Source organism: Nothobranchius furzeri, chromosome 2 (genome assembly GCF_043380555.1).
Source record: "Nothobranchius furzeri strain GRZ-AD chromosome 2, NfurGRZ-RIMD1, whole genome shotgun sequence".
Taxonomy (NCBI): Eukaryota; Metazoa; Chordata; class Actinopteri; order Cyprinodontiformes; family Nothobranchiidae; genus Nothobranchius; species Nothobranchius furzeri.
In genome coordinates, this window is record NC_091742.1 from 68,540,433 (window position 1) to 68,684,611 (window position 144,179).

The 144,179-nt window shown below is 41.1% G+C and overlaps 3 protein-coding genes across 5 annotated transcripts; 1 reads left to right on the plus strand and 2 right to left on the minus strand.

Annotated features, from left to right (window-relative positions):
- The first annotated feature begins 272 nt into the window (after window positions 1-272).
- On the plus strand, window positions 273-92,157 carry LOC107377408 (multiple PDZ domain protein). Of its 3 annotated transcripts, none has more exons than XM_070547698.1 (50): window positions 273-398; window positions 10,937-10,997; window positions 13,771-13,937; window positions 25,933-26,094; window positions 27,050-27,189; window positions 27,388-27,610; window positions 27,689-27,811; window positions 33,097-33,291; window positions 33,672-33,774; window positions 36,969-37,057; window positions 37,500-37,725; window positions 42,350-42,436; window positions 42,706-42,785; window positions 43,063-43,209; window positions 44,224-44,394; window positions 45,710-45,895; window positions 45,982-46,191; window positions 47,080-47,238; window positions 47,452-47,607; window positions 51,742-52,056; window positions 52,258-52,369; window positions 53,065-53,263; window positions 57,617-57,658; window positions 59,194-59,283; window positions 61,661-61,741; window positions 61,836-62,013; window positions 62,098-62,208; window positions 68,014-68,106; window positions 71,342-71,404; window positions 71,547-71,618; window positions 77,885-78,059; window positions 78,910-79,106; window positions 80,292-80,383; window positions 80,887-80,968; window positions 83,696-83,785; window positions 85,014-85,103; window positions 85,158-85,223; window positions 85,305-85,401; window positions 85,478-85,623; window positions 86,658-86,741; window positions 87,667-87,860; window positions 88,222-88,236; window positions 88,935-89,082; window positions 89,174-89,260; window positions 89,345-89,441; window positions 89,517-89,677; window positions 90,491-90,595; window positions 90,842-90,936; window positions 91,658-91,781; window positions 91,855-92,157. In XM_070547698.1, exons 2-50 carry the CDS (start codon window positions 10,982-10,984, stop codon window positions 91,999-92,001), a joined length of 6,288 nt encoding a protein of 2,095 aa, XP_070403799.1. In that variant the 5' UTR covers window positions 273-398; window positions 10,937-10,981; the 3' UTR covers window positions 92,002-92,157. The 3 variants fall into 3 exon arrangements, with proteins under 3 accessions (XP_070403799.1, XP_070403804.1, XP_070403809.1); XM_070547703.1 differs by having other exon boundaries at window positions 89,520-89,677; XM_070547708.1 differs by having other exon boundaries at window positions 27,391-27,610.
- A 36,001-nt stretch (window positions 92,158-128,158) lies between these two features.
- On the minus strand, window positions 128,159-132,396 carry LOC107377407 (leucine rich adaptor protein 1-like). Its single transcript, XM_015946951.3, has 2 exons — window positions 132,075-132,396; window positions 128,159-128,665 (listed from the first exon to the last, which is right to left on the minus strand). The coding sequence occupies exons 1-2, from the start codon at window positions 132,285-132,287 to the stop codon at window positions 128,276-128,278; spliced, it is 603 nt and encodes a 200-aa protein (XP_015802437.3). The 5' UTR covers window positions 132,288-132,396; the 3' UTR covers window positions 128,159-128,275.
- A 748-nt stretch (window positions 132,397-133,144) lies between these two features.
- On the minus strand, window positions 133,145-138,519 carry LOC107377406 (5,6-dihydroxyindole-2-carboxylic acid oxidase). The gene is made up of 7 exons (XM_015946950.3): window positions 138,005-138,519; window positions 137,585-137,907; window positions 134,884-135,088; window positions 134,111-134,278; window positions 133,768-133,947; window positions 133,533-133,679; window positions 133,145-133,435 (listed from the first exon to the last, which is right to left on the minus strand). The coding sequence occupies exons 1-7, from the start codon at window positions 138,357-138,359 to the stop codon at window positions 133,251-133,253; spliced, it is 1,563 nt and encodes a 520-aa protein (XP_015802436.1). The 5' UTR covers window positions 138,360-138,519; the 3' UTR covers window positions 133,145-133,250.
- Between the last annotated feature and the right edge of the window lie 5,660 nt (window positions 138,520-144,179).

Sequence of the window (144,179 nt, forward strand, 5' to 3'; positions counted from 1 at the left end):
ACAGCTGCTTGTGGCTTCAGAGCACCAGATTGCAGACCCCTGTAATAACAGTAGACTATTGTAATAACTAGCTGTGATAGTAGTACTATAATTAATACCTTAATGATAATTTAATTCAAGTACCCAGTGTTGGAATAAGTTGTATTGTTCGAGTGTGTCTGTTTCGTCATGATTACAGACGAATTGGGTCTTGGGAGCCTGGGCAGCCAGCAAGCGGCGCTCTTCAGTCCCAGTGCAGGTTGGAGAAAACATCCAACGCGAGGTTCGGGTTCCTGAACGCCCCATCTTTAAGCCCCACCAGAGCTCCGTTAGCTGCGGGACTTCAGAGGAACCTCCGGGAGCCTGTCTGGTCGTCGGGACCGCAGCCACTCCACACTCATGGAAATCATTATTTCAAGGTAAATCTCACCAGAGAAACTCGCTTTACATTATTTAGGAAGGATGTTATTTCGGCGTTCCCAAAAACCTTTTGTTCGTAGTCGCAAATTAAAGGAAAGATAACGAGACGTCTGAGTTATCGCGATGACTCTTGAGTTAAAAAGCTTTCACGGGTCTAATTCCACTCGTGAGACATCTTTTATGCACCGTGAGTCAAAAACGTGTGTGTTCGTGTACTTTATAAGCTATACAGGATCAAACTTCACCATTTCCCTCTCAGACAGCCTGTTGCTTCGCTCCGCAGATGAGGGAGGAGCTGAGAAAAGCGGATTGTCCCGAGTCACTTTGGCGACAACATTCAAAATATAAACAATCCTAGACTCTATTTACATGCAGTGGTGTACGATTTCTTTTAATTTCACGCATCAATAACACAATACAGCTTAATGTGACTCTGCTTTTATTGTTGACGGTAAATATTGCAGAAAACCTGCTGTTTATGGTGAGTTAAAGGAACCTCGGGTAAACCAGGAGTCACATACTCTTTAGCTATGGAGGAATAATTTCGTTTTTTATAATGTGTTTACATAAACACAGGTACACACTACTCAAAACACTTTTGAAGTTATTCTGTGACGTCAGAATAGAATATTATCCATCCACCCATCATCCATCTATCATCCATCTAACATTCATTCATCCAGGCATCATCCATCCATCCGTTATCCATCTAACATCCATCCACCCATCCATCAATCATCCATCTAACATCCATCCATCCACCCATCTAACATCTTTCCATCCATCCATTATCCATATAACATCCATCCATCCATCCATCAACATCCACCCATCCATTCGTCTAACATCCATCCATTCATCACCCACCCACCCACCCATCAGAATATATTATTATAATTACGTATTCAGTAAATAGTCTAAAAATCTTGGATTAATCAAAATTTCATGACAATACTTCAAAAGGCTGCATGGTGGCTCAGTGGTTAGCACTGTTGCCTCGCAGCACGAAGGTTGCAGGTTCGAAACTCGGCTGCAGCCTTTCTGCGTGGAGTTGCATGTTCTCCCCATGCATGCGTGGCTTTCCTCCGGGTACTCTAGTTTCCCCCACAGATCACAACATGCCCTATAAGTTATACATTGTTAGTCGCTTTGGATAAAAGCATCTGCTAAATGAATAAACATAAACATAACAACTCTGAAGATTTGTTTAAATGTCTACATTGCATTTAATAAAATTCTAAAATAGTTAACATCCTTTCAGGTTAAGGCAATAGTGGAAGAAGTACTTTATTAGTAAAAGTGCAGAATGGGTAAAAAAATTGCTTAAGTAAAAGTAGAAGTATTCAAAAACTTTTTAAAGTACACATTTTCAGATGTACATAAAAGTAAAAAAGTAAATTATCTCATTTTCAAATTGTATTTGTCCTCATTTTGCGGCTCTATTGAGTGATGCATGTTGCCGTAATTGGGGAGGCACGTGGCACCACAGCCATCAGGCTAACCTTTATCTAAAAACACCTGTAGCTACCAGCGTGGTCACCTCAGGTGCTGCAGAATGGGAAACCACAACGTTTTGCTGTTCGTCTGCAATTTCTCTGTGTTTATCAACGAATCTTTCACTGTTGGCTGGCTCCGTGTTTTTGTTAGAGATGTCACTGTGAACTGGGGCTCAATGCAGACCGATGATTTGCCGTGGCGATACCTGAAGGGGATTAAAGCCAAAAAAGAAAATAATTTGCTTTGAAGGCTGCTCGTCATGCAACTGTCTTTTCCAGCATGCTGAATTCCTGTATGCTAGGGCTGTAGCGAAGCCTCGACGACGTCGACGGCTCGATTCTAAAAATTTGTCGACGTCAGATCCGGAAGTCGACGCACAACGCCCACTTGTTGCATCCCCAGGAGTTTGTAAATAGAGGAGGAATCTGCCTGTTTTTCCTCTAGTTCGTCCTCTTCTCCGCCTTCACTAACATCTCCGCCAAATACCGAAGACCCGGAACAATGTCCGTCCACTACTGGATTCTTTTCCTGTTTTGCCCGCATTCGTCTCCCGGCAACGGACAACAACTTCCGGGGTCAGATGCGCTGCTTCGTGTCTACCGCAGATGTAGAAAATCACCTGGAGAGTTTCTCCCTTCATAAAGGAGCTTCTTTCAGACATTAGGAGAGCTGTTTTGGTGGTAGCAGTCTCTCCTCCGTGCTGGTCTGTTTGCTGCTGGGTGTTTTTGGTTTATTTAAACTTGGTAACTTGAACTTAACGTTGGTAAAGCTACTGTTAGCATCTTCGCTAACAGCTTCTTGCGTTTGGATAAGCTGTTACGTTTTGGTTTAGAGTTCATCTTTTTTTAGGTGCAGATCTCCCTTTTATTACATTTAGAGTGTTGTGGGTTTTTAGCCTGGCAAGCCAGACTAAATAAATGTATTATTTAGTCTGGCCATGCTCCATTGACGGCTCTCGGTTGTGGGGCGGGTTCTACCGTTGTCTTTCAAATGATCTCCGCATTCCACTGGACAATGAATGTGACATACTCTTGTTTCACTCTGTTGCATCATCCCACCCACCAGGCATATAGAGTGCCCTGATTGGCCTACAAAGCGGATACAGCTCTTTGATTTGTTCACTAAGCAGATAGAGCACTATGATTGGCCCACCATTAGGGACCAATCACAGCTCTTTATGTGTTTGAAACCCCTCTAGAGAGCTGTGATTGGCCAGCCAGAGTCCTGGCAGGAGCTGCTGAGGTTCCAGTGGAGCATGCCTAGACCATTCTTTGCAAAGCAAGAATTTGGTCTAGTTCACTAGGCTAGTGGGTTTTCGGTTTAGTGTAAAATATCACCTGAGTTTGGTTTAACCACCCAGTTTAGAGTTTGGACTTTTGGAGATCCTTATTTTGGTCCAGAACCCTGTAATCTTTGCCCAGTGGGACATCCCTACTTATTTGTACTTTGTTTTAATTCCCCACAGGCAGAATTAGTTTTATTATTCCCAACCTGTGGATGGAAAGATTTATGATTTTTGTTGTTGTAAATAAACCTGATCATCATTTTAACTTTTAAATCCCGTTATTGTCCCTTCCTTTTTGCACACGAGCCAAACTCCCCAGGAAGGATCGTAACACCACTCGCCTCACGCTCATAAGTGACCAAAACAAAGCAGCATGGAGACACTCCGTCTCCAACCACCTCTCAGGCAGCAGCCTGCACTCCCAAGTTCTACACGTCACCAGAACATAACCAGCCGCAACACAATAAAAGCAGTGTTATACAAAATGGAAGGCCTGTAGTGTTTATTCTCTTACAGTAAGAATTAATCAATTTGTTTGAGGAATTTATTTGAGATTTTTTGGTTTTTGTTAATTGTGCAATAGAAAAATAATCATTAGATTAATTTTCTAAATAGTCATTAGAATAATCGACTATTCGATAAAATAATCGTCAGAATAATCGTTTTAAAAATAATCGTTTACCCCCAGCCCTACTGTATGCACACATTACATGGGTCTGTTACACTGCCTTCACTGTCTGGATTCAAATAAGAACATAATACAGACATTTTCACTAGACAAACCCTCATCTGTTGTTTTCTAGTTGCAAATGAATGCCATAAATTCTGGGGGATTTATCGTATTTTAAAGTTTAGCTTTAGCCTCTTAAATAATGTTCAATCCAACACTAAGGGTGACTGAAATGTAAAAATAAAAACATTTTCACTTTAGTTTTTGTAGATTTTTAACTACAGATTTAGTTTGCTATTTTGAAAATTGCTGAACTGTGAAATAAAACGATTATTTTAAAATTAGGGCTGGGACTTGATTAAAAATTTTAATCTAATTAATTACAGGCTTTGTAATTAATCTAAATTAATCGCATTTTAATCGTTCAGGAAAATGTGCTCTCAAAGTAAAACTTTTAATTAAAATTATGAGACAGAATCAAACATTAGACATGGTTATTACTGTAAACTAAAGCTTTTAATTAAAAAAATGCATTTTATTTATTCAAAGGGTTCCTGAGCCTTTAAATAGTCTCTCTGTCTAGTTGAATGACTGAAATAAATTTGACTTTGCACCAGATTCTAACTTTTCCAGTTTCACTTGTTTGTATAATTGGGAGTTTTTATTAGCATTTCTACTCATAATGCAGTAAAAACACACATAAATAATAATCCTTCTAAATGAAAGTAGAACAGGCACAAATATGATCTAGGACTTAAATGTACTAACTTTTAACACCAGAGCAGGCGTGGCATATTCTGAGAATAATCAGGAACACTAACTGGTTCCAGTTGGATGACTGGAGGATGATGGGAAGATAAAAGATCATGGCGAGGAAATAATGATCTGATGAACAGGTGAGCGGACCTTCCTTACATGGGAAGTCCTGATGTCACATTAAGAAGGGGGTGCTGCAGACCCGCAGATTCACGCCTGCTGCAGCGAGTCTGGTGTGATCTCCAGCCTGATCACAACTTCCTCGTTCCTTGCTGCCCCTGATACACTTAAGCATCCGCCCCTTAGCTGATGACAGCTTCAACGCACCTCGCTGCTTAATGATAGTAATGCATGTGATGATGTTTAGACAGTGACTCGTCTCAGAAACATATAATTCACCGGCAGAATTGTTTAGAAAATCATCAGACAAGTTTCAGAGTGTTTCTGTTTTAACTTAAACTTCTGTTTTCAACTTTAAGACACGTTGTCTGTGATTGTTTACAGAGTAGTGAGAACACGGAGCGTTCTCCCAGCGGCAGCCAGGTGCCTCTCGTTTGTCTGACTACTTTCATAAACTACTGTTAGGGCAAAGAATTATTCTGTCTGGTGCTTTCAGCGCTGCACAGATGTTACGTAAATGTTAAAAAATATAGCTTACCGCAACTTTTGTAAAGTTTCCGGTGCCACCGGGCAGCCGCAGCAGAGACGATCTCTGAAAAATGTCCACGACACGGACTCCGTTGTTGTCTGGAAGTTTTTTTTTCCAAGTTAAGAAAAGAGGCGGACGTGTTTCCTAAATCCTGCATCAGTCCAAGCAAGGCAACTTCTTTCTGTTTTTATTCCGTTTTAGTAGCCATTAGCACTGCGCATTGTTGTGTGCGTCAGTGATATTCAGTCTACGAGGAAATTGTGCAATGACAAAGGTTCCACCGTGCTTGAAATGCAAGCTGCGATTAAATGCGTTAATTTTTTTAACGCGTTATTTTTTTCTAATTAATTAATTGTAATTAACGCGTTAAAGTCCCGGCCCTACTTAAAACATAAAACAAAAGAAATATTTTCAGGCATTTAGGCCAGATAACATCCACCAAGTTTAACTACTCTGAGGACATTTTACCCACATACAACTAAAGTTACCAGTGCAGGTATCTACTCAAGTCTTGAAATAAGTGTCGGGGAACACTTTACAATAAGGGTCCCTTTATTAACGTTACTTAGTGCATTATTAAGCATTAATAAACTGATTAAGTATTAACAACCGCTTAACCAAATTATGTAATGCATTACCAAGCAGACATCTCCCCTTGCCCTTTGTCCTAACCTTAAGGACACTAAATAGTTAACAATAACGGTTACTATAACACAGGGAGTCTTTGTCTATTAATGCTTAATAATGCACTAACCAACATTAATAAAGGGACCCTTATTGTAAAGTGTTACCAGATGCCACTAATAAAATCTGAGTAAGTTACTTACGTATTTTGGTTATAAAATGACAAGCAGAAAACTTGTTTTTCCTACTAAAGTCCTAACTTTTTCAAACTGCTTGCTGTGTTGTGATTGCTGTTTCTTTTTTGTTGCTACTCCAACACAGTTCTTACTCACTCACACATGATACAAACAATCCATTATGAATCAAACATACCCTCATGCTTCAACATGAAGTGCTCACCACAAACTATTTTGAGACTTTTTAAAGATTTTCAATTGTTGGGCCGATCTCCATTTACCCGTGTGGTCTCTGTGAGTCATGATCTGCTTGTAACCAAACCACTTCTTAGGTTAGTTATGGCATTCCCTCTGTGGGAGTTGTCATCACTCCTCAACAGGATTTGTCAAAAGTCAACAGCAGCAATAGCCTTCAGAAATGAGGTAGAAGAAGGAAAACATCCAAGCAAAAGGACTAATAGTCATTATGTGGTCATATGCTACCCAAAATGCCTTGCAAGAATCTTTGCCATGTTGTTAGAGGTCCAAAGACATCAAAACTTCCTGAGAAAAGTGCTAAAAGTAGATATTTAGAGTATATTTTGATAATCTAGACATAAGTAAGACAGTATGTAGGTAAATGGACATCAATATAAAATTATTTTGTTTTTCTCAAATTGATTTGAGTTAAACAATTTAATTTTTAAGCTAAAACATTATATTGTGTTTTAAAATGTTATCTAAATGTGTAGGGTTTTATTTTGCTATGACATTTATATACGTCAGCTAAACGTTTTATGGTAAATTGTATATACTAAAGAGTGAAAGCTTTGAGCTCATAAAACATAAACTGGAACACCAGTGGTGTGTTTGCACCTCCAATACCATACCATACCATTTTATTTATAAAGCGCATTCAACAAGGCATTACAACCAAACAAGGCGCTGTACACTAAAAATGTTAGTTAATTAAACCAGCGTCAGACAGTCATGTAGAACAGAGATAAAAGATAAAAAGGAAAAACAACAAAATTTAAATGGTAAATGGCCTGTATTTGATATAGTGCCTTCTAGAGTCCTGGAACCCCCCAAGGCGCTTTACAACACAATCAGTCATTCACACACACATTCACACACTGGTGGGGATGAGCGACAATGTAGCCACAGCTGCCCTGGGGCGCACTGACAGAGGCGAGGCTGCCGAGCACTGGCGCCACCGGTCCCTCCGACCACCACCAGCAGGCAACGTGGGTTAAGTGTCTTGCCCAAGGACACAACGACAGCGACAGACTGAGTGGGGCTCGAACCTGCAACCTTCCGATTACGGGGCGAGCACTTAACTCCTGTGCCACCGTCGCCCTAGAACTAACAGCTAAAAATCAATAAAACACAGGGAGAATATAAAAATAAGAAAAACATTTAAAAAAAGAACCCCAATAATACGGAAATTGATATTGTGCATTCCATTTTTAAACAATGTAGTTGTAAGTGAGGTTCATAATAATACCATGATATGGTTGTTATGGTTACTTGGCATCTCAGTGTGAAGAGCCCTGATGCTGTATGGGCTTAAATAAGGGCCAAAATGTTTGTGTAGTTAAAAGAAAAATTTGAAATTGAAAATATGTAAACTGAAAGCAAAAGTCACATTTTTAGAGTGAACTTTGAAAAAGAAAGACTTGGATTGAAAATAAAATCAAACGTTTGGAATATTTGTAAGAACTGAAACCCCAATGATATTTTTATTTAGAATTTTTCTGAGTAAACTTTACTAAAGAATTTTCAGTAATTTTTTTTAATTATTGTTTTTTTTTTAAATCCATTCAGTCTCAGATTAAATTTTTTCACATTCAGATCCTTTAAATTAATGTACAAAAAAATTCTTCAGGTTCAGATTTTTTCTTTCAGCTTCAGATTTTTTTTTTCACTTTCGGATCTGTATTTTTCAGTTACAGACTTTTGGCCCTGTTTTGGCCTGGTGGGCGTGGCTACACAGAGAGGGGCGGGGAATCATGAGTGACAGCAGGACGCTGGAGGCTGAAGACGGCCCATTTTTCATGTTGCCTTCAGGAAACCTGGGAATAAACACAATTTATCAAACACCTCCTGCACTGTATTATTTGATAATGGTTAGATAACATGTCATGCATAACTGCTTAAACTCAGTTACTAAAGCTCTTTCAATCAGTAACCTGCACTGTATTATTTGATAATGGTTAGATAACATGTCATGCATAACTGCTTAAACTCAGTTACTAAAGCTCTTTCAATCAGTAATGTGTACAAATTACACAGTGACTGATCAATTATGAGAAGTTTTCCCAACTACTACGTGAGAAGTGATCATTTCCCATGCTCTCAAAGTAGCATACGTGGGTGCTGCTGTTGTGCCTCAGGGAACGATGGCGTCGTCATCCAACAACACTGCTGGTGCGAACAGTCAGGTGAGTGTTTAAGTTTGGAAAAGTTACACTGCAGTCTGTGAATGCTAAGAATTTACGAAGTGGCTATTGTTACGGTTAAAAGTAAGATTCATTTTCGGCTATTCTGTTTTTTTATTTAATTTTCATGGTGAAATCAGTAGCAGTTTTAGGCACGGTCAGACAGGGCAGTTGTCCGGGGCGGCATTTTTTCATGACACAAAAGGGCAAGCGCTGAGTAAAAAAATAAAAAGAAAGAAATCTGCGCCGCACCGAGGTTTATATTCAATCTGTCATATCACAGAGTCTGGATTGGAAACAGCAAGTTGGCGCCCCCTGCAGCTGCAGGCGCTCCTGCTGACTGAGAGGGTTCAGGTGGGTGTACCGTGTGTGTATGAAGAAGAGGAAGGGGAGGGGCGCGGTGGGGGAATTCACCTCTGGGTCTTTCCCAGGCCCCCACAATGCGGCTGGTGGTTTTAGCTTTTTCATGTTCATCTCTTCTGTTTGGCTCTTGACTCAATAAGTTTCCTTTAGTCAGGACTAAACAATTTGACCTGGGTGGGTGACCACAAAATCGTTTTGTTTTTCCTTTTTTTATTCGGCCATTTCACACAATTCAGAAAAACCTGAAAGAATGATAGGCCTGTGTTTATGATATTATGAATGAAACGTGTGTTAAATGGAAGAACATCAAGATGTGATTGACTTTAGCCATGTTAATACAGTTGATTCAGCCCCTACCCGCTCATTTCATTTGGGAAAGACCCAGAGGTGAATTCCCCCGCCGCGCCCCTCCCCTTCCTCTTCTTCATACACACACAGTGCACCTGAACCCTCTCAGTCAGCAGGAGCGCCTGCAGCTGCAGGGGGCGCCAACTTGTTGTTTCCAATCCAGACTCTGTGATATGACAGATAGAATAGAAAACCTCGGTGCGGCACAGATTTCTTTCTTTTTAATTTTTTTACTCAGCGCTTGTGCGTCCCTTTTGTGTCATGAAAAAATGCCGCCCCGGACAACTTCCCTGTCTGTCCGTGCCTAACTTCTACTACTTCTAACGTAGTAGTTGGGAAAACTTCTCATAATTGATCAGTCACTGCGTAATTTGTACACATTACTGATTGAAAGAGCTTTAGTAACTGAGTTTAAGCAGTTATGCATGACATGTTATCTAACCATTATCAAATAATACAGTGCAGGAGGTGTTTGATAAATTGTGTTTATTCCCAGGTTTCCTGAAGGCAACATGAAAAATGGGCCGTCTTCAGCCTCCAGCGTCCTGCTGTCACTCATGATTCCCCGCCCCTCTCTGTGTAGCCATGCCCACCAGGCCAAAACAGGGCCAAAAGTCTGTAACTGAAAAATACAGATCCGAAAGTGAAAAAAAAATCTGAAGCTGAAAGAAAAATCTGAACCTGAAGAAATTTTTTGTACATTAATTAAAAAGATCTGAATGTGAAAAAAATGTAATCTGAGACTGAATGGATTTTTAAAAAAACAATAATTAAAAAAAAATTACTGAAAATTCTTTAGTAAAGTTTACTCAGAAAAATTCTAAATAAAAATACCATTGGGGTTTCAGTTCTTACAAATATTCCAAACGTTTGATTTTATTTTAAATCCAAGTCTTTCTTTTTCAAAGTTCACTCTAAAAATGTGACTTTTGCTTTCAGTTTACATATTTTCAATTTCAAATTTTTCTTTTAACTACAACAACATTATGGCCCTTATTTAAGCCCATAATGCTGTAGGTTGACTATTTCTTGATCATGTATGTTTTGAGGAACTGTTTTATCCATGGCTAATGCTGGTTTCAACATTTAGAAAACAGTTAATAATGAACTGATTTAAGAAGTTTTTAGGGTGTTTTTGTGACGTAAAAAAGTTTTCTCAGCCCTGAACCTTACATATGTGGTATTTGAGCTCCTTTCAATACATATCCAGCTGTAGTCACTCGCAAACACTTACAGCAAAATCATGAATCGTACGCTGACAATATTACAAAAGAATGGTACTCCTAGTTTCCAAATAATTGATAAGCCACATGCTTGCACACGATTACACAATATAAGAGAATGTTCTGTTGGGAAGGGAAATATTAATATTAATACTAATGCACACCAGTAACAGTGTTGAATGAATTTGCACACTCAATATATTTTAAAGCCCAGAGCCCACTGATGAATGTAGTACCAGGAATTTATAATACTTTGCAGTAATTCATCTGTAAAATGATTGGTCTAATATAAAAGGAGCTAACGGACTACAATGGAAGTGTTCTTGAACAGAATGTTTATTAGGATGTATTCTGAAGAGATAAACATTATCCAGACTGAGGAGGTGAATTTGTTTTTGAGTGTTTGGGAAGTTTTTGTTCCCACTTCCTGTTTTCTGTTTACCCTCTGGAAGTGACAAACATGTGTGAATTGTTCCCCCCTTGGTCAGTCATTTAATTGCTAATTTATTGTAATGGTTATTTTCAGGCCTTGAAAAAGGAGAAGAATTCAAGTTCCCTCGAGGGTCTGAAAATGATAGAAACAATGGGTAAGTTGTGTTTTTTATCTATATTTAATATTTTCAATGATTCATAGTTCAAAACTGCAGTGGCCACGACCCATACACAGATCTCAGTCATGGGGTATAATCTATGATTGTCTTTCAAACTGTCTCCACATGCTATTGGACAATGAGCAACGTGACATACTCACCACTACGGATGTCAGTCAACAGGCGGTCCTCCATACACTGTCGAAGAAGACACAAATACACCCTTTTTCTAAATAAAGCACTTAAGTACCTCTATCTGCTCTTGTCTAAAAAAAGCCCAAGTCTACAAAGGCCAAAGTTGATGCTAAAGCTGTTTGAAACAAGCCAAAGCGATCTTAGTTGTACCTCTCCATCACATCATCCTGCCCACCAAACCAATACAGCACCGTGATTGGCATAACACTACACTGATTGGACCAATGGAAGACCTGCTCAGACTTCAATGAAGCATGGCTAGACTAACATGGAGAAGAAAGTAATTTTGCTTTGACTACTGTCTGTCTAGATTTCTAGGCTACCAAAATAAAGCTCCAGCTAGAGCTGTAGCGAAGCGTCGATGATGTCAACGGCTCGATTCTAAAAAGTCATCGACGTCAGATCCGGTAGTCGACGCACCACGCCCACTTGTTGCATCCCCAGGAGTTTGTAAATAGAGGAGGAATCTGCCTATTTTTCCTCTAGTTCGCCCTCTTCTCCGCCTTCACTAACATCTCCACCAAATACCGAAGACCCGGAACAATGTCCGTCCGCTACTAGATTCCTTTCCTGTTTTGCCCACCTTCGTCTCCTGGCAATGGACAACAACTTCCGGGGTCAGATGCGCTGCTTTGTCTGTATTGCAGATGTAGAAAATCACCGGGAGCGTTTCTCCCTTCATAAAGGAGCTTCTATCAGACATTAGGAGAGCTGTTTTGGTGGTAGCGGTCTCTCCTCCGTGCTGGCCTGTTTGCTGGGTGCTTTTGGTTTATTTAGGTAACTTGAACTTAACGTTGGTAAAGCTACTGTTAGCATTTTCGCTAACAGCTTCTTGCGTTTGGATAAGTTGTTACGTTTTGGTTTAGAGTTCATCTTTTTTGTGGTGCAGATCTCCCTTTTATTACATTTAGAGTGTCGTGGGTTTTCGGTTTAGTTTAAAATATCACCTTGAGTTTGGTTTAACCACCCAGTTTAGAGTTTGGACCTTTGGAGATCCTCATTTTGGTCCAGAACCCAGTAATCTTTGCCCAGTGGGACATCCCTAGTTATTTGTACTTTTGTTTTAATTCCCCACAGGCAGAATTAGTTTTATTATTCCCAACCTGTGGATGGAAAGATTTATGTTTTTTTGTTGTTGTATATAAACCTGATCATCATTTTAACTTTTAAATCCCGTGTTATTGTCCCTTAATTCTTTTTTGCACACGAGCCAAACTCCCCAGGAAGAGTCGTAACACCACTCACCTCACACACATAAGTGACCAAAACAAAGCAGCATGGAGACACTCCATCTTCTACCACCTGTCAGGCAGCAGCCTGCACTCCCAAGTTCTACACGTCACCAGAACATAACCAACCAACACAATAAAAGCAGTGTTACAAAATGGAAGGCCCATACTGTTTATTCTCTTACAGTAACAATTTATCAATATTTTGAGGAATTTATTTGAGATTTTCTGGTTTTTGTTAATTGTGCAATAGAAAAATAATCGCTAGATTAATCGCCTAAATAGTCATTAGAATAGTCGACTATTCGATAAAATAATCGTCAGAATAATCGTTTTAAAAATAATCGTTTACCCCCAGCCCTAGCTCCAGCCCACATCGTAAGACATATCTAAAATATAAAAATCATGTAATCAAGAAATTAATCTCACCAATAATCTGGAAGAATAATATTTATTCGCCTTGTTTTGGGACTAAACTGTGTTTAAGATATTCAAGTGCAAATGAAATGCACAAGGGCTACATGTCACGGTCTGATAGAACTCTTCATTATCCACACTGAAGCAATGGCAATGAAAATGACAGTTACGTGCACAGAACCAGTAGCAAGAAGAAACAAAATATGCTGAGGCTCAAGTGTTATTGGCCTGTTTGCAGTCTTTGTTGAAACAACCAGGCTCCTCAGTTTGAAAACAAAGAAAAAAAAGAAGAGAAAAGAAAAGAAACAAATGCTATGGACCATGTGTATGGCCTGTTAGGTGTTAGTCATGGTTGGCTAGCTTCAGAAATTGCTTCATTTTTGCCCAGAAGATGTGTGGGTTGCCCCTTCCTCACTAACAAGTCACTCTGGACTTGCTTGATTGTGAGGGGGCTTATGTAGGGTCCAGCAAGCAAACAGTGAAGGGCTGGCTTGTCTTATCTCTTCTTGCTGATAGCTACTCCCGTTCAAGCCACCATTGACCCTAACAGCCAGAAAAGGAAACAGGCTTTTCTGAAAACAAACAGAGCAGTGAAAATTGAGTTTTTACTATAGAGCAAAACCTGATTTTGATACGGTAAGGTCTGTTGAGCACCAATCAGCCTTAGCTAAGCTTTGGTTGTGATATGTAGCTCCCTTCCCTCGGGGAGTTTCATTCACAAATCGTTGTTAAACATAAAAAAACCAAACTGTCACGAAATGCTGTGCGTTCAAATAAAGCATGACATTCAAGATATTAAAAAGTATGCATGAAATCATGTCAATTTCCCTCCCAGCTTCACAATCTCTCTTCTAATGAAGTCCTGTCTCTCCCACGCCTGCTGCTTTCCCCCGGCCGGCACTGTCACTGAAATATGCGACGGCTCGCAGATACACAGCGTGCCTTGCAGGCGGTGGAGCGTCTCCAGGCCAAACTGAAGGAGCGGGGGGAGGTGCCCACTGAGGAGAAGCTCAGCCTGCTGAAATCAGTGCTTCAAAGCCCTCTCTTCCACCAGATCCTGGCCTTGCAGAAGTCTGTCCAGCACCTCAGAGACCAGGTTTGAACTAATAACATCTGAGGCTTGGCCCTCATTTCTTACTGTCTGGTTTTACTACAATGCTTTATGTTACTTTAGAATTAATTAGTTCATAGTTAGTCAATGGCAGTAATCTAAAACGGTTTCATGACATTAGCAGTACCAGCAAGAACAGTTTTTATGACACCTGTGGACATTCTGAGGCTAAACATTAGTAAATCACTGAATGATTGAAACATTGTTTGCATAAATGGAAATTTAACCCCATTTCGAGGGAGTTTATTAAGAACTTGATGGTCACTCAACAAGACCATCAATTTCTGTCTCTAACCAATATAATTTTTCACATGTCAATAAATTTGGTAATAAAAAATAAAAAGATGTGTGTAGGTTGGCAATGTTCATGTCCCTTTAACCCTTTAAGGTTCCTTAAAAAAAGCTCAACTGGGGACCCTCGCACAAAAAAAAAATGCATTTTAGCAAAATGTATAATAAAAAAATATAATATTTCTAAAGTCAAAACATTTTTTCACAGATTCTTTCCTTAGCTTCAGTCCTATCCAAACATAGTAAAATAATTGAGTGTTTTTGAGATTTTACCTCTTTAGTGTCATGTTTTGTCAAAAAAAATCAACAGTATAAAAAAATAAATTATTTTGTGTGTGTTATGTCCACATCACTTCTTTTGGGGCTGAATTGTGAGGGCTTTGGAGAGTCACAAATGAGCAAAAAAATACTTTGGTTCTCTTTGTATTTTATGTGTAGTGTCAGATATTCATAAAAACTCACATTCAGGTCCCTCACACGGAAAAATGCATTTCAGCAAAATGTTTAATAAAATTTATATAATATTTCAAAAGTTCTATTTATTTTTACACACAGATTTTTCCTTAGCTTCGGTCCTCACAAAACAAAATAAAATTAAGTGTTTTTGAGATTTAACCCCTTTAGTGCCATTTTTTGTCAAAAATAAACTTTATAAGAAATTAAAACCTAAATAATTTTTTGTGTGTTACGGCCAAATGACTTCTATTGGGGGTGAATTGTGAGGGCTCTAGAGAGTCACAAATGAGCACTAATATATACATATATATATATATATATATATATATATATATATATATATATATATATATATATATATATATATATACACACACACATATATATATATGTGTGTGTGTGTGTATTTTATGTGTAGTGTCGGAAATTCAGAAAAACTCACGTTCAGGTCCCTTGCACAGAAAAAGGCATTTCTGCAAAATGCATAATAAAATTTATATAATTCAATTCAATTCAATTAATTTATATAGTGCCAAATCACGACAAGAGTCATCTCAAGGCACTTCACATAATAAACATTCCAATTCAGGTCAGTTCGTTAAGCCAAATAATAAATAATATTTCAAAAGTCAACATTTTTTTTTTTACACAGATTCTTTCCTTAGCTTCAGTCCTCACCAAACATAATAAAATATTGAGTGTTTTTGAGATTTAACCCCTTTAGCTCTAAGTTTTGTCAAAATAATCTACTTTATAAAAAATTAAAACCTAAATAATTTTTCGTGTGCTATGTCCAGAGGACTTCTTTTGGGGGTGAACTGTGAGTGCTCTGGAGAGTCACAAATGAGCAAAAAAAAATGTTTTTGTTTTCTGTCTTTTTTGTGTAGTGTCAGATATTCAGAAAAACTCACATCCAGGTCCCTCGCACAGAAAAATGCTCAAACAATGATAGTCATTTAAAAGCTTATTGGAACAACAAAGTGTGTGTGTGTGTGTGTGTGTGTGTGTGTGTGTGTGTGTGTGTGTGTGTGTGTGTGTGTGTGTGTGTGTGTGTGTATGTGTGCGCTGCAAACATCGACATATAAATATTGGACAATTAATTTCCACAGGCTCCAATAACACGTTTTTGAGGCCAAATGGGAGGTGGCCACCACCGCCATTTTGACGGTGTCACAGGTTCCGTCAAGCCCAGACAATTCCACAAAAGGGAAGGGAGGTGGAGCTGAGGGTGGGGCTGTAAGGCTGGGATCAACTGACGACACCCGGTCGAACTAGCTACAAGCTAACCTGAAGCTAACCCAAAGCTAACGCGGAGGTGGGAGCTAAGCTAACGGAGGTAGCAACCTAGCTACAACCGGAGTTAACTGTGCACAACACCAGAGCTTCTGAGTCAGAGATACGTCGGGCTGACCGCTGGGTAAAACCGGGTGGAACACAGAGGTCTTCCATCCAGAGCTCCACAAGCCGGCAGCCACACAGCAGACAAGCGCCGCTGCGATCTGAAATGCGCAGAGCTGCCGCTGGGGAGAACCGGGTGGAAAGGTTTCCATCCCAGAGCTCCACAAGCCGTCAGCCCGCTCAGCAGACAGAAGCCGCGATCAGACAGATGCGCCGAGCTGCGGGGAGGGGATAAGGGTGGAAAACATCGGTCTCCCGAGAGCTCCACAAGCCGATAGTCGGAACCCAGCTCCACCAACATGTTATATTTCAACCCATTTTCTAAAGTGCAGCATTATGTGAAATGCACTGGGTTTTACCCTATTACATTTAAATTTCATGGTTAAACAGTACATGTTAAAATCTAAGCTCAGCTTGGCAGTGACCTAAAATACATAAATATAATTTTCCTTACCGAAAAAAATGAAGTGGAGACTCCTTGGATGCTCTATTAGTGCAATTAATGCCACAGCAAGTCATTTTGTCCAACAATTGCACTAAAAACATCCAAAAAAGAATACACAAACACAGAGACTCAAAATCCCGGAACAGTTGCCAAGCCAGACCGAGACTCTACTCAGGTCTTTCCACGGAGCTAGCTCTGTGGTCACGTGGGTCTGATGCTCATTAATTATACAGAATTTTAGGCTTTTAATACACTTAAACAGAAGAGTGAGAAAAAAATTCACCCCCCTCAGAGTTGTCATGAGTGTAAACTAGATCATTTAAACAAAACCATGTTTTGGTACCAGGCTGTAAACATGTTTATTTCTGCTGTGAAATTGGTATTTTTAACATGGGAGTCAATGAGGATTTACTCGCTTCTGACACCAGCCCCCAGCGGATGAGGGTGGAACTGCAATTTATGGTACTTCCGGGATTGCTTCATTTTTGAGCCGCATTGTGGGGGCTTGGCTGCAAACAGTACACACAATTGTGGAGTGCTCCTTGCAGACAGCCAGGTCACATTTGGAGCAGAAGCAGGCAAACATGCTTTGCTTGCCTTGGCACAGATGGCACCTTTACTTCATCCTCCTCTCTTCCTCCGAAGGGCTGCTCTGCTGCTGGTTGACCTGTCTCCACTCCGGGAGCGGTACACTTCAGCCAGGATCAGCAGCCCAAAACATGCCCGCAGCTTCGTCGCCTCAGTCAACATCCACTCTGCATTTCTCTGGATCCTCTCCGTGTTCGTGTGGCGAATGATCAGGTTGAGGATTTCATCCGTAATAAAAAAATTAAAACAATGCTCAGTGATTTCTGTTTGGCTCACGGCGTACCGAGTGATACTGTGACCTGGGATTTTTTCTCGCTGAAAATGATGGCTCTCCTGCGGCATGCCGCCCTTTCAACTCCACAGAGAATTATCTGCCCCTCCCTCCTCCTCCATCTCTTCATCAGAGTCTTCTTCCTCTTCCCCATCCTCATCAGGATCAGACTCTGTGCCTGCTGGGACAAAACGTTCATCCTCGACGTCCACAAGGTCATCGTCAGAAGACTTACTGGAAACTGTTGGTTCCTGCTGGGCTTCTAGCTCATAAAAAAGTTCACAGGCTTGTGATACATTGAGACGTCGTGCTATTTTTGCAGTGGAAAAAACTAATCCCAATCTGAGCTATCCAAATAAACATTTTCAGCAAGGACGCAAGTGTAAACATTGATTGATGTAGGCATTTGTTTTTACAGGCTGCATCTTTGATGTTGTAGCTGTTGGTACTTGTGTGTTCATGAGATTTAATCTGTTCAGAAAGTTGTGTTCATGTGGGTGTTACAACTTGCAATAGTACATAAGTTGGTCACTTTTGAACATTTGCAGCACATTCAGTTTATATCCAGCTACCACAAAGTTTTGGTGTGGATCAAAGAGTCTTACAGTGACATATAAAGCTCCCCCAACCCTCACCACCCACCAAAGCATGAAAAAAATCTTTCCTCTGGTAATTTGTTGATTGCATTGAGTCATAAGTGCATCAGACAACAATTAGACTGATTAGACTGATTTGTGAACAATGTTTGAGAGAAATGGTAATATTGTGTTTCTGGAATGAATTTTAGATTTTTAAGTCCATCTCCTGAAAGATCGGAGCAGAAACAAAGGTGTTGCGTTAATATTTTTGTTGAGTGTATGTGTGCAGAGTCACTCACAAAAAGCACATATAAATCTGTTGTTTAGGATTTTGCACTGATATTAGACTTTGGGTGAGAACTGATTTTTCTAAGGAAAACTGAAAAAAAAAAACAGTCACATAAATTATGAAAACACACATGCACACTAGTTTATGACTATCTCTAAAAAGCACTCAAAACAAAATTTGTTCAAAAAAATTATTGCTTTGTGAATCCAAGGGCCACAAAATCTTCAAAACATAAATTACTAAAGTGTATTATAATTCAATGCCCTGCCATTTATAGAGATGGCATGCCATTTGGTGGGAAAAAGTATAAACAACAATTTCAGTCCCCAGTGACTGCAGGAACACAGGTAGAGTGAAATAAAAATTATTTATAGTGATATTTAGCTTTGTTAGAAAAATGTTGTTTGAATGGGAGTCTGTTACGTCCCCGACAGGTGTTGTTAAAAAGTGAAGGATGGGGGTAACATAAGACTGGACAGTGGATATTAAAAGGGTTTTATTGTAACAAAAAGGTTCTAAAAATGTGCAAACAGATCTTTCTAAAAGGTTAACATCACAACTAATTATCAACTATAAAAACACCTGGTTAGAACTTTGTTAAAAGCTTAACCGAACAGAAGGTGTTTTAAAATCCCGAAGTTGATAAAAGTTCCAAAACAATATACTGACTAAAACACCTTATTTTACAAAAGCTTTACCACAACAAAGGTGTTTAAAACCGAGGTCAGTAAAATTCCCACAAACAAAGTTAACCTCAAAACGAAAGTGCAAAAAAGATCCCACAGGGTCATCCAAAAAACCTCTTTCTAAGGACTAGTCCACACGTAGCCGTTTTATTTTAAAAACGAATATCCACCCCTCCAAAAACTTACATCCACACCACCTTGTTTTTTAAAAAAAACTCTGTCCACGCGTACCCGGATAAATACGTTGTTAAGGACATGCCAGACCTGTAGGCGGCAGTACTTCCCTCGTTCTTAACCTCCTCCTTCGTCTGTGGTCTTCCGCAAGGAGCAGTAATTCCACTTGCAAAAACAAACAAGCAAAAAGCGATTGGACAATTGATGAAGCGAGCGCAGCTCTGAGGGCACCCATGCTGTCGGCTAGTGTAAACACAGGTCGCACACGTGATGTCAGCATTTTTTTGTCGCGGAAAGTGACGTTGCGGACCTTAAAACTCCGGTTTTGTCTGTCCACACGCAGACACCCAAAACGGAGAAAACGCAGATCTTCACTTTGGCCGGAGTGTTCAAAAAGATCCGTTTTCGTGTGAAAAAACTCCGTTTTCGTGTGGATGACAGGCCAAAACGTAGAAAAATATCTACGTTTTGGCAGATCCCCGGCTACGTGTGGACAGGGCCTAAGAGTTAAAAACCAAACCAAAGTTTAAAACTCAAACAAATCCAAACGAATAGGGGTTGAAACCAAACCAAAAACCAGGAGGACAACAGAACCCCTGCACTGCTGCCTCCCAGACTGCTGAAGGCACAGCCTTTTTATACAGGTGCTTGCTCATCAGGAAGATTTAGCTCAGCTGTGCCCCTCAGCAGCCCGGGAGAGAGGAGGAGGAGGGGTGGTGTCAGGCTCATTCACTAGAGCTGGATGATCCTGGCTCCTGCTCTTCACTGGCCAGACTGGCAACCGTAACACTATGAGACCTCAATGTTGTTTTTTTGTCTATACAATATTTTAAATGGAGTAGGGGGGACATTTTATTTTTAGTAAACTTACCTAAAAACACACACTGAAGCAAAAAAGAAAAAGAATTGCAATAACACAGCCAAATTTATTCAAAAAAACATGACCACCTGCGCAAAAAATGCACGAGGGACCTTTAAGGGTTAAGAAGCTGTACCACCTCGAGTCACATGACAACATGACTCAACGTGGTACACGTGACAGCCTCATTTAGTGGGCAACTTTTGTTTCTGCGCATACATGTAGTTATTGTCCATTAACTGTTATAGAGGTGAACTCAATATACAGCGTAGGGCTGCTCGATTATGGCAAAATTGATAATCACGATTATTTTGACTGAAATTGAGATCTTGATTATTTAATTTTTGTTGAATTTATTTATTTATTTATTCATTCTGTCATAAAATTGCTCAGGGCACAATCAGGATAGGGATGTCCCATTGCAATATCAACATCAGAAGTAATTCGATATCGGCCCAACAACACTATTGGATTACATCGGACTGCATCAAAAATCTCCGATATAAGCAGTCCGTTAAGGTTCACATTTTTACAACCAATGTTTAAAATAATTGTGATTTTTTCCATACTTACTGTTATTGGCTCTTTTTCTCTGACTGAGTGATATCACTCGATCAAGCCTGCCATACATTCCACACTACGAAATAGGTAACAGTATGAATGCTTCATGCTGATATCGTATTGGATTGCTATCGGTATCGGTTAGTACTGAAGGCTGCAATATTGGTATCGTATAGGAAGTGAAAAAGCTGCATCAAGACATCCCTAAAGCAGGATAAAAACAAATAAGAAAAAAGAAAGAGACAAGATCATCACAAAATCAACTCATGATTCCTATAATAAAAAGGCCAACACACTTGCTCAACGTTTACGACCCAAATGGTTTAGGCTGACTTTTAACTCATTTAATGGTACCTAATACAGACCCAAATATCCAACCAGTATCTTGCAAATACTGACAGCAAGAATTATACAGTGCATTTATAATATCTATTAAATAAAACATTTAAACATATCTGTTTTAGTGAAGTTCACAAAATGTTGCATAATAATAATTTAGTCCTTTCCAGCGGTGCTGTAGGAGTGTACATTAGCGACATGTCGCTCAGAGAGATTATTATTATTTATCATCATGAGAAACGTATATCTATTTCTAACTTAGAACAAAATGCATTTATTGATTTGTAACAAATGGTTACAAAACTTTCACCAATAATAAACATTGTTTTACACATTTAACTCCACTCGTTGCCAGCGATGAAAGGGAGTCTCGTGTTCTTGTTATTTTGTTGGAGGTTTGGCTCCCAGGGATTTTTGACCCTAATGGCCATCCGTTGGTAAGGTCTAACTCAAACACAAACATAATGCTTTCTTGCAATGATTTGGGTATGCACTGCACGCTATAGCCAAGGAAAATACATACGGTCACTTTAAAATTGCATGCATTTTTTTCGTCATGTTTTTATGTATAAATAAAGTTTGCGTGGAAAGTCACCTACGCTGTTTTCAGACCCAGTTTTGTGTGTAAGCAAGCTTTATAAATGAGGCCCAAGATCTTTAATATCAGTAGATAAATTAAATTGTTCAATTGTTCAGTTTAGCTAAAAGCTTCAAAGAAAATCTAGAAAAACAAAGAGACTAATGCATCGACTGGCAAACCGAGTAAGGTTAGCATATTCTCTGTATCTCTCTTCTGCAGGATTGTTTCAGCCTGTATCTTCCCTGTTTCCAGGGTGACCTCGCTGGTTCTGTTTCTGGCTCGTGTCAAAGCTTTCTCCCCCCCATCCCCAGTATTGTTTGCTGCTGTGGCCAAATTGCTGTCAGGGTTCACACAAGCCAGAGATAATATGGCTACATGAGCAGTGACAGTTGGTGTAAGTCAGGAACTATTTTTGTTTTATTCAAACGGACTCTCCTCGCTGAGATCCGAGCATTTCAGTGGAAGCTAAAGAGCTCTTAAGTTGTCGTGGAAAGGTGACAGGGTAGGCATTTGAGAAATGGACGAAAATATGCAAGCTATGCAGGGAGGCGGTGGGATGCTTGAGCGTGCTTTTACACAACTTGGATCATAAAACCCCTTCTGACATTTTTTTCTGCTGTAGTGATTTAGGTTACTTTCAAAAGAGGCAAATTCTTGTGCTTGTGGGTGTGTTTGTGCAGCCGAGCAAAACTTCACACTAGCCACCTGTTTGAGTTTCTACAAGACTAAAGATAATAAAAAGCAAACATAAATGGGTGTTAAATCTTAACTGCACTTGCTTGACCCTCCCCTTCAGTAAAGCAGAAACATTTAAGAGGGACATTGCTCGTTATCTTGTTTCTTTTTACACGAGCCAGGCACATGCTGTTCGTCTGCTGGCTTCTGCTAGTTAGGCCTTACTCAAACCATGTCGCTATGGTGACGGGGCCTAAACTCTTCAGTGAGAAAGAGGCCGCTGCCAGTGTGTGAAGTGGGGCAGAAACAATTTCTTAAATGTGCAAGAACCAAGCTGGAACTTTAATCCTCTTAGCCAGGCCTCGGCTAACAAAGCTCATGCATGTGGACAGCAACTTGTTCGAATGCTACACCAGCTTACACCAGGCCGGAAGGGTTTGTGTTTGCTGCAGAACAAAGCATTAAGACGTCTCCTGTCCGGTGGAGATCTGCTGTATTTAACAGCTCCCAAAGCTGCACAGTGGGGCTGTGCAATTAATCAAGTCAGTATTTCAGTTTCAGCTCTAAAAGAAAACAAAAACAATGTAATTACGAAGTTATTATGATAAAAACGATTTTCTCATGTTCCTGTTTTGCAGGAAATTGTTTGTTTTCGTCATGTGTTTCCAGTGACATACACTTTCTCCTCTCATGAAGGCTAAACTAGTGATGTTTTAAAAAATCAGCCCACGCAAAGATGGCAGAACATCCACAGCAGTAGCAGTGTGTTTTTGTGCATAAAAATGTTTTCTTCAAAATTATTTACGTAAAGAGCAGGGCCACTGAGAAACCATTTTTCACTTATTATTTTTGAAACCAATCAGTCGCTCTGAGTTTTTCATGCAGACTGAACATGAAACTAGTCTCCTACACCTATCTCCTGCATTAACTTCTGATAGAAAATAGACGGTAAAACTCTAGGATTCGAAAATCCTGACAGATCTACGTCGCACTGTCACTGAACATTCATGGACTCACCCATCTTGACTCATGACAGGGAAGGCTGTTTTTGGTTTAGCGTCCAGGAAACAGCAGATAATGTCTCGACTAGTAGAAGCTAACCATTAGCATTAGCAGCTCCTCCACACAGCAGAACTCCTTCAGATATAAAACATCAACGTTGTAGAGCAAATGGAGTCAATGATAGAGTAGTGTTGCTGTTAGCCAATCAAAGGCCATATGTCAAAATGTTATATCAGGAGAAAAGACTCCAGTTTTCCCCTCCAGCTGACTTCTACGTCCTGAAAAAAGCGTACCGAGGCTATTAGAGGCAAACCATACTTTTATGTATTTGTAACATTAACCATGAGAAAGGAAAGTCACCTTCTGTGGCCTTTTTAAAAAAACCTAACAGTTATCATAATGTATTATTTAGTTTTACATAAACCAATTTGTTTTATATGATAATTTTTAACAAAATGTTTATATTTTAAGTAACACATAAAAAGTGCAATTATGGTAATTTAAAATCTAAGAAATAAATCTAGGCTTCTTGTGTAAAATCCACTTTTAATTACCACACATCTTTCTTAAAAATGATAAATTCTATTAGAAAAGTATGAAACATAGCTTGTGTTGCTCATGTTCAGAAAGCAGCACACCAAAAAGCAAACACTACGGATGTAAGAAAATCGGTACTCTGAAATTTCACGTTATCTTTTGTTATTATAAAAAGTCCATATTTAAAAGCAGCGTGCATTTTTTTGTTGAAATTTTACATGGAAACATTTATTTTTTTGTTTGTATGATGCAATGCAAACCTCGACTGCTATGTAGCAACAGTTTTTAGTGACTTCGGAACAACGAGATCTCAATAGATAAATAAATAAATCTTAAAAATTGCAAATATCGTCTGGCCTTTAGTATTGCAAAATATCGTCTCGTTTGGATTGTGATAAAAGTCGTATCGCCAGCTTCTGCTCAATACACACCCCTAGTAAACTTTGCTTGTTTGTAGAATTATTTAATGAAAATTCTTTCTCAGCTTTATTTAATATATCAAATGTATTGCTCATTGTTTGAGTGTTTGAACCCTCAAGAAAACCAATACATTTACATTAATCTAGATGAAGAAAGAAGAAACAATATTTTTTTATAGTTCCTCTCAAGATAAAAACCATGAGGCACTTCACAAGAAAAAAATTTAAAATAATAGTAAAATAAAAAATACGTAGAAATCGCAAAATCTGAGAAAGTTTGATTAAAATATGTGAAGAAAAAGAGTAATCACCAGATCCCAAAAGGCAGAATTGGTACAGGTAGTAGAATGAAGAGAAGGTGGTCTGGAAGAATCAACAGGTCACCCAAAGCCAGCCTGAACAGGTGAGTTTTCAGCTGCTTTTTAAAGGAGACCACTGAGTCCACTGATCTCAGGCTCAGGGGGAGAGAGTTCCAGAGTCTGGGGACCGCAGCAGCAAATGATCTGTCACCTTTGGTCTTTAGCCTGGTGCTGCACAACCAGTAGGCTTTGATCACTGGACCTCAGGGACCTGCTGGGGGGTGTAGGGACTAAGAAGATCACCAATGTAAGATGGTGCTTGTCCATGTAAGGCCCTATAGACCAGAACCAGGATCTTGAAATGAACCCTGAAGTTGACTGGCAGCCAGTGAAGCTGGAAGAGAAGCGGGGTGATGTGGGTGTGTTTGGAGGACTTGGTCAGAAGCCGAGCACAGGCATTCTGAACCACCTGTAGACGGTTCAGGGAGGTTCTGCTCAGACACGTGAAAAGAGAGTTGCAGTAGTCTAAGCGTGAGGAGATGAAGGTGTGGATAACTGTCTCAAGTTCAGAGCAGGACAGAATGGGACTCAGCTCAGCAATGTTCCTGAGATGGAAGAAGGAAGAGCGAACAAGAGAACTGACATGAGAATCCAGGGTGAGAGCTGGGTCAAAGGTCACACCAAGATTCCTAACGGAGGGTTTGGTGTGAGAAGCAAGCTGACCAACAGCTGAAGGAGAGATGCTAGATCTAACCCTATTGACTTTATCCACAAAGAAAGAAAGGACGTTCTCACAGTCTCCATCAGACTGAATGAAGCTTTAGTGCTTCTAGAAGCGTCGTCAGAAATAATCGTGGTTTCAGTATTGACCAAAACAATTCAACCATACTAAGCATCCAGTGGCCTAATGCATAAGAACACATTTAGGTTGGCTGACAGTGTTTATGAAATACTTTATGAACTGTGTGTTACACCCGTCCTCCTGAATCCCATTCAGACGGTCATAACATTACGCCCTCTGGCTAATAACATCAGGGAAACATTGTTTTATGTGGCTGTCTGATTTGTGTAATTCATCTGCCACACAACTAAAGTCATTTTTCTAATTAAAACCCAAGCATATTAAGGAATCCAGATGGCCTCCCTCCCCACAATTGTATTTGGAGCCGAGTCATTGTTGGTACATCAGCTAAGAGCCATTATCTCCTGAGGGATTAGACTGCCACAGATCCAGCTAATCATGGTGGGATAACAAGCTATCTACTGTCCCAGTGGTTTCACAGAGCCAGATTCAGGGGCTTATTGTCTAAAATTAAACTGGCTAAATGTTTACATTCACAGTAGGACTCAAACACGTTTTATTTATGTTTGAACTTTTGTCCCTTGCTGGATTACCGAACAGCAATGCAAGGATTTCCCACCAGAGGATAGCACAAGTTTAACTCTCACTTTGAATATTTACACGTTATTTTATGCATGCCTTTGAGCAATCTGTCAGTCAATGTTTTTTGTTTGTTTGTTTCCATTTTTCAGGGGAACATCACGTCATCCACAGGGAGTGACCTCAGTGATCAAAGCACGTTCGTCAAACCCACCACGAGCCATGTTTCCTCATCCGATACCGCCGCTGCTTCATGCATCAATGGACAAACGGCGTCTGTGGAATTTGAACATGTTATCCAGTCGATGGCACAGGTGCTACCAGCTGAAGTCAGGACAGTCGTGATGCTTGTTCGCTACTTGTGTATTCAAAGTCAGGAAATCAAATCTAATCCAAAGATGTTTGAGGTGGATTAATTATTACAGGGTTTAATGTTTTATTTTTATAATTAGTTCAATCAAATTGACACTTTTAACCATATTGGTTGACTCCTTTATTTGGGACTATTTTATTTAACAAAAATAGTTTTCTATTTTAAATGCAACGCTCTTAAAGCCGGAATCCAGAATTTTCCCTCTTTCAGGAATTATTTATGATTTTTTTTATCTGTAAAAGTTATAGTTTTACCCTGTTCTGTGATATAATGTAGGCAATATGTCTTTTTTTCTTCTAATCGAGAGGCATGCCTTCCAGTCGTAATCATAGAAGTAAAGTTAAGTCAAAGTCCCAGTAGTCATCACACTGGTGAAATCCATCTCCACATTTGACCCATCTCCTTGGGGAGCGGTGTGCTGCAGCTGTGGCCGCGCTCGGGAACTGTTTAGTGGTTTAACCTCCCAAACCAACCCCTTAAAGCTGAGTGTTGCTATGACCCGACCAGGATTTGAACCCCGATCTCCCAGTCCCTGGGTGGGCACTCTACCACTAGGTAGAGGAGCTTAAAAATGCAAGACATTTTTCACCTCTAGATGGCGCCCTCTGAGAAAAATCACCAGATTTCTGCTTTAATGCTGGGTGTGTCATGTTTTCATCCTGCAGACTAAAATTAGCCTATTACGTGCTTTATCTTTTATTATACAGAAGGTTGTTAACAGAATATCGCATAGAAGGCTGGGAAACCCTGGAATGTGTCTACCCTAGCTGATGTGTAAACAGTTTAGTTATTGTTATATGTTTTGACCCATTTAATACGAATTATAACCGTCCTAATTGCCTTTACCGACTAAACCTTTCATATCGTTTTTATCTGTGTGAATATGTGCGACACAGGGCCGCTACGTGACACATGTGGAGCTGCAGAAGCCAGCGTCGGGAGGCCTTGGCTTTAGCGTGGTGGGACTGAAGAGCGAGAACCGTGGAGAACTCGGCATCTTTATTCAAGAAATTCAACCAGGAAGTGTTGCTTACTGGTATGCATGAAGGGAAACATGGAACCAGAAAAACTCAGACTGTAGTAATGATAAAACATTAGGTGTTAAGTCTGAACCAGTGGTGGAATTTTAGCACAAGAAAACTGAAGTTTTACTACCATTTTACGAAAAATCTCTTTTGAAATGACACAACATTTAGCTTTCTGGAAATGGGGTGTGTTTTCCTTTCTGCTCCAGCAGTGATGGGAAGCTCAAAGAGGCTGATCAGATCTTAGCCATAAACGGTCAGCCTCTGGATCAGACTGTGACCCACCAGCAAGCCATAGGCCTCCTGCAGAGCGCTTCAGAGAGGGTGCAGCTCACCGTGGCTAGAGGACCCATACCCCAGCTTACCAGTGCAGCGGCAGCGGTGTCCCGCACGCCTTCAGCTGCTAGCACACTGTCAGCCCACTCCAGCGCGGTATAAACACACTCCTACTGTTGTATGATTTACCAAACTTTTTTCCCACTCATATTCGAGCCATTTTATTGCTCCCAGTGGCAGCATGTGGAGACAATTGAGTTGGTGAATGACGGTACTGGGCTTGGCTTCGGTATTGTTGGAGGGAAAACCACCGGGGTTATCGTCAAGACGATCCTTCCAGGAGGCATAGCTGATCAGGTGACTGCACTGCTGTGGCTATATTTTATTTATTTCTGTGTATAAGTATGAATAATTACTATCTCACCTGTCTGTCGCTGTTAGCTTTAGAAAAAAAAACCCTACAGGTTTATGTCCTACAAGACTGATGAGCTAATGGTTAGTTTGAGTGTATTGCTGTTGCCTTAAAAAGTGTTGAGCCTTTGTTTAATCAATACGTCTGCAGTGGTCTCTAGTAGGAGCAAGTGCCTAGTGAGTTGTATTCTGGGGGAAAGAAGCTCTGATGCACCTGAATCAGGAAGTGCAAGTCAGCTGGAGGAGAATGTAGGTGTTTCTCAGTGTCAAGGTGCCTTGCTTATGAGGACACTGTCCTTCCTTGATCAAAGAAAATGGTTAAATGGAACAGACTTGCATCACATGACCACAACTTCCACGGCGGTCACGCAACTTCACGTGACGCGGGAGATAACATTCTATTTTATACATATGTTTCAATATGAATATATAACGTGCCTCTTACTTTTTAAGTTATGTATATATTTGTTAAATATGCAAGCGAGTTACTACCTACTAGCCACCGAAGTTTCAACTACTAAGCAACTAACCAACCTTAGATAACTTCTTTGGATCTAAAAAAAAACATTTTTAATTAGTTAACTTACTCTTAAAATAGAAATTTGCCCCCGGGGTAGCTGTCGGCTTCTGATCCGCCGTCCTTTTGAAAATACTGTGGTGTATTCTGGGATATTTTTGACCAAGGCTAGGCTACAAGACACCTCCCGTGTTTCGTTGCTTAGCTAGCTAAGCGGCTAACAAACGGAGAACGCACGCCTCAATAGAACATGAACATTGGAACACGCCTTGGCAGTTCCTGATGACGTATCTCCTAGGAAACCGGGGCGAGGCCAAGACATCAAGGCGAGGTTACTTTGCATTGAGAAACACCCTGTATCTTCAGATGACAGGATGTGGACTCTTATTTCCTGATATTTGGACACCTCACTTCTGATTGGATTACAGCAATGTGACTCTACCACTGACTCTGTTCTGCAACGTCGATGTTTTATCTCCACAAATAACACAAACCTGGAGGAGTTCTGCTGTGTGGTGGAGTCACACAGTGCTAACAGTTAGCTTCTACTAGCCAAGACATTGTTTGCTAATCCTGGATGCTAACCAACAACAGCCTTCCCCCTTATCAGTCAAGATGGGCGAGAATGTTAAGTGACAATGTGATGTAGATCTGTCAGGATTTTCAAATCCTAGAGTTTCACTGTCTATTTTCTATCAGAAGCTAATGCAGGAGTTAGGTGTAGGAGACTATTAGTAAGGCTGCAGAATATATCGTTATCACGATAGCATGCACAATATGCATATCGCAAAGAACACATAAATATCGCAATGAATGGTCAGCTCAAATGTTTGCTACACTTAATGCATTCTGTCAATCAAACGGAAGCATTATGTTTTTTTATCAAATCAAACAGGGCTCTTCACCCGTTTGGCCAATTGGGTGGGTTCGCATAGGTTAGACGCCTGCTCCCGAGGCGGACGGCACTTAATTTTGATTGTCAGCAAACACCTGAATTACCCTTGTTCTGCTCTTTCTGCTGATTCTGCTTTTCCCAGGATCCACTGATTGCCTTTTCTTGTTCATTTTCTTTTCCCCTTTCCTCACATCTTTTGCTTTTCTTATTTATATGATTTTTTTGTCATTTTTTGATTATTTTTGTTCCTGAGTTAAGTTTTTATTTATCGCAAGTAATATCGTCATCGCAATCTTAATCACTGTCATCGCATATCGCAGGATTTCCTAATATCGTGCAGCGCTAATGTTCAGCCTTTTAAAAACTCAGAGTGACTGATTATGATCAGAAATAATTATTAAAAGATGTTTTTAAGTCCACCACACCTTTAAAATGGATCTAATCCTAAATATTTCCTAGTTATTAATAGAGCTGGGTGATGAGGACAAAAATCCCAAGTGTATAATAATTTATTTATATATCAATTACAGGTCAACCGGTATTGTTTTTTCTATTGCCGATACCAACATCCAACATCCATGACATGGTCAGCCAATGGCCGCTGAGCTGCTGATTTTTTTAGGCCGATTATCTTAACAGATATCTAGACGTGTTCCAATTTATTAGTATGCTAAAATGGTGGCACAGTTGTTAGCACTGTTGCCTTGCAGCAAGAAGGTTGCAGGTTTGAAAGTCGGCTGCAGCCTTTCTGTGTGGAGTTGTATGTTCTCCTCATGCATGCTGGGTTTCCTCCAGATACTCCGGTTTCCCCCCCAGATCACAACATGCCCTGTAGGTTAAAAAATCGTACGTCGCATTGGTTAAAAGCATCTACCAAATAAATAAACATAAACATAAAATGTACCTAATAACATGATGCACACATTCTTTGAAGCTAAATGGGTTTTTGAATACTGAATTTAACTTACTGTTAACCGTTAATGTTATCCACGGCATCTAACTAAAGTGAGACAAATAAATTAATGAAGCAAGTATTAAATAATCAAATATGGTAAATAAAAATTATTTAGTTGAAAAAATGTTTGTTATTTTGTAAAACAAATGGTCTAAAAATATTTTTAAAGCATTTATTTTGCACCTGTTGTTCAGGAGCAAAACACCGCTCGAGTTCTGATCAGGTGGGCCGTTCCTCCCAATCACACCCCTCCAGGTCAAGCTGTCATTGCCCACGTGAGCATTGAAGTCCCCCAGCAGGACAATGGAGTCCCCTGATGGAGCACTATCTAGTACTCGTCCCAGGGACTCCAAAAAGGGTGGGTACTCTGAACTGATATTTGGCCCATACGCACAAACAACAGTCAGGACCCGTTCCCCGACCCGAAGGCGCAAGGAAGCTACCCTCTTGTCCCCCGGGGTAAACCCCAACACACAGGCAGAGAGTCTCGGGGCTAACAAAAAGCCAACCCCAGCCCTCCGCCTCTCACCCGGAGCAACTCCAGCAAAGTAGAGTGTCCAACCCCTCTCCAGGTCTCGGGTTCCAGAGCCAATGCAATGTGTCGAGGTGAGTCCGACTATATCTAGCCGGTACCGCTCAACCTCTGCCACAAGCTCCGGCTCCTTCCCCGCCAGCGAGGTGACGTTCCATGTCCCAAAAACTAGTTTTCTTGTCCGGGGATTGGACCGCCAAGGCTCCCGCCTTGGTCTGCCACCCGATTCGCATTGCACCGGACCCTTCATGTTCCTCCTGCGGGTGGTGGGTCCACAGTTGGACGAGCCCATGTATCCGGTTCGGGCTGGGCCCGGCCGGGCCCCATGGGCGAAAGCCCGGCCACCAGGCGCTCGCTCACGGGCCCCAACCCCAGGCCTGGCTCCAGGGTGGGACCCCGGTAACCCTCCGGGCCGGGTACTCCGACTCTTCGTTTTCACCGCCATGAAAGATCCTTCGAACCGTTCTTTGTCTCACCCTTCACCTAAGACCAATTTGTCATGGGAGACCCTACCAGGGGCACTAAGTGCCCCAGGCAACATAGCTCCTAGGATCATTAGGGCACTCAAACTCCTCCACCACGATAAGGTGACGGTTCAAGGAGGAGTTGTTCAGGAGCATAAAAATATATTTAAATTCAATTTCTTCAACAGTAACAGGTTGCCCCAGGGTGAGCCCGACTTTAAATTGTCTTTTCTAAAGAGGCATATTGGCTGATGCCTATATGCACAAATGGTAAATACCAGTCTACCCCTTATAATAATACATTTTTCTATATTAGAATTATTTCAGTTATAATAAAATCATTTCATATTAGCACCTAATTTTTTAAGCTAGCATATGTTTCAGTATTAACTGCATGAAATTCCCAACATATTTACTTGTGCCTTATTCAATCAATCAATCAGTCAACCAATCAATCAATCAATCATCAATCAATCAAACTTTCTTTATACAGCACTAAATCATACAATTCATGCAACTTAAAGAGCTTAACAAATTAAAAGGCCCCGCATACCCACATTCCCTCCCATCCCCAGAATTTTAAAAACAGTCTGACAATAAAAACCCCTTCACAACACTCATCCTCTGTCACACACACACACACACACACACACACACACACACACACACACACACACACACACACACACACACACACACGTGCCCCCCCATGGGAAAAAAAACACAATGGGCTGAGATCAGATGAGCTAAACCAGCTAAGATAAAGATAAGGAAACGCCATCAGGGGAGCCATCCGCCCTGACAGCAGCAGCAGCTGAGGCACCGACACAGGGCGTCCAGGGCAGGGAGAGCAGAGACCCCCACCTCCACCCAGGCACACCTGGAAAGCACCCAGGCCGCCACAGCCGACCACCGCCCCCGGGGCAGAGGGCTCCCACAGGGGAAACACTGGAAAATGTTAAATTAAGGTTAAAATATAAACTCATGAGAGCTAAAATGAGAATTGTAATCAAAAAATTTATTTAGAAATTAAAATAATATTGATCATAAATCTATGGTAAAAAAACTGTTTAAAAATAGCACGTGTAAAGAAAGAATACATGAAATAAATAAATAAATTGATAAATAACCTAATTTATTTATTTAAAAAGAGATAGTAATCAGTTAAAAGCTAAGCTAAAAAGATGGGTCTTGAGCCTGTTTCTAAAAACATGAACGTTCACTGCAGCCCTGAGGTCCCCTCGCAGCTCGTTCCAGAGGCGAGGACCGTAGTACTGGTAGGACGTCTCGCCGTGAATTTGAGTCCTAACTTTAGGGATGACAAAGATGGCTACCAGAGGAGCACAGAGACCGCGTGGGTTCTTACGGTAAAAGCAGTTCTGAAAGATAAGAAGGCCCAAGACCATTAAGACACCTAAAAACCGTTAAAAGTATTTATTATTTGATAGGTAAAAATAACTTAAAAATAAGGCGAGGGAGGAGTTTGGTGAGACCATAAAGCAAGACTTCCATATGGCTTTGAGGACATTCTGGTTCACCATCCGACGCCTCAGGAGGGGAGCTCTAACACTGTTTATAGTGGGGACGATCCCCAACATCCCTCCACTCGGGATGTTGGGGGATCGGTGGCCAGAGTTCTTCGAAGACCTCGTCAGACCCGACTCTGAAGCCCATGGATGGATTTGTTCAGTTAGAGCAGCGTTATCCAGTGTAATCCCAGATGGTAGAGAGAAGATGGCAAATATTTATCGCTTTCACATGGAAGCACCCTTCAAAATGACCCAAAAGATCTCTTAACATCCAGGTAAAGTCTAGTAAATGCTTAGAGTTGTCATATTAAGACTTATAGTTGGTTTTGTTCATCTCAGGACGGGCGCCTGAGAAGTGGGGATCACATCCTGAGAATTGGAGAGACCGATCTGTATGGGATGGGCAGCGAGCAGGTGGCCCAGGTCCTCAGGCAGTGTGGCAACAGGGTGAAGCTGGTGGTCACCAGGGGTCCTGTGGAGGAGCCTCCCTCTGCTGTCATGTCCGTGGTGCTCCCCACTGTCACTGAACAGCAGGTAAAAGCCGATCACTCATTATAAACCACACACACACAGCAGGAATGTAGTGCTGCTTTTTAAAACTACCAAAGTAAAACATTCACACACTTCAGACACGTTTCAATGCTTTCATCTTCATTTTTTCACTTTCCTTTTGCCTTTCTGTGCTCCGATAAGTGGAACTAAAGAGCTGAACGCTACGAATAACACTTTGGAGAACAGATGTCTGTTCTAAGAACAGCAGCAGTTACACGGCCACTCTGCAGTCTAAACAAGCTAACGGCCATACGTTGGTGCCCCTAATCCCCATGTGGTGATGCATCCTACTACCACTACCCTCGACTTCCCTCTGGTTATTTATGGATTCTGATTTATTCTGGTTATTGTTGTTTTCACAGGGCAGCGAGGAAGACGAGGCTGAAACATTCGATGTGACTCTAACCAAGAATGCGCAGGGACTGGGGATCACTATTGCTGGTTATGTTGCAGATAAAAATTCAGGTGGGACATACAGGATTTAAAATGTACGTCACCCAGAGCATCTGTCCGAAACTTGCAGCTGGACCTTGTGAAGGTGGAGGCCCAAGCAGCAGGTGGAACTCGGGAGTTAAGCAGGCTCATGAAATTAAAGGGATTTTTGGCGATTTTGATCTTAAATAATTACTCCTTTACTAGTGTATAAAACTTTCTCATGTGTATTTTTTAAGGTTTTGATAATGCTAGAATTTTTAATTAAGGCTGTTGGGGCAAATCTGCAGAACAAGCTAGGTTTGGCACACAAACGTGGTCACGAAACACTCACCCCTCCCCTCGGGTACCTTCGTGGAGACGCTTCTGGCGGAACTGGAAACTCGTGACGCCGGAGCAAGTGAGATAGTGCCAAACACGTCGTAGTTTTCTTGGTCCAAGCATCTTTTGTTGTCCGAGACTTCAAATGGTGCTTTTCGTTTTTAGACTCTGGTAGTTTGTCCTAAAATTTAAGTGGTAGCAGCCGCCCGTTTCTCCTTTGATGTTATTGAGCGGAAAACCTTTCACACCAGTGGTGTTCTGTTGCTAAATGCATGAGTGCGTAATGAATGGAGGATCCAGGGAAGTGCGGTGGCTTAGGGAGACCGACAACCGGATTGTCCAATAGTTGCTTTCAGTTTTGAGTCATGTTGTCGGTGCAGGTTTTAGACAAAATGAGCGAGAACCACTTAAATAATTTTTTTCCTTTTTTTTTTTTTTTTTAAATCTCCACAATATATTCTAGCTATACCATGTTAAAATGTGGTTAACCCTAACCCTGCTAACCCTAACCCATGAAAAAATGCTTAAAGCCCATTTATTTTCCCAAATGTGCTATTGCAGCTTTAAATACACACCCGAGCACTTACTCTCATGCAAAAGCGATTTTCCTAAAAGAGCAAAAACAATTATGTTATAATATTTTTGAAAAATTTTTTACCTTCTCATTAATATGATAAACAACTGATATTTTAATGAAAACAACCAAAAATTAAGAGAAGGGCAAAAAATTTAAGCCATATCGTAAAAAAAAAAAACTCTTTAGAAATTTATAAGTGGGAAATGGTCGTTCACTACCATAAATATCACCAGCTCATGTAAAATGTACAGCTTTTGAACAAAAACCTTTCGACATGGCTATAAAATCTGTGAAAAACCAAGACCACATCAAACATGATCCAAGAAAACTCGACAAAGTAACAGAATGACTAGGAAGTAGACAAAAGACAAAGATGACACGTAACTGAGGGAAAGTGAACAAACATCTCCCTTAACTCAAAACCAGCTTACATAAAGGAATTCTAATTCTGGAATGGTACAGCAACATACTGTATTGTCACCAGTGATGTCTTAATACCAGTTGTACGAATAACTAATCATGTCATAAACTCTGTCTGGAGTGTAGATGTGGAGTTCTGTGCCAGACTGTTCAGCCTAAACAGTCCTGCAGAGATGCTGCGGCTTCATCTGTCTACTGATTAACAGTTTTTAATGATGGTTTGATCCTCTTCATCAGCTGGGAAACAGTTGGCACCAAACCCACCTGAATGCGATCCGATGGAGCGAATGAGGCACAGCGACAGCTCTGCCAGATTTGTTCTCATAAAAATCATCAGGGGCATTTCTTCCTCTGGTAGGAATCTGAGCGTGCTGGTGGAAAGTCTTGATTAAATTATTATTGATTGCAATAAAAAACACAAATGAGGTCTTATTTTTCCATGTGACTGCCAATGATTACATGGAATTCCCAACATTTATTATTATATTAATCTGAAGACATGGAAATAACTCAACTTGAGTGTTTTGGTAAACAGTTTTATAATTGTATTAATGATGCAACAGACTGCCTGGAGAAGCCATAGCCCAGCTTCTTACTTTGCACCACTCTGTAGGTTCCCTTTGCCTAGGGGTGGGGTCCCTCTTCACTCCCCAACATGGGCCTACTCATTACTGTCCATCTAGTTTAATTTGCCAGGTCCCTTTCATTTAGGCGCTTGTGGGACAACCCCTTCTTTAATTTACAAACCATCTGAGGTTTTTTCTCACTCACTCACTCACTCACTCACTCACTCACTCATTCACTCTCAAAACAAACACAAATATGTACAGGCTGGGAAATATGGAGCAATCACAACAAACATCTATTCTTAGCATTTTGTGAAGTATACTGTAGATTTCTATGAATTGTATGCAAATTGCTGTTATTCCTATCACCCCCTAGTCTTTTGATGTTTTTTATGCTGTTTACTTGTCTCTTGTCTCTCTGTCAGTCCACTCTGTTGCCAAAGCTAAATGATGTCTGTTGTGCTATAAATTCAGTAAGATAAAGCAACACTAAAGAGTTTTAACACTGAGCTATTGCTTTTGAAGTGGTTTCAGTGATTCTTGAGGTAGAAAATTGAAAATTTATCAGTTTTACATTTAATAGCACTCTGCTGACCAGAAACCGCACTCAACACTTTTGTGTTTCACATGGGTGCACTAAGGAAAGCCCTCTACCTGCTTTACGGCTGTTAGCCATTTAATCTGCCGGTAGTAAACATAAAGGCTAGCAGTTAGCTTTTTCAGTTGGCACCAGGGCAAAGCCTGGAGGGAAAAGTGAGAGAGTAATGTCTTTGGAGGTGAAGTAAAGACCTAAAACCAGAGTGAACAGCGACACGGTCTAAACTAGTCTACGTTAGTTTGATGGAGCTAAAGGAGGCTACAAAATCAAGGACTGGTGGTGACCTGGCTTTGTTGCTATTGGATTGTAAGTCATAATATTTTTTGTCCAATGGTGCGGATCTTTTTAATTTGTGGCTTATTTTAGTATTAGCTGACTCATGTTAGTGTTAGCTCATTGTTAACCCTAGCTGCAGCAGGGTTATTTACGACAGTTGTAATTCAAGTATCGACCAGTAGGGTGAAGGAGCAGTAAATGTATTTAGTGTGGCTTTAACTACACAACTGGAGGAGCATTTCTCCCTCTTCTTGTTGTGGAGTAAATCTGCTGCGATCTATTAAGGCACTCTATATGCAAACAAATGTTCAATGTGTGCCAAACACAAATAGACGGTCGTTTAAATGATTGTGGTGTTCTTCTAAACTTGAACAACTCTGATTAGTGTTTTCCCAGCCTCTAAGCAGAAGATCAAATGTGATGAGAAGTGCGAACACTTTAATTTTACGACTTGTTCCAACTCCCCCAGAGCCCTCGGGGATCTTTGTTAAAAGCGTAACAAGAGACAGCGCCGTAGATCAAGACGGCCGCATTCATGTTGGAGACCAGATCATCGCTGTGAGTACGCTAATTCTGCTCTCTGAAGCAACACTGTTTCCACAGTCTGAGGTGAGATATGCAGTGTGAGGCTTGGCTTGTGCGCTGTGTTACAGTTATCACATTTACACCCTCAGCGCAGGAAATTTACGAGACACACGCTCCTGAATAATTCAAAATTAACTGACAGAAACAGGTTATTGTGTGACTATGAATATAATAAAGTGTTTAATTAAAAAAAACTGAGAAAATATGTTTTTAATTTTGTTACTCGATGACAGTTCTTTTTTGTTCCGACTCTTCTGGTCCGTGACTATGAGTGTGTGCTCAACAGCTGTAATTGTTGTCATTTATTACCTAATCTCAAAGGGCCCGAGTAACTAAAGGAATCTCAGATGTTTGGGGATACTCTATTATTTTTAAACTGTTGTTTTTTTTTATGTCAAATGGGCATCTTGTGAAGGTTGATGGGGTAAACATTCAGGGATACACCAATCAGCAGGCGGTGGAGGTGCTCAGACACACCAGCCAGACGGTCCACCTTAAGCTGATCCGACGGGGCTTTAGGCCCGACGACACCGTACCCCCCGCTGTCTCCGTCTTGCCCCCTTCTGCCACCATCATCACCACTGCCACCGTGATGAAGGAGCTGGAGCTGGACAGGAAGAAAATGGAGGAGCCCATCCAAGGTAGGGAAGGCAGATTCTTAAATAACAATCTCCAGTCGGGTGTTACTTTTTTTTTATTTTTATTATTAATCGTTAAAAACGTTTCCACTTTTAACAACGATCTACACCTGGATTCATTGTAAAACATATAGCATCAGTCTAAAAGGAACATATTCAATATTCCTTGGAATCCATGCACTGTGTTTTGTTTATTTATATATTTGTTTGTTTTTCTTTTCTTTTTATTTCTTTTTATTTATTTAACTTTTAATTAACCAGATAAGTCATTTGAGAACCCATTTGCATTTAAAACGACAATCTGGGATGATCTTATGCATCCAAACTGACTTCTTATATGGTGCTTTATTAAAACCTAAGAAAAAATAACCTATGTTTAAAAAATACTGACAAGTTTAAACAAAACTACAGTAAAATGGTTTAGTTCAGCTGAGCTTTCATTGTTATACATGGTACCTCAAATTAATAATGGTTTTGTTTTGGGGAATGAAATATAAAAAATGTACAGTTAAACTATTTTATTTATTATAATAATATATTAATATAATAATAAGGCCTTGATTAGCATATTTTAAAAATCTCAATTGACACATTCAACTGTAATGTCTTTAATAAACGCGTCACTCTTCTGCGGTTTTCATGGGGAATTAGCTGAAAGTGAGGCTAACGCTAGCTCACTTCCTCCCAGTGTTGAAGTCACCTTTTTTTGTTCTACATTTAAATATTAATGATGAAAGATTTGATTTAAACAGCACTTTTCACTCAAAGTGCTTTCCATTATTTATGCACTCACACATTCACACACTGCCGGTGATGATAAGCCACCATCCGGCCACAGCCGCTCTGGGGCGGCCTGACAGAGGTGAGGCTGCCATCTGCCCCACTGACCACCATCAACACAGGCAAGTTAGGCAAAGTGGCTTCTTGCCCCAGAACACAACAGCAGAGTTCCCTGGCAGAAGCTGGGCTCCATCCCACAATCCTCTTGATACCTTGGCAACCCGTTCTACTTGCATACATCTGTGTGTGTGGTAGCTCTTGAAGCACCAACTCCAGCTGCAGTCCACTCTTTGTTACCCCCCCCCCCCCCCCCTCCCATTTATAAATGGGTTTTGTTTCACAATCCTCTCCAGGGTGTGTTTATCTCTATTGCTTGTACACTTTTTTTGTACCACATCCTGTCCATCCCTTCACCTCTCTGTTAATGTGCTTGGACACAGAGCTCTGTGAACAGCCAGCCTCTTTAGCAATGACCCGTTGTATCTTGTCTTCCTTGTGCAAGGTGTCAGTGGTCGTCTTTTGGACAATGGTCAAATCAGCAGTCTTCCCCATGATTGTGTATCCTACTGAACTAGACTGAGAGACCATTTAAAGGCTTTTGCAGGTGTTTGGAGTAACTTTGCTGATTTGAGTGTGGCACCAGGGTTTTTGTTAATATTGAACCCTTTTACGAAATTCTAATACTGTGAGATTCTGAATTATGGATTTTCATTAGTTTTCAGTTATAATCATCAAAATTAAAGAAATTTGAAATATATCCGTCTGTGTGTAATGAATGAGTATAATGTACAAGTTTCACTTTTTGGATGGAGTTTCTGAAATAAATTAACTTTGTCATGATATTCAAATTTCATGACCAGCACCTGTATATTGAAATAAAAACTAGTGAACTTGGTCTTTAAAGGGTTTACGTTTTTGTTTCCAGGTTAAGCCATTAATAAGTGTTTCCTTACACAGACTCGGCAAGATCTCATCACTCTGGGAAATGTGTCACAAAAAGTTTATTATTTTATCATAAATCAGATTCAGCATAAATATTGTGAACAGCAGCTTTGGCTATTTTGTTAAACGATGTCTAGTTTATGTACATGTCAACTGAACTAAAAATGACTTTAAAACTTACTTCCGACAGAAAAGAACCAACTATGTTTTTATTTTGATGTGAAGCTGGTTTTATTTACTGAAAAGAACCACACAAAAAGTCTATAAATGTGGATCTTGTTTGTTTTAATAGCTTCTCGTAATGTTCGAATAACGGCAGTAAACTGAAAGATTTTTGTCCCCAGTTGTAGAGACAACAACCTTCAGGCTTTTACACAAACAAAGTTTCTTAGTGTCAGCAGTGATAGATGGATTCATTAGATGAAGCAGCAAGACATTTCAGCTCAAAAATCTAAAGATAGACTCATATTTAACAGATGGCAGGAGCTTTATAAGCCGCTTTACTCCTTAGGTGCTTTTGATTATCTGAGAAAACCAAAATAAAGTTTAGTTTTATTTTTCTAGCAAAGAGGTTAACATTTTGTATTAGAAATTCAATGGATGACTGATGATAAATGGTTCTTATATTAGAGCATGTATATAGTAATCCCAGATGATCGTTTGGAAGTTCAGTGGTCACGTTATATTTAGAATAAAGTGAAAAAATAAATGAATAGTACCAGTAGAGTTTTTTTTATTCTTTTTGGAGTTTTCAGTGTTAAAGCACATTCCAGAGCTTATGTCTGTGAAGGTTCTCAGTCATCCAGGTCATTGTAGTCTAATGAGCTTTGAAAGAAAAGCGTCTGTACTTCTTTGAGTTGCTTGAAGACGTTTCACCTCTCATCCGAGAGGCTTTTTCAGTTCTAAGGTCAAATGGTGGAGAGTCCCAGATTTAAACCCAGTGGGAGTTTCCCCCCGAAGAGGCTCAAACTGGTTCACCCGAAAGACAAAACTCCTAAACACAAACTGAACAATGTGGTGTGTGCAGTACAGTGCAGCGAGGAATGCCCAGACCTCTACATCGGAGAAACCAAACAGCCACTTAACAAGCGCATGTCACAATATAGAAGAGCCACCTCCACGGGACAGGACTCAGCAGTTCATTTACATCTAAAGGACAAAGGTCACTCTTTCAAGGATGCCAACGTTCGCATTTTGGACAGATGGTTTGAAAGAGGAGTAAAGGAAGCCATTTATGTTCACTGTGAGCAACCATCTTTGAACAGAGGCGGTGGTTTACGACACCAACTGTCTGCCATCTGTAATCCAGTTTTGAGATCCCTTCCCAGATGCCTCAACGCCCACGCATATCCTGGACCATCTGACCTCAGGAATTCACATGATAGGGTGGGGCCAGGCTTCACAATGAGCTCACCTGAAACTCTGGCTGAATAGGACCCACACCCACTTTCACACCTTGGCTCATGTGTTTATGTAGAAGATCATCAGGGGGTCTTTTGTTCCCTCTTCGGGGGGAAACTCCCACTGGGTTTAAATCTGGGACTCTCCACCATTTGACCTTAGAACTGAAGAAGCCTCTCGGATGAGAGGTGAAACGTCTTCAAGCAACTCAAAGAAGTCCAGACGCTTTTCTTTCAAAGCTCATTAGACCATTCCAGAGCTTGTTCAACTCCAGGTTATTCTCTTTACATTGGCCCAAATCTTTGGTTTTACATCCAAAACCTCTGTGCGTTGCATTTCCAGAGCAAAGGAGCTTTTTTCTCTGGACTACGAGGTAAGCTCAGAACATCCATCACCCAATCAAAATATTATGAAGTCCATATTTAAAATCCTCAAGAGTTCATTTCACTTTCTCTCACTTCAAGTTAGAAAGAAAACTCCACTTCTGCATGACTAAGAAGTCAAATTAGCAGTGGAAAAACATGAGCTGTTTTATTTATGGATGCACGATATATCGGCATCTATATCGGTATCGGCCGATGTTAGGGTTAGGGTTAATGTTTTCCATCTTGTTTTTGTTTGTGTATCTGTTTCAGAGGGTGAGGGGGGGTGATGATGTGTAATTGTTTAGCCATGACAGTGACACACACACACACACACACACACACACACACATATAATTTAGTTTGCACTCTATAGAAATTAAGCGAGACATAAAAAAATACAGCTTGTGTAATTTTCAGTCTATACAAAATATGCAGATTTAAGAAGCATAAATATCAGTGTGTATCGGTATCTGCAAATATTGGTTATCGGCCATAACAGCAATATTAACCCTTTGGAGTCAGTCCACGCGCCGGCTCATGAAGGCACGCCGGTCGCATTACTCCCGTTAGTATGCAGCCAAGAAACCACTCAGGGTCATGATTACTGCTTGTTTTGACAAAGGGGGCTTAAAACTAAATAAAAGTTGTGGTTTAACATGTTAAGCCAAGTAAAAGTAAGACAGTTAAGGTAAACAATTCATGCCAAGATAAAGGTGCTTTGGCGCATTCGATCTGTGGCAGATGCAGAGCAAAATCCTGCCAACGCAGCTCTCTGTCGGCTCCGTCAGCTCTCGCTGCTTTTCACCATAAGCCAGGACTCGGGAGTCGGGAAGAAAAACAAGACCAAGCTAATCCTATTGGCTGAGATACGAACCAGATCACCCAATCACAAAATCACTTATAATTAGTTTGACCCTTTTCTGGGTCTGAGTTTGTATAGAGTGTGTTGTCTTCGTCTCGCGACTGCACGCCACACACTGTAGGACCAAAACTGTTACATCTTTGCTTTATCTATCACCACTTGTGGGGTGTCATGTTTTGAAAATCATCCTACAACTTGTAAATCTTGCCATGTGAACTGGACTTAAGTGGTTGCTAAATTTTGTTTGTCTCTTTTTTCTGCTCACGTGTGTTTAAAGCCACCATAGTGGAGAAGCAGCTGCAGACAACAAATGAAGGATGTGTTGGCGACCCAGCCATGGATCAGCCAACAAAAGACACGCATGGTAGGGGGCCGGGATTGTTCTCTGTGTTCTCTGGCAAAGCTATCAGACACTAATTGTTTACTCGATCACACACACACTACTAACAACAGCACACACACACACCAACATGCTGTTAGTTTAACATGGAAAAATGATTAAAGCTAGTCTTGGTGGAAATGTTTTTGAAGTTTGGTTTTAAGAAGTGATTGGGTCATTTGAATATATTTTTAATAGTTTTAGGTGCTTTAATATTATTATGTTGCGTCGTAAGATATGTTTGATGTTTTCAGGGTTGAAGTTAACTCCTTTTGAAGAAGAAGAACTAATGAAGAAGTGGCAGGAGATTCTTGGCCCAAGTAATGAAGTCATAGTAAGTTTGTTTTGTTACAAAGTCTTTGGATGTTCTTTTAAAGGAGATTTAGGATAATCAAGAAATAGTCAGATATGATTTTATATTTATTACGATGCACCAGCTACCCCTTTTTGTCAGAGCACCAAAACTTAAAAGTTTTTATTCAACTTCTTCAATAATGGAGATTGGTCATAACTTTTTTAGCAGAAACAGACCTCAGAAGATCTGAACTATCCTTTTTACACAGGGTTACCATGGTGATGTAGATGTGTGTTAACTCTTGTTTTCTCAATAGGTGGCTCAGGTGGAGAAGTTCACTGAGAACAGCGGCCTAGGCATCAGTCTCGAAGCCAACAGTGGTCACCATTACATCCGTTCCGTCCTTCCTGAGGGACCTGTTGGCCGATGCGGCAAGCTGTTCAGTGGTGACGAGCTGTTAGAGGTGAACATGTCTCGAACTCGTTTTCAACCTTTTAAACAAAAATATTTATGTGACTTTTAGGTATTTTAGATTTGTTATACTGGGCTGTTTCACACAAACGGGAACAGGTCTTCCATTAAAGTTAAAGTCGTCATCACACTCTGGTGAAATTCATCTCTGCATTTAACCCGTCCCCGTGGGGAGCAGTAAGCTGAAGTAGTGGCTGTGCTCGGGAACTTTTTGCCGGTTTAACCCCCCCAATCCAACCCTTTAAAGTCTTAGTTATGACCCGACCGGGCTTGAGCCCCACGCTCCCAGTCTCAGGGCAGACACTCATACCATTAGGCCACTCCAAACCATTAATTTAATGACCCATTTCCAGTTTAGTCTGGAAACAGACTAGACACCTGAACTGATGAATGCATGTGGCAGGACAAGCTCTCCATAGGTGCTTTTGTATCAACTACTTTTAGATTTTCACTCAGAAGAACCGAGCCTAGGGAGTTCCCAGAGGACTGTACACCAGAAGATGGTTTTCTCTAGTTTAACCTGCCCTGCAGGAAGTAACACTGAAGTGACACAAGAGCTGGCTGGAGGTCAGTTGAAAAGTCTGGATCATTTTTGCTTAGTCGGGTCACTTTTGTTAGACGTTCGTACATTAATGAAAAAAGTTTGACTTTGTTGTGTGTGAGCCAGTCACTGGCCTCAGTCAGACCTGGTACTAATGTGTGATCACAAGTCACTCACTGACTGTTCTAAGCCACAAACCCTTCAACTTGCAGCCATTTTTAACAACCTTATTATGCAAATAAGCTTGGAGTATTACAAATGTTGTAGATCACTCTTAATTTCAACATCAGATTGCATTTTTGGTCCATGAATGCACAAACCCGTTTTCCCGGTCTTCAAGGTCATTTTTTAATGTGGCCTTCTGCCTCTTACATTTGAGTACCCCTGCTCTAGACATTCACCATGAGATCGTCCTGCACTGTGCTCAGTTTAAAGCAACACCGACTCTACCCTCTTCTTGTCTAGGTCAATAATATTTCCCTGATTGGTGAGACCCACAAAGAGGTGGTGAGGATCTTGAAGGAACTCCCGATCTGTGTTTACATGACTTGCTGTCGGCCTGCTCCCGATCTTCAGACCGACCTGGAGTCGGTCCAGACTGCTTCAGAGTCTCTGTCCACATCGTATACCTTAAAGGTATCAAGAACGCAACATTTTGTTGTTTTTAGGCAAAGTTTTATTGATTGCTCAGCTTTACAACATTTTTTATGCAATGTGAGGAAACCCTGGATTGTTGTTGGTTATATTTGATGTTGTTATGAGGCATGTCTGTGCATATAAAACCAGGTAATGCTATCAGAAGAAGACACTCCTTCTTTGTTGGAAGCCATCAACCAGGACTAGCCAAGCCCACCTGTCAGCCGCTCCGCTGGCTTTCTGCGTCGTGAGCAGCTGTGGATTAGATTAAGTTTATTTGTAAAGGGACAGTACATATTAATGGATATATATATATATATATATATATATATATATATATATATATATATATATATATATATATATATATATATATATATATAAGTATACATATGTAAACATGCAAGATTATAGCCAAGGCTAATTTCCATCTTTAGTCCCTCAGCAGTTGATAGCTGCTGCTCATGTGTGAATACAAACAATCAGGAAAACAAATACAAAACAATGTTGTGATCTTTGGGACAGCAGTAGCTCAACAGGTTGAGTGGGTTGTCCAGTAATCGGAAGGTTGCAGGTTCGATCCCGGCTCTGGACCGAGAATCCTTGGGCAAGACACTTAACCCACCAGAGGCAGCCTCGCCTCGCCTCTGTCAGTACGCCCCAGGGCAGCTGAGGCTACATTGTAGTTCATCACCATCAGTGTGTGAATATGTGTGTGAATGGATGAATGATACACTGTAGTGTAAAGCGCTTTGGAGTCCTTACTCTGAGAGGCGCTATACAAGTGCGGGTCATTTATCATTTATCCTAAAATTAAACCCCAAAAAAAATAAAGAATAAAAAGATAAAACATTTCATAATACACCCTAATTTATAAACTTAACCACTTCCGTTTACCCTGTATTAAAACTTAAAAAGTAGCCGCACAAGTTAAAATTCTCCATATATACACATAAAATATAGTCATACACCATTTAGCAGCAAGGCAATATAATAGTCCCCACCTCAGTAGAAAAACACACTTTACGATTAAGCTGAACGTTTAAGATCTCCTTTCTGCGTTTGCTGAAGATCATAGACATCAAATGTTGCTTCCCTTTAGGGAAGAGGGGGTTTTCATCTCTCTAGCTTTGTCTGTGATGATGTACTTAGGCCTCAGCGTCCCAGAGATGTTTCACTTTAAGCCACTGCCAGAAACCTGAGCCACAAACACAGCTAGAGGGTAGCGGCCTGTGGACTAGAGGGAAGTACGGATGGCCTGGTGTTAGATGCTGATTTGAGTCTTTTTTTTCCTTCTTCTTCTTTGTCTTTATAGAAGAGTATAGACCTCAGCACTACAGTGGCTGCTGAAGTCTCAGAGGTGAGCACTAGTGCAGCGATCAGGGATAGTATGACAGAGGAGGTGACCGGATCTCCTCTAGCCATGTGGGAGTCGGAGATTCAGAACATCGAGCTTGAAAAGGGAGAAGGGGGATTGGGATTCAGTATTTTGGATTACCAGGTAGGAGATCTTCAGTAAACATTGTGTTAATGAGACTGTTGAGGTAAGACACTTTACAAATGATGGCTTTGCTGGTTTCTCCGCAGGATCCACTGGATCCCACGAAGACAGTGATTGTGATCCGCTCTCTAGTTCCGAATGGTGTCGCAGAGCAGGACGGCAGGCTGTTGCCAGGAGACCGATTGATGTACGTGAACACCATGAACTTGGAGAACGCCAGCCTGGAAGAAGCTGTCCAGGCCCTTAAGGGGGTCAAACTGGGCAAGGTTCAGATCGGAGTTGCCAAGCCGCTTCCTGTAAGCGACACCATTTCTATCTTTAACTCTCTCTGAAATTGAAAGCAAGAATGTACTAGAATCTGCTAGAAAGTTTTATGCTTGTTTTTATTTTGTTGATGTTATGTTTTGAGCCTGGCAGCCCAGCGTAACACCAAGTCGTGAGAGCTCAGCTTACAAGAGCTTGAATATTTCATGCTTGGAATGAAAAGTGGTTGGAGGTAGGCTGCGAGGTGTGGGTTTCCACCCGCTGTTTTCTAAAACCAAGCCACCAGTCTGAAATGCCTTATTGAGTTTTCCGAGAGCACGCCGCCCCTCTTGTACGTTCAAACACACCGAGGCACCTGTCAAAATAGCAGTTCTGTCCAGCAGCATGCTCATTGCTGCTGGCACCTGAGCCTTTTGAACAAAGCGCTCCTCTCGGCAGCAGATAAAACCAAACAGCGTACATTCCTTCTGCTGTACAGCTGCATGTTTTTTCTGTCTTGAATCTGCCTTTGGATTACTCAGCAAGACCTCTGGGCTGCCAGGGGTTAGCTGGATTACTGAGCTTTAGGGAGCTCTCCTGCAGGATGTGGAATGTACTTCTGAGGGGGTATTTTGTTGTATTGCCTTTCAAAATTGAGTCTTGATGTGTGTAATCCTCCCAAAATGCCTTCCTGATTCTCATATATATATATATAGAGAGAGAGATATTTGTGTGTGTGAGTTTATATAAGTGTTTGGGCTGCATGCTACACACAAGGTTTTCAAAGAACTTTTACACATGTAATGTACCGCCGTCTCTCTGGTTGACCGAATCACCAGATTAACTTTAGTCCTAACACCCTTTTCTTTCCATCTCCATTCCATACTGATTTATAGATTTGGTAAGACAAAAATCATGAAAGAATTTCTCCACTTTCCTAGGGAATATGTGGATATTCCCACCCTCCACACCCATATGGTGAGCAGGAAATAACTCCATCATCCACCATCCTTTCATTTGACTTCAACAGTATTATGGTTGAAGAAGGAGAGGAAGAAGAGCTGACCGAGGGCGTCCTTTACCGAGCAGAACCCGCATTGGTTAGTTAGCGTTTGGGAAAACTGACTAAGCAGATGGGAACGCAAGTTGTGTTTGACTAAATGTGGAAAGTTTATGGTTGTGTTGATGTTTTGTGTAAAATCTGTGAAGTAAAATCAAATTGGTGATATCAGGATGATAGTTGCATCATTTGGTTAAGTGCTCATTGTTAAAGCAAAGTTGAGTGCCTCAGTTATTTCTGCCTATTATGCCAGATTGAGACCAGTGAAGGGGACCTGTCTGATGAAAAGCTGTTGCTGGGTCATTCCTACACTGGGATGGAGGACGATACTTTCCAGGCGTCTATGATTGCTCTCCACGGCAGCAGCTGCAGCGCTGACTTGGATTACCTGCACTCGTCCACACCAAGGGTAAGCAGATATTTTTATAAAGCAAATCAAACTTTTTTTGTGTGTGTGCGTCAATTCCAATTTTCTACACATTTTGAGCTTTTTTACAGGGACGCTCCGATCAGATCACGGGAAAATAAATCGGGTCTAACCTTTCAAAACAACAAGCGTTACTTTTAAATTAATCTTGAGATAGAGATTTTCAAATTGAACAAAAATAGCTTAATTTTAATTTACATAAGTTCCTCTATTTGTTTCTTGTACAACATCAACACAGTAGCGTCACTGAATTTACGACAGGCAGGGATTCGGACACCAAGGTGTTAGCTACCAGGATAACGCAGAGGTAACATGTCTCCTCAGGAAAGCTAAAATGTGTTTAGCTTGGTTGTTTTCTTAACCGGACAGTAAAGGCAGAGCTAATGCGTGCTTACTGGGCTTTCAGCATACTGGCACACAGCTCCACGATTCACTGCCTTCAAACAGACTACTTTAACTGTTGGCTCTCCCCCTCAGGCGTCAAAAAAAGCTAATCATCGGTCTCCATTAATTCCCAGTTTGCCTCGAACTGTTTCGGTTCACAGTGAAGTCAGACAAAAATGCAGAGCCAGCTGACAAAGATGTGCTAACAAACAGCAAGAACTTGTCAATAAACTGCAAAACGTCTTGGCTTCTAGTTCTCCTGCAGCACTGAAGCTGCTGGCTGGAGCTACAGGTGTTATGCAGGGAAAAGTTACTCTGCCTGCCAAGACTCCGCCTACCAGCTCCGTCACGGGAACATCCATCGCTCAGTACAGCTGCATATTGAGGGATTAAACAACTTAAAATAAGAGTAACGCTGCTACTTTTAAATATATTCATAATATTAACACATTTTTAAATCAGTGTACTTCCTAAATATGTGAAGGGGAAACTTAAAGGACCACTTGGAAATGTTTTCTTCTCATTTTTATGCTTTCCTGAAAAGAATTTCCTTATTTTTTATTATTTTAATGCTTTCCTGAAAAGTACTGGATCAGGACCCTGTACCAGCAGATACTCTGAAGCAAATGACTTGGAATCGGATTAGGAGCAAAAACACGTGATTTGGAACATCCCTACTTTTTCAGCAGATGCATAAGCAGCTCGTGACTTAATGGATGTGTTCTCATTGTGACCTCAGGAGTGCATCTCTCCCTACGGGGAGTGTTTCAGGAGCACAACAGCTGGTCCTGCAAGATCCCTAAATCACAGGAGAATTGCAAGATCACGTGTGATTTCATGCAACTACAAGCAAAAGAAAGATGGCAGCATGAATCCAAAAGATCTGTGGTTAATGTTCTGTTATTTTTACCTTTGCCATGGAGGTGTCACAGGCAATGATGTTTTTTTATACAGTGGGGCAAAAAAGTATTTAGTCAGCCACCGATTGTGCAAGTTCTCCCACTTAAAATGATGACAGAGGTCAGTAATTTACATCATAGGTACACTTCAACTGTGAGAGACAGAATGTGAAAAAAAATCCATGAATTCACATGGCAGGATTTTTAAAGAATTTATTTGTAAATCAGGGTGGAAAATAAGTCTTTGGTCAATAACAAAAATTCAACTCAATACTTTGTAACATAACCTTTGTTGGCAATAACAGAGGTCAAACGATTACTATAGGTCTTTACCAGGTTTGCACACACAGTAGCTGGTATTTTGGCCCCATTACTCCATGCAGATCTTCTCGAGAGCATTGATGGTTTGGGGCTGTCGCCGAGCAACACGGACTTTCAACTCCCTCCACAGATTTTGAGACTGGCTAGGCCACTCCAGGACTTTCAAATGCTTCTTACGGAGCCACTCCTTTGTTGCCCGGGCGGTGTGTTTGGGATCATTGTCGTGTTGGAAGACCCAGCCACGTTTCATCTTCAAAGCTCTCACTGATGGAAGGAGGTTTTGGCTCAGAATCTCACGATCCATGGCCCCATTCATTCTGTCCTTAACACGGATCAGTCGTCCTGTCCCCTTAGCAGAAAAATAGCCCCAAAGCATGATGTTCCCACCCCCATGCTTCACAGTAGGTATGGTGTTCTTGGGATGCAACTCAGTATTCTTCTTCCTCCAAACACGACGAGTTGAGTTTATACCAAAAAGTTCTACTTTGGTTTCATCTGACCACATGACATTCTCCCAATCCTCTGCTGTATCATCCATGTGCTCTCTGGCAAACTTCAGACGGGCCTGGACATGCACTGGCTTCAGCAGCGGAACACGTCTGGCACTGCAGGATTTGATTCCCTGCCGTTGTAGTGTGTTACTGATGGTGACCTTTGTTACTGTGGTCCCAGCTCTCTGCAGGTCATTCACCAGGTCCCCCCCATGTGGTTCTGGGATTCTTGCTCACCATTCTCATGATCATTTTGACCCCACGGGATGAGATCTTGCGTGGAGCCCCAGATCGAGGGAGATTATCAGTGGTCTTGTATGTCTTCCATTTTCTGATAATTGCTCCCACAGTTGATTTTTTCACACCAAGCTGCTTGCCTATTGTAGATTCACTCTTCCCAGTCTGGTGCAGGTCTACAATTCTTTTCCTGGTGTCCTTCGAAAGCTCTTTGGTCTTGGCCATAGTGGAGTTTGGAGTCTGACTGTTTGAGGCTGTGGACAGGTGTCTTTTATACAGATAATGAGTTCAAACAGGTGCCATTAATACAGGTAAGGAGTGGAGGACAGAAAAGTTTCTTAAAGAAGACGTTACAGGTCTGTGAGAGCCAGAGATTTTCCTTGTTTGAAGTGACCAAAGACTTATTTTCCACCCTATTTACAAATAAATTATTTAAAAATCCTGCCATGTGAATTCATGGATTTTTTTTCACATTCTGTCTCTCACAGTTGAAGTGTACCTATGATGTAAATTACTGACCTCTGTCATCATTTTAAGTGGGAGAACTTGCACAATCGGTGGCTGACTAAATACTTTTTTGCCCCACTGTAGCTGACTAATAGGAAATCTGCTGGATGCTGTACACTGCTCCGTTTGACGTGTTCTGGAAGCGTAGCACATAGAAAATTGACCCTAAGCGTACTGTAAATGTAGCAGAGCGCCACTACACTACGCTTCTGATACGTGACCAACGCCGGTGTAAACAAACTCATTGACTTTACCAGTGGCTATTAGCTGCGTATTGTACTTTGCAGACATTATGTGACATTTATGCATCCTATGGAGAGTCAGGGTTACTGTTAAGTCCGTTCTCCTTTGTCTTTTATTTGTAAAACAACATTTTAGTTAAAAAAAATTGTTAGACACCTCTTTTCTCTTTTAAACAACTTAAACGTACATTGAATTGGCTAACTTATATTTAATACATGTGGTGGTGATAGTGAAAATTAGCAGGTTATTTACGGTACACTGGCAAAGCCTGCAGCAGCATCAAGAAACAACCTACTTTTTTCATTGAGTGAGAAACTGAGCATGTGTCTGACAAGATGTCTTACCAAGTTTGTATTTCTAAATCAATAACTGCATCACAGATTCTGTTCTTATTTGTGGACTTTGCTTTGGGTGCCACAAGAGGGAACCACTCCTAAAATAATGGTTAAATTATGAATAAAATAAAGAAAAAACAGAGCATCTTCAGTGTTCTCCAAGGCCAAAGCTGAACCTTCTGTAGGGATCTATGTTTTTAACGGGATAACCTAAAGGGAAAACTGCAATAACTACTAGATTTCATAGATATTTGAATTTGGACTGAATTTGCAGTTTCATGAGAGATGAGAAGTTTGAAGAGAAGTATAAAATCCAAGTCAGGGGTCAACTATTTTGACCCTCTTCATCTAAGGGCTCATTGTCGTTACAACCATAATAACAAATCAGATTTTAGGTAGAGAGTATTGGAGGAAATTCTCTTCATTTTCCGTCTTTAACTTTTTTTAACGTCACCAGATTGAGTCTGCCACTGGGACTCTCTTACTGATGTTCATTACCAACCAATTTCTAAAACATCTTAACGGCATGCTTCATACACTCACCATCACCAGTAATTTATGACATTTTTCCACCAGCTGCTGATGGTGTTTCTGTGGCTCATTACAAGACGAGCAGGACGGTGCCTGAGAGTGATGAATCTCCCCCTCTTTCTCCCCGAGTGGATGTTCATTCGTCTGCTGTGTTTTGTTTCACTCTAGCTGACAGCTCGTCTCAACGTGTTGGACGAGCATCCCAGCTTCACAGACAACGCTCCAGTGTTCTCTCCCGAGAAGTCGGCCTCTTACGATCCAGAGAGTCTGACGGGTCACATCCCAGCTATTAATGCCCTCCTAAGCAGCTCAGATCAATACCTGGCACAGAACCCCAGCGCAGAGGAACCAGTGGAGTGCTCAGACTCGTACGGCCCGTTAGCTGAAATGGGAGGCAGATCTGCTGTCCAGGAGGCGTCCGTGGACCTCGGTCACTGTCAAATAGAACCTTTTGAGGATATCGGAACTATGACATCTTTTAAGGTAAATTAACAAAACAAATCAGTCATTTCACTGTCAGATTTCCAGGATTTTACTTGATAACTTGTGGAAAAGATTTCAAACATTCCTACTAATAAAGGCAAGCAGAAACTTTGCTTAAGATTCATTTTCACATTCTTAGATTGGAATCCGATTTTTGTAATTTACCACAACAAATGAATGTGTTGACTTGTCACCTCCAAGGACGAGGACGTTGGTGTGAAAGAATCCATAGAAGATGGTGACAAAGCAGCACTGACCTCAGGGAGCAGTTTTGAAAGGACTATCACTGTTGTCAAGGGCAACTGCAGCCTCGGTTTGTGTTCACTTCTTAAAAAATAATAAATATTTGTTCTATTTATGTTCCTCTCATCCTCTGCAGCAGTGTTAATGAGCCTTCAGGACTGAAAGGGGGCATTTGGCCTTTTCCTTTGTTTCCTGCTTTTTAAATTCCTACTTTCGAGACAAAAAATGATAGAGGCAATTTCTGGTATTTTTCCCCTCAAAGGGTAAATCTGCTGCTTTACAAAGCATTTTGCATTTCAAAACCAAGCCCAAGGGGCTGCTGCTGGCACGGAAAATACAAAGTTTGAACTTCTGAAACAAATAGGTGTTTAAAATAATCTTTTCAAAGGTAGAAATTGGTTCTCTTTTCTATTTACTGTGTGAAGGTCTGGTTTTTGGTAGCCAATTGGACTAATTTGCATAAAAAGGTCTGGATATACAGATTCTAGTGAGCAGTTTTACCAACCATGAATCAGGAAGGATAAATTACCTTCCACACACTGAGCTGTTTCATAAGAGAACAGACATTTTGTTTCAAATCTGCCTAAATAAAGACAACAATGTTTTGTTTGGGCACAACACAGGTTTGTTGAAACTATACTTTATTGGATAACTTCATAGATTCAAATGTTTTTAGAGGAGGCATAAGGAAATAGGTGCATCTTAAAAGCAACACATCCATCAAAAGGTTTTTCTCAATTGTGTTTTTTACAATTTACTTCAAAGGCATGACCGTGAGCGCCATGAAAGACGGTCTGGGGATGCTGGTCCGTAGCATCATCCACGGGGGGTCCATTAGTCGAGATGGACGACTGGGGGTTGGTGACCTTATCTTGGCCATCAATGGAGAGCCCACCACCAACCTGACCAACGTCCAAGCTCGGGCCATGCTCAGGAGGCACTGTCTCATCGGATCGGACCTCGGGTAGGAGATTGTCGCAGAAACAACAACAACAACCCGGACTTTGATATGTTTTATTTTTAGGAAATCAGAGATTTTTTAATCATGTAACATGGTTTTGATCAATAGTTGTCAGGCTTTTGGAAGGTTTTACAGTGTTTTCTTTAGACTTTGGCTGCTTTAGACTCATTTTTAGCTTGTTCTGTGTCTGGCCTTGGAAGTTTTTTTTTTGGTGTAGTTTGGGCTTCGAAGCACAAGAAAAGTGGAGGGAAAAGGAGAAATGTTACAACCAATATTAATGAAATTGGAAGTCATAGTAGAACAATGGCTTATAAATTGGGAACGGTAAAAGCCTATGGGTGTTACGGCCTCAAAATCCATAAAGCAATATTATCTGAAGCACGCATGGTAAAAATATATCAAAGGCGCAATCCAAAAAGTTTGAAAGCCTATGCGTTAATCACACTTTGATTGGCGGTAGGCTGATATAGTCAAAATTTTTCATTGGCTAAATTTTTATCACTTCTACCGTATACCATTTTTATCACCAATTACTAATTTGATGAGAGGTAAAACATCTGCAAGTAACAAAGCGGAATCCAGCTTCCTTTTTTTACATTTAGGATCAGCATGTTCTGGATGAATGAGAATCTTTGCTATCACAAATGTCGAGACTCAAAGCTGTTTGGATGGACAGTATCTGAATGTCACGACTAGACATGCATCATCCTTCAGTTGATCAGCTACTGATCAGCCATTTTTCTGCTCTGAGGATCTTCTTGTTGATGTCATAAATACAAAAATCTTATATCTGTCAAACTGTAAACACTCACAAAATGATTCTGCAGCCTCTGTTTGTTTTACTGATGAACCAGTATACATACACTATATACACTACCTGACCCAAAAAAAGTCTCCACTAAAGAAAAGGTCACACATGTGGCATTGTTTTGATAAGCTTCTGCAATGCCACCAGATTTATTTCCATCTAGAGTTGCATTAATGTTTCATCAAGATCTTGCATTGATGATGGTAGAGTCTGACTGCTGCACAAAGTCTTCTCCAGCACATCCCACAGATTCTCAAAGGGGTTAAGGTCTGGACTCTGTGGTGGCCAATCCATGTGTGAAAATGATGTCTCATGCTCCCTGAACCACTCTTTCCCGATGAATCCTGGCATTGTCATCTTGGAATAGACCCGTGTCATCAGGAAACAAGGAATAACCTGGTCATTCAGTATATTCAAGTAGTTAGCTGACCTCATTCTTGGAGCACATCCTGTTGCAGAACCTAGACCTGACCAACTGCAGCAACCCTAGATCACAGCACTGCCCCCACAGGCTGGTACAGTAGGCAGTAGGCACGATGGGTGCATCACTTCATCTGCCTCTCTTCTTACCCTGATGCACCCATCTCTTCAGAACAGGGTCCATCTGGACTCATCAGACCACATGACCTTCTTTTATTGCTCCAGAGTCCAATCTTTATGCTCTCTAGCAAATTAACACCTTTTTTCTCTGGTTTCACTCACCGATTAGTGGTTTCCCTATGGCCACCCAGCTGTTCTGTCCCAATCCCTTGAGTTCCCTTCGAATGTGTGCGTGTGACTATTAACCATAGCCCTCAGTTCTACTGTTATTTTTCCTTGATTGGATTTCACTAAATGTTTAGGTGATTGCCGATCACAATCACTCTGGATTTTCCCCCCCACATTTCTTACCCCATGATGATGAGTTCCCGCTATCCTTCCAGTTTTTTTTATAATGCGTTGGAATGTTCTTAACCCAATGATATACCACTTACACTCTAGCATTGATTCCACCCGCCCCAGCCCGGCCGCATTTGTTCCACACTGCCTTAGGAATGCGAACGTAATTGAGCACATGGGCACGTGGGCAGGGCAATAGAGCGTGGATAAGTTTGCGGTGTCTCCATTATTAAACTTTGTGGCCTGAGCAGTCTTGCTTTTGGAGATTCTGACTCTGAGGCCTAGTCCACACGTAGCCGGGGTTTTTTAAAAACGAATATCCGCCCCTCCAAAAACTTGCATCCACACCACCACGTTTTAAAAAATAACTCTGTCCACACGTACCCGGATAAATACGTTGTTAAGGACATGCCAGACCTGTAGGCGGCAGTACTTCCCCCGTTCTTAACCTCGTCCTTCGTCTGTGGTCTTCTGCAAGGAGCAGTAATTCCGCTTGCAAAAACAAACAAGCAAAAAGCGCTTGGACAATTGATAAAGCGAGCGCAGCTCTGAGGGCGTCCATGATGTCGGCTAGTGTAAACACAGGTTGCACACGTGATGTCAGCATTTTTTTGTCGCGGAAAGTGACGTTGCGGACCTTAAAACTCCGGTTTTGTCCGTCCACACGCAGACACCCAAAACGGAGAAAACGCAGATCTTCACTTTGGCCGGAGTTTTAAAAAACTCCGTTTTCGTGTGAAAAAACTCCGTTTTCGTGTGGATGACAGGCCAAAACGTAGAAAAAAATCTACGTTTTGGCAGATCCCCGGCTACGTGTGGACAGGGCCTCATATTGCATCTTGCTTTGCTATGCCTGGCAGCATTGTGTGTGTGTGTGTGTGTGTGTGTGTGTGTGTGTGTGTGTGTGTGTGTGTGTGTGTGTGTGTGTGTGTGTGTGTGTGTGTGTGTGTGTGTGTGTGTGTGTGTGTGTGTGTGTGTGTGTGTGTGTGTGTGTGTGTGTGTGTGTGCCTCCTCACGGCAGTGACGGACAGAGAAAAATGTCTTCAGTCAGAAGCTTGTTAACTCCACAGCATCCAGAATGATCATGAATTATGCATGCGGTGAGTCCCCATGGGCTGATTTTATTTGCCAATCGGAAGCTCCTCCTAACGGTAGGCGTGCTTTTGAGCCAGCCAATCAGTCAGCAGTGGGCCCTGTTTGGCTCCAGACAGACCTCCTCAAGAAGAGGGCTGAAAAGATGTCCGGTTATCTAAATGAGAAACTCCCAACCCTGGTCCAGGCGAAGTGGAGCCAATGCTAGTGTGTAAGGGCCATTAGAAATTTCTGCAGTTTCCTTAGACGTTTTCTCTGCTTGATGAATGCCAGTGAGCTGACCCTTCTCAAACATTCTTTTTTCATTCTTCCATGACCACGAGATTTTTCTTTCCACATGTTTTTTCAACACATGAGCAGCAACTCATTGCACCAGTTGGAGTTAAATAACTTGTTGCAAGCTTCCGATGCAGTAATTATCCAATAGGAAGCTCGTACCGGTTTGCTTAGTTAAATCCAGGCTAGGAAGACATATGGGCCATTCCCATTTGTACCGGGTCGGCTTGGGCCGGGTAGCCCCAGTCGGCCCCAGCCTGGCCCGGTTGATTCCACACATCCTTGCCTTAAGCCCATGTGGGCTGATTCTACCCACCAATCAGAGGCTTGCTCTAATGGAAGGTGTGAATTTGCTGTCAGCAGTGGGTGTGTTGGCCCTGGTCGGCCTGAAGCAGACCCCCTCGAGAAGAGGGCTGAGAATGAGCCTTGGTTGGCCCGGAAAAATACCAATTCACCCAGATATGTAAACAACCTACGCTACTCGGCCCAGGCCGACCCGGTACAGATGGGAATGGCCCATTGCTTGTCCACGAAAAAGGTCGCCAACTCTGCATCAGCTTAGGCTCACCTACACTCTGTGATTGATGTCTGCATGTAAGTAGATGTCTAACGCTGTTGGCTAATGCTCAGAGGAGGTCAGTTCAAATTGCATGGGGCTCTATGGGCTGGGGGACGGGCTTAACATAAAAGATGTATTTCCTACATTATACCACAGTGCAGGGACTATCACGCAGTTGAACAAAATCATACATAATTCCTGAAAGGGGGAAAACCTTGGATTGAAGCTTTAATGAACAATAGAGATGGGTTACCCTTGGCTTTTTTACAATCAGAATACAGAGTGGGGACAAATATTGCTTTTGTGGCAGAATGCTAGTGACAAGAATACAAGCTAGCAAATTAGTAGCTAGCTAGTGCTCAAACTAACTGCTAGCTAAAGATCTTACCTGGAGCAGGTTCTTTGCTGTTGTCTGATAAGGAATGAAAAATGCAGCCAAAGTATAAAGAAAACCAGACTTTTGCACAGTTGGTCACATTAATCCTGTTAACCAAACCACACTGAGCTGTTCTCCCAAAAGATGTCATTACTGGCCATCTCATCTTCTATAAACCAGTTGATAGAAAGAGGTCTGTTTGAAAAGCATTCCCGGGTGATTCTAATGACAAAATAATCAAGCAGTCTAATGAATGATTTGCTAGTAAAGTAAATGTATGATTTGTACAAATCCTGCTTGCTGCACTGAACTAAACTTGCGGTTTGTTTCGCTTCGGTGCATAAAAACCAACTCTTCACGTTCTAGATCTGCTTGTGCACCTGAGGATGATCTGTGCCCATTTTATGTGTGAGTATGACTAACGTCCACCTTCTGCTGGGGTTTCAGAGCAAAATCTTCTCCTGCTGCTGTTTTCCATGTCCCGCAAATCTCATTTTTCCATCTAACACGAGTTGTATCCAGTGGTATTTGGTCAAAAATGCGTCCATAAAGTGATATTTGTAATATGAAATGAAGGAAGAGACCTATTCTCATCCTAGAAACACCAATCTGGACACACTGGATGCGCCACTCAACTTGCTGCATAACTTTCTTTCTTTTAATTCTAACAATTAACACTTTTTTTGAAGCTCATTTAATTTTTTTCTACATGCGTCTGTGACTTTAAAGCTCTGACATTTCTCTCACTGCTTGTTTCTAATGATCAAACTCTTTTTTTTTCTCCAATTCATTTTCCCTCCTGTCTGCATGTCTTTATATTTAAAATTTGAAGGAAAAAAAAATAACAACAACGAGCCATCTGTTGAAGATCTGTCAGGCTCACTCTGACGTGTTAACGCACCCTAGAGAGTCAGCTTCACCCTGAATTGTTTTGAGATGGATCTGCGAGCGGATGACAGTTTGTCACCCGTCCTTCGGCTCATCTCTTAAAACGAATTAGCGGCCCGCTCTCTCTCCATTAATAATAGATTAAACAGATCCTTCAAAACGTGTCACGTTTGGCACGCCGTAGATGGCTGAAGGCTTGATTCGCTCAGACATTTATGAAGGCAAACACCTGTTTTGAGAAGTCAGACGTCAAGATTTTACATATAATTCATCGACATCTCACCTTGAGCCTGTCAGAAGGAGCAGATATTTGGTTCCGAGTGAGAAGTTCAATTAGACAAAACTGAGAAGTACATGCTTCAGTGTGTAAATGAGGGTATTTAGAAGATTGAGGTCTTTTAATGGAAAGCATTTTGAGTTTGTAATCCTGGCTTTTCAACGATGCATTAGCAGCGCGTAACGTAGAAGCTGCGTCCCTTTCACCGCTAGCTGTTCCCAAAATCAACGAAGGATTGCTGGATCACATTTGATTTGCCAGTTCACGTGATTACAAGCAAGAAGAAAGACGGTAGCCTTCATCCCAGTGGTCTGTGGTCTATTTCCTGCTCTTTTTATCTCAGCCACTGAAGTGTCACTGGCAATGGCGTATTTTACTAGTTAAGCAATAGGAAATCTGCATGTCTTTTATTTTGAAAGTTAATGGATGTTTTCACTGCTCCTGTGTTTGACTTCCTGTTAGACCTGATCTGACCTGCTGAGCTTGATGTGTTCTTTGAGTGTAGAGCATAAAAAAATAAACTGAAAGCAAACATTCAGCCGAGCGAGGTGGATGGAAACACACCCGTCGACTATAACAGCAGCTATTAGCTGTGTCTTACGTTTTGCGGACGTTACGCGATGCTTACTCATCCGCTTGAAAGCCAGGGTAATGAATTGGGTCTTAATTTCTGTTCACCTTCGTGACTGGGTTTCTACACACTGACTCTAGATTTTTGAAGAAAAACCAAAAAACTGCTGATTCATTTCCATGCCTGTGTTCTTTTTTATGGGTTCAGTATCACTTACGTCCCCGCTGAGTACCTGGAGGAGTACAAGGCCAGCGTGGAGCAGACTAAAGATGATGTATTCTCTGAACTTTCCTCAAAGTAAGTCATGATACTTACTAAAACCCTGAGTCAGGTCATTTGATGCAAATCTAAAGGTGATTAATGATGTTTTTGTTTCTGAATCTAAATTTTCTAAATGCAGAAGCCACTTCAGTACAAGTGCATTCTCTATGTAATCCAACTACCGTAATTTCCGGACTATAGAGCGCACCTCAATATAAGCCGCACCAACAAAGAAAAAGGTTTTCTACACACACGCCGCACTCAAATACAAGCCGCGGCGCAGCGGCCACATACAGGTCTCCGGCGCACAGCGCATGTACGGCCATAACATAAGATAATTAGACAGAAAGACGCTACACGGAGGTTTTTCATTGTTGTTTTGATTCAACAAGAATTTTAAACACGGGTGAGCACTGATAGCTTTCATATTTTCATATTTCTGGATGGTTATAAAATAAAAACAGAACTGACACGTTATTACGGGTAATTTGCATGCATGTTTAGAAGAAAAGAGCAGTGCTGACACAGCATTAAGCCCTGGATGATTAGAAAATAAAAACTGCAAACAAAACATGCCTGGTTAGTATATAAAACACACTTGCCTACCAGAAGAAGTCATTCACTCTCATCTTCCTCTTGCGCACTAAAGCCATTAAAGTCCTCTTCTTCAGTGTCGGAGTTGAACAGCCTCAGAAGAGCTTCGTCACATACCTTTTCTGTGGCGATGTCAGTGTCGCTGTCCGTGTTGCTGTCATCATCCCCGGGTGAAGCTGGCTTGAATGAGTTCTTCCCGCTGCCGTCTCCAGCGCCGAACCATGGATTCATTCATGCCAAGCTTACGTGCAGCAGCACTGTTTCCCTACTTTACTGCCAGATCGATGGCCTTCAACTTAAATGCGGCATCATATGAACTCATATGTGTAGTTACCATGATGAGGAGGTATGGATTTGAAAAAAAATTCTTCGTCGTGCCGGCTGCTTGCATGTGCTAAATTAAAATGAGCACTTTCTTCGATTTCAACTTTTGACTTCCACCTGTTTCACTTTCTGCTAAAGCGCCCCCTGCAGGTGAAGGAAAATCTTCTGTAAAGCTGCACCTCATTATAAGCCGCATGGTTCAAAGCGTGGGAAAAAAGTAGCGGCTTATAGTCCGGAAAATACGGTACATTTAATTTTCTGTATCATTTTAAAGTTTTTCAACATATTCCCTTTAAAAAAGTTGTTTTGAAATGTATTTTACCTTAATGTAACTAAACTGCAGCAAATACAACATGAATTCTAAGATCTATGACCTTGTTCTTCAGTCCTAAATTAATCATTTAAGATAGGCTAAACATTTAAATTTGGTCTAAAACTTGGCTGAATTTCAACTTGCACTTTAATCATTATTTACATTTAGAATAAAGTCATTAGTCTATTACGAATCGTTTTATTAGATGTGATTTATCAATAAAATAATTAGATTTTGAGAATAATCTTCTGTTTTCTAAGTTTTCCTGATCCATTACTTTTTATTTTCACAATAATTCTCCGTAAAAGAACAGAAATGACAAGTAATTTTTTAGCGATGTTTAGGAATGTTGTTTGTCAAATTTCCTGGAAAACTAAATTCCTGAGTTATTCAAATTTTAACTGTATTTTATTTGTTGAATTTCAAAATCTTTGATCAGGCCTTGGGAGTCAGAGTAACCCAACTATACTGAGCGTGTTTTAAAGAGTAAAAAAAAAATCAATAAAATAAAAATGTTCTTGCCATTTTCCTGAACATGAAGGATGTAAAGCAACACTTTCTCGCCTCTCCCTCCTGCTGTAAACAAGCCTGCTGACCGCTGGCGCTAACAACGAGCTAACGCTAACAAAAACCAACTGATACTACATTGTTTTTTACTGTGTGGCTTTTTTAGTAAACAAGCAACAATTCAAAAAGATCCACAGTGTTGGAAAAGCAAATATTATTATTTACAAGTCCAGTAGCAGCAAAGCCAGCTACGTGATTTCATAGCCTCCTTTAGCTCTCTCAAACCGCACAGACGTTCACTCTGGTTTTGGCTCTTTATTTCACCTCTCTTACTTTTACTTCCAGGCTCTGCCATGATGCCAACGGAAAAAGCTACATCCTTCTTCTTCTTCGTGTACTGAAAACGCTAACTGCTAGCTTTTACATTAGCAGTAAACAGCTATTGCCGTAAAGCAGGCAGTGAGCTAGTGTTACCCACCCGAACCACAAAACTGTTGAGTGGAGTTTCTGGTCAGCACAGTGATGTCCAATCTGAAGTTGCTCAAGTTTATGTGCCAACAATCACCAAAACTAGTTTGAAAGCATTAGCTTAAAGAGTAAAAAAAAAACTCCTCAGTGTTGCCTTAACTTGAAGAGTATCTTTACACGCATTGTTTCCTTCCTCCACTAATACAGAGATCTTCCCAACCTCCCTGAGCGTGAGGATGGAGAGGGGGAGGAGAGCACCACTTACAGCAACTGGAATCAGCCTAGAAAGTGAGTGAAACCATCTGAGCCTCCGATATAATTGTTTTAACACGTTTAATCTGCTTCAGAACGGTACAGCTGAGTCGCGTTCTTTTTTCCTCAGAGTGGAGCTTTTCAGAGAGCCAGGCAAGTCTCTGGGGATCAGCATTGTCGGAGGCCGGGGGATGGGCAGCCGTCTGAGCAGCGGAGAGGTGATGAGGGGCATTTTCATCAAACACATCCTGGAGGACAGTCCTGCTGGACAGAATGGGACCTTGAAGACTGGGGACAGGATTGTTGAAGTAAAGGAATGCTTTAGTTCTTTTTGTACGCCTTCTGTTCCAATAAAAGTAGCCAAAATATTTTGTTTGTTGACGTCTTCTTAGGTGGATGGAGTCGATTTAAGAGACGCAAGTCATGAAGAAGCTGTGGAAGCCATACGAAGGGCGGGAAACCCTGTCTCCTTCCTGGTCCAGAGTATTATCCACCGACCCAGGGTGAGTCTGTATAATAGAGCCAAACCAAATGCTATTAACTTCCTCATAATTTAAAGGTCACCGTTTCCTTTGTCTCCACCTCGTTTATCATCTCATATCCAAGTTTATAGTGTCTGCTCAGGCCCTTTAGGCCACTTTCACAGCTAAACTGTACAATTCATGTCCTGCCTCGGCAGTGTTGTGGCTCTCCTAAGAATTAAAAGTATTTTTCAAACATTTTATGAGCGCAACAACAAACCCCGGTTGGCATATTAGCCTTTTTGGCAAGTTTTAACCTTTTCAGAGAGCCACATATTGAAAAAATATCACCACATCAACAAGAGTGTTTTGTTGTTTGAAAGTGCCCTCAGGCCTCTAACGCATGAGTAAGTAGTTTCCCGCTGGGGGCCGCCGCTGGCCCGGCTGCCGCCTCACATCTCTCCCTCTGTTACATCACTTCTGCTCTTGTGTTAATTTGGAGATATTCCCTCCTGCCTTTCGCTAACACTTTGGTTCTGGGAAGGCATGCAGCAACTCATAATCTACTATTCTGTGTCTGGATGGCTTGGGTGCACTCAGACTGGCAATCTCTAACTGCTCCTGGAGGTTTCGGTACTGGAAAGTATCCCCAGTCTGAGAAAAGTTGAATATAGATAAAGACGGCACAGGCACAACGTGAATGTTCAACTGAATGTGCTTAAAATGAATAAATCCAGCAGATGGTTCAGTGCAATGACTAAAAACAACTACAAACGAAGTTGAAGCAGCTTTTCTTGTCAGTGTGAGGAAACATAAACCCTCCAACTGTTAAGCTTCACGAAACCAATAAGGAATAAAATGCCATCTTAATTTTAGTCCCATGGACTTTATTAGCTTCAAACTTTTACAGCACCAGTCCTGGCGTGGAGGCTTTTGATCCTACCTGATTCCATGGGTGAAGGGTTACCCTCTCTGCCGACTATTGGCTGATAGGTCAATAGGCCTGCCCTCCTTTCTTATATGTGTAGCTTGAACCAATTACAACAAAGTATATCGCTGATTGATGCACCAAACAACCAGTTTGGAAAACAATGTCTCACATGTTTCATCACAAAACCCAACCACTCGCTTCTGCAAACTTATCAAGAACAACTGTGATTGGTGGATCATTGTGTGTGACCGGTACCCTTAACATTAGATAATATTGCAGCTGGACTATTGCAAACGCACAATGCAATGCAGATTCCCAAATTATGCATCTCTAGGTCCAGTTTCCAGAAGGTTTGACACCACTTCTTAAAATATATTTCTAAGATAACACTGCAGATTGATGCTCTAGTGGTTTGGTCAGGGGTTTTCCTGCGTTTAAATTTGCGTGGCGGCCACCTCCAGCTATTTTTGTGCTGCCCCAGCCTGATTTCACTCTGTCCCCAGCTATATGGATGTTATTTGAACTGCAGTTGCAGCGTTGCGCCACTACAGGGGCGCTGTACCAGCAGCGGTGCACCGAAACGCTTCTAAAACCGCTGCAGGAAAAAGATCAAAAATTGCTTTTCTCGCTAGTTGGTACATATCTATGGTTGGTGCTATTTACTACCGGGGGGGGTTGGGTTAGGTTGGGTTGGGCTCCCACACTGAATAAAAAGTCCGGGTTTTCATCCAGGAGCAGGGATGGAGTTATGGGGGCTAGATATCTTTCAGGGAAAGATCCAGTTTCTGCCTATATTACAATATTTATGGACGCTCAGCGTAGCGGGATTATGTTGAGCGGAGAGGACGCAGAGCGTTGACCGTTGGTGCGCCCGCTGCGTCCGGCGCACGATACATTCTCAAGGTGGCGCAACAAAACATTATTATTAACACATGATCGTTCATATCTGTTTAAATCCTCTGTTATTCTGTCTTTTAATCGTTCCTAATGTGCTCCGCTCATCGTGTGCTGCAGTGATTTCACCTCACTGACGCAGCATCGAAACGCGCACTCCTCTTTGCGGTCAGAAGATCCCTTTGATCTGCTCAGAAGTAACTGATGAGGTGAAAAAGTAAGAATCCAGGCAGCAGTTTTTCTGGAGAGTTTAGAGGGGATGCAGGAAGTTTAGAGACGGACAGGACAGGAAAATAGTTCAATAAAAACATGAAAACAAAGCTTGAAAGTAAAATGTAGGTGGATTTATCTTCACTACACGCTTTTACCTGTCGAAAACAATAAGTTACACACATGTCATATTTATACATCTGATACAACTCAGATCACCTTCAAAACTCAGTCACACACCCAGGGCCGTTTCAAGGCATTTTGGGGGCCAAGGCAACACAGAACCCCCCCCCCCCCCCCCCAACCCCAACCCCAACCCGTACATAATAGACATGCCACCATTACATTGTTAGCAGCAGAAAGTAAATGTTATTACCATTTCCAATACAAATGCATGTTAATGAAATGCATTATATTTTACTGGATGTATTTATGTGTCATTTTGACTAAGATGAGTGTTATTAATACAAACCTAAAATGTCACTGAATTGTAGGTCAAATATTTAAAAATATTTTAACTGTAAATATCAGATGGGAAAAATGAAACTAAACACCAATCTAATGCATATTATTGAGCCTTTTATAAGTAGAGTCTGTTTTTTCAGCCTGATACTGTTGTTTTATTTCATATTTTGAGCAGAAAACCAGTTTTGTTTCACTTCAAACGTTGTCAAATGGAATATTCAATTAATCCACAGAAGCTTAGATTAGAACACTTAACGGAGAAATATTTGGCCTTCAAAAAAGTGAGGCAGTTGAATGCACAGAGTATGCATGTGCTGGCGCATGGTCAGGATACCACCTCTGTCTCAACTTGAGCCAGAAAAAACCCTGTTTGGTGCTCTTTGTTTCTTATGTTTATTATTCAGAATCTTTTTCTTTATGCGTCCTGTTTTTCACTTGCTCCATTGGTATTTTTGCACCATTCCACCAAATCAAATTCCTAGTAATAAACTCTCACTTACTTGGCAATAAAACATGATTCTGATGTACTCAATAACTAGCTGATGAATGCATTCATGGTGTTTATTAAGAACAATTCAGATTTTAGCCACTAAGAAGTGTGTTTCGGTGTGAAACCTAAATAAAGACCATGTGCTCACTATGGATAACTTCCTGATCTTCTGTTAATGGAAAAACTGTTTCAGCATCCAACAGGACTCACACACTAATCTGAACCAATAACAGGTTAGATTAATGTCTACTGCTCAAATCTCCTAAAATTCAAAATAGTTTAAGCAAAGTAATGTTATAAATAATATTTTGGCTTCATCTTTGCATGTCGTGATTATTCCAGCAGACATGTTTTAAATTCCTGCAGGACTTGACCCTTCCATGCACCACAACTGCTACATTTTGCTTGTGAATAACCAGAGAATTCCATGTAAATCGTTTGAATGCAAAACTGACAGCGCTGGCCATTAGTGTCAAAACAGTATAAAAACAAGAATTGGTGTATTTCTAATCTAGATGTTAAAGATCTGTAACCTTTTAGTCCTTTAGCGCATAGCAAAGCTCCACTGCAAGATTTCAAGAACAAACAAAAGCCTATTTATGTCTAAAAATGTGTTTGTGTTGCATTTCATTGTTCACTTCATTATGAGTTGCTCCATTCTCACCTGTCTGTCCTTCCGCTCGGGTCTCTTAGCCCACATCCTTTTATAGTCCTGCTCAGTCGCCTGCTGCAGAGAAACACACCGCTTTCACATGCGTGCTACATCGCACACGTCAGGTAATCTGTCTCTGTCGTTTCCGTCTCTGTGATCTGTGTTGCATCAGCCATCCATCACCTGTAATCTTAGTTGGATTATCTCTCCTGTCTTTTTCTTTTTTGTTCCTCACACTGCTTAGTCCCTCTGTTCTGAGTGTCTTTGCTACAAAAATGTTGGCCGTCAAAGATGTGACGGAGAATTGGAGATCTTCACTCCAGGAGAAAAACAGAGGAGGTTTATCTATGCTGACATTCAGCTTTGTTTTCTATTACAGAACAATCCACCTGAGAGCCGAGGCTCAATTATGATGAAATCATCACTACATTATTTATAGAGAACATTAGGGGCCGCCAACCTTTATTGGAGTATAGCACTGAGATTGTGCCATGCAGTGTTGCCAGACCGGAAATAGTAAGGCATCGTACCAGGATCTTAAAATGATCATATTTGAGAAAAATTATCGTACACTAATTAGTTGCATCCTGACACATCTGATGACACACAGCTTCAATATTAGTGCAGTCATAGGCAGCGTCATGCATCACTGCATGCAACGTAAGTGTTGATTGGTTGTTAAGGAATGTCTGGATGCAATCCGCAGTCGCAGATTCCACACAAGAAAGGGCTGAAATTATTGCACATGTGGGATTTATGATCGTACAGAGGGCTAAATTATCCTTCAAATACGATAAATATCAAATGTCTGGCAACACTGGCACCATGTCAACAGTTAAATATTAGAATTACATTATTATAATGTTTAATTGAATTATTCAATCATTTTGTTGATTTAAATTATTAAACAAACAACAGTTTGCAGCTATTAGTTTTTAATTAAGCAAAACAAATGTGAACAATGTTGAATGTCATCTGTATATACGTGGTAGGGTGCTAAGAATGTGCAGAATATGGAAAAAAATATAGAAATAACCTTAGGTTTCCTAAAACAGTACCTTGTGGTACACCTTTAGCAAAGAAGGCCTGACAAAGGTTTTCCTTTGACAGATTAATGATTTTTCCAAAGCAGATTTGTGAACTATCCCCATTGAAATTTAACAATTCATATGCATTTAAACAATGTGTTGCCTGCACAGTATACAGGAATGACTCGGTATTCTAGAAATTGTGTAGAAAACAAGGTGGACAACATTATAAGTGCAAATATTGCAGGAAGATCCGTAGAATCTCAAACAACTAGGCTTTCTCAAGAAAAAACAGGATGAAATTTAAGTGCCCAAACTTCATTCCCAGTACCCTTTTAGAGGGGGAATTGCTTAGTTTCAACACTCCTAGGAAACATTAAGGCAGAAATTTAACAAGGATGAATGCACAATAGGACATGAATTAAAAAGAGGTTAAAACAAATGCTATGCCCATTTCTAAGGTTGTGATCACTACTTCTCCAACAGGATATGTACATTTCCTTAAAAATCTGCTATATCGAATACTTCTGCCCTCTTGTGGTCGAGCCAAGTATTTCAAGTGGCTGATTTTGTAAAATTTGAGTATTGTTGTACTGTTACTTAAAAAACTATTAGCGCTAGCTAATAAATAGTTCAAATAAAATAAGTTTAGATTTGTTTATCTGTCAGGCACTAAAAGGATACGAACAAGAAAAAATTCATACAATAATTATTTGAATCTTCTCTCACTTTGTTGCAGCTCAGCTGAAGTTCATAAAAAATTCAGATTATCCTTTTGACTTGACGAAACGCCTAAGTGAGTTCGACAGAGCAGTAACTCTGCTTAAAATGCAGCTGGTGAGTTCCGTCGAGAGAGTATAACATCATCTCCCCCTTTAAGATTCAAATCCTTCCTTTGTGAGCCATAAATAATCTGAAGGTAGCCTGCAGGTATCTTTTAAACATTCTGTTAAACTGTTTCAGAGAAAGTGCTCTTCCTCCATTTTTTTATGTAAAAGGAAATGGCTTTCCTGAAGGAAACCGTTTGCTTTAATGGTTACCAATTTAAATAAAACCTGAGGTGCTTCGCTTCCTCCTCTTTTTTTCTCCCACGCTGTCTTTGATTGTGTTTTTTTTGTCACAGCTGTCTTATTAAAGCGTCATGTTGTCAGCTTGTCCGTCTTGTGTTGCTTTTTAGAAGCCGCCCCTGCCCTTTCTACAGCTAAATAGCCAACACGACTCCAGCCGCTGCCGCACTAATCAAAGCTTCTTAGCAGCTGCCCTCCCTCAGGTTAGAAAGCCACCCTGTGTGTGTCCGCTTCCACTTGACCTGTACTGTTATGAATCGGGAAAAAATGGTTTTAACAAGCTGCGTGTCATGAGTGATGAGGATGAAAGAACATGGTTAAATCAGTGTTAGTTGGAGGAAAGGTTTACTGCATCAGAGGGTCCTGATATCCATCAGTAAAAAGCTAATTTGTCATATCTTTTATGGTAAACTGCTGCTCTCAGACAAGACCAATCATTTTTCTGTTTCCTTATCCGTGTGCACTCTCGTTTTGAATCTACTCCTCGTTTGTTGGTGTGTGTTTACCTTTAATTCTCCCCTTAGCTTTACGTTGTCCCTTGGTTTGCATCAAGCCAAAGATCAAATGATATCTGAGGCTTTTACTGTAAGTGCTTTTTATTTTCCTTCCATCTTTGAAAGGGATTTTTGTTCCCCTCCAATTATCCTTCGAATATTGTGCTAAGTGCCTCAGTGTAAGAAAGACAGCTTGATTAGACAGTTGGCAGTCGGCACTGTTGCACTGAAATGAATTCGGGAAGCCAGAGTTTCCAAATAACTTTTTGAACCTAAGGATCAAAGACATTTTTTGTCACCCGATCGACCAAGGTTAGGTGGTGATACCAAGTCTACCAATTTGTCCAAAAATAAGTTTGCTTGAATATCATCCCTAAAAAAATTAAATAAAAAATGTACTCTTCTTCTGCTGCCATTCCTGTTCTATGTAGATCACAGGTGAAGAATGGCATTAACTCATTCACTGCCATTGATGACTAAAGTCATTGTTTTAAATCCAACCGTTCGCTGTCATTGATAAAGTCATCGTTTGCGTTTTTAACGGGGAGGGCTTGGGAACGAGCGAGTAAACATCACAGCTTGAAAGTTGATTTACATCCGTGTGTGTCACACGTCACGTGATCATGAAGCGGACACTCCATGAATTAGGAGATCGTTTTTGGATGTCGCTATGCCTAAAGCGAGGCACAAACTGGAAAAGCTTCTGTAGCTCACACTTCTGACAACAGACTGTGAAAGAACAAAAAAAGGCTAGAAATGCACTGATTCTTCCTGATGTAAGAAGTGAGTCTACTCATTCTTTGGGTAGTTTTGGTGTTTATATGAGAGGGTGCTCGCTGCAGAACCACAAAGGCGGAGCTGCACCAGAGTCAGCCCCGCCCATTCACGCAAACTCAGCCTAGCCCACTGACTTCCGTTTTTGTTTTCAACTTTATCGCAAACTGACCTGACCCACATGAATTACGGCTGTTACTAGTTTACCGTCGTTAATGCTATGTTCTATGCTCCAATTAAACAAGATAAATATAACTTGCTACATGACAAAGCCTGAATATATCACGAAATGAAAAGGTTTCTTTCAGCGAATATCTGTCCACAGCCGCTCTAACAAAAGTGGTGTATAACAGCATGTCTGACTTTTAAATGGGCTTTGGTAGTCTATTGGCGAGATCGTCTGTGTTAAGTTTTGCTTTCCCCTCAGCTGATGTTGGTTCGATTCTCGGTGGGGTCGTCAGCAATCTATTTAGCCAGCTGAAACATTTAATTTGTTTATATTTTAGTTGTAATGTTTATTTTCAACAAAATATTTATGTCTCTAAGAGTTCTTTGAATTTGGTCGTTCCTAAACAGCATTTTAGTTGAAACTCTGCTCACAAATGGACTCATACTGGCTAAATAAACGAATAAATAAATAAAAAAACACATTAGTCATTATATGTTAAACGGTACACCAGTAAATTGTTGTAAACATAGTACTGGCAAGTGTAGCTAGAAATGAAGAAAAGAGGTTGTACATTACCTAAAACTAACACTAATGGGAGGCGAACCTGCGCAAAACTGCATGTCAACCTGATTCCATAACCACTACACCGCCACATCTGTTATTACTCATGCGGCGTTACATCTAATTCTGCTGCCCAGTGTGTCTTTGAGATGGGTTGTATGGTTTATTGGCGGTGTCTCAGTAGAAGTCATTTCAGAAATAATTTGTCAGAAAATTCACAGAATATCCAGATTTGAGAACCAAGACCAGACCCGCTCCGGGGGAGGAGACCAAATTGAAGCTTAGATGGGAGGAAAATGCATGAATGAGGCTAAAAATGGCTTTGGCGTTTTTCTTATGAGGAAATGACAATATAACATGATTTAAAGTTCCAAAAGTTAGATTTTTTATTATATGGAACCTTTACAAAAACTGTTCAATTAACTTCTCAACTCCGTCCTCAATCTTGCATTTTTTAGCTATAACACCCTCTTTGATTCCAGAATGCTATCAAGTCTGACAACTGGAAGGAATTGGGACTGACTCTGATGGAATGGGCGGGGCTGACTCTGGTGCAGCTCCACCTTCTGGTGCAGCTCCGCCTTTGTGGTTCTGCAGCGAGCACCACTTGGTTTATATGGTCACAGAGCACAATATTCTGTGATACTTCAATAAAAAAAACTGTTCAAATGCTCAAAAACGCTGGAAGTCAGGGGCTTTCTGTTCAGATAGTGGCTAGCAGTGACTGAGTTAAAGGCGGTTATTGCCCGACACCTATATATTACACATCCAAGGAATGTATATATATATATATATATATATGTATATGTATGTATAGGCAGATGCCAACGATTTGTGGAACTGCTGCCCCCTACATGCTTGGCATGCCTTTGAATGAACTTCATAATGTATTGAATTTTTTTGCTGAAAGCAAGGTGGTGTGGACCCACACCACCTAGATGGGTGGGGTAGGATATTTGGTTTTACAAGAACCCTGCTATGTGTGTACACAGCCTCAGTGTTTATGAACGTGTTGCTCCTGTTGTTTTGCCACCAAACAAGAGTGTCACTGTGAGGTCATTGGTAAGGGTCGGGTCTTCTTTAAGTCAGTTACCAGACCTCACATAAATGGAGATGACAAGTGGGATGCTTTAGCTCATATGGAGTATTAAGACAATAGTATTTTAGGAAGATTTAGTGATATTTAGCCTTTAAAGCCAGAATGTTTTACCATATCAGCATATTGTCTATCTAGCCTTAGTCATTTGGGTCATTATGACTTTGGATGGAGCCACTGGTCTTTATGAGCTTGGCGTCTTTGCTGACAGCAGCAGGATGATATAAAATCTTTCATTATGCAGTGACAGAGTTGATGTATGTGTGACATACAATAATTTAAAAGACCTTTCTTAAACTATCTGCTGCAGAGCAGAGTGATTTACCTTCATGTCTTTCTTAAAGCAACAGCCATCGATATCAGACTCCAGCAAGGAGAGGGCTGCGACAAAGGACGTCAAGGACAAGGTTGGTGTTTTAGTTTCCGCACCCTACAACAAACAAAAAGAACAGCCTTATAGACGTGCGTTTACGTCATCAGTTCTCTGTGTGTTGTAATGCAAAACATGTAGGTAACTGTTAAGTGTTGTCCTTGTTCTCTTCTCTGTAGGAGGGTGAAAGTCACAGTAGACTTTTTCTCCGCCTCTCCCCAACTAACCCTTTCACTCCTACCCCGTTTAAGGTTTGTGGGTCTCTGTGTTGTGGTCTCTGCTTTCCCTTCTCTGTGTATGTTTGTACAGTTATGTTGGCGTAATGCAATACACTCCAGACGTTGGTGTGTATTCAATGCAACATGCTGTACATGCATACACATGCTAACCTCTCTCCCGTCTGCCTGAACTCTCGTATGTTTTGTCAAATCGGAAAGCTTTTTTTTTTTACCATTGCTTCTGGAAAATAACTGAATAGCTTCATTTTTGAGATTTTAGCTTTTGAATTTGATAGAAATTTAACTAAAGAGAAATGGTAAGCAGATATGTGAATATTTGATTCTAATTTACTAATTTTATGAGAAATGAGCTGAAAATAATTCTTTTGGTTGAATAAGGTGATTGAGGCTGTCACATATAGGTTCATAGTAGGCATGGGCCAGTAAAAGATTACAACTCCTTATGGGGAAAATACCACATTTCTATTCTAATAATAATAATAATAATAATAATAATAATAATGGATTGGATTTATATATCACTTTTCTAGGCACTCAAAGTGATTTCCATCATCAACGCACTCTCACAATCACACACTGTCATAATAAAACAAAAAGGAAATGAAAGAAAAGAAGCATACAACGTAAATTATTTTATTTCTTTTAAACTGCCATTGCTTTTGTAATATCACATATTTCTATAGTCAAGTCAAGTATCCTTTAATCCGGACTCGTAGTCCAATCTCACTGGTAGTAAAATTTGACAGATAGAATAAAATAATCACAATACAACATGCCAAAATATAAGAGGCAGAGTAACAATAGGAAGAAAAACAAGGCACAATTATGGTAAATGGTAAATGGCCTGTATTTGATATAGCGCCTTCTAGAGTCCTGGAACCCCCCAAGGCGCTTTACAACACAATCAGTCATTCACCCATTCACACACACATTCACACGCTGGTGGGGATGAGCTACAATGTAGCCACAGCTGCCCTGGGGCGCACTGACAGAGGCGAGGCTGCCGAGCACTGGCGCCACCGGTCCCTCCGACCACCACCAGCAGGCAATGTGGGTTAAGTGTCTTGCCCAAGGACACAACAACAGCGACAGACTGAGCGGGTCTCGAACCTGCGACCTTCCGATTGCGAGGCGAGCACTTAACTCCTGTGCCACCGTCGCCCCTAACATTGAGAAAAATATATATCCATCTATCCTTTGTCCAAACCCGCTTAAGCATGAGGTTGGTGGGTGCCTTTCTCCAGCAATGTCTGGGCAAACAGGCGGGTTCACCCAGGACCTGTATCAGTGTAGGAACTCATTTTTATATAGCGCCTCTCAAGAGAAAAATCACAAAGGGCTTCACAAGAACAAGCAAAAAAGTAAAAGGATTATATATATATATATATATATATATATATATATATATATATATATATATATATATATATATATATATATATATTATATATATAATTTAAAAAATGTAATAAAAAAGATGAGATCCTTAAAATGTTATTTGTAGGATGTTCAGCCTACAAATAACCTTATATACCATGTATAAAACTTCTTAAGACAGCTTGTGTTGTGAATAAAATATTTATATTGTGCATTTTATTTTCAAAAAATAATCTTTTCCACTAATTTGAGGTTAAACACAATCCGTCAAAAAGCACTGAGTAAGAAGCAATAATTAAAGGTGTGGTTGACTGTAAAACCATTTGAAAATCCTCACAGATCTACTTCACACTGTGAATTAACATTCATGGACTCATCACTCTGGCAGTTGTTGGTTTAACATCCAGGAATCAGCAGCGGACGTCTTGGCTAGTTTAAGCTAACCGTTAGCATTAGCAACTTCACTTCACAGCAGATGTCCTCCAGGCTTGTGTTATTTGTGGAGATACAACATCCATCCTGTGATGTCGCAGACCTGGCCTGCTGACAGGGGCATGTGGGCTTTTTTGTGCCCTGAGTTCTGCCTGCAAGGGATTAGTTCCTTCTAGAAACCACTGCAAACGCATTGATTAAATGAGTAATCCACACCTTTAAAAACTTGCATATACTTTACAGTAAGGTATACACACATGTAACACGTACACATCATCAAACACATGCACACATGACTGCATCTGTAAATTTATACACTGCAAATAACGGAGCTGTATTTCACAGTTATGTGTACTGAAGGAACTTTAGGTCTTTGTCCAGATGGCAGCAGCTGAGTGAAGTTATATTAAAATATTTGGCGGCATTTTAAAATTTAGAACACAAATTCACATAAGGAGAGAAATTTTGCTAGTTTATTTATTTATTTATTTATTTTATCTTTTGGGACAATTACCATTAATTACTGGAGTCCAGTTGCCTTCATTTGAACTCTTTGGATTAACATAACCTGGATGACTGAGAACCTTCACCAGCATACCATTAATTACTGCTGTAGCAGTCAGCAGGTCATTTATAGATTATCTTCAGCAGATCCAAACCAAACTATAATAACACGCAAAATTTAGTTATTTTTTTATAGTTCAAAAATAAAAAAAATAGTTTTTACCTCTCAGAACAGTTTTTACTCAGAATATCTGTTGTTTTTAAACAAAACTAAGCCACATGAGAGGAGGATGATTGAACAAATGAAATATTTGCCTTGATGACACCTACGAAGGTTATTATGATTTTCTATCAGAAGCTAATGCAGGAAATAGAAGTAGGACACTATTTTCATGTTCAGCCTGCATGTTAAATTCAGAGTGAACACTCATTTGCAAAAAAAATTTAAAATTGGTTTCTCAGTGAAGGACCTCTTTAAATGTTGAGCTTTATTTTAATAATTTGTCTGCTTTTAAAAAGCATAATTCAATCCAATTATTTAAAAGGTCCAAAGTCTGCGTATTACTTTTTTATAATTATTTTTACTTTGGGTTGAGATTGCAGTCAGACAAAACTGGGTCCTCATGCGCTGATGTACAGCGAAAGTTGTCTCCATATTTCAAACATCGCCCTTGTAGCCACAAACAGCGCAACATGTTACTGTATTTTTCAGGGGCAAATAGTTTTTAAAATCCTCTTGGAATATTCAAACGGGCTGCTACAACCCATGCTTTCGTTCTTTTTTAAACACAGAAACAGTTTTGTTTACCTGTTTGTAGCTACAGTTTCGCCGACAGCTGCCGGCTTCTTCAGGCTGACGCTGATGGTGGCGCGTCACTTCCTTCTCCGTTTATCTGCGGGCAGCAGAGGACGTTGTCGCCCTCTACTGCCCGCTCTCCCCTCTCCGACGATGCAGTCCCATGCGTGGTCCAGCGTGTAAACTCCGTCCTCCCTGTTCATGGTCCCACATCCACGTCTCCTCATCTCGATTGCCGTAACAGATCATTGCTTAAGAGAAAACCATATAATGGACTGGGACAGCACACGAATCATAACCACCGAACAACAAAAATACAAAAGATGGATCAAGGAAGCAATCGAGATAAGGAGACGTGGATGTGGGACCATGAACAGGGACGACGGAGTTTACACGCTGGACCACGCATGGGACTGCATCGTCGGAGAGGGGAGAGCGGGCAGTAGAGGGCGACAACGTCCTCTGCTGCCCGCAGATAAACGGAGAAGGAAGTGACGCGCCACCATCAGCGTCAGCCTGAAGAAGCCGGCAGCTGTCGGCGAAACCGTAGCTACAAACAGGTAAACAAAACTGTTTCTGTGTTTAAAAAAGAACGAAAGCATGGATTTAGAAAGACACAGCAAGAACACACCTAAGGGGCTGCTACAAGAAATGAAACCATACGGCTATGCGCTACTCCCAGTATTTCAACCGATGTTGCTCGCCTAATCGTTTCTACATGAGCCAGCCCAGGAATAAGGCAGGTACATCCCCCAATAAACAAACTTTGTCATGTGACGCTGGCCGCTCTGCCCTAGCAGTACTGCTCCATTGTCCTATGGACCTACAACTGAAGGAGGTCCACGAATGAGGCGGTCCGGGTCGGTTGTACAACCCGCCTTTACAAAAGAAACAAAGTAGCGTCCTGACCTGCTCCGGACCCCTCAGTGGAACCGAAGCTTTATTGACCCTTAGGTCAGTAAGTATTCAAGCAGGGTCACAAGTGATGCTGACAAATCCCAGATGGCATTTGAAAAGAATGTCTTAATATGTCTCACTGCAAACATGAAAACACAGCAATAAAATGTGAACAAATGACACTGTGAAGATAAATTGCAAACAAAAGCGTTGCACAGATTTTTGCCCAACTGTTGCATCTTTTGAGTAGCTTTTATTGTTGCAAAATGTACCAGGGAAATGTGTTCCAACCAAGAATTTTTGAGGCAGTTTTAGGGCTAACTACAATTAGCTTCAAGGTAAAACTGGTTACTGCATTTTAATCACATTTTTAGCAACTTGAACAAATGTTTAGCTTATTCTGGTACTAAAATGATAGGAAGCTGTGCACAGAACATATATACAGGTCCTTCTCAAAAATTATCATATTGTGATAAAGTTCATTATTGTCTGTAATGTACTGATAAACATTAGACTTTCACATATATTAGATTCATAACACACAACTGAAGTAGTTCAAACCTTTTATTGTTTCTAATATTGATGATTTTGGCATACAGCTCATGAAAGTGCTGTATCAAGGCACCTCAGTGGGAAGTCTGTGGGAAGGAAAAAGTGTGGCAGAAAACGCTGCACAACGAGAAAAGGTGACCGGACCCTGAGGAAGATGGTGGAGAAGGACCGATTCCAGACCTTGGGGGACCTGCGGAAGCAGTGGACTGAGTCTGGAGTAGAAACATCCAGAGCCACCGTGTACAGGCGTGTGTGGGAAATGGGCTACAGGTGCCACATTCCCCAGGTCAAGCCACTTTTGAACCAGAAACAGCGGCAGAAGCGCCTGACCTGGGCTACAGAGAAGCAGCACTGGACTGTTTGTTGCTCAGTGGTCCAAAGTACTTTTTTCAGATGAAAGCAAATTTTGCATGTCATTTGGAAATCAAGGTGCCAGAGTCTGGAGGAAGACTGGGCAGAGGGAAATGCCAAAATGCCCTAAGTCCAGTGTCAAGAACCCAGAGTCAGTGATGGTCTGGGGCGCCATGTCAGCTGCTGGTGTTGGTCCACTGTGTTTTATCAAGGGCAGGGTCAATGCAGCTAGCTGTCAGGAGATTTGAGCACTTCATGCTTCCATCTGCTGAAAAGCTTTATGGAGATGAAAATTTCATTTTTCAGCACGACCTGGCACCTGCTCACAGTGCCAAAACCACTGGTACATGGTTTACTGACGATGGTATTACTGTGCTCAGTTGGCCTGCCAACTCTCCTGACCTGAACCCCATAGAGAATCTGTGGGATATTGTGAAGAGAAAGTTGAGAGATGCAAGACCCAACACTCTGGATGAGCTTAAGGCCGCTATCGAAGCATCCTGGGCCTCCATAACACCTCAGCAGTGCCACAGGCTGATTGCCTCCATGCCACGACGCATTGAATCAGTCATTTCTGCTAAAGGATTCCCGACCAAGTATTGAGTACATAACTGAACATAATTATTTGAAGGTTGACTTATTTTGAATTAAAAACACTTTTCTTTTATTGGTCGGATGAAATATGCCAATTTTTTGAGATAGGAATGTTGGGTTTTCATGAGCTGTATGCCAAAATCATCAATATTAGAAACAATAACAGGCTTGAACTACTTTGGTTGTGTGTAATGAATCTAATAGATATGAAAGTCTCATGTTTATCAGTACATTACAGAATATAATGAACTTTTATCACATAATGCAAATTTTTTTAGAAGGACCTGTATGTATAATTTATCTCACATATATGAAAACTGCTAAAAAATAAATCTGAGACCCTCAACTAAACAAGAAAACCACTTCAGGCTCCAAGGCTGCAGGTTGTTGGCTATTAAACAACCAACTTGTAGAAACAAGCTAAAATGGGAGTTTCACTTTTCAGCCGACATATTTGGCTAACTGACAGCTTGTAGCAGCGAGTGAGGGAGGTGAACCTTTGCGCTGGCTCATGCCTAAATCCTAAATTAGACCTTCTGCATTCATAACTTTTATCCATTCCTCAGCTGAGATCTAACAGAAACCTGCTGAAATAGTTAAAGCTTTGCTGTAACCAGGCATATATATATATAAACCCCTGTTGATGACATCAGCAGCTCATATATATGTCAAAAGCATGACAAGCAATTGATCACAAACTCCAGTACAGCTTCCTCTTCTTATGTTTCTCACTGATGAACTGTTTTCCACCTCCTCCACCCTCGTTGCGTGACAGCCAGCCAAGCGCGAAGCAGCAAAGGCGCCGCCTGCCAGCGCCATCCTCCCTCTGCTGCCAGTGGTGCCCCATGTGGGTGAGAGTGATACCGACGCACTCGCTGACAGTCCTGGCGGACCTGGAGAAACGGCAGAGGAGGATGAAGAGGAGGAGGATGAGTTCGGATACAGCTGGAGTGAGTTCCGTTGGAAGGTTTTTCTGATTTAAAGATGTCCCTTGTATCTTTTTATCACATTTGAGAATATTGGAAGCTGATTTTCTACTGTTTTTGTGACTTATTCCATAAATGGGAGCAGTACATGGCAAATAATAGTTACTTGCTGTTGCAGGATGTAGACACGACCACAAGAGGGAGTCCAAGCTGCATGTTTTGCCTTTCCCACCAATAAATCTATCATACTGTTTAATAGAAGTGCACCCATTGACATTCTTGAGTGATTTAGGACCCTGTAACCCAAACAGGCTCTCAGTTGTCACCCCATTTTAATCCAGAATAGAAATTAGGAGCAGACAAAAAACGCAAAGGACAGACTTTCAGTTCCCAAACACCTGGAATTGTGGAGGGTGTGTGTGTGTGTGTGTGTGTGTGTGTGTGTGTGTGTGTGTGTGTGTGTGTGTGTGTGTGTGTGTGTGTGTGTGTGTGTGTGTGTGTGTGTGTGTGTGTGTGTGTGTGTGTGTGTTAGAGATAGGCAGAGCCCATCCTGCAGGAATAAGATTGATGAGGTTGGGCCTGGGGAGGTGAGTAGTGGAGATTGGTACGGGACTGATGGTTGAACAGTGGCAGGGAGCCCAGAACAGCACAAGCCCATTGAACTGAAGAGTGGCTATCTAACACGCCAGAGACAGGAAGGGGTGGAGAGGGAGGGAGGTAGAGCGAGGCTGCAGGGAGAACAAAAAAAGATGCAAGATTGAGTCAAAGAGATAACGCCAGAAGCTTGAAAGTGGCGTTGGAGACAAAACCACATTTTGAGTTGAGCTTCATTAGGAAGCATCGCTGTCCTCATCACAACTTCTGTGTCTTACAGAGAACATAGTCCAGCGCTATGGCAGCCTCCCAGGAGTGCTCCACATGATGGAGCTGGAGAAAGGCAAGATGGGCCTGGGCCTCAGCCTGGCAGGGAACAGGGACCGATCCCGCATGAGTGTGTTCGTGGTGGGCATAGATCCCAACGGGGCAGCTGGCAGGGATGCACGCATGGTTGTGGGGGATGAGCTGCTGGAGGTTAGCCCTTTAGCTATACAGTCGATATCTTGTGCAAAAGTCATCAAACATTTCTTCATGTTTTTTTTCTAAGGAGTTTCATTTCATTTAATAAATAGTTTTCCAGGCTTTCATGAAGATTATTCACAAATGTTTCTCTGAAAATAAGATGCCCGACTGAAAATGAGTAAAAATCTGCAAAAGTCTTAAAAAAATACCTCAGAAAGACCTTAGATTAAAAGTTTAGATCTTTTGAAGAGCATTTATGTTGAAAATGTATGAACTATTAATCTTGTATTTGTTGTGGGTAGCTCAACAAATACAAAGACTTCAGGTTGGAGAAAAATAGATTATTCTGACTAGATTGATATGCTAAAGGGTAGTCACACAACATAGAATACCGATGTCTCTGATTTCAGAAATGCTGCAGCCAATCATGCAAGGGATTCTGTCACCACAAGATCTGAATCATTTAGTTATTCCAGCTTAAAAACTTCAAAATGCTACAGCTAGCTAGCTGCAAACCTTAACTTTAATTTGAAATTTTCAGTCACATAAATGGTCCTCAGATATTATTTGCAAGAACTGCAGTGACATTTGTGGGATAAGACTGGTTTTAGGACAGTACACATCTGCTTTAGTTTTGAGTTAGTCATAACTAATCTCTGTTTCTCTAAACAGAGGCTGTTCAACAAGTCTGATTGTACTATAGACAGAAGCCATCAATAATTTGGCGCTGTGGTGCATCTTTGTTAAAATATAAATATTCTGCCTTAAACTGTCAGTATTGCACCCCCTTCAGGTAAAAACTCTGCACTGCATTTTTATTTAAATCTGCCATTGCTATTGGCTAAGAAGTATCAAATGACATCAGCTGGTACCATATGATGTCACAATGTCATTGTGAACCTGTATTTGTGTGTATTTGTTAGCAGCTCCGCCCTCTCGGTCTGCTTGGCAACAGCATTTGTTGCATTTTTCAAACAGGAAGTGGGAGTGGAGTAAGATTCTGGTAGGGAGCGACTTGCTCTTTAATAACAAGTAGCTCATAATTTTCCCACGGAAACCCACTGCAATATGTCCCAAATTAAGTAGCCCAAATTACAGTTGAACAGCACCACTTTAAGGGATTACAAGAGGCTTTGTAACTTTTGCACAGCCCTTTTTCTCCACCACTCTCCTAACCACTCATCTCTGTCCTGTTAGATCAACGGACACGTTCTTTATGGCCACAGCCATCAGAATGCGTCGTCTATTATCAAGAGTTCCTCATCCAAAGTCAAAATCATCTTTATCAGGTAAAAAAAAACGGTTGTATTTGGTGTAATTCTTCTAAATGTCCACCAGAGGAAGCTATTGTTATTCTACAGATTTGCTCAGTGTTGCACAACATTTTTAAAAATGTATAGCAACAATATAATTTTAGTTGTCTGCTAGTTAAACATAATAGTAATTATTATTGGTATGTTTTAACTAGTTGTTCACAGAATGATTAAAAAGCAGCTTTTTTGTGATCAAAGATGAGTTTTACTACCTATAATTGCTCTGCTGCCTGAAACAGAGACGGACTCTCAGCCTCATCATCACCAGGGACATGTTTGACCTCTGACCCTAGTTTTAGTCTTATCCAGGATCCAACTACTTAACCCCCCTACTTAACTCACATCCCAGTCCTGACCCCCCCCCCCCCCCCCCCCCCCCCCTGCTGAAACAGACACAGAGCAGCCTGCGTATATTACCATTCCCTCTGTCCCGGAGCAGAGGAGCAGTGGTTTACGTGAGTTATGACTCTGTGGAACAGGAACACGGAGGCACTGAACCAGATGGCTGTGGGACCTGTGAGAGAGCACGAGGGAGGCGCAGAGGAGCCCCACGCTGCTGAGGTGCGATCATAAAACACAAGAACTCCCAACACACTCCCATCGTGCAGCTGGTAGAAAGTGACGCTTGACTTCACTTTACTTCTGGTCTTCTTGTACAATAATTAGGCTTTTACTCTGCGTCATGCATCTGACTTCTGTGTTTATCCCCCTGTGTGGTCGAGGGAACTCCCTAAACACCCAGAAAACCTCAAACTGTAGTTTGGAAAACTCATAATGCCGAGGTGGACCAGTGTGGATTTTAATGAGACTGATGTGCTGATTTCTTTTTAAATTAACGCAGCTACTTCATATTCTTTTTTTTTTTTTTACCTCCATCTTATAAAAATAGACTCCTAATGACCTACTGAAATGGTCTGCATCCTGTGGCTCTGACGCCACTCATGGTTCTTTGGCTCAGTTGAAATTGCTCCTTGTACTTATGAGCAAAAATGAGTCATTTTAACATTTAAGCTGATAAAAGACAATGATAATTTTAGCAGTTTTCCATTCCAATTGTTGCAAATATTCATGAAGTTTCTGCCACAGAATGAATAATAATACCAGTAGGTTTTAGTGCCAGATGCAACTAATAACTTGGGTTTTAACCAAAAGGTTTTAAAATATTAGTTTTACTGATGGGCTAATTGTTTGTGTTTTATTTTTGCTTGTTTTAAAAAATTCTACTTTAAAGGGGCATTATGGAAGTTTGACAGCCAAAACATGTATAGAAATAATAAATTTCTTCTTCATACATTCTCCTGCAAGGCCCTGGTCCTGTAGAATGAGCCCTGGCATTTTTACTGTGATTGCCTGTTTTTCCGTAAAATCACAGAAAAAGAGAGCTGCTCGGGTCGAGCAGGCTGCTTCATGCGCGTTCACGCACAGGCATCGCCCGTAGCATTTGCTATCCGTCGCTTTAGCAGCAGAGAGTGAGGTAGTGCCAACACAGCGACAAGTGATGAACCTAGCTACATTTCTGAGGACCATTAGCTACTTTCTTCTAGATTTTTCCTGCAAATTAGCAACAAAATAGCCATTTTCGCTCCGGACCGTTCTTTGGATTGACGTTGTTTCAGCTGTCATCAAGGGTATAAACGTTACAGATACAAAGAATGTCACTGGCACTTTAGCTCACTTAGTGAGACGTCTGACTCTCATGTAGGAGACCTGGGTTAAATTCTGGGTGTGAATAAAGAGTTTCTTTTTTACATTAGTGATAATTTGTTTTACAGTAATAAGACACCCAGATTTTTATTTGAGACTTGCCGAACGGCGTTGAATTCACAGGTAAAAAAGATGTGGGTTCAACTTTCATTTTGGAACAATTTTTCAAGCAAGGGAAGGGAATGATCTGAGCATGCAGGAGGACTGACCCATCATAAACCTTTGTCGGCTGTGCTGAAGAGAAAGGTACAGAACCAAATTATTTAATTAATTAGCTGCACGTTCTCCTGTCCTCTGTCCTCCAGGCCACACACACACACACACACACACTGCACGTTCGGCCGGCTGACGAGAAAGTGCAGCTGCAGAGACAGAGGGACATTATTTTTATTAATTTCCTGTGTTCTTCTGTCCTCCGGGCCACACACACACACACGGGACTGTCTCAGCTGTTATTTTCATTAAGGAGTGTACACGTACAGCATGCACGCCTCGTGCACGAGCCTACTATTGAAGCTGCCATTAAGCTTTTGGCCTGAGGGGGCAATCGCGAGCATAAAAATTCAAAACTCCGAAAAGTCCCTTTAAATTAAAAAGCACAAGGTAGTTTTATAGATGCACCAATTCTGGTGTTGAGAGCCAATACCGATTTCTGATGTTTGTACGGCTCTAAGCTGCCAGTACATAGTTTGGGCTGTCAAAGCTCAGTGGCCTAGTGGTAGAGTGTCCTCCCTGAGACTGGGAGATCAGGGTTCGATTCCTGGTCGGGTCTTACCAAAGACTTTGAAACAATGCGACCTAATGCCTCCCTGCTTGACACTCAGGATTAATGGGTTGGATTGGGGGTTAAACCACCAAATGGTTCCCGAGCGCGGCTGTTTCTGCAGCTCACCGCTCCCCCAGGGGATGGGTCAAATGCGGAGAACAAATGTCGCACACACATAAGTGTGTGTGACAACTATTGGGACTTTAACTTTAACAAAGGACTAAAATGAATAGATTTTCAATTAACTCGGAAATGGTTTGTTAGGATATAATAACTAAATAAATAATGAGTTTAAAAAAATTTTTTTGTTCTAAATTTATTTGAACTTAAATAAGGTAAAAAAGATTAATTAAAACTTGGCAATAAAAACCGGCATTATAAAATATTTAATTGCAAGCAGTCAGCATCCCCATATGTGGACATTGGTCCTCAGAGGTTAAGACAGGTGACAGTACCACACAGCTAGCTGTTCTTAAAACACAGAAAAATAAAAAATAATGAACTTCTGATAATGGAAGACTGATACTTTAAGCATTTTAATAATTTGTTATTTGCTTAGTTTATTTAATGGTTGTTCGTTAAGACACTAAGGTGCAGTTTGATGATATATTTATCTCAGGGTCATAGGGCTCATTTTCCTAGAGAACTACTGTGTTTATTCTTTTTTTTACTTTGAACTAAGAGATGGTAGAAATTTTGTAGTAAATGTCGTTGATTCCTGACTTAATTTTTAAATAAACATTAAGAACACTTAAGAAAATATATCAGGCTGACACATTGATCTGACTCTATTTAAATGTTCATCTGTTCTCTCACAGCCTCAGCTGGCTGCAGAATACGACGGTGATGCGTCCGAACATGTTCATCCTGTGGTAAAGGTTGAGGTGAGACACACCACCCTAACAAAGGTAACAGGAAGAACGTCTGGTGGCACGAATGAGGAAGGTGCACAAATAAATGCCACATAGTATGACAAAGAAAGTCGGAGTGCAGACAGGAGCAGTATATTTTCACAGTCTGGAGAGGGCAGAAGGAAAGAAAGTAGATGGAACAGTTTGAAAGAAGAGCGGGAAGTAAACCACACATTGAGTAAATGAAGAAACTGAAAGGTTCAGTTAGTTCATAGAAAAAGTCAAAGGAACACATGTTTATTAGCTATAAGGCTACTTATTGGCCCTAGAAGAAACTTTTTTTAATGGTGTCCTTTGGAGAAAGTAGAAACATAAGTTGTCTGAAGGAGATCCAAGTTCAGATTAGGGGTGTTTATTTGCAATACGGGGAGACGATAAGATACGTATCACGATACGGGGAGACAATACAATGTGTATGGCGGCACAGGGGAGATGATACAATATGTATCATACCACTGGGGAGACGATATGATGTGTATCACAGTACAGGGGAGACGTTACGGATGCAACGATACCACTTTTTTCCAAACCGATACTTGGATCTGAATACTCGCCGATACCGATTGCCGGTACCGATGCTTCTACCACTCAAAAAAATGCAACGATTTGGAATTCAGATTTTATTTTCTTCTCTGATTTCAACAGGAAAAGACTGTGAGGTAGATAAAAAGTAAAATATATGAATAGAAATCATCACAAAACTAAAATATTAGGTAAACAGAAATGACAAGTTACAGTGAAGCCATTTTCAAGCAACTGCATTGGTATCGGTTAACTTTTACAGATATTGGTACTGATACCAGTCTCGATGCATCCCTAATATATATACATAAATATATGTATATACATATATATATATATACAGAAGAAATGTAGTAAATTGTTGTTTAAATACTATATAACTTTGATACATTGCTTTTAAATGTCTATTCGGTGTCATAACAGTATATACAGCATTATCTTAGAGTATCAGTATTTTCTTACATCCATAGTTCAGATGGTGTACAATCCAACATACAGTATAGCTAATCGGGCTATGATAACAAAAATATGCATTAGACATAAGAATGATGCAACACAAAGCTGGATCCAATTATACCGCTCAGGAGGTAATGCTTGTCAGTCAACCAGATTGATTTGCCCGTTGCAACTCTGTTATGTCACTACTATTCAGACAAATCCTACAAACGGCTGTGAACCTTTACAACCTAACATCTCCCAACAGGAGGATGAAGGACTCCCTTTCAGTGAGGGGAACACAGAGCCAGAAGTTGAGATTGAGAGTATATATGAAATGATGGGAGACACGGGACAGGTACGGAGTCCTTCAGACATAACCAACCAAAACTCATGCTTACACTCACCAAAGCTTGTGTTTGTGCAGGGGGGCATCCTGCATCCAGGAGACTCCTGTTTATCTGTGAATGGAGAAACGGTAAAGTCTCCTACAATAAACCTTCCCCTAGGTCTAGTGTCTTCTGAGCTGTTAAAGATCCAGTCTTTCTTTCCTTCTTAGGACAGGGAGAGCTCAGATGACGTCGCCGTCCGCCTTCCCAGCATGCGTAGCGCCACAACAAGTACCTTGAGTCACCTTGAGGCAGAAGCCGTCACTAGTGAGTTGATGCTTTTACTTTACAGTCAGGACGTTAGAGGAGCATCTTTAACGACACCTTTACCAATGTGCTGCAGGTTTTAGCCGCTCGTCCACCCCGTCCTCTCTGACGTGCGACCCAGTGACCTGTCCCATCATCCCCGGCTGTGAGACCACCATCGAAATCTCTAAAGGCCACACTGGGCTGGGCTTGAGCATCGTGGGAGGTTACGACACCCTGCTGGTAGGTAACAATGAGGCTTCACTCTGAGTTCTGCTCTGTTTGGAACTCACAATGGTGTCTTAGAGCCACTAATAATGAGGGTTTTTTTTTCTTCTTCTTTTCCCTATTTTGAAATTAAAGTGAAAATGTTTCAGAATAAATACTTAAGAAAAACAAAGGTCAAATTAAAATCCTCATATTATTGTTATATCCTTATGAAAAACACCCCCAAAGCAGCGTTTGGCTTCATGCATGCGTTGTCCTGTTTCAGCTTTAGTTCATCTTCAATGGCTGCCATTGAAGTGGAGTGGGACATGTTGGCCTGGCGCTCCTTATGGCCTGTTCTCTGCTGGCGTGCGTGTTGCTGCTAATGCTGCTTTCCCTTTCTTCATGCTCCATGATGCTTTGCTGGGGACGGAGGGTTACATCACGAAACGAAAGGAATTCACACGGGCGGAGGCGAATTTTTTTCTGGAAATACTTTTAAAACAAAAATGTATTAACATCTTTTAGATTTCTTCCACTTTAATTCCAACGTTTCGTCGTCTACAAAGAAAACAAACTTCATTGTGGCCTTTAGGCTGGCCTCAATAAGCTGTTGTAGTAACTTCATCAATATTGACTAAATATTCTAAATAATTGAAGTTGAATTGAAGATGATTTGCCAGTTTCCACCCACGATGCCCCTCACTCCTTTGGTGGCACGATAACTTTGGACTGAAACAGCCGCGGCTGCTGAGGAATGTAGGAAACCGTGTAGCCACAGCCGTCCTCCTCCTGCTGTCGTCCTCTCAGCTCGCCCATTCTGTCTGCTCAGTCAGGCCTGGGGCGGTGCGAGGGGGTATGGTTGGCTTTTTTTCTGACTATATCGAACCCTGGAATGTAACCTCTGAACCCCAAATGACACTCACCCTGAAAATCACAAAAGTTTCCCAACAAAGTTTATGTTAAAAGTTAAGTATGCTCTATGCTCCAACCAACTACTAATTGATGCTTATTTTGTTCCTCACTGCTTGGTTACTCCCCCCCCACCCCCACCCCCACCCCACCCTCAGGGAGCCATCATTATCCATGAAGTATATGAAGAAGGAGCAGCTTCCAAAGATGGCCGACTGTGGGCAGGAGACCAAATCTTGGAGGTACGACGAGCAGCACGTTTGGCCTAAATAAGAAGATGTCTGGGAGAGACATGCCCGAGGAGTTTAAACATGAACGCTTCATGCAAATTCTAGGGATCAGAACATTTGAAACAACAAACCCAAAAGACGAAAGCTCGGTTATTACCATCGACAAAGCGGTGGAGCTTGATCTGAACTCTTTTTATTTTTTAAATGATTGAAAGTGTCCCGTGTGTTTTATGGGCTCTGACAAGTTAGGTGTCCCAGCTCAACTTAGATGTGCCCTCCTTCTGACCTCGTGCTTTGTCACAGAGAGGCGGTGCTCAGGATTGCAGTTATTGTAGCTCAGTCAGTAGATCTGAACGAAAGGCGCGCATACACACACACACACACACACACACACACACACACACACACACACACACACACACGCACACACACCATTACGACTTAATTGCCCTCCACTATTCATTTCTGTCTGAAGGCGGTGTGTTTAGAAAACAAGGTCAGAGAGGCAAAGTGAAAAGAGGAGCCGTTTCTCGCTGCACAGCGATGTGCGTCAGCTTCTCTGGGAAAATTTCCTCCCATGTCCACGCTGAAAGCTAATGCGCGCTATTTTCCCTATTAATGTGCTAATAAACAAAAATGATGGGCATCAGTCTGAAGAGTGCTGACTTCTGTGGTAAGACGTCCCTCTAGTTATTTTCCCTCGGATTTATAAATAAATAAACCCACTTTCCATATGTCTCAGCAGTTCTGGGGAATTTACAAGCTTCGGTGTTAGCATAAATTTGGCTATTAGTGCTTTTTATAACCGCTTGCTGCTTTTACTTTTTATCTGGAATGAAATAGTTTAGCTTCGCTGTGTTGCGGCATGCCCAAGAAAGGGAAATTACAGGCTGAGTTTGGCCTTGAAGGAGTAATTTGTGTCTGACGTGTCTCTTAGGTGAACGGTATCGACCTTCGTGCAGCCAGCCACGACGAGGCCATCAACGTGCTGCGGCAGACCCCTCAGAGGGTTCGGCTGACCGTCTACAGGGACGAAACTCAGTACAAGGAGGAGGATCTGTGGGACTCCTTCACTGTGGAGCTGCATAAGAAGCCTGGTCAGGGTCTGGGCCTGAGCATAGTGGGGAGGAGGTGAGATATCATACACCATATTAATCACAATAAGAGTCTACATGTCTGCAACTTTTTCCCCTTATAAAAAAAAATCTATATTGCTGCAATAAATGTCCTTACCAGCCAAAATAGGATCGGCATCAACTACATTATCTGGATCAGTGTCTTCTGAAAGAACGACGTCATTAAGCCTGTTTCCACTATCGGAACTTGTTGGTAATTTTACTGGCTGATGTGTGTGCATCTCCATTTCACCTGACCAGCCAGAAAAGTGCCTGCTAGGTCAACAAAGCGAATAATTAAATATACACATAAAACTATAAAATTTGTGATTTTTAATGGGGTTTTTTTTGTTTGTTTTTTTGCCTTTTTACTGCAGATCAAGGGATCACAGGTAACCATCTATTCAAAACCATCATATTTACATAGGGTGTTATGGAGATCATGCAAAAAACTAGCCATGGTCAAATTATAACTCCATTTGCATGAAACATCCTGCAACACAATAATGTTTGCCTTTAGAAAAGTACTCACACACAGCCACTTTTCTTCTCAATGTCTCTGCTGCACACAGCTGTTTCTCTGCTCTAATCAGCTGAAGATCTTGCAACGTAGACATGTTTCATACAGAAGATCTGCCTTCATTAGTTTAGAAGAATCTTAAAAATGCCTTCAGGAGTAAAACAAGGAAGTGCATCAGTGGCTTCATCTTGTCTGATGGTATAAAACATGGATATTCAGGAGCAGCTTCATTTTTAAATTGGTGTGCATTTCTGCCACTTTGACAGCAGTTCTGCTGCGCATGTGCAAAAATGTAAACTGCTCAAAAGAATGAAAACTGCTGAGGTACCCTAAAAAATGCTGAAAATGAAAAGTGCAAGCTAGCAGTTAGTGATGAGGAGCTGTCACAGCCAAGTATCTCTGGCTGTGTAGTCATGTGAAGAATGCCACCTAACATGTCTGCTTGAAGTTTTACTTCATTGTGTTATTTTTTTAATGATTTCCACTTTGGATCCCGGACAAGCCCCCAAGTTTTCATGACAAAGCCTGAAAAGGTAATAAATTGAAACCGTTTCTTCATCCCTCAATCAGGAACGACACTGGAGTGTTTGTGTCTGACGTTGTAAAAGGGGGTCTGGTGGACTCCGACGGTCGACTGATGCAGGGCGACCAGATTCTGTCTGTGAATGGAGAAGACGTCAAGTCAGCCACTCAGGAGGCCGTAGCTGCCCTGCTTAAGGTTGTTGAAGCTCACTTTGATGAGCGTAATCCGGGAAATCGTCTCTCAAATTTGTGTAGCAGCTTAAATAAACCTAATCCTTACATTGCAGTGCTGCGTGGGGCCGATAAAGATAGAAGTGGGGCGCTTTAAGGCCGGGCCTTTTCACTCTGAAAGGAGACTTTCCCAAAGCAGTCAGGTAATTTAGCTCAAATTCTGCACATGTGAAGCATTTTTTTATCTATTCTTAGAGAATAACAGATGTCAATTATTATGGTTTCAGGTTAGTGAAACAGGCAGCCCCAAAATGGTCCATCAGTCAGGTTCTGACTCTGGAAACCTTCCTAGAGATTCAGACCAACTCAGCAAAAGTCTGGACTGTGAGTAACATCAGATCAAAATGAAAAACACCAAAACTCTCATTGTGCTAATGTGTTTATTCCTAATCCTCACAGCAGTGGAGCACCAGGACCTGAGAACCGTTGAGCTCACTAAAGGCCCTGGCGATTCTCTGGGTATCAGCATAGCCGGTGGGTTGGGCAGCCCTCTGGGAGATATACCCATCTTCATCGCCATGATGAATCCCGCCGGCTTGGCTGCTCAGACACAGCTCAAGGTACGCCTCCAGCCTACGGCAAACACTAAAACAAGGCATTAACATGCTTCTCATTTTTGTTTTCGTAGATTGAATGCAAAAAAATCTCAGTTATGCAGCCCAGTTGTAAATTTTAAAGGCCTCCAAAGGTCATCAGCCTACAGCCTTGAGGCTGTGGCCTTCACAGACAATTGTAAAGTCTGTTTGGGCAGGAAGGCAATGGCCTTGACCAGTGTGGGTAATAAATCTCCCACTCTCACATTGAGACAGTGAAATCCACAAAAAGACTCATTGAAGTGAAAAAAGAGAGTATTTACGCTTCTTTACATTTTCAACCAGACAGTAAAATGAGATCATTCATCTTACGTTAACCGAGTCTGTTCTGTGCTAGGCAGAATATTTCATGTTGATGTGTCCGTAAAAGTTAGAAATAATCACTTTTGCCTTTCCGATGGCCCCACCCTCTTTTGGAGGGCTTAGAATTAACTCTGGTTATTTGTGGTTCAAATTTAAATTTATATTTAAATCTTTTTGTTTTACTCCCCAGAGAGAGTTAGAGAGTAAAAAGAGAGATGTGTTGCCCTGATTTGACCCGTTTCTCCACTTGAAACGTTTGTCTTAAAGCACAAGTATCTGAATTTGAGTGTCATTTATTGGTAAATTCATGTAAAGTCAATACTTTGTGTGCAGTTTAGAGTTTATTAGATTATTGTTACATAGACAACATTTTACATTTTCTGGTCCTGCCTGATAGCTGAAAACTCAAATACATTCCCAAATATTCCCAAAGGATTCAGCTACAGTGTGGATTTATTTGTCATTTCCTCTCTTCAGATAGGAGACAGAATTGTCAGCATTTGTGGAACCTCTGCTGAAGGCATGAGCCACTCACAGGCTGTCAGTCTGCTCAAGAACGCCACAGGCACCATACAGCTGCAGGTCTCCCAGAACACACACCCATCCTGTTGTTTTTCTGTCTCACTCACATACTTCCTGATAGATAAACATGCAGACGGGGCGATAATCTGCTGCTGCCTTTTCTGTTTAATCTACCTCACTTTGAAGCTTAATAAAACTCGAATCCCTATAGAGCGCTACCAGCATGCCATCAGCCTTTATCTTGACAGTAAATGTAGTCCAGGACATAACCGCTGGCTTTGTTTATGTGTGTGAATGCACATGTAGGTGGTTGCCGGTGGCGACACCACTGTGACAGGTCCCTCCCAGAAGCACGAAGGTGGGTGTCTGACGCCCAGCAGCATCTTCCAGGATGACATCGGGTATGAGGCTGTAACGTTTATCTAAGCAAAGATACAAGCTGCTGATATTTTATAGATGGGAAAGGCTTTTTCGGTGTGTCGTTGTGGGGATCTCACATTATCACCTTGTCTCTTTTATTACAAATAAATAAAAAAAAATCACACCAAAACTTCAAATTGGTGAGAAATGACGAGTTTTTGTTAATCTACTACTGTTTTGTTCACCTTGTCTTGTCAAACCAGAGAATTTTGCTTTGCATTCATCAGACTGAAAGTGAAACTAACTCAGAGATTTGAACGATGTAGAAAATGCAACTTTTTACATCTTTTTAGCATATTTGTTCTCATTTTAAAACTTCTGGCTTTGTAACACTTCTGCTGGATAATATAGCTCCAGATTTCCCAGAATCCAATGCTCTGAGATTGCACCAATCTTTTTTTTTTTTGGATTAGTTTCAGCGCTTCTTCAGTAATCGAGGAAATGAAATATTGAAAATGCTTAAATAATAATGTATTTTCAACGATTTTTGAAAGCGCCCTGCTAGACCGACCTGCAGAGCTACCGCTATGGTTTGTGGTTAGCTCTCAGGCCCTAAATACAACAAAGCTCATTTAGAAAAGAAATGAAAACTCAATACCTGCACAGCAACAAGAATTTGGAATTTTATTTTAATTGCTAAATTGAAATCTGAAAGATTCCAGAAGGTTTCTGTAACAACAGTGTCACTTGTGTTTCCTTCAGGCCTCCTCAGTACAAAACCATTACTCTTGAAAGAGGACCTGACGGTCTTGGGTTCAGTATAGTCGGCGGGCACGGCAGCCCTCACGGAGACCTGCCAATTTACGTCAAAACCGTTTTCGGAAAGGTAAGCAGACCGATCCGTTAGTGACACATAGGTTCTGTAAACACAGGCCCTAACTGGATTTGTTTGCCATCAGGGGGCGGCAGCGGAGGACGGCCGTCTGAAACGCGGAGACCAGATTATGGCCGTGAACGGTCAGACTCTGGAAGGAGTCACCCACGAAGAAGCTGTCGGCATCCTGAAAAGGACCAAAGGAACTGTCACGCTCACTGTGCTTTCATAAACAGACTGTAGATGAAGATGTTTAATACCCTCGCACCAAAATATCATGCAAAGACTGAGACTGTACCTTTATAAGACCCAAGTAGATGATCACAGAGAAGCTTGTAGGTGTGAACACTGAGAAGAAACCAGGCAGCAGTAGATTTTAAGTCATGTGAATCATTCCACAACACTGGATTAAAGAGCGTTGATGCTGCTCTGAAGGAAATCATGTGAAGTCCCTGAAGAGTGTGTGTGTGTGTGTGTGTGTGTGTGTGTGTGTGTGTGTGTGTGTGTGTGTGTGTGTGTGTGTGTGTGTGTGTGTGTGTGTGTGTGTGTGTGTGTGTGTGTGTGTGTGTGTGTGTGTGTGTGTGTTGTAACAGGCCTCTCGTACTGCTAGAGGTCATATATAAAGTATTATCTCACAGTATTTTTAAGTATTAAATTCACAGAAAAATATCAGACATTTATGTTGTTTGATTTTGTGTTTCTGACTTTTCATGTGAAAACACACCTGTCTGCAGGTGTGGAAGCTACTACTCAAATTCTGAGGTGTGGCTGAAGAATGAAACTTCCATTTTCTGCTTCATTACCTGAAGTGTATTTCTAGTCCTACTGAGTTCTTCCACAATGAATTAAGAATAAAAAGTGACCTTAGGAATCAGTCATTTTTTGTCTTAAAGCCTGTTTTCCTCCCTAATTTAGTCCAGTTCCACACATGTAGCTGTTACAAATGCCGTAATATGCTATTTACACAGTTATGCCAGAAAATAGGTCAAAAGAAATAAAATTCTAACTCTTTATCATTCATAACAGATCTTTGATTTCATGCTTGTAAATTATAATTTACACTTTTTGCATCATAAAGCTCTAATTTTCTAATAGTTCATGAATGTAAAACAATCAACATACTTTTAAAAACCAACGTCACTGAGAAACCATTTTTTCACTTGTTACTTTTAAAAATGGTCACTGAGTTTTTCATGCAGGCTGAACATGAAAATTGTCTCCTACACCTATCTCCTGCATTAACTTCTGATAGAAAATGGATGGCGAAACTCTAGAATTAGGAAATCCTGACAGATCTACATCACACTGCCACTTCATGGACTCGCCCGTCTTGATTTATGACGGGGAAGGCTGTTGTTGGTTAACTCCGGTTTGACACTGGAAGCATCAGCGGTGCGAAACGGCAGCAGAATGGTTTACTCGTGAACTTCAAAGTGGCTCTTTTCACCCTGGGAGAGACTTGGCAGTGGCACTGTGCTCTTAGCTGGACTCGCGAGATCACACAATCCCTCGAGACTTCAGGTTTGTTTATGCAATCATTCATTAAACCAAAAAGAAGGAACTCAAGTTTGGTTTTGCTGTTTGATGTCATTTGATGTTGTTCTTCTCCACTGCAGGATTAAAGCCATGAAAAGCACACTGCTGCACTTCTGGAACGATGCTGTGAGTAAATAAGCATTTGAGTCACACGTAAGTTTCATATGTATGAATTTGCATTGCTGCAATACTTTTATTTTGAAAATTACAGCGATTTTACACTGAAACAGTGTGTGAATTCCTGTCTAGCCCTATATTAACTGCAGACATTGACGTGTCCCTGAAGCAGCTCGTAGCAAAAATCGAACTCAATCCTATCTTAAGCCACGCTGCGTGCCGCTTCTGGGACACATCTGAAAATTGCCGCGCCGTGGCTGGTTTGAAACAGTGAATAGTCTATAATGGATTCAATTTGAAGCAGTGACGTTCTGCTGCCATTCCACGCCGCTGATGCTTTCAGTGTGAAACCGGGGTTAGTGTCCAGGAAACAGCAAAGATTGTCTCTGCTAGTAGAAGCTAACTGTTAGCATTAGCAACTCCATCACTTGTCAGAGCTCCTTCCAGCGTGTGTTATATCTGGAGATAAAACATCAATGTTGCTCTTAGCCAATCAGAGGTGAGATGTCCAAATATCAGCTCAACTCAGCCTTTATTTATAAAGCACCTTACAGTCATGAGCATGCCACCAAGGTGCTGTACAACAAAAGAGTACAACAATCAAACATATATTGCCACAGACATAATTAAAACCACAAATGAGAATTACAAAATATAAAACATTAACAAATGCTAACCCACAGAATTAAAAGCCAGATCATAAAAGTAGGTTTTCAGCCTCATTTTAAAAACTGCTACTGATGGAGAGTCCCTAATAGTTAGGGGCAGTGCGTTCCACAGTTTTGGACCTGCAACAGAGAACGCCCTGTCCCCTCTTAACTTTAACCTAGCCGTAGGAGCCACAAGCAGCAGCTGGTTCTCAGAGCTGAGTGACCGGGCCGGGCTGCAGCAACTCTGCCAAATAGGCTGTAGCCACACCATTCAGCGCCTTAAACACCATTAAAAGAACTTTTAAACGAATTCTAAAATCAACAGGTAACCAGTGGAGAGCAGCCAAAATTGGTGTCACGTGTTCATGCTTTCTTTTGCAGTCCAAGAACCTAGCTGCAGCATTCTGGACAAGCTGCAGCCGGTTTACAGTACCCTTACTTACACCAAATAGAACGGGATTGCAATAGTCGAGTCAAGAGGTAATAAAAGCATGAATAACAGTCTCAAAGTCACGTCTAGATAAAAATGGATTTACTTTAGCCAAACGTCTTAAATGATAAAATGAAGAGGATACTACAGTACCCACATGAGCATCCATGCAGAATGCACTGTCCATCTTCACGCCAAGGTTGACTGCTGAAACGCCCAGATAGGAGTTCAGTTCATCGCCGTCTACGTTGGAAAAATCAAAATGTCCACTCGCTCCAAATAACAGTGCCTCCATTTTTTTTTTCCAATGAGACACTGGAAGTTTTCTGCCAACCATGTCTTAATTTCGCTGTACAGAGAATTCTGCTGTTGTGTCCTTGGGCAAGACACTTAACCCCCCTTGCCTGCTGGTGGTGGTTAGAGGGACCGGTGGCGCCTGTGCTCGGCAGCCTCGCCTCTGTCAGTGCGCCCCAGGGCAGCTGTGGCTACATCGTAGCTCATCACCATCAGTGTGTGAATGAGTGTGTGAATGGATGAATGATACACTGTAGTGTAAAGCGCTTTGAAGTCCTTACTCTGAGAGGCGCTATACAAGCGCGGGTCATTATCATTTAATTTGTGCCAAACAATCCCAAAAAAATTTTATAGTGTGGTCATCGGTGCCATCTAGAGGTATGTACAATTGGCAGTCGTCGGCAAAGAGATGGAATCCAATTCCAAACGTTCGTAGAATGTGACCCAATGGGAGAATATAAATGGAAAACAGCAAGGGTTCCAGTATAGAACCCTGCGGTATCCCCCATGGCAGATGTGAGAAGCCCGATGAGAAACCACCCATGCTCACACAAAACCATCCTGTCACGTAAATAATATCTAAAACAATTTAGGGCTTGCCCAGAAATTCCCACATAATGTTCAAGGCGATGGAGCAACACTTCGTGGTCTACGGTATCGAAAGCTGCTGTGAGATCCAATAGGACCAGCAGCACTGGACTGCCACTGTCTGTTGGTAGAAGAATATCATTAAAGACCTTGATTAGGGCAGTTTCGGTACTATGCAACATTTTAAAACCTGATTGGAGGGTCTCTAAAATATCAAAGTCCTTAAAGAAGTCCATTAGTTGAGTATAGACACATTTTTTCAAGCATCATACCCAAAAAAGGGAGTTTGGAGATTGGGCTATAATTCACTGGTAATGAGGCATCCATCCAAGGTTTTTTTTAAAAGTGGATGAATAACTGTTTTTTTTTTAAATCTGTCGGTACAAAACCAGAAGCCAAGCTGTTGATGATTATGTGCAAAATCAATGGTGCAACTGTTTGAAAAAACTTCCATAAACAAACGTGGGGGTAAAATATCTTCTGGTGACCCACTAGGTTTAGCCTCTTTTAACAAACTGGTGAACTCCGCAAGTGATACTGGATGAAAAGAGACCAGTCGTTCCTCAAAAGACGTAGAGGAGCTTAACACAGTAGATTTAGGCAGGGCGTCTCGCGGCATCGCTACCTTGTTGATAAAAAATTGAAGAAAGCTGTTACACACAGAGTCAAAGGCCTGTACAGGTGAATAATCTTCCACATTCAGCACAGAGTTTATAGTTGCATACAAAACCCATGGTTTGTTGACATTAGCTTGCACACGATTGGAATAATAGGCAGTCTTTGCGGATTTAATAATTTCCTGATAAGATTTCCAACTTTCTCTAAGGGCCATTAAAGATACATGCAGCTTATCCTTTTTCCACTTTCTTTCACACCTCCTGCATTCCCTTCTTGCAGCCCTGGTACATTCAGTAGACCACACAGTAGCACCATGAGTTGCCTTTTTTGGGCGAAGAGGTGCAGTGGTGTCCATAATGTCCTTACAGGTCTGATGAAAATAACAGAGCAGATCATCCAAAAATGACCAATCACCCATATAAGGCTCAGCCCTACTAAATAACAAGGAAAACTGTACTGATGTAGCACTGTTCACAGGACGAGAAAGTAGGAACTGTATAGTCAGCAACATTACCACACACAATAGTGTCAAATAGTACAGGCTTGCGATCTGAAAAGACAGCATCCTGAATACACACGTTGGACACCGTGCATCCAAGTGACAACACAAGGTCCAGAGTGTGATACCAGGAATAAAGACTCCAGATCCTGCCATCTTAGGCTATTTTCTCCTCTGGCTGAATTCTACATCCTCAAACAGGAGCATCTGAGCCCCCACCCCCACTACAAATGTATTAAAAATATGAGTAAAGGTGACCTTTAAAATCTTTGGGATCCCTTTTTATCCCTTAAGCTCACCAAAGAATTGTGTGAATATGTTTGATAACTTGTTTGCCATTTCCCAGACAGTACACCGAGATGGGCCCCATTTGGAATGTGGGCAAGTCGTATGGGTAGCACCAGGGTTTGTCCACAGTTTCCATGGTGGCCCCAAAGGGGTTTTCACAGAAAGAATTTTGCCCACATAGATTTTAACAGGCCCTATATGGGTTTTCAGAAGGTTTGAGTCTTTGTGGGCAAACCCCTGTGGGGCCACCATGGAAACCACGCACAGACGGTGGGACGCACACGGCTTGCCCACACCTATTTCATACGGGGCCCACCTATGTTTGCTGGCTGGGTTGCTGTAAATTTTAAGTAAATTCAACAGGAATTTTTACTGGTCTGTAAGGTCATATTTAATATGTATAAAATTCAATATTATATTCACAACCAGTCTGCAGGTTTTACAATACAAATATCACTAAGACTACTTAGGTGTCAATATATTGATATAAACATTAAAAAAAACATTTACCTCCAACGTGGACCAAGGTTTGAATTTGCCCTCCCCGGTAAATTGGGCTGACAGCCTTGATTTACCTGTTTGACCTAAATAATATATATGTGGAAAAATATGTAACATGTGCAGCAAGTTTTTAGGTCTAAAATCTAAAATAATGTTCAAACCTGACAAATATTTTAATAGTTTAAAATGAGCTACCCCTATACTAGTCTAAAAGTCGCATTTCAGTATAATCAATGTTTTATTTTGAAATGTGCTGCCAGTCTAGACTAATCGAACATCTGTTGGATCCATACTGGTGACCCAAAAAGTTATTTACATGAATGATTTCAGTCCACTTTGTGTTTCCTGTTATCCTCAATCAGACCAGTATGTTTCATTTTCTTCAAACACTTCATCACAAAGTGAAATAAAAAAATGCAAATATTAAATCCACCAATACAAATGAATAATCCTTTAATGAGATTACGTGTGTCATATCAGGAGCATGTGAAACTCATGCCCGGGTGTTCCTGATGCTGCAGCTGTTACACCACACAGCTCATCTGCCCTACATCACCCAGATCAATTTCCTATCTGGTAGATAAAAGCAATTTACTGTTGCCGCAGGTCCCATTTAAATGAAAGGCAAGTAGATCTAAGCCAGCCGCTACAGATAAATGAAATGTACCCGATCAAAGATTTATACCTGCTGGATAAATGTGGAACAGCTCGTATGGTTTGGCTTGGATAGAATCCGTTGTCACAGGAGACTCAATAAAGTCCAGATAGAGAAGCAGAACTCGCCATTAAATGATGGCAGCCCATCTGTCTGGACTCAGACGAGCACAGCTGCTACACAGCCACAGGTTCTGTGGCTAATAAGGTCTGAGGCTGGTTCTCATGTTAGAGATGAACAGGAACATTTGTTCAGCTGCGGGGTTGCCCCTTTACCCCCTCAGGTTGAAACACAACACCCGTAGCTGCAGCTGCTGCTAGCCAAAACAACTAGTTAGCTCCTGTTTGCACTCAACAGCTGCAGCCCGAATCTTGTCCTCTAGGACCCGTATGCAGCATGTTTTAGTCGTTTCCCTGCTCCAACACACTTGATCCAGTGGTTGACTCACCTGTTCAACAGGTTGTTAAGCTCTGCAGAAAACTGTTAATCATCACTGACTAAAATCAGACCTGTTGAAACAGAAAAAAGAACATTAACGGGACCCTAATCAAAATTGGGGTTCCCTGAGGACCAGGGTTGGAGAACACTGGATTAGAGGTTACAACTCCGGGTTTTCTGGTGTTACAAAGAAAAACTTGTTCACATAAACGATATAGAGGTGAGATTTATCTTCAACTTAAAGGTCTCATTCACTTTTTTCTTTTCAGTAAACAGTGCTGTGGTCTCTAGTATGAGTCATTTTCTGTGGAACAGAGGTATAAAATTGTGGACCTGCTTTTATATACTGTTTTATAAAAGTCTCGGTTGATTTAAAAATATAGCGTGTTCCTTTGGGAAAAGGTTCACTCTGAGGATATTTTTTCTTCTGTCCCACATGTGTCTATTTTTGGTTTGAGCAGCACAATAAGATGTTAAACTAGTGTTATGTGTGTCAGTAGTGTGTTTGAACCAGCATAAGCTAACAAAGCTAAATATGCTTTAGCTTAAAGCTAACCAAGCTTCATGCTAGTTCAAACACTTCACTTCCTAAAAGTTGTAAAAGCTAAAACTTTAAAGGTGTGTTTTACTGGAAAAAAAAACACTTTTAATGACTATCTCTGATTATAATCAGTCACTGTGAGTTTTCATGCAGGCTGAACTTGTAAATAGTCTCCTACACCTATCTCCTGCATTAACTTCTGGTTGAAAATAGACAGTGAAACTCTAGGATTAGAAAAGCCTGACAGATATAGGCTACACTGTCAACATTCGTAGTCTCACCCATCTTGACTCCTGACGGGAGAAGGTTGTTGTTGGTTTAGCATCCAGGAAACTGCAGAGAGCGTCCCGACTAGCAGAAGCTAACTGTTAGCATTAGCAACACCACCACGCAGAAAAAGTCCCCCAGGCTTGTGTAATTTTTTAAGTTAAAACATCGACTTTGCAAGTCTGTGGTAGAGTCGTGCTGCTGTTATCCAACACGAGGTAAGATGTCCAAATATCAAGAATTAAAGTAACAGTGTGTATTTTTCCTGGTGATAGGGGGCAGTAGATACCTAAATTGTCCATTTTTGTGTTGGAGTAAGACTTTACCAATGGATGCCCATTAGGGTAAAAAAAGGCCCAGGGAGTACAAACTTCAGCAAAATGACAAGCGCATCAGACTTTTCATCACTGGCAACGAGTGAAGAGGTAAATGTGTAAAACAACGTTCATTACTGGTGAAAGTTTTGTAATCATCTGTTACAAATCAGTAATGTGTTTTTGTCCTCAAGGGCTCCCGTAGAAGGAAACGTGGCATCTAATATGGCGTCGCCCGGAGACTTAGACCCGCTCCCATGTATTTAAGACCTGATTTTTAATAGGCATATGTTACGAAGCTGCCAATAAAAAAAATTTCCAACAACTGGGCATCATTTAATTCATTTTCAACAACATTTTGATGGATATTTCCAGAGATTAATGATAAAAAAACTGCACATTGTCACTTTAAGACTCCAAATCCTGGCGTCTGCTGCCAACCTCTGCTGCAGCAGATTTGTCGATGCTAATCCAAGCAGTCCTGGGCTTTTTAGCTCTGAGTTTGGCTTACAAGGCATTAATTCCTACTAGATACTACTGCAAATGTACTGATTTTAAACAAGTTTCCCACACCTTCATTATTATTATTATTATTATTATTATTATTATTATTGTAAAAAATACAAATATTGGCTATCTACTAAGGCTAACTACTAAGGGGTTATCTGTATCTAGCTGACTCTTGTTCAAACTTCTGTTTTGAAAAGCTCATACTAGCTTTGACGTTATGTAATCACCCTCCAGGTTTGCTTGGTTTACAAAATATTGGCTATGAACGCCAATTTTAAGTCAAGCTCCACTTTATCATACTTGACTTAATTTCCAAATGGTGTCCAGTTACTGAACTACTGCACAAGACACACTAGTAGGCCTTTTAAAAAAGCAGTTTTACAAGTTTTCCACGTAAAAAAATCTTTAAAGTCTTTTTTGATTGGCTGAAATGACAATGTCAAACAAAAATACTGGCTTTATTTTTTATGTCAACTAAAGGGATTATGCCTGACAGTGAATAAGAGTCGATGCAAACGCAGACAAGGAAGAGGAAATAGTCTGAATGACAGTGACGGTGACGGTACAGGATCTGCTCGGGTGCAGGATCAGTTCGGGGTCCTTCGACTGCCGATGACGTCACATTACTGCAATTCTACTCGGCTTTCACACACACGTTTTGGAAAGACATCAGCAGTTTTGTTAATAAATTCTTGTTTGTTAACACCTAAATGTTTTCTTTATAATTGTAATGTGTTAATAAAACACCATATTATCTTTGTTTTGTAAAGAATGTGAAACTGCATAAAACCAACATCGGACTGACAAAAAACAGAACAGTTCTTATATGTGAAGCCATATCTGTTTGTGTTAATGTGGAGTTCGTCTGTATATTTCCTTAGTTGTTATCTAAATACATTCTTTGATTCAAAATATTGCTTGGTGTCTTTCAGTAAAGTTCTTATATTTTATTTTGCCCCATTTCATCAACATCAAGAGCTTTGGAGGGTCACCGTTTATCATTTGCTTTTATTTTACATTTCCTTTAGAAATTCAAACATATTTTCTCCAAAAAAGTGTTGATTTTTGGACTACAGGACTACAGCCGCTAAGACTACGACCGCAAATTTGTTCTGACCAATCAAAATCATAACGTGATAACGTAACTTCCGTAAGCTTCATGTTCAGCCAATCAACTACTATGACGTCATCGGCAGTCGAAGGACCCCGAGCCGATCCTGCACCCGAGCAGATCCTGTACTGACAACGGATTTCTTTGAAGATCCCTGGAAAAATCTGGCCATGAACTGCTGCTTAGCATAAGTAAAGCATGTCATTGTGTCTGACACTAAAGCACTGATAAGAATCGAATCTCATCACCATAAGTAAATAAAAGCCACAGCTTGATCAGTTGGTTGATTTATTGTGAGATGTATCAAAAGCTGTTTTTATAGGACCATAGCGTTTTAAAAACGGGATTTGCCGCGGCACCCTGGGGAGGATTTTGGCATTTATAGTAGCGAAGCTGAAGCTGCAATAAACTGCCATCAGGCACCTCTCCAACCAAGACGGGATATAGGGAGGTCGCTGGTCCCCCGCATGTGAGGTACAGGGTCACGCATTCAGCGTCAGACGAAAGACACGTCAGACTGATGAAATTTCTTTTTCAGGACCTTTAGCTTTGATGTGACCTGCTTTTAGTCCCGCTTGACGCCAGTGTTTTCACCACTCTGTCGAACAGCTGGCTGTCTCTCACCGTTGCTGTAAAAAGGCAACTAATCTGTTCGTCTGCTCGCACGGCCAAAAGCTTTATGGTCTCCGCGTCCGTCCAGCCGCAGTTGCTCCAAAGGGATTAGCACTTCCACCAATGACATTCCACTCAAACACACACTTAAGGTTGGCTTATGCTTGACGTGTCCGCGCGGCAAAATTGCGTCATCTTAACAACCACGCCCCTCCACCGCGCCTCCACACGGCCCAAAATTTCCGCAACATGTACCTAGGAAAATTTCTAACCACGCGGACGGTAGGACGCGGAAAAACATGGTGGACCGGCAAGAACTAGTATGGCAGAGGTTCGTAAATGCAGACATTTGTATTATTCAGCTCTCAAAGATCACCGTGATCAACATGTTGTTAATAATTCTTGGAGAGAAATAGCTCGCACTGTCGGAAAAGACGAGGACGCTGTTATAAATGCTGGAATGCCGTGTTGTAAACAACAGTATTTACTTCTAATACGGTTTAGTGTTGGATGCATGCCATAGAGCTCCATGCTGCCCCATTCAGTTTAGGAGAATATTGGCTCACCGCAGAGACAAGCCGCATGAACCATAAACGCTGTGAGTTGTGAAGCGCGTTCCATCCGCGAGCCGCGTCACCAAGCGGAAAGTGAATACGTCAAGCATAAACCAAGCTTTAGGGCCTTGGGATTGAGCACATCCAACGGCATTTGGCAGGGGGATTTCTCAGCCTCATCCCAAGTGCCGGTGCCCACTTCCAATTTTAAACTGCACTTAGACACTGAGGGCTGTGTGTGCAAGTGGGGTGGTGTGGTGGCATCAGCTGGCATAGGCCAGACGATGCCCGCACTGCCCGCTCACCACAGCCATGGAATACACCTCATCAACACTCACTAACACCATATTGGATTAGGCGGAGGGAGACTAGGGGTCTTAGCACACCTCTGTTGTCGCTAGGCTTCATGGGGCTGGAGGCTAGGAGAGAGATCTGGCCGTCCGGTTGGGGTCTGGGGTGGTGGGTTGCTGTGCTCAGCGTTGGGCGGGGGAGCCTGCTCATCAGCACCCCAGCAGAAAGGGTCAAACTCTGGTAACCGGTGATGGTTGTACCCAGTGTGCAGCAGTACCGGGACCAGAGTGAATAGGGTGTGTATGGGGAGCATGAGTGGGTGTCCGGCATGCATTTTTGTAAGTCTTTGGTTGTATGTGTTTGTGTGAGCATGAGGGAGGGAGTGTGTGACTGTGTTTGTGTATGACTGAGTAGGTCAGGTGGGGCCTTTGACTCCTCCCTTCTCCTGGGACTTCTTTTGGTGACATAGATCTTCATCTCCCCTCTCCCTGCCACACCTGGTGTGGAGTGCGGTGCCTTGGTCTCCCTGGGTCGTGGCTCCCGGGTCAGGGAGTTTAAGATTTTTGGCATCTGCCTGACCAATCCTGGTGGCTGTCTGGTGGGGTCTGGGCCCCTGGGCTCTGCTGGGTCCCCAGCGGGGGTGGTCGCCCCTGGGTCCCGGGTCATTGTGTCCCGGGCTCGGCCGGCTAGGGGGTGGGAGGCTGCGGGTGGGCCTGTGGGCTTGCCACCGATATCCCCGGGACTCTGCCGGCTGCTGGTTGTGGCCCCCCGGGTCGATCCTCTGCGCCTCTCGAGGGGGGCGGGGGCTTTTCTGGTCGCAGTCTCCCTGGAGTTCCTGTGCTCTGGGGCAACTCCTGGATCTTTGAACTTGGAACTCCCTCCGTCTCCTGCACATCTTTAGGGGGCAGATCTGTGGCCCCTCACACTCTCTATTGGACGCTCCTATAGAGAAATCTTACATAAACAAGCGCGTGTACCAGGCGCGCAGATAGGGTGTGGGACGGGGGGGATCGGTCCCCCCCAGATTCACATCGGCCCCGATTCGTCCCCCCCAACTAAGGCCAGAAAGAAAACAAAATCGGAGGTTAAGCGCTTGAAGCTCCTTTTTCCAATTACATTGAATGCAGTATAACGTAAACAAACACCAACTGCAGAGGCGCCAAAGTGGCTGCTGCTAGGATGCAATATGAAGCGAAAAGGCAAACAACGATTACTGCGTATTTAAAATAGACCAACAGTGTAAGTAGGCGGGACCGATCTGTTTGTTTATGCATGTTGGTTCTAGTTTCAGTACATTGTTGTCAGTGTTGGGACTTACTCGTTAAAAGTGCCAAAGCCTCATTGCTGACTTTAACAAGTCTCATCTACAAATATGATCCCTCATGAAGTTACTACTTTACACCAGAAGATAGTGGAGACGTGTAACTTTCAGGCTGAGCAAAGTTTGGGAGTTTTTAGAGTTTGAAAAACGTCTCCCACCGTGAGGCTCCCAGTCGGGGAGAGGAGGAGATGCATGCAGCATGAAAGACCTGCAAATAATAGATAAAACGCATAATTGCCAGCAGTTGTGGTCTTTGTTGACTGATGACTTTGTCTGGTCATGACTGACTCTGATTATGAAGCAGAATATTGACTCTGATGAAGAAATTCACTCATCCAGCCGGGACGATTGACGCTGCTGCTGCATCAGACAGCTGGTGCTGCACGAGAGGTGTGTGGAGTTTACAAGCTCCAAACGTTGGGTTTGATGTTGGTTTAACCTTCTCTGGGACGTGATGAATGTAGAAATGATGGTAAAAACACCGCTAACGTGACAGACGTAGCGACAATGTAAAAAAAAAAAAGCCAAAAAAGGGGCAGATGCCGATGCGTTAGATTTGGAAATCAAGTGTGCCACATAATCATAAAAAAGGTAAAATATAAAACTTAAAAAGAGATTTATTTATTTATATATAAATAAAAACTTTCCAAATATAATGACAATTTCTAAATACCGTAAAAATAAGAAGGAACATCTATTGGTCAGGCTGAAAAGTTTCGGAACCACTGCTCTAAGTGATAAGTGAATTTCGTTTTTTAAATATATTTTATGTGCAGATTTTTAGGGCTTTTATGTTTTCTGTAAAGACTGGTATGCTGAAAATCATTTCATGTTTTGCATAAAGCATGAGGTTTTGGTTAGTAATTGATCGGAAGAATAACAAATGACTGAATTAAATAGTGGGGCGCCTCTGTCAGTGTGCCCCAGGGCAGCTGTGGCTACATCGTAGCTCATCCCCATCAGTGTGTGAATGTGTGTGAATGGATGAGTGATACACTGTAGTGTAAAGCGCTTTGGAGTCCTTACTCTGAGGCGCTATACAAGTGCGGATCATTTATCATTTATAATGTTGATCAGGTAGAGCTTTGTTGCCAGCGTTCCACTGCATAATGGCTTCAAACACGTATATAAAAGTGTTAGTTTTTACGTAAACCATTGGACGAAATTACACAAACTGACTGAGCTCTAGTTAAGGCGCTTGCAATAGTTTGTGTGTGTGTGTGTGTGTGTGTGTGTGGGGGGGGGGGGGGTACATTGGAACTTTGTCCCCCCCAGTTTGAAAATCCTATCTGCGCCCCTGGTGTGTACACACACAGGTGCTCACATGGTGCTCTCATAGGTATGGACTTGGGCACGTTAAACACATGTCTTAAGGCGATGGTGGGCACTTAATGCACTGTGATTTATTATCGTGTGATTGCTCAGTTAAACAATGTTGATTATATATTTCTTCATCAAGTTGACGCAGTGATAGCTTGATCTTGTTGCATTGCTGTTGTGTACCTTTTTATTATTATTATTTTTTTTTTTTTTTTGCTTTTTTTCTTCTTTCTGCAGGTCTAGAAGCAGATTTTTGTTCATCATTGTTTATTTTTGTGGAACTCCTCCCCCATCTTTTGTCTCTTTCACCTTTCTCTTTCACCTCTGTCTCTGGTCAGAATTAAGAAGCATTCAAAAACAATAACAATAAAGTTTTAAGTATCAGGCGGGACATTAAAAGCAGACACTTTGATGCTCCACCTGAGAGCAAATCTGTAAGGCTTGTTGCCAGCATTCAGACATCAATTCTGTTTGCTTCACATTCAGACAGGACACACAACAAAAAAAAGCTGGTACCATATGATGTCACAATGCCATTGTGAGCCTGTGTGTGTGTGTGTGTGTGTGTGTGTGTGTGTGTGTGTGTGTGTTTTAGCAGCTCCGCCCACTCGGTCTGCCAGGCAGCAGCATTTTTTGCACTTTTCAAACAGAAAGTGGTAATAGAGTAAGACTCCAGTAGGGGGTGACTTACTCTTTAAACATTCATCTCCTGGAGTCTGCTCTAGAGCATCTCTGCATGTTACAGACTAGACCCTCCTTCCAAATCTGTCAAGGATGCTCTCCTGCAAACACAAACCAACATAATTAAATTTCCACTGCGGCTATGGGGTTAAATTGCCTCTTGATGGACAGGCTGTTCCAAAACACACAAAGCTTTTCCTTCACAGGCTTTTGTAAGATGGGAACCTTTCAATGAAGGGTCTCTGAGGTGATCGTTTGACCCTCCTGAAAAGGTGACTCTGTTGCCTCGAGTCTTTGCATACCTGTCAAAAAGATTAGCACATCACAGGGCACACACAATCCTCGGCATTGTCTGCGTCAGCGCACATGAGCTGCTCTTTACCAGTCCTTTTTCTCACAACAATGCCATAACTGTAGGCCATTTGAGTGGAGGCTGCTGTTGGCAGAGCGATCCGCCCGATCAGGACTAATATGACAGGCTCCGAGGGCATTTATCTTAATTAATATCTAGAACTGATGGGTAATTAGATGACGAGTAAAGACTGGAATGCAAGGAAGCGGCTCATTACACTGGATATAGCTCGGGATCAAAGTGTACGATTAAACTCTATCGAAGTAATCATTAATGACAGCTGCCAACTCAGTCAAATATTATGTGAAGGCTCACAAGTCACAGATGGAGGGAAGAAAATGATCCGGTAGAGTGAAAGGAAGCCACTTTGTGCATATGTGGCACTTCTATTTTTACTCCCATTTCAAATATGCATCCGGCGTCTCGATTCCAGGACAAACAGGAAGATATGCGACTATCTTCTCTGTGTTTTCTTATGGCGACAATTATGTTTCTCTGAGTAAACAGTAAAGACACAAACAAACACATATTTACTTCTTCCGCACAGGCCAAGATTATCGCAGAGTTATACTTTGGCAGCAGGAAGGTGGCTGTTACGGTGATTTACAGTGAAGGGTTTACCTCATTACATGGACAGCTACGGCTTCCTTAACTGTTGAAAGGAGCCGTTGGAGTTAGCTAAAATGACATCACGCAGGGCTCGAATTTACCCCCTTAACCTTCGATGCGCTCACCCAAAGCTGAGGATTGTGTTTACTCAGACAACAAAGAGCATTCTCAAATGAGGGAATGGCACACACTGGTGTTAAATGTTGTGGTGATCCCTTTAGTCACACATTAGCAGCGCAAACAGCCCCATTCAGCTCAGGTTGTGATAACACACCTCACATAAACAATGTTTAATGCAGGACTGCCTGTCTGACTGAACCACAGGTGACAGGAAGACCACTTGTTACTACTACAGGTCCAAATTACATCACCAATGTGACCACCTGATAAGGCAGAGAGTGTAATCGCTGCTTTATGAGCAGTGTGTGAAGTAATGCGGTGACACAATCTCTTTGAAATGTTTGCAGAGCTGATGGGTGGACGAATTAGCCATGTTTGCTTCCCAGTGAGAGATGCATGTGAACAAGATAACGTAAAATAGATTTTTGCATACCGGAAATTTCCCTGATATTCATGCAAATACAGAATAAGTCATTGAAATAATCAAATGTGGTTTTACTTAAAAAGAAAAACAGGACTGTCAGTGTTTATGACTGCGACTAAATGGCTGTGCGGGAAACAAACAGCATTTTTTTATGCTAGGAACTTCTGATTTCCAGCCATTATTTATATTTCTGTTTAATTTTCTGCAATTCAGCGAAAGCTTTGACGTTTTTGTAATTTCTCTGCAAACATGCTTTTAGCTCAAAATCACTAATTTTAACTGTTTAAGCCTGATTTGTACCTCTGTCTCTACGTGGGTATGGAGACATACAACGCCATTATGTGTCGGCACCAAGGCTTTCCGACAGGCCCCCAGAGACATGACCAATTTCATAACTATCCGTCGAAAGGGACGGAGATCGCAATCTTGTCACTAATCTGGATTAGTGAATGGCACCGCCAGCCCCCAACCCTAACCCTAACCCTAGATAAATAAAACGAGTGGCCAAGATATCTAGCAGTAGAAACGGGACAGATTTAAGAATGAGTCGCAGAAAAAGTCTGAAATTATAAACATTTAGAAACCCATGGCTGAAGAAGTACCAAGATATTTTATTCGTGGACGCAAATTACGGGAAACATGGGTTTAGAGGTGGCGACCACAAGAACAGGTGAAGTAAAATGAAGGACACATTTGTTTGTGTTTAACGTCTCTGAAACACACAAACACAATAAAAATAAACAATAAATACACCTTTGTTGAATGGATACATGACTGCAAGGTGGAAGGATACCCTAGAAAAGTGTTACGCCCTCCATTGTCCTTGTGAGTAATTGCTTTGCAACACTCCCCAGGCAATGGAGAGGTCCGAAGGGAAAACATCTCTGCCAAGGTGTGTGCACGGTTCCACGCAGACGTCCAAATCAGGCTTTATTCCTCACTAGGGGTTGTGGGGAGCTGGTGTCCATCTCCAACAGTCACCAGGCAAGAGACTGGGGACAGGACAGGCCTCGAGTCCAGCAGGGACACAAAGAGACAAACAACCAGTCACGCACTCAATCACAACTAGGGACACACACAACAAATAAAGGATCCTGCAAGTCTTTCATAATCTGTTAATCTGTTCTACGCAGCTATTTTAGGATTGTCTTTTGTAATTCAACTGTCTCAATTCAATCCCTCTATAGTGAAAGAAACCTAAACCACTAAAATATTACGGGAAACTGACATGTTGAATGTGAGTCTAAAACATTCATACAACACACACAACACGCTGCACCTCTGAAGGTTGTGCACAGACGTACAATAGATCCAACCTAACATGCTCACTTTCTATACATATGGATGCCACAAGTGTGTTGTGTCAATGCCAAACTTGATCTCTTCCAAAGCGCATAGTAGGTGTCATTACACACAGCTGTTGGAATGTCAACCAAACTTATTGGACTGTGAATGTCTCCATACCAACTTCTAAGCTTCGGGAAACATCAATGGACGATTCCTGTTATCAGTGGAAACTAATCAAATTCTAGCATTGCATGCAAAGCAGAAGGGTTTGTCATGCTAACAGTTCACAAACACTGGTCTGATTGAGTTAGCTTTCCACAGCGAGTCAATGATGACAGCCCAGTGATGCTGCTAGCCTTCACTGCTGCAGCTAGAGCCCCGTTTTTAATCTGTGTCCAGCAAACCTGCGAGCACCAAAACAAATCTCACATAAAACGGCACGCTGTGGGCGACCTTTTAAAGGCTGAACATGGACAGGCGTTTACTGGCTTCGCCTCACTTTTGATTCATGCTGATCTTCCTTTTTATTATCCTGAAGGTTTAAAGCCCCTGTTATCAACCTCTAAGTTACAACTCTGGCTTTTATCCAGGTTTAAGAAAAAATAGTCTAAAGTTGTACCTACTAGCAAAGTGTGGTGCAGATGTAAAAAGTCATCTTCACAAGTCTTTTAAAGCCCATTTCTTTAACACTTTTAAACTCAAGTTCTAGTTTTAAAGCGTCTAACCCTTTATTCCTTCAATGATTGATACTATATTTAATCTCATGCTTTATCAGCTCATTACTTCATACAATAATTGTCTCACTTTGATCTAAAACTTTTGATAAACTGTTAGAAAGGCCTGATAAGCATGCTCACAGAGGATGAGGAGAATGATGTGTTGCTTTTGAATTGGAAATCTCGAATGACACTAAAGCGATGAAAAGAAAAAAAATGGGAATGCAATAAAGTTTTATTCATGCATCATTTTGCAATTTTAATTGGGTACATTTTTTATCTGATTGTTGTCTGGTCCATCTTGCGCAATGAGTGAAAGAACAAGTTTCTTGCTCCTGAACGCATTGCGTAAGATTAGATTAATTAAAAAAAGGAACAGAATCAAACGGGAAGGTCAAACTCCAAAGGTGGCTCTCGTGAACATATTGAGGCTGTTGAAAAAAAGGCCCAAAGAGGACTGCATTAGAGATGCTAATGCTGTGACATTCACGATCTCTTGTTTGATTTATGAGACTCCCTCCACGGGACTAATTGAGGCAGGAAGGACGTCCACTTGGCTCCAAACTAGAACACACAACATGCCTCAATGGTGCTTTAAGGCATGTTTACATGTTCCTGGACAAATCCCTCTGCTCCAAATCTGGTTTTGCACTCATTTTTGTCACAAGTCCAAGATGACAGATCCTGGATACTTTGGCTGGATTTGCGTACTTCAGCCCAGTTCGCAGCCCTCTTCCTACAGTCTTAAAGCTACTTTACTCATATTTTTTTAGACACTGGCACACTGGTTTGCTTGTTTCAGGAACTAGAAGTGAGCCTGATCAGAGTTGAGCAGAACATGACAGGATTGGGGGTCTCATTTTCTGATATTTGGAGACCTCTCCTCTGATTGGCTAACAGCAACGTGACTCTTCCACTGACTCCATTTACTTTGCCATGTTGATATTTTATCTCAGCAAATAACACAGGCCTAGAGGAGTTCTGCTGTGCAGTGGAGTCGCTAATGCTAACAGTTAGCTTCTACTAGCCAAAATATTTTCTGCGGTTTCCTGGATGCTAAACCAACAAAGCCTTCCCCGTTAGTGTGAAGATGGGTGAGTCTGTGAATGTTAAGTGACAGTGTGATGTAGATCTGTTAGGATTTTCAAACCCTAGAGTTTCACTGTCTATTTTCTATCAGAAGCTAATGCAGGAGATAGGTATAGGAGACTATTTTCATGTGCAGCCTGCATGAAAAACTCACAGTGACAGATCAAAATCAGAAATAATCCAAAACATGTTTTTTTTTTTGTTATGTACCTGACAGGAGGTGTTAAGATGTGAAGGAGGGGGCAACATAAGAAATACGGCAGTGGAGTTAAAATGGGTTTAATTGATATAAAAGGTTGTAAAAACAAGTGCAAACCGATGGAGAGCATTATTCAAATAATGCCAAACAAACAAAATCAAGACTAAAATGTTAACATATAATGGGTGAATTATCAACATTAAAACACCTGGTTAAAACTTTGTTAAAAGTTTTACCGAAACAGAAGGTGCTTTAAAAACACAAGTTGATAATAAAACCGACGCGCTACGAAAACACAGAGTGTTTTAAAATCCCCAAGTCTGTAAACTATGATGTTAACCTTAAAACAGAGTCAAGCAAGTTGACAAGAACAGAAGATCCATTTGGATCACTCAGAGTTAAAACTATTAAAGTTAACCCCATCGCTTTAATGAGTTTTAAAACCAAAACAAGGCCTGGAGGACAGCAGAACACTTGCACTGCTGCCTCCCAGACTGCTGAAGGCACAGCCTTTGTATCCCAGGTGTGGGTCATCAGCAGGATTCAGATCAGCTGTGCTCCTCAGCAGCCTGGAAGAGAGGAGGAGGGGCAGTGTCAGGCTGATCATTAGGGCTGGGTGATCCTGGCTCCTGCATCCCAATGGCCAGGCTGGTAGCCTTAACATTTTTTCAGTAACGTATCACTTTAAGCAAACCACCAATTACCATGATGGCTCTATAAAAAAACGATCTAATTAGAAACTCCTCCACTGTGTGACGTGTTAAGAGTGCTGTGACCGCTCTGATCTCAAATTAGGAAAATTCTAAATGTTGGATTTCCTCGGCTCAAAATCAAGGAAAAACAAGCATGCAGCCTGTTGAATGTGAAGCGTTGAGGGCAACATGGCAGAAGTGTGAGGCACTAAACGAGGGGAATCCAAGTCCTCCTCATCTGCCATTGTTAATCCGATGACATGTTTGATCTCGAGAAGTTTTGTGTCGGACTAGACTAAGTAAATCGATTTATGCGTATAGTGTTGTCTCTCACACAACATACACAGTAGAACCACAACAGTTATATCCATGATGTGGTTAATCACCACACTGACGCTTCAAAACTCTTTCATCATGTTATAATTTTGCCGTGAGAACCTAATCCCTTGGTCAATCCCAAGTTTTAAGTTTTCATCCAAAAGCCGTCCATTCATGTTCTACACTTTTTTACTAGTCTAGTGTTTAAAGTGCCTTGGAGAAACCCTAGAAGGTGATATATAAAATACCGGCCATTTAGCATTTCCTCTGTCGGCTGGTTGAACAGAAAGCCAAGTATGATGATCTGTTACGAACATCGGTCACATGTTGTCTACACAAACACCTCAAATTCTTATCTTTGTGAAGGTTTTCTCCAGGAAGGTGACATTTCCCCTTCATCTTAGTTTAAAAAAAGGTCACAAATGTAATAAAATGTACATGTCTGCACGCATGCAGTTTCTTTATCTGCTATTTTTCAATAACTCCCCTTCAGCAACTTTCGTTTTCTTTTGGTTGACATTTTGCTGAGAAAATGTCAGCAAGAACACACTAGCAGCTGAGAAGGAATTTAGCTTCGGGGTATTCACGGAAACCTTTTAATCAGACTTGCATGAACCTGCACTATTCAGTCAGCTGATGAATTGGTTTGGTTTCCTTTACACAAATCAGCTAATAACCTACTAGTTTTGTTAACGTGAAACCTGATTAACTTTCAGTCAGAAAGCTCCTTTGTTGTATTGATTTAATAGATTTGTTTAGGACAAAAGTGGACTGTGATACTATGTTTGTGAAAGCGAACAAATCCAGCACACTTGAGTTTGAGAACACCCAACAGACGTGACCTCAGGGCAAGACAAACATGTGACAACCCTCAAGGACACCTTCACATCACTTGACAGATTCTCCTCTATCTTGGCAAGTTCACTGACATTGTTTAGAAGAACTAAAAATGAGTTTAATTGCGGTTTTATGACTGAAGACCAAATTTCTCCAGGCAGCCTCACTAGAGACGAGTTATTTCTAAAGAGATAAATTAGTTATCTGTCTGTTGAAGCCTTGTGTCAATGAAGGAACATTCCTTTGTTTTGTTTGAAAAGAAACTTTAACGGACTTCTTTGGGTTGCGTGCAATGATGTTTTTGCCCAAGTTAACATGTTGAGTGGACCTACTGCTGTTTCACTTTTGGAGTCTTCAAAATTCAAGATGGCTACCATAGCTAATTAGCATGAGCCAACCCAACACTATAACTGAGTGATTTTTATAGATATCTAAGCTAAATTTGGTGCCATAGTAGGTATGTGTTGTCTCTGTAACATGATTCAACAGCTAAAGTTTGGTGTCAGATCTTTGTTAAATGTTTTGCCATTCGCAGTAGCAGCCATGTAAATATCTCATGGACCACCAAGCAGATTTTGTTAATGTTTATGTTTATTTATTTAGCAGACGCTTTTATCCAAAGCGACTTATAATTTATAACCTATAGGGCATGTTGTGATCTGTGGGGGAAACCGGAGTACCCTGAGGAAACCCACGCATGCATGGGGAGAACACGCAACTCCACGCAGAAAGGCCGCAGCCGAGTTTCGAACCTGCAACCTTCTTGCTGCGAGGCAACAGTGTTACAACTGTGCCACCATGCAGCCTCACCATGCTAATACTCACAGAAAGCAGCTGTAAACCTTTGAAGTCAACCGTTTTTTAAAATCTTCACTGCAGCTAATAGCTAACACAAACAGGCTGCAACTAAGTTGGTCCAACAGATTTTGGGGTAGCATTTGATGTGATAGAACCTGAGTCAGTGGCTGCATAGTGGTGCAATTTGTAGCACAGCCTTAGAGCGAGGTGCAAATCCCAGCTGTAGCCTTTCTGCCGCAGGCGTGTCCAGGCCTTTTAAAATGGGGTGGCCCAGGTGGGACATTTGCTTATTAATGGGTGACACCGAAGTTCACTGCCAATAAAATCATTAGGTTTTTTTTTTCATTCTAGTGAATTTGTGAGCTGCACGTTGTGGGTGTTTTACAATGTGAAGGCACCTGGCCTACCAAGTGCCTTGGAAGGCCAGGTGCCTTGCTTACGAGGACACTGTCCTTCCGAAGAGTCTCCTAAAAACCTCTGGTCTTATTTCTCACTTCAGAGGCCTTTCTCTTATTCTCGCAGACTTTGAAGACACTTTTCCATTTGTGACTCTCAGCCATTTTCAAAAGAAACCAGTGAGAAATGAGTGGAAGAAGCGTATCGGTCTGCACAAACAGAATGTGCAAGAAGTAAAAACCGACCCAGGAGCGAGTACGTACGGCGGATTTGTGTAAAGGTTTCACCAGAATGATTGTGCAGACCAGTGGTTTGGGTGATTGACCTGGAAGAAAAAGATAGTTTGCTATACCTTTACAGAAAACGGTTAAATGGAACAGACTTACCACATGTCATGTCACATGACACATTAGGTAACGTTATATTTTATACATATAAATTTTAAGATGTATCACAAGCCTTTTACTTTTTAAATTGTGTATATATTGTTTAAATTAAATATGTAAGCTAGTCACCAAAGCTGCAACTACTAAGCAACTAACCAACCATAGATAACTGCTTTGGATCTAAAAATACGTTATAGGTGTCAGCCGGCTAGCTACAATTAGTTGACTTACATTTAAACTGGAAATTGGTAACTGCTGATTCGCCACCATTTTGAAAATACCACGCTGTATTCTAGGAAATGTTTGACCAGGAGAAGGCAACAAGACATCTCCCATGTATCCTTGGTCTGTTAGCTAAACGGCTAACAAACAGAGAACAGACGGTAGCACATGCCTTCTCGGTTTCTGATGACCTATTACCGTCACCAACTGGGAAGGAGTGGCACTGGGAACAGGATTCTAACTACGACTTATGTCAACATGATAAATAAATAATAAAAGTAACAAAGAAATGTTCTGTTAGTTAGGGGGTGGAAACAATGTCAAATGTGCATGCTGCCATCTACTGTTTCAGGGTTTAGAACTCCAAGCCTTTTGTGGGTTTTGTAAAGTCAACTTAAATGGAACTCACTTGGGTGGCACCTGAGGTGGCCAGTCAGATTTCAAGGGTGGCACAGGCTACTTCCTGGACATTCCCCTGCTTTCTGCACAGAGTTAGCACGTTCTTCTCATTCATGAGTAAGTTCTCTCTAGGTACTCCGGCTTCCACCGACAGAACTAGAACTAGCTTATTAGGTTAATTAAAGACGCTAAACTAAGTGTGACTTTAACCTTTCCCTAAGTGGGGTTGAGTGTTTTGTCTCTATCCTTGTGATGGACTGGAGACTTGTCCAGGGTGTCCCTTATCACTCACCGATGACAGCTGGTATTGAGACACGAGCTCCGCAGGACCTACGAATGAGGATAATGAGTGAGTGAGTAAGAGACAAAAAGGAGAGCCAGTTACACACTCTGAGCACTAATGGATCTCACAACAATCACATATTATTTGAAAGAATTTATCAAAATATCATCATTTCTTATAAGACACCCTCAGTTTAAAACTGACAATAAAAGGAATGCATTCTTTCAAGAAATGTTTGGCTCTTAATTTAAAAATTTGACGCGTTCCACCACCGTTTTAGCTACAGAAGCAGACTGCAGTAATTTAACTGATGAAAGAAGTCCACTAAGTGGTGTGTCTGTGGGTTGTAGCAGGCTCTTAGCTCAAAACAAAGACCAGCAGCAACCAAAAAAAAAAAAAAACAAAGTGTTTCCTTTTGAGGACAGCACGTCAGCATCTGTGCAACAAAAGAGAAAACTTCCTGCAAAGCCTCGCAGCCACAGATCTATCATCTCACTGTTCTCAGAAGTGGGTTGTGGGGGAATCTGTGCTATGCAACACTGCTCACCATAATCCAGAGATTCCTCATGCATACCCTCCAACACAGTCTAAACATTCATCTACATACGAACTGTCTTCAGGCTGTTCCATACAAATTCCTGTGGTACTAAAGTCATCATGAACATTTATGGATGTGTGATCTGTGTTCTTCAGGCATCAGTCATTTGTTTATCTGTGATCTGCTTACTAAATATAAAATGTACATGAAGTGTGAAATCATGACAAAGTAGTGCTAATTACCCACAATCACATTACTACAAATTAGGCCCATGATGATTCAGACCAGCAGCAGCTTTAGAATCACTCACAGGAACCACTCAGATTTAAATCACACATAAAATTAGAGACTAAAATGATGCAACTGAGAGATCTGTGGGAGCTGGTTTCAGATATTTATAAAAGAAAATAAGTCACATTCTCAAAGACCACTTCACGAGTTTCTGCCACAGTAAATAAAGACTTTTTTTTCCCGAGCCTAATCATATTTCGAGGAAGTGCTCCTGAACAGCCATTAGTGGAAACCGTTTTAAAGGCCAGGAATTCTGCCTCACTCCTCCAGTTTCTTCAGCTCATCGTCACTTTGCAGAATCGTTTATCTTCATTAGTTTCTTTGCAAAAATGTAACATCCTCACCTTTGTCTCCTCAGCTCTTGGAGAAGTTGGGGGAAGCAGCATCTATCTACAGAAGGAGACCAACAGTGAGCAGTGCACCACAGATTTCAGTGATGAGCCACCTAGAGATGATCATTAACTGCTGGTGGTCTGATTGTTGTTGGGTCAGCTGTGAGTCTCTGTATGAACTCTACTGATGATGTCACCTTGGAGGTACAGGGCGGCTTGTGGGTTAACACTAATCATGCAAATTTGCAAACCCCCAACTGTGGCTGTAGTGCATCATATTAACTTATTATAAATGTCCGCATGAATAAAAAATATTGGTAAAACTTTACAATAAGGGTCCCTTCAGAAATGTTACTCAGTGCATTCTTACGCATTGATAAACAAAGAGTCCCATCATTACTGTTACTGATTTTGTTATCTAAGTGTCCTTAAGGTTAGGACAAAGGGCCTTATTGCATTACGTAATATTAGCATTAATATTAAGCAGTTAATACACGAACTTTGGGTAGCGACTGAAAGAACAAGATCACAGAAATAAGTCGCTTGAATCTCAGTTTAGCTTCCAGCTAACAGCCATGTTGAAGCTCTGTAGGATGAAACCAAAGTCCCCCAAAGAACACACAAACTCCATACAGAATAGTCCCAGTCAAGTGTTGAATCCAGACCAAGAAAGACCTCCACGCTGCAAGGCAACAGTAATAACCAACGGCACTGCTATGCAGCCCTTTTGGAATAAAACATGCTATAATAGTGACTGAAATAAGACAATAGGTGAACTATGTCACCATAAATCCCTCCTGTATCCCCTCCCAGACAGCAGACATCCCCAGAGCCCTATCAGTAACAGCCGGCTAAGAGGCTTTATCCGCCCACTTGGCCCCGCCCAGACGCAAAAAGCTGTCTGTTAGGCCATGGGAGGCATCCCAGGTGTCATTTTAGGAAGGTGGCTATCCCCACAGGGTATGTATGTGGGGGCTGGGAGGCTGAGCATTTGGAGGCAGACAAGCCTGGACAAAAACGTTGTGTTATTTCAGTGGTGCAGCTTTCATTGTCACATACAAGAGGGTGCAGCCGAGCTTGTCATGAAAATAAAGCCACAGTGTTGGCTTAATATGTCAGGTTTGTGTTTTACAGTACTTCAGACTTTCATGGCTAGACACACTGTCTCCTAAAGAAGTTTTTATTTGTGCAAACTATAAAAACCATCTGTGAAGACAATGTTGGGCTGCCTCACTGAGAAAGTGATAGGAATCGCATTTCACAGGTTCTTGCATAACTGAAATGATTGTCGTGTCTGTCAACGACACTAATGGAATAACAGGCACATTTAGGTTACCGTTTTTGAGGAGTTTTCACCAGTTAAACAGGTAGCAAGTAAGCATTTTGTTGGTGGTATGTTTTAAGTCGTCTTTCTTTAGTCGATTTAAAATTCTATTGCCAGTATCTGATGGGATAGTAAGTAATTGGGGACAGGGCTGGGCGATATGGCCTAAAATCAATCTCACGATATATTGAGGATTTCACCTCGATGACGATAAATGGACAATAACAACAGGTATGCGCAGAAACAAGAATTGTCCACTAGCTGGGGCTGTCACGTGCATTATGCTGAGTCACATTTTTACGTGACTCAAAGTGGTACAGCTTCTTAAAGGGACATGAACGTCGCCAACCTACACACATCTTGTCATGTTTTATTATCAAATTTATTGACATGCAAAAAATTATCTCGATAAGAGTCACACATTTCGATTACGATACATTTTTCACTTATTGCCCAGCCCTAATTGGGGGCACATAATTTCGAGAAAATGTGCACATTTTTAGTTAGAATTGCGCTAAATTAGGACTCATGTATGAGGCAAATATCAGCTGTACTCTCCATCTGACAATTTTATGGTTAGCCAGCGACTAACCTGAAACTGAAACTCTAGGATTAGACAATCCTGACATCTCACACCGTCACTGAACATTTATGGCCTCACCCATCTTGTTGGCTTAGCATCCAGGAAATAGCAGAGAACATATCTGCTAATAGAAGCTAACCATTAGCATTAGCAACTCCACCACACAACATGACTCCTCCAGACTTGTGTTACTTGTGATGATGAAACATCGACATTGTAAAGCAACAAGAGTCAGGGGTCGAGATGTAGTTCTGTATCCAATCAGTGGTGAGATGTCCAAATATCAGGAAGTAAAACTCCAAATGCTGCATTAAGCTCTTCTCTGATGTGGCTCACTTCTGGTTTCTGAAACTGGTGCATCAGAGCTTTGTTTCCTTAGAGTATGATTTACAAGGCCGTCATTCCTACTCAAGACCACTGCAGATATATTGCTTAAACAAGGGAATCACACCTTTAACCTTTTAACCCAAAAGAATTGGAGTCCAATCTTCAAGGTGCTGTGGTGAAATTTCAATGTTGTTTCAATGTTTCAGCATTTCATAACGTAAACATTTCATCTTTACATTATAAAATGGAAAGAAAACTCAGAATTGATCTTGGAAAGTTCATTTCAGGGGAGCTTAAGTTATGAACACAAGTAGCTTTGTATTCGTCAGTGGGTTAGGGTTAGGTATTTCACATTTAAAACGTACGTACCCTGCCTAACCTAACAGGTACAAGGTATTCCACAATAAAAGTGATAGCATAGACAGTACATAACATTTTTTGTGTTTAATTGAAGAGTAACAGTAATATACTGGAGCGCCGTGGGAGGGCCTTCCCTTGCAGGACAGAAAAAGGGAAGGACAGTGTTTGTTTTTTCCCAAGAGGATCACATCTCTATCACATGACGGATGGCAGTTAATGAGGGAGTGCAGACAGAATGGTTGGGAAAATAGGATCCCATGGTGGCAAGAACTGTGTCGTATTCTGGGATGATGGGTGCAGAAATGATGATAGATGAGTGCAGGAAAAAGCGAGTCATAAAAGGAAAGTAACTGCAAGAGGGAAATTTTATACTTCAAAAACATGATGCAGTAGTTCCTGTGCAGAATTTCTTATGAACAGATAAAAATGGGAACTGAAGAGTGACTTGAGGCAAACTTGAAACTGAATCCACCATCTAGGCTGATGGAGTAGTCCAAACCTTGACACAAAAGAGCCAAAACAGATCGGTCAAATATTCTAATTTGGTGTTGACCACAATGGGTCAAAAGATTCTAACGGTTTCCTGCTGACCCCAGGCTGCCCTCATGGGCTCTGAATGGGTGTCCAGGGAATCGCAAGCCATTCATTCACATGGAATCACTTTGGGGAAAAAACTGTGTTTGCCAACAAAGGCTTACACTCTATTCTGTCCATTACGTGGCACCAGGTCAATGTGTTGTCAGAGAAACCTGTGAAAAGGTTCTTGAACTCTAAAGCCTGTTTGGGAGGACATCCTACCACATTGGTGATCATCAGAATAAAAAAAAAGTTTCAATTTTATGCCCTCCCAAGATAATTTTGCACTCTAGCCAAAATGATCTGAACCTCTGGAATGCAATGGTTTCTGTTCAAAGCCAAAATCTAATGTTCTGCCTCTTTTATGACTCATGAGTTGGCTGTCAAAGAGCAGAGCAAAAGTTCAGGAGCTCTGCCAGGGTCAATGTCAATGCCTCCTGCCTTTGATTCCTTATCAAGTCACGGAAAGGCTTCCTGGTTAGGATTGGAAGTGAAAAAGGAGTGAAAACTGATGGGTCAAATGGGATACCCAGATATTTATTTAGCTCTCATTTCTTTATTCTGTTGAAAGTCCCTGTTTAAGGCCAACGACTTAGACAATGGTGAAGAAAGCAGAATTAGCCAAAGTGCAAATAAGCCCAGAATGGGATGAAAATAGAAATTAAGGAAGAGGAAAACTGGTAAAACAGAAAGATCTAATGAAACTAATGTTTATGGGTTTCTAATCTAATTCACATTTTTACCATTAGACAATATCACTGGCAGCCTGTCTTTATTTCGACCAGTATTAAAGGACATGGAGGCAAACAAACTTAGAAGTGAATATTATGACTAATGGTGACTAATTAGCCAATTCTTGGTTCCAGGAACCAAGAACTTGTAAGGAACTCCTTTCAGTGGAGTTTGTCATTAACAGTTGACATTAACTAATAGTCATGATGTAAAACTGGTTCCACCAGCTGGTGCCTTAGTGAAAGAAATGTTCACATGCAGCGGCTTTGTGGAGACATGGCGTGGTTGCGCCACTCAAGCAGGATGAGGATGCAATAATCCAGATGTTGTGTAAATGATGCCCCCCCCCCATTCATCTCTCGTCCTCAACAGATTTCTACCGTTTAAATCATATCAGGTTACACCACAGCTCAAAATTGGAGGATCCCTTTCCTTTAAAGAGACAGTATGTAGTTTTTACCGCTAATCTCTGGAAACATCCATAGAAATCTTGTCTAAAGTTAATGAAATGATGCCCAGTTGTTGAAAAATATTGGCCACTTTGTAACATATAACCATAAAAAGCAAGTCTAAAATACATTGAAGTGGGTCTAAGGGTGTTGCTCAATGTCAAGGTGCCTGGCCTTGTGAAGCGATGTCTTGCGAGGCCAGGCGGCTTGCTTATGAGGACACTGTCCTTCTTTGGTCACCCCCCCCCCCCCCCCCCCAAAAAAAAACAGTTAAATGGAACAGACTTGCGGTCACGTAACGTCTCCTCACACGGGAGATAACTTTATATTTTATATGTATTAGTTTCATTATAAATATATAATGAGCATTTGTGTATATTGGTTAAATTAAATATGTAAGCGAGTTAAGTTGTGAAGACAAAACATATGTACTGATTTGTAACAAACAGTTACAAAACTTTCACCATTCATAAACGTTGTTGTTTTACACATTTACCTTTTTGCTCATTGCCAGGGATGAAAGAGAGTCAGAGGTGGTTGTTCCATGCTTTCGTTCTTTTTTAAACACAGAAACAGTTTTGTTTACCTGTTTGTAGCTACGGTTTCGCCGACAGCTGCCGGCTTCAACATAAACACACCAACAAAACCATACACAACAGTTAGAAACAGACTAGTGCACCCAAAAGACAAAATATCAGCTGGACAAAAATGTGGAGTCATCTACGAAATCCCATGCAAAATATGCAATAAAACATACATAGGAGAAACCGGACGCCAACTCAATACACGGACAATAGAACACAGAAAGGAGTGCGAGAAAGAGGCAAATCGTAAACACACAAGAGCAGCAAAAGAAGAAGCAGAAAGTACAATAAAGAAGTCAGCCGTAACAGATCATTGCTTAAGAGAAAACCATATAATGGACTGGGACAACACACGGATCATAACCACCGAACAACAGAAATACAAAAGATGGATCAAGGAAGTAATCGAGATAAGGAGACGTGGATGTGGGACCATGAACAGGGACGACGGAGTTTACACGCTGGACCACGCATGGGACTGCATCGTCGGAGAGGGGAGAGCGGGCAGTAGAGGGCGACAACGTCCTCTGCTGCCCACAGATAAACGGAGAAGGAAGTGACGCGCCACCATCAGCGTCAGCCTGAAGAAGCCGGCAGCTGTCGGCGAAACTGTAGCTACAAACAGGTAAACAAAACTGTTTCTGTGTTTAAAAAAGAACGAAAGCATGGATTTACAAAGACACAGCAAGAACACACCTAAGATGTTCAAAGAGGTGGTTGTTATTTTGCTGGAGGTTGCACTCCCAGGGATTTTTTACCTTACTGACCATCCATGGTAAAATTTGACTCGAACACAAAAATACCACTTTCAATTATTTAGATATGTGCTCCCTATCGCCAGGGAAAATATACATAGTCACCTTAAAGGTGTGTGCTCACAATTCAGGAAAAACACTGATTTCAATTTAAAACTATTCGCATAATGCTAAACAAACCAACATAAACATTTGTAGGTTCAATTATGTACAAAGCAAGAAAATAACAGCCTGAACTAGACACCATCGTTCCACTTCCATCCTCCTTTGATTTGCCCCAATGAGCTGAATAATTAACCAATGCACATCAGCTTGGATCTCTTTGGCATACCTCACATGTGCACTCCAGCTAGCATGCATCCACCAAATGCCCTCAAAAGGAGAGATTTAGCAGTCTTTTCAAACAAATCCTAAATGAAAATGTTTCCTTGAGTCATAAGTACTCCACCTTCAGTGAGGGTGAGGCTGCCTAGAGAACTCTTGCAAGCTTCTTGAACTTGGCCCAAAAACCCAGGAATGCCCACTAATGTCTGATGCATGAAAAAAGTGCAAAGGCTACATTTAAATAATGCTTCAAAGTCTTCTTGACACAAATACATGAAATAACAAGTAAGGCATACTTAATAGCTTATTCAAACCAAATAAGACTAAAATTACTGAAGAATTTTGTTTGAGACTGGCTATGACAAAATGTGTCTTGATTGAGTTAATGATTATTAAGTTATATGGCTAACTTATTTCTAATTGGAATTTAGCCAGATGGTCCCAGAAGGTCATACAATCTCATTCTGTCCACTTCCTGTGTTTGAGTTTCTCAGATATTTGTTGCAATGTTTACAGAAGCTTCCTCAGTGTGTTTCCCTAAATCTCCTCTGAGTCATTTAAGAACACTGAGCTGACCATTGTTGGCTGCTAATATTTGCACTGACGGAGAAAGTTTCAAGTGTCCCCTGCTATGGCTGGATACGTCGGTTCCCAAGAGCAGCAAATGTTTCATAAGGCTCAGGAGAAGGACCTCTCAGATTCACAGTTTGGCTGACATCCAATACTTCTCCCTCCAGACTACTAGCTTCTCAGAATGAATGCTTTCTTGGTGGGAAGCTATACAGACCTTCGAAGTATGTAATGACTTAATAGTAACTATTTCATCAGCCTGAGGCTAGAAGCCATTGTTGTCTTAGCATCTTTGAAAATTGAATTAAACAGTGAAACCTTCATATTCAGTAGTTTTCTTGTATGGTAAAGCCCTAAAATGTTTTCCGTTGCTTTCAAACATCCCAACGTGAACAATTTTATGCATGGAAATGCAATAACTTGTAAATAAAGTTTAATTTGTCGTGTCTTTCTAAAGACTGGCCCCTAACAACAGATAGGAATCACAAATCTAAAGTCTACAGTATAAAAATCTCCAATTTGTTTCATGTAGTTGAAAAACCCGTCAGAACTCTAAAGCAAACTGTAGACTTGCTGAGAGAAAAGCTGATTAGAGCAGAATTAAGTTCGTAATATTTTGTGGTTTTGTGACTGAGGGGTCCGCCCCCTTGTTTAAACTCCAACGTAAACCTCCGCTCCTGTAACCCGTATCTCATATCCTCGTTGGCAGCATGGTGACCGTTTCCCAGACACCAAACAGTATCAGCTTCCTTTCATCGTGTGGCGTGGAGCCAACTCCGGTGCCTAATTTGCAAATGGATCCCTGCTGGAAGCAGTTTCCTCCGCTGTACGCCGACCTAATTATTGGTGCTCAAGTGAAAAAACAGGAATAATTGAGAAAATCATAGTGTTATTGGTGTGTTCTCTGTTCCCGAACTAAGGAGATGTTCACAAGTTTCATCTGTATGCCTTCCACACAATCTGGATGTCACTGAACCTAAAAAGGGGATGACTGAATGCTTACAGGATAACATTTGAAACATGGAATTACTTTGTTTTCCATAAAAAAATGTACAGGAAAAAGATTTTCATAATGATAGTTTGTATCAACATTTTGGACATTGATAACATTGTCTGAAGTTTAGTCCTTGGACGCTGGATTCCTTGACGCTCCCCCTACATCAGTGGTACATTCCCATAGCCAGGGAGGCACACAACTTCAACAACTTAAACCATGAGTAGTACATAAATATGTTGGAGCGTTGGCAGCTAGAACATTTTAGTAAAACATCATGTTTGAGCTCCTGTGCAGGTGGAAGTTCTACTGTGGCGAGTTTGTAATGAACACAAACGCTTTACCACTTCGGCAATGCAGAACAGTAGATTAAACCCATTGATGGTAGAACTCATACCAATGTAACACTGGTGTGCAAAGGTACATTTTGCCAAAGGTGTGCATGCATGATCTTTGGAGCTCATGTGCAACCTAGCCCATACTCTATCACAGATTCCCCTAATGGCGCTACAGCCCTGTTCTGGCTCAACTCTATTGGACCTTAGGGTGAAGCAACATGCTAGGAGATCATGCCACCATGATGGTGCGGACTAGTAATGGGTCTAAAGAGATCAGCTCTACTACAAATCTGATGTCTACAGGCACAAGGACACTCTGTTATCCCAATAAAAAACCATAAGACCATTGCTACGGATGTGTTGTGCATGCCAAAACCATCTACTGTTCACACAATGGATAGCCCAACTCTGGTTTTATGACCTTAAAAACATCCCAGTAAAGACCATCCATGTGTTAGTAGAGTTTTATGTTGCAGAAAAGTTTTTATCCAGAATTCAGAAAGCTGCATTCCTGAGAATTTTAATTCAACCTTGTTCTAAAACTTTGCCAACCAATAAAGCACCAAATGAACTAATATTGTTTCCACACATAAATTTAGCAAGAGGCAGTTCAAGTAAGCGATCTGTTGAAAACGTAAGTAATTTGATCTCATTTCTGCAACTGCATTCAGAAAGTTTATCCTAAAACACAGTTCAACAAGAGCATTCTTGCTCTAACAAGATGATTATCAAATTTCTAATCCGGCATAAACTAAGAGATGATGAATCTCTTAGGTCATTGTGTCACATCTTTATTATTCCTACTCTTTAAGCTCATTAGGTTAAAATATTCTTATTCCTCTGATTAAAGCTGCTAATTTGGAAAACAAATTAGCTTAATTTTTTTTCAATGCCATCTAACAACATTCTAATATAGAATACAGCTATAAATATGTGGAGTTTAAAAAACCCAAGAAATTAATAAAGTGGTTCTCTTGCATTTGTCTAAACCCCTCTGCCAATAACACTTTTAGGACCGAAAGCATCTATTGGACCATGTGGTTGTCGGTCCACCAAAACGCTGCACTTCCACATTTACCTGGGTCCTCCACTCAATACACACTCACATATTTAACCACAGAAAGCCACTGGTGTAAAAGGTTCTCTGCTCAATAATGTCGGAGAAGGAGAAATAGCCAGCTGCTACCACTTCAACTTTAGGACAAACTACCAGAGTTATAAAAGGAAAAACACTATTTGAAGTCATGGACAACAAAAGATGTTTGGACCTAGAAAACAGCAACAGGTGTTTAGCATCATTTCATTTTGTCCGGCATTGTGGGTTTCCCGTAAAGCATCTCAGGGAAGAAACCCGAGGGGAGGGGTGAGTGTTCCGTGACCGTGTTTACGTTCTAAACCTAGCTGGTTTGCAGATTTGTTATAACAGCTTTAAGAGTAAACTGAAACGTGTCTCTGGTATTAAAAAAACAAAAACATTTATCAATATAAATACAACCGTTTTGGTTTGTTAGTCACAAAGTTACAACAGATCTAATCCAAAACTCTCATTCCTAAGTTTTTTATTATGTGTCAACAGAATGAACAGGTAAACTCATGACTGATGTAATATTTTTATGCTTGAACAAACAGGTCAGAGTTAAGTGGTTTACATGACAAAAACCATCCAGTTGAGAATAGACAGGTACATGTTCTGGTCTAAAAAAATATAGGAGTCATTGCCTAGATTCTGGTAGGAATCAAACCTTTGGAAAGTACTGTTTCTAATCATGAGAAGTAAAAAAACAACAAATATTTTTCAAATAAAACATTCATAAATAGTTTCTTTTTCTTTTTTTATGTAGGAAAGGTACACTTCTAGAGCCAGTGAAAGAGCCAAATGACTCTTCTGTTCATGTGTAGTGTACCATGCAGTACACAGGAATTTAAACTCAAGTCTTCTAACAACATTAACCCACAGAACCTGTTCTGTGTGTCCAATTAATTCAAGGCCACTAGCTCCAGCTTCAGCTCCTTCATCTGAGCAGTTCTTCTCATTGTGCAGATACATTTGTTTGGATATGGCATTTGGACAAGCTCAGAGATTTTTGGGTGTGTGTGTTTTTACATGAAGTGTTTACAAGGAGGTCATGCTGCCATTCACAAGGCTTTTTGGTTTTCGTGGTTCGGTTCAGGCTGGCTGAGCGCTCATAAGCAGGCTCTAAAGCCTCTGGGAGGCAGAGATAAGCAAAAGAAGTGTAAAACCAAATAAAGCAGCTTTGCTTGTGGAGTGAGACGAAGTAACAAGTATGCTTAACTTGTCTGGGTAAAGAGATGATATCTGCTTGGAACACTGCAAGCCTTTGTGTCATTTGAGGATGACGGCATAACAATCCTTCACCCGTGACTTCTTGATTACTATGTTCCAAATTACAAGAACTACTAACAGGAGGCAGCTCTATGGAAAATATAAATATATATGTATATTACTAAAGAGAGACCTAAAATAGAAGCTTTTCTCCAACAAGAGTCTTTCCGGATGTCGGATGGCAGCGTAAGAAACATTGCGGTACCAATGGCCTCTAATTCATTTTCAAGCCAGGAGGCTACGGTTCTCATCTTTCGTATAATGACTTTCCCAGAGTATCCCGTCTGGAACCCAAATTGTCACATAAGAAGCAAATGACACGAATCACAAATGAAAAAAATAATAATTAAAACATGAAACATGGTAAAATGCTCTTTTGGCATTTCCACTCCTCTTCTGTCTTTTTTCAGCCCTTGTTCCGGACATCGGACAATTGTTGAGATGAAGGCGGTTTCCCTAATTTTAGTTTAGGCAGTCTATATATTTACTGTTGTACCTGATATTGATCATTGATGAGCTACCAGCTAGTTCAAGTGGATTACTGCCATCATAAATATTGTATATATTTAAAATTTGTAATTTGCATCTTACATAGTCTAGCGGTAATATAATTTTCCTGCAGGAAGCATTACTGCTAGTTGTTGCTATGTGTCCCTGCTAATCACCATGGATTTCCATGTAAAAATGTATATGATATGAATTGAAAAGCTATGAAATTCCAAAATCCATTTGAATGTAATCCTCTTTGGTCTTGTCCCCTTTGTGATTTACCCTTAGCTTAATTAGATCAACACCATTTTTCCAGCCTAAGGTCATTCAATGAGCCATCTGAAGACATAATTTTTTATTTAGCTATTATAAGATTCAAGAAAGCATTTTTGTTTATTTACACACTAAAAACAAAACTCTAAAATATGTTCTCTACAAAAGACAATTTTTGAAATTGCTTAAATGCAAGTAATTCTTATGCAGCGACCCACAAAGTGGCAAAAAGTGAAAAGAAAGTCAGAATGTTAGGTTTTACCACCTCATTAACACTTGACAGCAATATTTATTTTAAAGCACTGACATACATCAAAATTCTGACATTTTTATCATATAGTAAAGCACAGGTGAGCAATATATTATCTTTATTTCCACAACAAAGTCAATAGCAACCAATAATGCTTTTTTCAAAAGCAGGCGTCATAAAAAAATCAAAAAAATCATTAGAAAGAATTGAAAGCTATAGCACATTTCTATACAGCATTGTAATGGTTTGTTTTTCTTTTTCAGACAGCAGAAGATTAAAAATGTACCCTCACAGCAGGCACGTGTCTCACATATGCCCGCCATCAACAAATCTCCCATCTGGTGTTAAAGACAGTTAAGCCTCAGGCACAAATGATCTCTAAGACAATCAAAGTTATTTGGTTTTCAGTCAAGCATCTGCCAGCTACACCCTGTAAACTCTACTGGTACGGATTTAAATGACACTCAGTACAAAATAAGACTAATGTTTTCAGTAGGTGCTGCTCACAGATTGGCATGGATGCTAATTGCACTTAAACTGATCACATGAAGCCACTCAAGTCCATCTCCAGTTGTCCAAATGGCTGCTAAATCCTAACGCACTCAAGTTTTCCAGAAATGGTAAATGATTGTTCTTCGTGTCTTCTTCACTTTTAGGCTACAAATAGAAAACCATTAAATAAATCATTCCTGAGGTGTTTTATCTTGTATTTTGGACGCAAGCTGCATATTCTAAACTTATACGCAGGAGTAAAACATAACCAGGCATAGCTTCTGATATTTAGTCCCAGTGGTCTTTAGCTTATGGTTGTTATCTAAAACAGTAGTATTCCTCTGATTCCACCCTGAGTTTCAGAGGCGATTTTGTGAAAGCGTCGCCGTCTATCACACTTTTATCCATAAAAGAGTCAAGGTCCGTGGGCGAGGGGTCATCTGGGAGGTCTTCTGCTAGCGTGTCCAGGTAACTACCCACAGACAGCCCGTCCAGTCCGTCGTCGTTCCCATCATTCAGACTGTTGAAGCTGCCTCGTGGCGAGGAGCCGTCCTGACTGTCCGACAGGCTGTACAAGCTTCCCGTCAGGCTGCCGTCCTGACTGGTGACATCTCCTTTATCTTCTATCATCCAGCGGATGGACTCGATGCCCTCATTGATTGTCATGAGCTGCTGCATTAGCTTCACGTCGATGGCTCGCAGGTTGGCCTAAAAGATTAAAAAACAAATAAAAAAAAATTCAATGGCTCACAAAAATAACTCGGATTTCATAAAAAACAGTGCCAATGGTAATATTTTACCATATATTTTTGCCTACCGCTGCTCTGGAATGTGTAAAATAGCAAGATACAGGCCCTTTAATTTCAACAAATTTCACTACATCAATATCCAACGTTTCATGAACAAAAAAAAAAAAAGTCTCCTGGAGCTGCGGTACGAGTTTCTTTCTCATCACTATTTTACATACGCAGCTCTCAGGTGTTGTGCAGGGAAAAGCAAGCCTGCCTGCGACATTACTCTAACTGTGCTGTGAGAACTGGTGAGAAGATTTTGCAGATCAATATTTTATCATTCATTGAATGAGTGTCTTTTTGACTGGAGCTACTTTGTAGCAAATGTCTAAAAGTAATCTGTTAAACTACACTTCTAGGACCAATTACATATTTTTATTTGACATCGTTTTAGAATATTTGGATAAGGAAACACCATCTGAGAGGTCATACTTTATAAAAATAAAGGATTTTGAAAACAAATATCAAATTATCTATTGTATGCCAGAATTGTTAAGACAAATAAAGGTTATTGAGACATGTGATTTATCATTATAACCATGTTTATTTGGCCTTTTAATTACAGTCACAAGGCTCTGCGATTGTTGGAAAGTTTTAGAGATCCTAAATAAAAGACTCTTGGTTTTAGGAGAGTTTTGTACTTCAGCATTAAGCCTTAAGGTTAGGGTTAAGAGCCAAAGCAGTCATTTTATCAAACTTCCTATGAGAAAGCCCAAACTAACGTTTAAACGGATGGAACACACCATGCTTAAATGGGAAATAATAACATAATCTCAGTTTAGACTTGGAATGCGCAGTTATGATGTGTTCTGATTGTTTTACCAAGAACTGTTAGCATTCTTGTGCTGTCTCAAGGCCAGAAAACACTCGGTCCTTTCAGCTGTTCAGACCGTTGGTCTTTGTGATGTCACATTAACAACGTGGCACCGACTGCTCAGCCAGGAGACGCATAATTGTCCATGATAATGAATGATACGGCTGCTTTACACAGAGCAGCCTTTGATTAAATTCTCTGCCACGATGAACCCCGCTGCCGGGTGTGGGCGGAAGTGGAGTCTTTCAGAGGGATGCTCTTCGTCTTTGGGTGACAAGCGAGTGAAAAACGGGCAAATGGGCAGCTGTAACATCCTGTTGCTGCCATGATGGATTGAAACAGCTGGGTTGACACTACAGCCATTCTCAGGGGTTGATCTGAAGTCAGCTTTTTTCTTTTGGATGCTGGTGTTTTTGGTTTTATGAGTATAACCAATCGCTTCCTTCAAAACCATAAAAACAAGCAGACACGGTCAAAATACGTTTCGTTTATCAGGCCATGCTTAACTAGTGGTATCGAAATTAAACAAGCTAATCTAATCATGTTGCTACGGCCCTTTTGAAGCTAATCAACTTTGATTACAGGGTCTAAACTTGAATAAAAGGCAAAAAAGGTGGTGCCCCAACAAGAAATGAATGCTTTTACAGATGTGTGCCCAAAGAAAACGGAGCAGTCTGGTTTAGCAATTAGGGAGGAGTGAGCCATGAACGGCAATGCAAGGGTTGGGATGGTCAATGTGTGCTTCTTGATTATGTAGCTTTCTTATAAATAACATTTTATAATTTACTTTAATGAAGTTAAATCAGGAGCAAATTACAACAATGTTTTTTTCGTTTTAAATGAACATGTTTCAAGTGAAATTAACCAAACCGTACAAACACAAGGCCTCCAGCTGCACTCAGACTGTAGAACTCGGCTAACCTGACCATCTGTTCAGGAATCCTAATTACCTCTCCTGACCTCACAGATTCCAAACAGCGGTGTGCTGTGGCCCGATTCTGCTAACAGCTTTGGTTCAACTGTGCACGGTCCCCAAAAGTAGATAAAACCATATTTTAAGATGATTACTGCAGGGGCTGGGAAAGGGTTCGGGAGGACGTGTGAACAACTCTCAGGTTTATTGGGTACACTGTGGTTATTAAAGATAACATTCATCACAACCGCTAAATAGTAAACAGTTGCACAGATAGAATAATCTTGTAGAATTCATGGGAAATTAGTTCATCATGAATGATAAGTGAAGTAAGCATGCACATAAATGTATAAATACTTATTTGTTCAGTAGTAGGCAAAATACTCCCAACTTTTGGAGTTTGTATTCAGCGGACTGGACTTTTTTTTTTAATAATCTTTTAAACTTGAGGCCAAAAGTTCTTCAGGGTTTCTTTGGACTGTTTTTGATGCCTATTCCTGTTTCTTGTAAGTGGCCATGACAGCACATGCAGTATAGATAGATAGATAGATAGATAGATAGATAGATAGATAGATAGATAGATAGAGAGAGAGAGAGAGAGAGAGAGAGAGAGAGAGAGAGAGAGAGAGAGAGAGAGAGAGAGAGAGAGAGAGAGAGAGAGAGAGAGAGAGAGAGAGAGAGAGAGAGAGAGAGAGAGAGACCAGGTGACCACTGCTGTGGTTCTCAAACTTTCCAGCTTCTGATCTCTAAAATAACCCTGCCAGAGACTTACGTAGCCAGCTATTGCTCATATACGACAGTTAGCCTCAGCGACAAAAATACAAATTCGTATCCATTCACTACAAATGTTTTAATAGTTTGTAACAAGTATAGTAAAAATGTACAACTAGCGATACCTTTGCAATTAAGAGGATAATTAGGAATCACCTCAGGAGCCCTAGGCTCCAAAAAGGGGTAAAGACCCCGACTTTTAGAACCACAGTCTGGTTTATAGCTTACTCTGAGGATGATTTAGGTTTGGCCAAAATGTTATTTTAGGTGTTAAACTGGTATTTTGGGGGTATTGTTATTATTGTTAAACAATCTGAAGATATGAAGGATTCTAAAAGCTTTTTTCTATTTTTCCTCGTGCAGACTTACACATACACTAACAGTATACATATAAGCTCACAGTAAATATGTTACAACACTTTATTACAACAGTTACTACATTAAATCAAGATTATTAAGGGTTTCAAGCATTTGTTATAACCCTTTCAATGGGATCGTGTAGCCTACAGTGTTTTTGTGACAGGCTTTTGAGTTATTTAAGACCAGCTATGAGGACTTTAAATTAGTTTGGCTCAGGAATTTAAATATAAATATAAGAAAAGTTGTTTTTAGTAAAGAGTCAGACATTTTCACATTATTTTACTGTAATTTGACAAAAGATTAGGAAGTTATGACCCATCACCTCATATACCCTTTAGATTCAAGCCAAAAACAAAATAAATCTGATAGTTTTAATAATTATGAGCATTAAAACATTGTTTATTAAACGTGTAACCATTATGCGGCAGGTTTGGTGAGCAAACATCTAAATGAAATCACTTTTCTTACCATTTCTTGTCTCAGGAACAACATTTTACTCTGCAGTCTTTTAAAATCCGAGGAATTTGTACAAAATTTACAGGTTGCTAGGTGACACGACTTCTCGTGCTTGTCGTTGCGTTTTCCTCCCGCGAGAGACCGAACGAGGCCGTCCGGAACTTTCCGCCCCAGCTTCGTCTCCAAGTCTTTAAGTTCAGGCGAGAAGTTGTTGTTCTGCTCCATCGTGAGCCGTGAGCTGTCAGGAAACCGGTCAAGCAGCTAGGTTGGAAAACCTCTATCGGGGATGCGCGCGCGAGCTCTGTGTACGAGCAGGAAGCACGCGCTCATTTAAATGGGGTCTCGCGCAGACCGAAGCAGCTCGCGCCGACTCAGAACCTCCCCATTCACTCTCCTGACCAGTAGTAGGACAGTTTAAACGGTTTAAACATGGAGGAGCCTCCCATAAGAGCCTCCTTTTGAAACCGGACACCACGCAGGTGGATCGTCAACAAATAAACTACAACTGGCTCATTAAATACAATTTCAGACCAAACGGTGAAGGTGTTACTGGCATTTAAAGGACATTTATTTGTGTATTACTACAATGTTAGTTTATGTTGTACACATTCATGAGTGAAACAAAAAGAAAACGTAGAGGTGAAGCACCTGTTTTATACGCACCCAGGTTCAACAGCATTATTACACGCAGGAAATAAAAACATTAATTAAAAAGAAAACTCGGATACATTAGAATATTTTCTTTTGCATCAGTAATTGGGCTTTTTTTTTCTTATTTCGTGACACATGTTTTAATGCGTCTAATTGAGCTATAAAAAAGAAACTTGGTAACTGCTGTACAATCAGCATCAGATATTAAACTATGTCTCCCCCTGGTGGGCAAGATGGAAAAGGTTACGGCTTTAACAGTAGATGCCTTTTTTAATGGGTAGAAATTAATCATTTGTAAGTCTATAAAACATTTATTTTGCATAGATTATTGCATGGGGCAAAGAATTACAGTTTCCATTTCAAAATATTTTGTTATTAGGAATTTTAAAGAAAACATGAAAATAAACAACTGCACCATCTGTGAAACAGTGTTAACTTTAGAGATGTTTATTCTTCAAAATGACTTCTGTTAGAATAACAGTTGAATTCCTGTGTAAGTTCAGGCACATAAGTGGAGGTTGTGTGGGAGCAGCCTTGTTAGACCACTGACTGGCTTTTGTCATCATCGTAACGCTGGTACTGATCCCCGAGCAGAGGCTGGTGGCCCTCCATCTTGGACCTGCCACGGACGAAGCACGTAGTGGCAGCGAAAACGATTGCCACGATCACAAGGGCGGCAACTATTGACATGGTTATGACTTCAGTCAAAGTAAAAGGTTGATCTGTAAGGACAGAGGTAAAAATAAAACCAATATTTTATTATTTTCATCACCTCATGCTTCACAAAGACAAGTCTAAATATAAAGTCAAAATTAAAACCTGGCCACTGGGCTTCATATGAGTAGCCAAGATTTTCAGGTGCAGTCACAAACATCTCGGAATTGGTCACAGGTGGCCAGAAGGGTACCATGTTGTAGCCCCTGTTATGACCAATTGGGGCATTTTCCTCAGGATATGCAGCTGAATCTGTCAGATAATACTTAAAATGAGTTTAAAAGTTACATTTTCTATTTGCTTAACATCTGATCATGACTGTATTTATTAGCTAAATGACCTGGACCATGTCGTCTCAACCATTCGTCAAATATGGCGTCGGTGTAGGTATGGAGGAGGACAAAGATTGGGTCATTGGGGGAAAGGTGAGTCTGACCTCCGGTTCCATTCAGAAACAAATGAGCCAGGTTGTGAAGGCTCCTCACGATGGGGTCGTAGTTCCCCTTGGGGGCGCTATAACCTGCCAAAACAAGATGAACACATTAGATGAATGGATGACTTTGCTTCTAGTCCAGTGACTCTTGGAGACAGGCATCAGCTTCCCAAGACACTGGTCAGGAATGTGCTGGTATATGGATTGTTAATGGAAAGAAGACCATGTGTGAAAGTCAAGTCTAACTAGCCTTCGATGGTGTTCCTGAAGCTTTCAGAGGAGGTGGAGTAGAAGGGTGGTGTGTCAAAGGTGTTGACTTTTAAACAGTCTGCAACATCCTGGGGTTCTGGGAGACGCTGGACCATGGGTCTGTTCACATTTCCTGCTGGGTTTCTTCTGATGGGAGACGTTTCTGTACCTGAGAGACAGAAAAACAGAAAAAAATTCCCATAAACTTAAAATAAAAATAAGTTTCCCACTTCTCTCCCTACTAATTACAAATGCCGTAAACCCTGTCTCTAGTTTTGCAGATAACGATGTCAGCAGTCAAGGTGTTGTATTTTGCATGTTTTTACAATTATGAACGACAATTGTCAGCTCAGAAGCAAAGGAAAAAACGAGGACTCAACTACTTTTTAAACGGTTTGAGACTGAACCCAACGAGTGTAGGCTGCACCGACGTTCCCTCTGGTTTTAGCTCTTTGCTGTGATGCCAAAAAAGAACGTAAACATCTTATTTTTCTTCTTGCACTTGTTAATGGAGGTCAGCGGACTGAAAAGCTAACTGCTAGCCTTTATATAAGCTACCGGCAGAATAAGGCCATAAAGCAGTCACCGTCCACTAGTGCGTACCCGAGCCACTTAAGTTTAGTGCAGTGTCTGGCCAGCAGAGGGCTCTAGAGTGCTGTCCCATGTGAACCTGCTCAAGTTTACCACTGAAACCAGTTAGTTTCAGGTGCTAAACTACTTTAGTGTCACTTTAAAGAATGAAATAAAACTAGAAACAGTTCTATGACGTCTTACTGTTGCAAATGGTCCCTAGCGTGTCGTAGTCCTCTACACTTTCACAGACGACCCTCCACTGCGAGAAAATGGAGTTGGCGCTCAGGGAATTCATGTCAAAACTGCTCCTGGCTCCCATCAGGTCATCTGTGCAGATGTCACAGGTGTTTCCACCGATGGCAAAGTTCCAATAGGGCAGGGCGAAGGAGGGGTCTTGCAGCATGTCCTGTAAATAGAAAAATACTGTTTTACTTTATTGCAGGGGGTGTCAAACTCATATTCACGTTGGGCCAAAATGAAAAACTGTGACAAAGTCACGGGCCACACTCATTATTTGTTAAAAAGTGACGGTAAACGTGCACAGTTTCCTTTATCTACAGATATGAATGGTTTAACCTTTTCATTTGGAAACAAACTTCATTTTGCAGTAACACTAAATGTGGGATAACCAAATGACACACAAGCAACTCCATTTTAAATAAACACACATCACTGGTATTCGTTACTCATGTCTCAGTTTTTTAAAACATTTTATTCCTTAAAATCTGTATATTCAGCATTTCTTATTTTTATCTTTTGAATGTTTTAAGTGTTTCTATTTTATGTTTTCTTGTTTATTTTTTAACTCTCTTTTGTTGCTCCTGTAATGAATGTTATTGCTGCAGTGACACCAAGCTTTCCCCACTGAGGGGCAATGAAGGGATTTTCTATTTTATTTCTATTCTATTCTTCTACCTGTAATCTGTCCTGTTTTAAAGTAGGTGACATCTTTTGTCACAGGCCAACAATATAAATGAAAAATAGTAATTCTCCTAAATGACAATGCAATATCTCACCTATTAACTTTCATGCTTTGGAGCAGAAAAGTTTAATAAAAGCAAAATAATTCAATTCCAGTTTTCTCCACTCTGATTTCCTGTGACGCTCACCTGTTCCAGCCAGACCTGCATCTGTGGGGTTGGGCTCTGAGCTGAGGAAGGAGTTCAGTGAGAAACAAGTTGCTCACTAGTGATGGGAATTCCGGCTTTTTTTAGCGAGCCGGTTCTTTTGGCTCAGCTCACCAAAAAGAGCCGGCTCTTTCGGCTCCCAAGTTGCTCCTCAGATTTTCTGTTGCGTAGAGTACATTTATAACCAAAATAATGCAAAACTATATGTAAAATGATTTACTAATGTAAAAAATTGCAATATATCAAATATTTCTCATTTCTATGGATTTAATAACTGAACACTTTAAGAAATCTCCACTTTCCGACTGCTGGAGCTCATTTTCTCACCGTCTTCGTCGCACTCTCCACTTTCTCGCTCGCCTTTTTCCTCCTCCTCATTCCCGCTCGTCTCCCTCCACCCGCATGTGCTCTGCTGTGTGTCTGAGTCTGATCCTCCCTCTCCCCCACCCCTACTGCTCTGTGTGTAGACAGTCTGGACACGCGATTACACGTGTTGACCAATCGCCATTAGCTTTCACCAAAGCAAGAGGGGAGGGGGGAAGGGACGGCTCCCAATGAGGATCTGGCTCCCGTCGTTCACTTCAAAGAGCCGGCTCTTAGAGCCGGTTCGTTTGCGAACGACACATCACTATTGCTCACACAGGTTTGTGCTGCTGGACATGGAGAGCATCTGGACCACGCAGTTGCGTCAGGGAGGAGGATAAAAGCCACAGCAGGCACAGAGTCGTGATTTGAGCATGTCACTAAACTGGAGTTAAATCATGGGTCTGGAATTTGGTCGATGTGCTTTCTATGTCAGCAGCAAACAGATTACTGAGCTGTTAAAATCCATTTCTGGGCTTCAAAGTTGGCTAATTGCTGAGTAAACTCGGCGCTGAGTAAGAGGAGTGTTTTCAGTTTGTCCGAGGCAGAGGAGGTAACGCTGCAGACGCTGATGCTAGTAGCATGGACGCTAATGGTTGTGAATATACCGGTTTTTCTGCTTGAAGCATCAACATGTTCCATCTTTGTTGAAACCCCCTTCCTTCTGCATCAATCTTTCTCTTCCTGGACATGTTGGGATAATGTGTGGGCAGTTATTTTCACTTGTTGCATTAATTAAACACAGAAGTGGATACACTGCGACCTAGTGGCGAGTCACTGCACTGGGAACACAATCGCCATGCATTGTGGAAAATGTAGTTTATAGCCAATGTGAGCCTTGAAGCAGCATAGACTTATTTAAGACACTTGAATCTCTCTCGGGCCACTTAAAATGATGTGGCGGGCCACATCTGGCCTGCGGGCCTTGTGTCTGGCACATGTGCTTTACTGTGTTGCCTATTGGCTATTTAATACCCCCCAAAGTTCCCAAAGCAAAACATTATACATTCTAATCCACCCACATTTCAGAAACTCAGGTCTTTTCACAGGAGAGCCTTTCATTTATCCTGATTTGACATTTTTAAGAGCTTTCCTTCAAACAATGTCTGTCTGCCAAGTTTCAACAAAGGCCCCTAATAGGGGGCTCAAGCATCAATCTGCACAGGATAAGGAGTTCAACACTCTGACCCCAATTGTAACCCAGTGGATGGATCTACTACTGCAGGGGGGTTATCAGAATTACCCAATGTAGGCCTACTTAATGGATGCAGACCAAATCGAACCTCAGCTCATAAAAACGCTTAAAGCCACATATTGCTGCTCGCTTATTAAGGCGTGTCATTAAAATATAATGTCCTTGCCTTGGGAGACGCTGAGATGAAACAAACCCGAGTCTATATGTACAATCTCACCTGCATGTCCCGCTCCAACTGCAGCAGGTGATACCTGTGCCAGGTGACGAAGCCGGGGCCCTCGTGTGAGAAGTCCACCCCCCCGAAGCTGGCCTGCCCCGGGCCGAGGAACGTTTTGCTGACAGAGTAATAGTGGGACCACACGAAGTAGTTGTAGATGGTGATGTCTTGGAACTGCGTGGTGTTTCCGTCGGGCCCGAAGATGTCCGAGTAGTGGCGCGTGGCTATCACCAAGTCTGGGTGCACCGTGCGCTTGGCGCGGTCCAGCGCGTCCACGAACGCGCGCTTCTCCGCTGCACTGAGCTGCATCACGTTTCTCCTCACTGAGAAAATGAGTCGATTGGGTCAAATCTTAACAAAAGCACGAGCTTTAAATGTTTTTTTTTTCTCATGGAAACGTTGCAGAGCGCACGCACTTACCCACAGGAATCCGCTGGTCGCAGTTGGCACCGGCCCACCCGTGTTTGCAGCGGCCGCAGCTAAAGCCACTGAAGTTCCCGTTACATTGGCAGGTGCGGTTGAAAAAACGGATGGGCCACCGCTCCCGATCGTCACGCCCGTCGTGCGGGTATTGGGGCCCGTGAGGGCGCGCGTCCGTCGCGATGGAAACGCATTGTCCGCGCCCCGCGCTGGAACCACACGGGTCGTTAGGAAACCCGGGGGACGAAGGGCAGCACTGTCCACTCCTGAGCCCCTCAGGTGTCACACACTCTCTGGGGAACTGTGCGCTCACACCCGCAGCGCCCACCAGCACCATAAGCCAGCACCGCCACATGATGATCCAACACAGGTGCCAAATGTATCTTTACGCACGGGTGATTCCCAGTCCCCTTAACCGAACTGCACCTGAAATCTCAGACTTTACAAAATAAATGCTTTTATCACCCCGAATAAACTCGCATCACTTTCACACACACTGAAGCCCTCTGTCTCTCTCCTCATGCGCCCATCGCTGCCCCCGTTTCCTTTCGAACCACTGGAGCTTTGACCTTAAATACCGGATTAGCGCATGACTACCAGGATTTTCTGACTCCCGCGTGATACCCTCACATAGCTTTATACTACAGAGAAGGAAGGTAGTGTGATCTAGTCATGCAAAAGATTGTTCCTCTAAAAGTCAAGCTGAAGGCAGCTGCTAGGGGGTAAAGGATGGCTGAGGAAGTCTGAAAATTGGACGAAAACACCAAAAGTTCAACCATGTGAATTGCAGAATGAAACAAAACCTGTTTACAAGTGTATTGAAGCCAACATCAAACATTTTTAGTCATTTAATTTCTGCTAAACGCTTCTGTCTGAAAGCGAAGTTATGTAAAAATCAAAGTAAAGCATCAATAGGTATTTTTCTGAGAGGTTTGTTTGTCTTCATTTTTAAATGCTTAAACTTTTTGATTTTGTCATTTTTGTAGCTATATTTCCTGGTTTTCATCCCTGAACACTTGAGCACAAGTTTTGAGTCCACCAGTGTCCAATTCTCCATGGAAACTGGTGATAAATTGGTAAAACCTTCATTATTTTGACAAACCAAAGCCTCAGTGATTTTCAATCTAGGGTATTTAAATACCTCTTTTTAAAAAATCACCCAACATTAAAGGTTTTCTCTTTAACTTCCCGGACTAGAGAGGGCACAGAACAGTCATCGTGGGTTATTGTTTATATGTATGCTAGCAAGACTTTAGAGAAGGATGCTTAAAAGATACTTCTGCAAAATTCATGTTGACTCCTTATGAAGAGTTTTTTTTGGGCAAGAACGTTTCTTATTGTTTTTTAAAGTGTACTGGCTTTAGATCCATCAGAAGAACCCTGATTCTTCAAAAAAGAGTTAATGCATAATTATTATTATTTCATATTTTGAGTTAAGATCATGTATATATAAAATCATCAGGTTTTATCTTAACCAAAAATATAGGATTTTCTTTCTGAATTAATACACTACTAGATAAAATGTGAAATAAAAAAACAATCCCAGATTCAGCAGAACTTGCTCATGCTGGTTTTGAAGTTTTTGAAAGAGCACTGATGCGTCTTTTAAAAGAATGCCCCAGCAGCAAAGCTTCACTCATGTGACTGTAGGCAGTTTCCACTTCTGAAACATGGTCAGCACTGGCTGACGTAAAAGAATAATCATAATTTTATATTCTAAGGATCTCCTTTTTCTCTTATAAATCAAACGTTATTTATTTCACTAGTGGTTTTGCTTCAGCTTCTATCTAAAGAGTTTAAACAGCGAGATTAATGAGTCCAAATGACCCAAATGAGTTCATTTTTAGGTAATCTTGCACAGGGTGACTTGAAATCATGAATATATTCATTTGTAGCTATTTTTTTTTGCATTAGACAAGTCTAACTTTGTCACATTTCAGTTGTCAATCATGTTAGAAATTTTTTCTGGACAATTTTACTCTTACCCTATTCTCTATTATTTTAAATTGTGTTTGAAAAGAATCACAACCACTATTCTAGCTAAAAGAAAACAAAAAGGGGGGAAGGCCCTTAACACACAATAGCATAGTAAGCTCAAAGACACGCTTTTTTCTCATCCAATGAGCTTCATCTATTTATTTCATTTAGAAATGTATTCATTCACTTCTAAAGCACTTTGATGCTATACAAGACCCTAAGTGCTGCTCATTAAAAAGCACGGAGCACAAAAAAAAGGTAAAATAGAGAATAGAACAAGCACAAATCTATTAAAAGCAACACATGCAACAGGATTAATAACTCATTTAAAACAAAAAGTACCATTAAAACAAAGATCAATTAATTAAGGAGATGCTGGGAAAAGGTGAAAAATCCTTTTGGGTTTGAAGATCTGAAAAAGGGCAGTCTGTTTGATTTCATGTGAGAATTGGTTCAAAACTTGGTCAAAAAATCAAAGAATTGCACAGTCACCCTTGGTGTTAGTCTTTGGTGCCACCAAGAGACTTTGATCAGCTGAGCATAGGCATCTGGGTGGAGCATGCTTTGAAAGTTGGTCTGAAATATATGCAGGGGCATTCCCTGCAAGTGCATTCATTATACGTGCACTAAAACCTTTACATTGATCCTCGCCACTGCAGGGAAACCAGGATATGGGAAATATGATCTCATTTTTTTCATCCAGACAACATTGCCATAATTTTTAATAATATAAATTTAAAAAAAATATGCATTTTTCTTTTAGAATTTGCTTTCAAGACAGTCATTGTTGTCTTTCAACCAACAAAAACAAGCCAAGAATTGTCACACTTTTAGTTGTAAGGAAAAGATGGAGTGTTACGTAATTTGAAGTTTGCAGCCTGAATGATACTAGGAAAGAAAAACAATAACAGGATTTGTTAATTTGGTGAGAAAAATGTCAACTTTTGTTAAAATGAGAAGAATCTCTGTTTTTATTGTTTATTATAAGGAAATTGTTAGAAAAATGAGAGTTTAAATCGTTACGACAATCAGGATTGCAAAGTAGGGGTCAAGGAAAAGGAGGTAGCTTTAATGGCAATGTAGAGCTTGGTGTCATCTGTGTAGCAGTGGCCATTAATACTGAACTTAACAACAGTTTGACCAAGTGAGAGGAGATTGCCGATAAAAAGAAGAGGCTGAGGACAAAACCTTGAGGAAAACCAGCTGTTTCAGGAGTTAACGGGAACTTAAAGGATTTGAGCTACATCAAATTTTTCCGTAGCCTACATTTTATCTTCACAGTGACCATCATGCCCATTAGTGACAATTAACTACCGAAATCAACTTGGAAAATTTAACTTGGAATATTTGGTCGGAATAATTAAATAATGACATATTTACCTCCTGAGCTACCTCCACACTGAAATATATAATTTTTCCATTACCTTTAATTAAAAGAAGTAACATAAATATTTCTGTTGAGCCATTTTTACATAAGTGATTGGACTTCACTTATGTAGATCAACTGAGTTGACTTGTATCTTTAGAAAGCACTGCCCATTCTAAAGCAGTAACTTTAATGCTGCTTTTTCTTATAAAATCATCAGGCCTATAAGGTTAAAGGTGCCGTTTGTGTTCTTCGAAAAAGCTGTTCAAGCAAGCTGCATTTTGAAAAATTAAATAAATAAAATGTTTAATGCTCCTGTGGGCAACGGCAGTGAGACCTGGAGAAGTGTAGTTGGGAGGAATGCCCCCCTGATCTGAATCGGAGCAGTGTTTTGTTTCTGGACTTCTGTGCCAGTCATGGATTGTCCATAACGAACACCATGTTCAGACATAAAGGTGTACATATCTGCTCTTGGCACCAGGATACCTTAGGCCGCAGTTCAATGATTTAATTTGTGGTCATTTCATCTGATCTGCGGCCGCATGTCTTAAACATTCGGATGAAGAGAGGGGCAGGTCTGTCAACTGACCACTACCTGGTGGTGAGTTGGCTTTGATGGTGCGGGAGGAAGCCGGTCAGACCTGGCAGACCCAAACGTGTAGTGAGGGACTGCTGGGAATGTCTGGCAGAGTCTCCTGTCAGAAGGAGCTTAAATTTCCACCTTTGAGAGAATTTCGAACACGTCCCGAGGGAAGTGGGGGACTTTGAGTCCGAGGGAGCCATGTTCAGTCCTTCGATTTTTGAGGCAGCTGACCGGAGCTGTGGCTGCAGGGTTGTCAGTGCCTGTCATGGTGGCAAGCTCGAACCCGCTGGTGGACACCGGAGGTAAGGGATGCTGTCAAGCTGGCTCGGGTATCTGGTCAGGATGCCCCCTTGGACACCTCCCTGGTGAGGTTTTCCGATATGTCCAACTGGGAGGAGACCCAAGGGAAGACTTGAATTGAAGACCAATCACACGCTGGTGGGACTATGTCTCACAGCTGGCCAGGAAATGCCTTGGGATTCCCCCAGAAGAGCTGGCCCAAGTAACTGGGGAGAGGGAAGTCTGGGCGTCTCGGCTTAGGCTGCTGCTCCTGCGACTCGACTCTGGATAAGCGGCTGAAGATGGATGGATGGATGGACCCCTTTCTACAGGCTCCCCCTAAGAGTCACAGTGACTTAAACCAAATAGAGCTGGGCTATTCAATTCTGGGCCTAGGCGGCCAGTATCTGGCACATTTTGGTTTTCAAGAGACAATGTGCAGTTTTTACCATTAATTTCTGGAAATAACCATCAAAATGTTGTTGATAATGAATGAAAAGATGCCACGTTGTTGAAAAATATTGGCAACTTCATAACATGTAACCATAAAAATCAGGTCTAAAATACATGTGAGCCGGTCTAAGTCTCTGGGTGACACCATATTAGATGCCATGTTTCCTTCCACGGGAGTCCATGAGGGCAAAATGCATTTACTTTCACCGTTCTTAAATGTTATTGTTTTACACATGTACCTCCACTTGTTGCCTGTGATGAAAGAGAGTCTGATGTGCTTGTTATTTTGCTGAAGTTGGCACTCCCCAGGGCTTTTTGACCCTAATGGGCATCTGTTGGTATGGTCTTACTCCAACACAAAAATACAGCTTGCTTGCAACAATTTAGGTATGTACTGCCCCCTATCGCCAGGAAAACTACACACTGTCAATTTAACCCTGCTTCAATACACCTGATTTCTACCAGCAGGTGATTAACAGGCTTCTGCAGAGCCTGATGAGCTGCTGCACAGGTAATTAAACCACTGGCTCAAGTGTGTTGGACTAGAGAAACCACCAAAATGTGCTAGATACTGGCCCTTGAGGCCTGGAATTGAATAGCCCTGCAATAGAGCATCGCTGGAGAGACCTAAAAATGGCTGTCCACCAACATTCACCATCCAACCTGACAGAACTGGAGAGGATTTGTAAGGAGGAATGGCAGAGGATCCCCAAATCCAGGTATAAGAAACTTGGTGCATCTTTACCAAGAAGACTCATGGCTGTATTAGCTCAAAAAGGTGCTTCTACTAAATACTGAGCAAAGGGTCTGAATACTTAGGACCATGTGATATTTCAGTTTTTCTTTATTTTTATAAATCTTCATGGATTTCTAAAATTCTGTGTTTTTCTGTCAATATGGGGTGCTGTGTGTACATTAATGAGGGAAAAAAATGAATTTAATTGATTTTAGCAAATGGCTGCAATATAACAAAGAGTGAAAATTTAATGTTGGTCTGAATAATTTCCATACACACTGTATTTAGTTTAGCTGCTTTTGCCCTGGTTGCAAAAGCGTCATTTCTAATGTTGCAATGTATTATTACAGCAGTAATAGTTTTAAACAAAGAACAATATTGCTTTGATTTAATGCCTAGATATCTGACCGTATATCTGTGATGGTCTGGAAGTCATATGTTTAGTCCAGGGGCAGAAATATTATCACAGCGTTTTTTTTTTCTTGGACAACCATGAAGCAACGCAAAGCATAAGTCATCTAAACATAGTGCTGAGAGAAATGAAACAATGTAGCTGTTTCCTAAGAGGAAAACTTTCCCCCCACAATGTGATTCCGTACTCTGCAAAGTAAAAGTTCTTAGTCCAGTCACATGTGTCTCACGTTGGGTAGCATAATTCCAGCAGGGCTGTTGCATCGTTTTATAATTGGGGCGTGACGGGCAGGATTACACAAAGCTAGCACTAAGCTCATTCTCATGTATTTGGGAATACAACCACATTCCTTATGTGTGTGCACTTTAA

Coding starts and splice junctions, on each gene's coding strand:
- LOC107377407 (XM_015946951.3), bottom strand. CDS start 132,287: ATGGAGCAGAACAACAACTTCTCGCCTGAACTTAAAGACTTGGAGACG. Junction 128,666..132,074: donor TGTTCCTGAGACAAGAAATG/GTAAGAAAAGTG, acceptor TTAATCTTTTAG/GCCAACCTGCGAGCCATCGA.
- LOC107377408 (XM_070547698.1), top strand. Junction 42,786..43,062: donor GCCCAAGTAATGAAGTCATA/GTAAGTTTGTTT, acceptor TTTTCTCAATAG/GTGGCTCAGGTGGAGAAGTT. Junction 83,786..85,013: donor GACACACCACCCTAACAAAG/GTAACAGGAAGA, acceptor ATCTCCCAACAG/GAGGATGAAGGACTCCCTTT.
- LOC107377406 (XM_015946950.3), bottom strand. CDS start 138,359: ATGTGGCGGTGCTGGCTTATGGTGCTGGTGGGCGCTGCGGGTGTGAGC. Junction 135,089..137,584: donor AGTTGGAGCGGGACATGCAG/GTGAGATTGTAC, acceptor TTCTATTTACAG/GACATGCTGCAAGACCCCTC. Junction 133,436..133,532: donor ATATGAAGCCCAGTGGCCAG/GTTTTAATTTTG, acceptor CTGTCCTTACAG/ATCAACCTTTTACTTTGACT.